The 123,937-nt window shown below is 45.8% G+C and overlaps 1 protein-coding gene and 1 long non-coding RNA gene across 3 annotated transcripts; one reads left to right on the forward strand and one right to left on the reverse strand.

Moving 5' to 3' along the window:
* The first annotated feature begins 3,749 nt into the window (after positions 1–3,749).
* Positions 3,750–115,225, forward strand: Arhgap31 (Rho GTPase activating protein 31). Its single transcript, XM_059277391.1, has 12 exons — positions 3,750–4,029; positions 73,872–73,974; positions 77,198–77,342; positions 90,111–90,193; positions 91,135–91,242; positions 91,839–91,981; positions 94,788–94,986; positions 97,551–97,675; positions 103,459–103,521; positions 105,269–105,817; positions 107,470–107,747; positions 111,225–115,225. The coding sequence occupies exons 1-12, from the start codon at positions 3,930–3,932 to the stop codon at positions 113,613–113,615; spliced, it is 4,287 nt and encodes a 1,428-aa protein (XP_059133374.1). The 5' UTR covers positions 3,750–3,929; the 3' UTR covers positions 113,616–115,225.
* LOC131922573 (uncharacterized) lies at positions 31,931–41,674 on the reverse strand. Of its 2 annotated transcripts, XR_009382328.1 has the most exons (4): positions 41,480–41,674; positions 40,441–40,554; positions 35,723–35,945; positions 31,931–32,452 (listed from the first exon to the last, which is right to left on the reverse strand). It is a non-coding gene; the product is annotated as an uncharacterized LOC131922573 (long non-coding RNA). The 2 variants fall into 2 exon arrangements; XR_009382327.1 differs by lacking the exon at positions 31,931–32,452 and having other exon boundaries at positions 35,602–35,945; positions 41,480–41,666.
* Positions 115,226–123,937: the final 8,712 nt, after the last annotated feature.

Raw genomic sequence — 123,937 nt, forward strand, 5'->3', positions numbered from 1 at the left:
AACTCATCTTCCATTCTGTCAGGATCTACTCTGCCTGACCTTTCATAGTCAAAGACTATTCCTGAAAGTTGTGGTGTGGCCCTTGATGTTCAGAGAAGTAGAGAGAATTTTACCCTCACCCGTGCCAAGTTCTTAGGAACTTGGTTTGGCCATTGACTCTACTACCTTCCTACATCTAGACTTTTTAAGTCTAGGGAGGAGGAGAGGAGGCCATTTGTAACCTAGTCTTTGTCTAATAGCTCCCTTCTCTTCCACCCTGTCTGTCCCCAAATTCCTACCTAACTTAACTTCTTCAGTTGGGAGAGCAAAGTAATGTACATAGCTCTCACCTTGAGTAATGTAGCTTTCCACGTGTGGAATCCAAAAGAACTAGGTAGGCAGGCAGGCACACAGACGGACAGACAGACAGACTATTCCAGACCATATCTGAGATGAGGGAGACCCTCTGAAATCTCTCCTCGCTCCTTCTTAACACTGTCCTTGCTCACTCTTGGAAGTCCTGTTAGAAGCAACACTGGTTTTCAGAGCCGTGGAGCCGGGGAGCTGGCGGAGCCCTGGGCAATGGACTTGTCAGGATGGAGAACCGATTCTGGTTTTTCATTCCTCTTCTCTCATGAAGTAGAGTTCTTCACGTGTGCTTTGTCAGGGATTGGCAGGGTGGCTTCGGCAGTTTGCATACCCTCTAAGAAAGCCTGGCCCACCTCCTCTGGATCTTCAGAGGCAGCCATTGGCAACGTAACACACACTTAGGCACTGTGCACAAGAAGTACGATGGTGGTGCCTGGGGTGCCAGCTTTCCGAAGTCCATTGACCCTGGTCATCCTCTGTCCTTTGTTGGCCTCAGAACCCTGGAGTGCAGAGGGCAAGGTAAGACACAAGGCATTGTCACGGAAGAGCTTCCCCAACACTTGGTCTCACCCCCAGATACCATCCGAGCACCTTCAAAACAGGGACAGCTGGAGGCAGGAAGAGAAGGAAGTAGGGAAGAAATGTAGCTGGCTAGACAACCGACTGACACTCCAGTATCTGAGAACGGGAAATTCAGATCATGAGCAAGGAGTCTTAGGAGAGCATTTCACTGGCTACCTGGAGAGGGAGATGGATGATGAAGTTGCTGAAACTAAGTCTAGTTGTATGGGCGAACTGGGTGAAGAAAAGGTTGTAACCACGGGTGATGCTAAAACCTATTAATACTGCTTGTCCAGTTTCTACTTATTAATGGTGAGGAAGATTTAGGTAGCCATCTGTCCTCAGTAGGTACAGATAAGGGAGTCGTAAGCAACCACAGGACTTTTTTTCAGTGGTAGGTCTCAGTAAGCAAAAACGCTTTTCCAGTATATTCATAACTTATCACCAGATAGTTTACTTATTGCTTCAGTGAACATTCCTACCCTATCACTATATACCCTTGCATCATTATACCCTTGCAGCCTAGGAAATCCTCAGTACAACGGAAGAACCCTTTGGAACCCAAATCTGATTACACACACACACACACACACACACACACACACACACACACACACACACCATGGTCCTATAAAAGAGTCTGCTTAAAGTAAGCAAGAAGAGAGAGAAACAATAAGACTCTGAAAGCTCTTGCTAAAGTAAACTGCTAAGCAAATGTGAACAGCTCCACAAAGAGATGCTTCTTAAGAAATAAGAGGAGAAATATGCCAATATATTAAATAATCCAAACAGCTTACAGGATGCTTAGGAATTGCTGCTCTGGCTATTGGAAACAGAGTCATTGATAGATTTTTGAGCAAGCAAGCTTATAAACAACAGCAGCGCTTCAGGAGAACCCATCAGGCTTATAGTCTGTAGGATGGGTGAGGTGGGAGGAGCTTGGACTCAGCAAAGTGTGTGGGGGGGGTAATTCTACCATTGAGGAGGATGTGACTGCTACTATCCAAGAGGCCTGACCATGAAGAACCAGAAATGAGAGGCATTGTGAAAGACTCGTCCTTTTGGGGCTGGACTAGCTTGGAAGGCGGAGGAAAGAGAGCAATGAGTCAGTGCTTACTTGAAGATGTCTCATCAGAGTGAGTGAGCCAGTGGTGGTGTCATTGAGAGAGATGGGAAAACAGAAGGAAGGGGAGCTTGGGGACTGGGCACAGACTCCAGTGGCTCCAGAGGCCAGGCAGGTATAAAGGCTCAAATACAGGCCGAGGGGACTCCAAACTAGAAGGTTCGTCTCTAAAGGGGGCTGCCGTGTCTTAGCAACCACAGTCCTTGCTGTGTGAGAACACACTTGTCCTGTAACCAGAGCTTCTATTTCATAGGAGACAGCAGAAATCCAGATTTCTTATGAAGAAATACCTTAATTCTTTAGTATTGGCTACTAATTTTTTAAAAACAGGATGTGTTCCAAACACACACACACATACATACACACACACACACACATCTGTAGGCCAGATTTGGTAGGCTGGCTATCAGGTTATGTCCAGACAGAGAGACAAGGTCAGAGGTCAAAGTTCATAAACTGACATGATGATACATAAGTAACTTTGGGGGAAAATCAGTAGCTGAAATACTGCACATAATGTCTTTGCCAGCTTTATGACTGTCCCTACCCTTCAAGCCTATATATGGATTTGAATGTATGCAGGAAGTTTAATCTAATCTTCAAACTGTTAGGGCACAAGACTTTGAGTGCTCACTGTGTGCTGAGTACACAGAACTCAAGGAATTCCAACTAAGCGAAGGAAAAACATGCCCTCCTGAAAGCACATGCCTCAAGTTTTAAAACAACCTGGGAGACTGTTCTCTGTAATGGCAAAATGACAGAGCCCCCTCAAGTCCTGGGTTCTCTGCTCAAATCTCTCACATTTAGCACCGCTGGCATGGCGAGCGTGTGTGTGTGCGTGCGTGTGTGTGTGTGTGTGTGTGTGTGTGTGTGTGTGTGTCTGAACTTGAATTTGTAGCTAGAAATATAACTTCCTGGGCCGTGGTTACAAAGCTGCACCTCTCTCGCCCGAGGGTATCCTAACCTCAGCGTGGGAGAGGAGCCGTCTGGGCTTCAGGGACCTCAGACCCTGGCTAGGAGAGATGGGAGTGGCCAACGGAAAGGCTCCGTTGGTCAGGTTTCTGCAATCCCAGTCTTTGTTAATGTCACTAAGGGTTTGAAGGAGAGAAAGGCAAGCACTGAAATAGAAAGTGTCAGGATTGGGATGTCAAGGAGGATAACTTGGTGAGCACCCATCCCGCGCCCTCCCTGCAGAGCCCGGCACCGCCTCCTGCGCTCTGCACAGAGCCCGGCTGGCGGCAGGAAGCGGGCGGGCGGCCGCGGGTCCTCGCGAGGCCGATTTCCTCCGGGGCGGCCCTGGGCGATCGCTGGACTCGCAGACCCGCCTCGGTCGAGCACGATCTCTCCCCCTAGCCCCGCTCCGCTCAACCCACCCACTTACTTCCTTCGACTGCACACACACACACACACACACACACACACACTCAGAGCTGCCAAAAATTTCCAACCTCCGCCCCCCTCCCGAGCTGACTTCCTTCCAGCGCTTCCTGAGCTGGACGATCCTGGGATTTGTAAGACAGGAAAAAAAAAAAAGAGACGGCGCGAGGGCGGGCGACGGGACGGGATGCTGGCTGTTCCCGGTCCCGCAGCGGTCTGAAGGCTGAGCAGGAGTGCGGGCCTAAGGGCGGAGCACACTCACAGCCCCGGGGCGGTCCCCTCGCCGCCGCGCCCCGGCCCCTGCTCCTCGCAAGGCTCAGCGGAGAAGCGCGGGGAAACGCCGCCGCCGCGGGAGCCCGAGTAGGGAGGTGACACCCGCCCGGGGCGGTGCACGGCCGGATCTGCGCGCCCATGCCGACCCGCGGCGCCGCTCTGCCCCGGTGACCCGACCCCGAAACCCTCGTCAGCGGTGCGGAGCAGAGAGCGGGAGACGGAGGGGCAGCCTCTGTGGGACTAACTCATGAAGAACAAGGGTGCCAAGCAGAAGCTGAAACGAAAGGGAGCCGCCAGCGCGTTTGGATGTGACCTGACGGAGTATCTGGAAAGCTCGGGACAGGATGGTAATGTACCCCCTTCCCCCCTACACACACACACACACACACACACACACACACACACACTTTTGTTGTTGTTGTTTAAGAGCGATGGGTTCTCTTGGGGTGTGTTGGATGCAGTTCACAAGTTAATGTGTTCCAGGCTCGTGCGCTCACTGTACTTAGAAAAAAAAAAAAAAAAAAAAAAGGGACACTGTGCTTAAGCACAACCCTGCCACCCCGACGTCCAGGAGCTATGTCTGTCCTTCCGACGTGTCATAGGAGCGGTTGATGAGTGGTGGTGTAGCTGTGGTGGTGACCGGCCATGGCCATCCCTGAGGTTAAACTCCGGGAGGCTCTGATCTTAAACTCTGGATGTTGGAAGGGAAAGATTGGGGAGGGGGTGGGGGTGACTGACGCGTGGAGCCGTCATCAGTAGGTTTTTCTGGATGTGCTACTGTCACCAGCTTAAATGTCCCTCCTTTACCGTCAGAGGTTTGCTCGCCCACATCCTTTTTTATTAACGTGGTAGGAGGCAGTGGGGTGGGGGTGGGGGGGTGGGGAATCCTGGCTGGGGGAGTGGTTGCACAAACCTTTTCTGTATTTCTGAGTTGATGCCAAATCTATAGTACCTCCTCCAACTCTGTCGTCCCCCCCCCCCAACCAGACCCTTTACCTCCTCTTTGGCTCTCAGTTTTAGCCTTTGGTGTGTCATGCGAGAAGTTTGTTGTAAAAAGGTCAGAGAGCTTTAAAATAGTTTAAACTGTAAAGAAAAAAAAAATCAAAGTTAGCTTGGAAAAAGAAAAAGAGGAGCCAGCAGAGACAATTTAAACATTGGTTGGGTGAGGCAGAAGGAAAACCATTTATGCTCCGTCCAATAACACCATCGGAGGGTGAAAGTGTGTAATAGAGGAAAGTCGGGACAATTGAACATTAAATGACTGCTTTTATAAAGTCAACTGGTTCTGCACTTAACCATGACATTTTAAAAAAAAAAAAAAGCTTCTCTGGGAGCTTCGAGCTTCAGAGAAAGAGAAAAGGGCCCACTACATGGGCCATGTGTTTATACAGAGATAGGAACAATAAAAGACAAGTTAGGGCCGTGTAACTGGGCAGAGGGATTCTGCCTCCAGGAAAACTCTTTCCCCCAAACAACTGGCTTGTCAGTATCAAGCAGGCATCCCAGAAACAGTGCAGAGCTTTTGTTTTGCTTCCCCTTTTTGAAGACTCAGCACCCCTAGTAATTTGCAGTGGTGTGATATTCCTGTGGTATTCGGGAGTCCAGAGTCTGCTGTGTCATTAGGACAAATGGCTTTAGTACTTTAGAGCTTGGAGGAACCACTGGTTTCCAAACCGCCTCTGAAATTGAGGCATGACTGAAGTCAATTCACTGAATTCTCAACAACACTCCGGAGAGGTTTTGAAACAAAATCACACCGACTGAGCTTTTTTTGAACTTGACAGAAGCCCAAGTACACATCTTAGCCACTGTGGCTTGAAATTAAGAATGAAATGTTTGTCTCCATTTGTTTTTGCAGGGGTCCTCATGTTAACCTGTAGGTACACTGGGCAATGCTCCTGGGATGCCACCTCCTGCATGTGGGTGTTGTTCACACACACACACACACACACACACACACACACACACACACACACACAGAGTGAGAGCTGTACAAGGGGCCTGCTAGCCACGCCCCATTCGTATATAGTCACAGGTTAAGGAAGAACCTGAAAACCCTCAGGCTCTGGGAGAGAACTTCAGAGGCACCCTTAGGCAGCTCCTCTTTCCAACTTGTTTTTGTATTTTGGACTTCTGTGTGCTTCATATAGGAAAGGAGGAAGGGAACTGATGTTCAGTAGAAAAAAAACGGAGTGCTGGTACTCCCGTGCTTTCCATTCCGCGAAGGAGAGGGGAAGCTCCAAGAGGGGTAGACACACAGGGCTCATCCATCACCGAGGGTGGAGAGGCTCCAGACCTCTTTCTGGCTCCTGTGTGCAAGTCAACGTTCTCTTTTAATGATCCCTGCCCCCGGATTGAAAGCAAACAGCCCTGCCACAGATGAGCAACCTTTTCAGACTGGACATACCTGAACAGAGTTTGGTTTTGAAATGAAAGGCGGCTGGCATTCTTGGTCCCCACAATGTCGTTGTACGATGTGGAAATTAGCCATGAATAATAAGCAGTTTATAGAAATGAGACTAAATAGAATTTCTGCCCCAACACAGCCAAATTCATTGTTGTGTGTGTGTGTGTGTGCATGTGTGTGTGTGTGTTATGATAGAATAGATAAATGGTTTTTTTTCTAAAGTGATATAGAGACATATATTAGTTAATAGACAAGGCCCAGATTCTGACCCAGGTGAAAAAAGGCCGAGCAAGGCACTATCCCTTTGCTCATGACCTTGGAAGAGCTTCTCAGGGTGTTGGAGGTGGTAAATCAGAGTGGTCGCCAGGAACCAGGAAGCTAGGAAGGACCTTTCAAGAGTCGTGTCATGGTCACTGAACTTTGGGGTTAAAGGGCAGGGCACTGGACCTAGGTAGAAATGGAAGGGCGATGGGTTTCACTTGTGAGTACAAGAATACAGAGGAAGAACAGAGATAGCTGGGGTGGAGGACAAAGCTGGTGAGCGCTGGCTGAGCATGGGCCCTCTGCATATGGGGAAGCTGCAGCTCTGAGTGAGCGCTCCAGGGAAACAGAGAGAGGCTGAGCACACAGGATGGCTGTTAGCTACTTCCCTAATTCACCAAGCCTAGCCTTGCTACCTCCGATTGGACACATCGGAGAGGGCAGGGTGGAAAAGTGACATTTTCTTTTTCAGCCTGAAGTGAGTATTACTCATGGCCGGCTATCATGCTTAATCTGTGGGAAGCTGACGAAAGCTGAGCTACCTTTTCTTAGAAACACACACATATACACACATACACATTGAACGTGCAGTTCCTGCAGGTGGCCACATAGATGCACAGAGATGACAGGTTCACACTCTGCTGTGACCATCCCTCGCAGCACAGAAGCCTGGTGTGACAACTCCCCACTTCCCCCCTTCAACCCCTAGTGTCGTGGATCAAACCGGGGGATTCCCCAACGGTAGCCAAGTGTTCTAACCCTGAGCTACACCCCCAGCCTTTGGCCACTTTACTGTCACCTGATAAGAGAAGCACAGCAGACCATAAGGTGGCTGCTAGGAACCTGCCACTTACTCACCAGCAGAATGACTGCTGCCCCTGTCTGAAGCTCTTCCCCTGGGAACCCGCTAATTCTCTCTTCCTATCTGGGATCACTTCCCTACCGCTGATGGAAGGAGTCTGCTTCTCTCTTCCTTCTTTTCGATCACTAAATGTGGAGGTCTTTGCTTGCAGTTTGTGATTAAAAACAACACCAGATTGTTGTTACCGATAGCATTAGGGTGTGAGTGAAACCCAGAGACCTGGAATGTGTTCATGGTCATTTCCTAACTCTCCTTTGTAAACCAAGTATTCTGCGTCTTCTAGCAGAGCTTGGGGGTGGTGGGACCAGGAGCCAGGGAACAAGTAAGAGGTGCTAGGGTGGAAACTGTTTCATCTTCTGGGCTGGCCACACTTTTTGTTACTGTTTGTTTGTTTTTGTTTTGTTTTTCGAGACAGAGTTTCTCTGTGTAGTTTTGGTGCCTGTCCTGGATCTCACTCTGTAGACCAGGCTGGCCTCAAACTCACAGAGATTCCCCTGGCTCTGCCTCCTGAGTGCTGGGATTAAAGGCGTGTGCCACCACCGCCCGGCCTGGGCTGGGCTGACTTCCTTGTCTTTCTGATCATCCATCATTGCTCGTTTTACCTACTCCTTGGTGAAAAGCAAGACTGATCTCAACTAGTGCCTTAATGTCACTCCAATGATGGTGACAGATTTTAACCACCTGGAAAGTCTTTTAAAAGGTTGATGCCACTGCACATGATAGCACACACCTATAGTCCCAGGGCTTGGGAGGTTGAGGCAGGAGGATTAAGAGTTTGAGACTAGCCTGGACTACATGGCCAGATCCTCTCTTCATCTCTCAAAGAAAAAAGGGAAAAAGGCAATGCAAGGGCCCATCTCAGACCAACAAAATCAGACTCTCTCCTAGATGGTTTTGGTATGTGGACAGGGTGAAGAGCCTGTACGCAGTGCATGGTTTGTAGGCCATGTTCCCTGCATAAGTAGAGTCCCCTCTGAATGTTCCATAAAAGGTGTGAAAACATGTATAGTAATATAAAACAAAGATGTATAGGAATAACGTAGATTTAGTTTGAGAGGTGAGAGAAGGTTCACAACAAATTACTGACAGACGCAAATCCAATACTAAGCTTGCTGGAAGCTTGCTGGTGTTCCGAAGGATGAGGCTGAGCAGTGGGAACATCAGTCGTCGCTTCTTTTCATTTCATTTCTGAAGCTAAATAGTTCCCTCACTTGGTTTATTTGTTTCCTCTATTTATTAATCCAATAAACAAAACTCTATTCCAGCCGTGTTTTGGATGCAGTGGGAAAGAAAGATGGGCTCTGGATATCAGGAATGCGTAGTCTCAGGGATGTGAACCAATCAACCTTCAGACACCAGTTGACTTTGAAGAGGCAGTTGTAGGAGAAAATGTGAAAACCTTGGTCTCCCGTTAAATAGCAAGATACTGTACAGACATAAACAGAGCAAGGTCACAACAAAGAAGGCTAATACTTTTCTGTTTACAATTTAGTGTGGAATGGGGGATGGGGCAGTATCCTCTGCAGCTTAATCTTGGTCTGGCACATCATTTGCACACCTTCCCCCAGCAAATTCCTCACCAAGTGGGTCTCGGCTATGGAAAGTTCTAGAAGCATTCCCTAACCCGAGTCAGGGGACTTGGTTGGGGGCTCCCACTAAGACTGCTGGAACTCTCCTGCCTAGAATCTCAACTTTGCTTATTCCCAAATGACTGGCCCTCAAGAGGCTTGCTTCCTGCCTCTGGGCCTCAGTTTCCCCTCTTGTGAAACAGAGATAATAGATAGGACAGATGTGAGAGCACATGGGTTAATATGGGTAAAGCACCTATCTGAGGACACACACTTGGTAACCTGTTACTGCCCAAATAGCCTGGATTTACCCTACCACAACCACCAAGACTGAATGAGGCTCTTTCATCAGTGAGGGCATTCATCAACCACCCAGAGGGAATGGGAGCGGGATTGCTTGCCACACTGGGAGAGAGTCCAGTTGGTGCGGTGCCCTCCCAGAGTTGCTGAGAAGACCATCAGTGCACAGGCGTGAAAAAGACAAATGTCAACCTGAAAGAAAAGTACTTCAGTAGATCTGAGGGCCGGGTTAGGTTAGATCTCAAGCTGGAGGCCAGCCTGGGCTCTACAGCAAGCTTTTGAAAGACCAGAGACAGCCACTTACTTCTAGGCCTCAGAAAACTGAAAGAGAAGCCTGGTCCCAGTTGGGGGAGATTGTGAAGACAGAAGAGCAACCTGGGGCCTTGAGGGTAGAGAGGCATCCCCACCTCGGACCGCCAGAGTGAAACTGGAAGAGGCGAGTGGGGGAAAGGAATCAGGCCCAGAGCAAACTGCCTAGCCAACCCTGAGGCCAGCAGGGACTACTTTGTTTCTGGGTATAACAAACAACCCACCCAGAGAATGGAAACAGCTACTTCCACCTACCACATGGCTCCCTTCTGCAGGCTCTTCAGCTCTCTACCGAGAGCTCCTTGACCACAGGAAGAGCCTTACCCTCACTTCCCCCCTGTCAACCCCTGGCAGCCTCCCAGATGCCTCCCAACTTCAGGAAGTCCCAGTGCCATTGCCTCTAAGGAAACCTACTCCCTCCTCCCCTACCTACCTGGAGCCAGAGACCTATCTGCTGGACAGGCGAGTGCTCGTGGGTCACTCCTAGACAGGAGCAGAAGGAAACAGACAGAGAAAGAGCACGTCATACCCAAAGAGAAACAAGATCTCCAGCACCACCCAGACTATAGTGTTGGATGCGATTGTCTATCCTCTGGGTTGTGGGTTTGAGGCCAATCAGTGCTGTACAGCATCTGTGGGCTAGCCCTGAAAGCTTTCTTGTTAGGGAGGAAAACACTGAGAATTCCAGGATCTGGTTGACCAAGACAATTTTCAAGTACTTGCAGGGACAGTTTGTTCCCAGGGGATATAGCCTCCCTACAAAAAAGCCTTCCTGGGATTCGATGCTGTGTGTGGCTCTGAGCAGTGGGTGGAAGAAGTGGGTGGGATTGAAAGTTCCAAGACTCAGGCTGGGCATGGGAACCTTTAACCACCACCCACTCTGCCACTGGATATTGGAGCTAATGTTTCTGGAAGACAGTAGTGATAAAACCACCTGGTCAGGGCTTCCTATTGCTCATTCCCTCCAGAGCAGACTGCCCACGCTGGAGCTGCCTATCCACTCTGGCCCAAGGGTCTCAGGATCCCACTTCCTTCTTGTGGTTCCTACAGGGCAGTCTTAGAGCCAGGGACGTGGAATGAGTTCTTTTCCCACATATTGTTCGCCACACATTTAAATCAAATGCAGCATCCCTCCCTCCCCCCCCACCCCCACTCTTCAAATTAATCTTATGAGTGCATGTGCCGACCAGTCCTCTTAAGTATTTCTCCCAAGGCTCCAACACAAAGGCCATGCTTGAGTTGAACTGATCTTGGCGCCTCTCTCTCCAAAGGCTGGCCTCAAGTACTATGTAAGGCGGGGCCACAGCCTGCTGGAACTCTAGGAGTCTGGCCAGTCTCCCCTGTAGAACTACTCTTCCTGGATGCAACCTTAGATAAAGGTTCAAATAAAGAGTTCTCCTCCACTGGAAAAAGAAGACTGGCTACAGTTTTCGGGGGGCGGGGGGGGATTAAAGGAAGGTTTCTTGGAAAGAGAGAAGGGACAGAGTGTGAAGGCTGGGTTCCAAATAAGACCATATTGCTATCTTTATCATTAGCAGAAATGTCTACAATATTGTTTATTTTTTTATTTTGTGCCAATCACTTTGTTCACACAAAGGAATGTTTTCAACCTCTTTAAGATTGGACGTTTTCACACCCACCCATTTTATAGAGGAGAATTGAGTTCTGAGAGGTTAAATTATTCACCAAGATTATCCAGACGGGACATGCAGGATTTAAATTCAGCTCTATAAGATACCCAAGGCCACAGTCTTAGATTGGAATCGTATCTCCCAGAAGAGAATAATTCATACTTTTGCACTTAACCCATTTTATTCCTCACAACCCCTCCCCCAAAAAAATATTTTATCTTCTGTTTTGCTTTCTCCTAACCCAAACCAGAAATAGTCATAACAACTGGGGACTGAGAAGTACTTTATCCTCTGCAAGCTGCTTTGTGAACATCTTGTGCATGCGTTTGAAAAAAACACACACACAGACACATACGCACAGAAGCATAAAAACACACACACACACACACACACACACACACACACACACACTCACACTCACACCTATCCAAACCCACCAGCTTTCGGGTCCTCATAGGCCCTTTCTTGACCAATGCAGCCACAAGCCTTTTCCTTCTGGAAATACCCACAACCTTAGAGTCTGAGGCCCCGAGTTACTTCTCCATTCTGCCCACTGTTCGGTGCTGTTCTTGCCTGTGAGGGTAGGCAGGCGGCAAGCTCATCTGAGGTAGCTCACACAGATGTAGTAGGCTGTGCCTGCCTCTGTGAGCCTGTGGTGGGCACAAGAGTGTTGCGTGGTATCTATCGAGGATCTATCTTCCTGTCTAGGAAGTGGGTGTTGGAGCCCTTTTAGGGTATCTGATGATGAAGACTCTGCTCAAAGCTGTGTTATCAGGGATCCAAGACTCTTTCATGGTCCCATGAGGGTTTGCAGCTAGTCCCAGATAGAAAACAACCCCGGCTGTGCATGGAACTCGGCAGAAACTGCCTTTTGCCATCTCACTCCTTGGTGTGAACCAACTGGGTTTCTGAGATCAAGTCTCTGGCACTTTTTGTTCCAGTTCAGGCTTGGCTGGTACATCATGCTCTGGTACCACACCCACAGCTTGATGCTGGCCCAGAGTGCCCTTGGTGGGGAGAGGGTTGAATGTTACTCATGCCCCTGAAAAGTAATGTATACCAGCTCATACTGTTACAGATGTTAGACCACAGCTGGAAAAAGCTGGCAGATAAATAAGTCAACCGTGCTTGGGAAACTCATGTGAATATCTCTTTCCCTGGAGCTTTATGATTTTACTTCTTGTTTTGTTCTGCTTTTTAAAAACAATTTTGTGTGTGTTTGTGTGTGTGTGTGTGTGTGTGTGTAGGCAGGGAGTCAGTACTGAGTGTGCAACCCATGGCCTTGCACATGCCAGGCCAACACTGTAGCACTGACCTACACCTCCAACCTCATCCCTAGGTTTTCAATCCGAAACTACCTTGGTGGGACTTCAAATTAAAGCAACCAAGATTGAATGGAATGGTAGTACACTTGACCCTAGTGCAGTGTTCTCAACAGGGGTCGCCTAAGACCATTGGAAAACACAGATATTTACAGTATGATTCATAACTAGTCAACTTACAGTTATGAAAGAGCAACAACGACTATTTTACGGTCGGGGGAGGTCACCACAACACGAGCAACTGCATGAAAAGGCCTCGGCATTAGGAAGGTTGAGAACCACCGCACTACTGGGTTTAGAAATGTGTGTTCTCATATTGGTCTTGGCCTAGAGGTGATCAAAAGACAAGAAGACAGCTTTCTAAAAAGTACAAAGAGTGAGGTGAGGGCTATAAAGGATGTATAAGCAAGGGATGCTAACACACGTAGCAGCTGACGGACAGCCACTGGACAGAGGTTATGCAGCTGGGAAAGTCAACAAAACAGAGATCATCTGACTGTGAGGGACAGCAGAGGAATGAGGAGAAGGGTGGCTGGAGTCTAGGGGCAGGAAACTATGCGGCTTCGCCTGATACTTGTGATACTTGTGGTTGGTCACAGCCTCTGTAGCCTGGAGGAAATTTCAACTCTGGAAAGGCAGTTAAGGGATGGGAAGACAGGAGCCTGTCTCCAGGGCAGAAGAGCAATTCCACCATTAGGCCAGCACATAGCAGCTGCAAGGATAAGAATGGCCACTGGTCTGGCTGCCTGGGCCTGTACCTGTTTCTTGCCTGGACACAGAAAAACAAGACGTTTTACAGAAAGATAAGGTTTTCAAAAAAAAAAAATATATGTTAACTGTGCAGGTCCTGGCGGCACCCACCTATAATTCTAGTGCTCGGGATGCCGAGGTAGGAAATATTGTAGTTTTGAGGCCAGTTTGGACTCTATTGCGAGTTTGAAGGCAACTAGGGAGCCAGCCAGGGCTACATAGCAAGACTCTATCAAAAGAAAGAAGGAAGAGGAGGAGGAGGAAGAGGAGGAGGAAGAGGAGGAAGAGGAAGAAGAGGAGGAGGAGGAGGAGGAAGAGGAGGAAGAGGAAGAAGAGGAGGAGGAAGAAGAGGAGCAGGAGGAAGAGGAGGAGGAAGAAGAGGAGGAGGAGGAAAAGGAGGAGGAGGAAGAGGAGGAGGAGGGAGAGGAGGAGGAGGAAGAGGAGGAAGAGGGAGAGGAGGAGGAAGAGGAGGAGGAGGACAAACAACTAAAAAGGAAAATGAAGGGAGGAATGAAAGAAGGAACAGGATAGCAGAAATAAAGAAAAGAGTCCTGGAAAGACAGATCTGCCAGTAAAGTGCTTGCTGTGGAAGCATGAGGACCTGAGTTTGAGCCTCAGAACCCATATTAAAAACAAAAACAAAAACAAAGCCAGGTGTGGATCCCTGTGGCTTGTTGGCCAGGCAGCCTAGACTACTTGGTGAGTTCCAGGCAAGTGATAGACCCTGCCTCAAGAACAAGATGGACAATGCACCTGAAGACTAACTCCTGAGGTTCTCCTCTGGCTTCCACATGGTACACACACACACATACACACACACACACACACACACACACACAGGCACGCACGCACACGCACGCACACACACACACACACACACACACACACACGCACGCACGCACCGATGCACCTGCACAAACACAAACATGCACACACATGCTCAGAGAAAGGAAGATCCTGCCCACCCTGATTTCCTTTCTCTCTTTTTTAAACTCGTTATTGTGTATGTGCATGAAGTGATCGGAGGACAATTGTGGAAGTTGGTTCTCTCCTTCCACCACGGAATCTGCTGATGCAATTCAGGTTGCCGGGTTTGTGTGGCAACCCTTCCCCCTACCCCCATTTTAAAAAATAATTTAAAAAAATTTTTTTCGAGACGTGGTCTTACTAACCCTGGCTGGCCTGAGTCTAAACCACTCTGGCCTCTGCTGCCCAAGTGCTAGAATGAAAAGCGTTCGCCAACACACATGGCTAAGCGGGTTTCTGGTGTCTGTAGCTATAGGCCATAAAAACAGTCAACCTCAACCTTATCTATCTCTATTTGACAAGTGAGGACGGACTCAGACAGTCACTGTAGTGCCACCTAACCAGGACTTGGAAGAAGCCAGACACCAACCACATCTGATGGACACTGAGTTTCTCTCGGTGGCCTTGTCTGCTCCTGTCCCAAATAGCCATAGCTTTGCTGGCAGTGGGCAATGGAGACTTCCATTTTTAACCTCGGTGGGGTCTGAAATAACTGTAAAACTCTGACGACAGAGTTCCCACTCCTGGTTTTTCAAAGTAAAGGTTCCCGCGTGGGTTCCCAGTGGCACCATTGGGAGCACCACAAGCCCCTGTGACCCTACATAGCCCCTTCCACCACTTCTTAGCCACCTGTTTCCTGCACGCTGAGTCGACTGGGAAACAATGATGTCAGTCCTTCCATGTAAATCGGCACCTCCCTGTTGGCCCCTCCCCTTCAATGCATAGTTCTGTTCCTCTTTCTGGCTTTTGTCTTGCTATTATTCACTTAGGGACTCAGCAGCGTTTGGCATCAACTGTTGGCTTTCTTAACAAGCTTTAGCTATTTAAGTTTCAGTGCGGCCTTCAAAGTGCACATGTCTCTTTGGGTCCATATTTGAGAAATCCTTTGTTGTTTGGCTAATGGCTAGAACGTGGGCTCGGTGTTAATGGAGGGGGGCCATTTTCCTCTCCAGAGAAAGCAAGCAAGACTCTGAGGTATGCTCAGAGGCAACAAAGGAATCCTGCCTGGGGCCCCAGTGGAGTAGCTTGAAAACTGTAGTGACCGGGGCACAGGGCCTACAGTGTAAGGTCAGGAAAATACACCTATGACGTCATCTTTGAACATCCTGTATTCTCCCATCCGAAGCTGCGCTTCTGAATGGAGCATAGATCCCACCTCCCTTTCCTTTATGCCCTTAGAGTCGATTTGGCTCCAGAATGAAAGGAATACAATCCCTTGGGAGAATATGTTTTGAAATATGAATAAAAAAATTTTTTTAAGCTACAATGAGAAAAATATAATTCTTTCAAGATTTAATTTAAAGACCGGGCATGGTGGTGCACACCCACAATAGCAGCACTTGGAAGACGGAGGCAGGAGGATCTATCTCTGTGAGTTCAAGTTCAGCATGGTCTACATAGTGAGTTCTAGGATGGCCAGGACTGCATAAAGAAACTCAGTCTCAAAAAAAAAAATTAAATTCAAAATTAATGTTAACAAAAGATTAGTCAGATCCTCTTTAAATTCCCTGTGTGCATGTCTGTATCCCTTGAAAGCCAACTGAACATGGAATAGAGGTTGAAATGGCTGTTTGCCCAGGTGCTGAAGTGGCTCCATTGGGATCCCACCCAGTGGGCCTGGAAAGTGGATTGGGGCCGTGCTGGCTGCTCCTGCCGGGATCTCCCTTGGGGATCTGCTTTTCCAGGCTTGTTTAGATGAGCTCCATTCAGGCCATGCCGGCAGCTATGGGCCTGAAGATCTCAGGTACAGCCACAGTGAGCTGGCTGCTAGCTGGGAAAAGCCTTGACGTGAAACCACGTGACTTGATCGTCCTCTCCTGAATTCTTTTGCTGTTGTCCCCAGTGTCAACAGGGGACATGAATTATGACTTTTTTTAAGTCAGAAGAGAAAAAAGAAAACGGTTAAAAAAATTTTATGGGAACAGAGTGTCTGGAGTTGTTGAAGTTTTGTTTCCAACTTTATTTTGGAGGAAGTCTGTCGGGTTGCTTTCCTAGGACATCAGCCTCTCCTCTGGGTTGTTCTCAAGTGTGAAGGAACCAGGGCTGCCTTAGTGGTTTCCCGGAGTTGTGAGCAACGGTCCTCAGCATGGCGTCAGGGTGTCCTACCCAGGCTCAGCCTCATCCCTTAGAACTCCAGGGCTGTGGAAGTTCAGAGCCCCGAGCACAAACACTGCATGGCCCCACTTGTCCCTCATGGCGGCTTCTTCTATTCTCTTAGGTACACAAAATTATTTCCTTCCTATGGTTTAAAAAAAAAAAAAAAAGCGAGCTTTAAGAATCTTGTCTGTTGGTAAACATAGCTGGGGAGGGACCGTGGCAAACTTTTCAAGTTTTCACATTTCTTTAGTAATCTCCCCAGAAAACCCAAAATAAGGGTGGGGGCGTGTGTGGTGGTGGAACTTTGTCATTACAGTGACAGCCGTGTTGTCTCCATCTGGGTTTCAGGAGAAGGGAAAAGCTGAACAGAAAGCCTGTGTCCATCTTTGATAGAAGCGGGCGGGGGGGGGGGGGGGGGGGAAGCGCCAGGGCAAGGGGCCCTTCCCGTGTGCCTGTCTCTGCCCCACAATGTCAAGGTGGGCGGAACTCGGGGTCTAAGTGTGAAGTAGGTGCATTCTGCTGGGCTGTAGAAACACCCTGCATAGGGCAGGCCAATGGGGTGTGTCCCACACTCTGAGGCAGATGGCTGCGTTTCACAGCAGGTGGTGTGTGTATTCTCTGTGCTTTTAAAGGGGGACCGTCATTCAAGGTGATCTAGACAGGGATGGGTTGTAAATGCTGCATATGACAAGTGACATTACCAAAGGTGCTTATTGTCATGAGCAAGTAAAAGCAGCTTTAAGCACGGCGGTGGCCCTCCTGCCTGTAGCCCCTCCTGCTCGTTTCTGGTGGCTGCCATAACCACTCACCACAGACTCAGCAACATAACATAAATCTGGAGCACTACCTTTCAGTTCTGGAAGTCCGACCCGACACATGTCTCACCACGTGCCAGGAGTGTTTTCCTCTCTAGGGCACTGGAAAAGAATCCATTTCCTTACCTTTGCACCTTCTGGAAGCTACTCACATTCCTTGGCTTCTGGACCCTTCTTCTTTAAAGCCAGTGACACTTAGCTTTCTGACCATTCTTCCGGTCACACAGTCACTCTTCCCACAACGAAAGACCCACAGGATTCGACCTGGCCTATCTCTAGGACACTGTCTCCACCTCCAGGTCTTCAACTTAAGCATGGCTTACAAAGATTCCAGGGATTAGAGCTGAAGGCAAGGCACTGAGATTCCCCAACAAGCTCTGAGATCATCTTCGCCAACCCCAACACCTGGTAACTGTGTGATGTTAATCCAAGTTCTAAGCTGTTATAAAGATATACCCTTCCATTGTAGATTCCTGGAAACAAAAATGCTTGTTAAGGTCTGGGTCTGTGCAGAACTAGACAGTCTCCTGGATGTTCTTTCTGTACTGTGTGCTGGTCATGCTGCCTGATAGGACTCTGCTGGGCCAGAGGTGTGGGATCACGGCTTCTGTTTATGGAGACGGCCACACACCAGGCCTTGCAGCGTTGACTCATGTGTCTCCGAAAACAACTCTGGGAGGCAGGTTATTACGTTGTCATTAGCGTACAATGATTGCACACATGTATGGAGTACAGTGTGATATTTCAGTACAATGAGTAATGATCAGATCAGGGTAACTGGCATGTCTATCACCTCAAAGATCGATCAGTTCTTTGTTTTAGAAACATTTTAAATTGTTCTACTAGCTCTTTGAAATTTGTAATTTATTGTCAGTGATCATCACCCAACTGTACTATGGAACACTAAGGTTAGTCCTAACCAGCTACACCACTGTACCCATTAATCATCCTCTCTCAGACTCACGTCTTTCCCAGCCTCTGGTAAGCACAATTATACTTTCTACTTCTATGTAATCAACTTCTTTAGCTTTCCACATATAAAAGTAAGTAGTATTTGTCTTTCTCTACCTGGCATATTTTACATTTTTCCCCAGGCGTATCCCTATTGACAAAATGACAGGATTTTCTTTTTAGTGGCCAAATAGTATTCCAGTGTGTGTGTGTGTGTGTGTGTGTGTGTGTGTGTGTGTGTGTGTCTGTGTGTGTCTGTGTCTGTGTGTGTGTGTGTGTATGAAGCTAGGCATCATCAACAGATGAATGACACACACACACATATATACACATATACACAAACATATTATATTATATATACATATGATATTAATCTGTTGATACCTAGCTTGACACTCTATCTTAATTATTGTGAATAGTGTTCCAATAAATGTGGAACTGTAGAAATTTTTCCTACATACTGATTTCCTTTTCTTTGGATATAAATCCAGAAGTGGAATTGCTGGATCATGCAGTAATTCTATTCCTAGTCCTCTGAGAGACTTCCATACTGTTTTCCACACTGACTATAATAATTTTCATGCCCACCAATGTTCAGAGACTTCCCTTTTCTCCGTACACCCGATAATGTTTGTTATTTTTGCTGTTTGATGGTAGTCATTCTCAGTAGGGTGAGACAACAGCTGATGTGGCTTTGATTCACATTTCCCTGATTTGTGATGTTGAAAATTATTTCATAACTTTTTGGTACTTGCATCTCTTCATTTGAGACATGGGTATTGGGATTATTTGCAGTTCTTTTGTTATTGTTTGAGACAGGGTCTCGTGTAGCCTTGAACTCACTATGTAACTAAGGAGGACATTGGACTCTTGACGCTCTTGCCTCGGCCTCCTGAGTACTAGCATTACAGGAGTGTGTCTTTGTGTCCATTTTATTCATTGTGAGGAATTGAACCCAAGGCCTCTCGAATGGTAGACAAGCACCCTACCCTCTGAACTATAGCCCTAGCCCTGGCATATGTTCTAATAGGGTAGTTTTACTGTTGCGTTTTTGGAGTGCCTTGTGTGTTCTGGATATTCATCCCTTTCCAAATGAGTGGTTTGCAAATATTTTCTCCCATTCTGCAAGTTGTCTCTCCCCATGTTAAACACTGACTTTGCTTTCACCTTTGGATTCTGTGCTTTTTGGGTCCTGTCTGAGAAATCCTTGCCCAGACTAATGTCCTGAGACAGTTCCTCTGTGGTTTTCTTCTAGTTATTTCATCATTTGGGGTCTTACATTGGTCTTCAGTCCATTTTGAGTTGACTTACTATGCAGTGATTTATTTACTATGGATGTGGTTTCATTGTTACACAATTATGTATCTAGTTTTCCCAGCACAGGTGATGGAAGAGACTGACTGTGTGGTCTTGGTGCCTTTGTAAAGATTTAGCTGGCTGCTTGTTTCTGGGATCTTCATTCTTCCTATCTGTTTTTTGTTTTGTTTTGTTTTGTTTTTAATGTCAAACATGCCGTTTTGGTCACTATAGCTTGGTAGCATGGTTAGATATAATAACGAAAAGTAGGTATTATTAATAGCTTTACTCTGTAGGCTTTAATTATTTACTTATTTTGCAGTGATAGGGACAGAACCCAAGGCCCTGAGCATGCTAGGTGAGTTCTCTATCACTGAGCTATGCCAGCGGTTGTTTTTAATTATGGCAAAATATGCATAACTTATAATGTAGCATTTTTACCATCTTAAGTATACGGTTCAACAATAGTGAGCACATTCACATTCTTGCACAATTGCCGTCACGTCCATCTTCTGAATTACTTCACCTTCCCTAACTGAGTCCTGTCCCCATTAAAGGCAAACTCCCTGGTCTTCCCTCCCACAGACCCAGAATCTCCAATCTAGTTTCCATCTCCAGGGATGTGACTCTACGGACAGCACAGGCATGGGAGAGAAGTATTTGTCCCTCTGTGGCTGGATTATTTCACTTACAATGCCACTATTATTTTTTTTTTTTAACGAGAAAAGAAAGGCTCAGAGAAGTGATGTTGCCAAGACCACATAAGTGGTACTTGGCAAATCCAAGTTCAAAGTGAGGCCCATCCCACTCTGGCTGTATAATCCCTTCTTAACTTACCCTGTCGTCAGGCAGAGGTGAGCGTCACCTGACCGGTAGCTAGAGGAGAGCTAACGACAGCGGAGAACTCAATGTCCTGCTGTAGCTTGAGTTTTCCTGCCTGGCCCACAGTCAGGGCGAATCTCTCTCACCTGCCAGTCCCACAGCCGCTCAGACCCAACCAAGTAAACACAGAGACTTATATTGGTTACAAACTGTATGGCCGTGGCAGGCTTCTTGCTAACTGTTCTTACAGCTTAAATTAATCCATTTCCATTAATCTATACCTTGCCACATAGCTTGTGGCTTACTGGCATCTTCACATGCTGTTTCTCATCATGGCAGCTGGCAGTGTCTCTCTGACTCAGCCTTCCACTTCCCAGCTTTATTCTCCTCCTTGTCCCGCCTACACTTCCTGCCTAGCCAATGGCCAATCAGTGGTTTATTTATTGACAAATCAGCAACACATTTGCCAGACAGAACATCCCACAGCAGTCCTGCCATTCAGGCAGCTCAGGTTCAGTTCAAATGGCCACAAGAGCAAACTGGTTCTGTGAATGGTACGTGAATAGGAGGCTGAGGCAGGAAGATCTCATGTTCGACGCTGTCATGAGCTATGTAGTATAGCAGACTCCAGGCCAGCCTGTCTGTACCGTGAGACTCTGTTCGGAGGGAACTGGTTAGATGAGACTTGGCAGGACCTCCAGGAGGACAGTCAGAGATGGCGAAGGAACATCCCAGGACCACCAGGTAGTACACCAAGAAGGAGAGTCTCAAATGCTTTTAAGCCGATGACTCACCAGGTCAGGAGGCCTCGCCTCGGCAGCAGGGTTTAGAGAGCTTCACTTAGAGAGACTCAGTTCTCTAAGGCCTCATAAAGGCTCCAAAGCTCTGGGGCTCTGGGAGATTAAAGGCGTTATCAACTGTCCTCATCTCAGCAGGAAGGGGTCTGATCAGCTTCAGATTTCCCAACACGAACTTAGAATTAAAGAGACCAAGCTTTTTAGAGCAGAAAAGATATCTCTGAAGGGCAGACACTTGGGTGAGATGGGGCGGGGTGGGTTGTCTGGCATGCCTTAAAATCCAACCAGGCAGAAAGTGATAGATGAAAGGACCAAGCCGGGCGGTGGTGGCGCACGCCTTTAATCCCAGCACTCGGGAGGCAGAGCCAGGAGGATCTCTGTGAGTTCAAGGCCAGCCTGGGCTACCAAGTGAGTGCCAGGAGAGGCGCAAAGCTACACAGAGAAACCCTGTCTTGAAAAACCAAAAAAAAAAAAAAAAAAAAAAAAAAGAAAGAAAGGACCTGGTGTGGAGAACTCAGACTCTCCACCTCTGCCTCTAGCTCCCAAAATTCCTGTCCTTTCTAATGCCAGTACAGACCCAGCTGATCACCCCTTCCCACTCCCAAGGTTCCTGCCCCTGTATAGACCTCCACTACCTCTCCCCTCCATCAGCTGTCAGAATTCCATAAGTTATTTCCTTCCTTGAGTCAAAGCAAATGAGCTCTGTGCAGACCAGGACCATTGACTCCTCCTCTGCATTGGACCTGAGGGGTTAGCGTCTTCCCTGAGGCTCTAAGACAGAAGAGTCTAATCTATGTCCAGCTTCTAGAAGCCATCCCTATGCCTTGACTTCTGGCCCCCATCGTATCATTTGTCTTCACCCCTGTCTCTCTCAAATCTGCATCTTCCACCTCTTTATAAAGACCCCATGGTCACAAGAAGACCACTTAAGTGATCCAAGGGAACTTCATCATCTCAAGATCTTTAACTTGGTCACGTGTGCAAAGTTCCTTTTGCCATATAAGGCAGCAGTCACAGATTCCAGGAATAAGGATGTAGACCTCTTTGGGGAAGGGGGAAAATTACTCAACCAACCACAATCTTTTTTTTTCCTCCTAGTACATATGGTCAGTTTAATGATAACAGTAACTTGGTGTTATAGGTGCAGGATGAGAAAGACATCAAATGCCACCAACATTTAATGACACTCTTACCCCACATCAGCCACTGAGTCAGAAGGAACAGAGGAATGAACAAGCATTTTCTGTCCCTAAGGGAGAATCACTATCTCATTCAAAAGACAGACTTGTCCCAAGCTGATCTTCATACACATCCCAGTAGGAAGTGGATAACATCATTCTGACTCAGAGGAGTGGAATCCTGTAAGATGAGTGGGCTCTCTCCCTGAAGGGGAGATAGTCTAGATTAGAGGCCCGGGATGCACAAAGGCATGGAGGTACAAGACAGGCAAGCCAGACCCACATTCTCAGGAGAGCACTAGGCAGATGGTACCTCCTCGCATGGGCTGTGTTTTCAGGAACAGGCAGAGTCCTGGCTGCACAAACAACTCCTCCAGGGAGAAGAGAATGGTCTGGACAAACCTGTCTCCTTCAACTCAAGTGATAAAGGAAGACTCTCCAAAAGACCCGCCACTCTAAACCTACCATGTCCTTTCCATGGTTTCTGTCCTTGCTGTAGAGAAAAATGTCATCCCCAGTCAAGGAACGTAGTACTTCTTTCATTTGGAGGGAAATTGAGGTCTGCCTCGAGCGACCGTAAACCAGGGTTTCAAAGCCTGTCCCATTTATTTATAACCTTAGGAAATGTTGCCTTGCTCTGTCTTGTGGACGCTGACCAGAAGGCTGTTTAACATTCCAAATCCGAGTTTCCTCGGTGGTGGAAAGCTTGGTGATGTTTCCCCCCACCTGCTTCCTGGTCATGCTTTTATTCCATTCCTTTTCACCTTCTGGTGCTTTTAGGCATTTTTGTCATCCTTCACAAGCAGACATCATATCTACTGTCCTTTCTGATTCGACCCCATCTAAGCTTGGCCTTCTGTGCGCCTGTTCTGTGCAGACAGCTGCCTCCACCTCAAAGCTGTGTCCTTCCCTCCCCCTTCCCTGTCCTTGTCTCTTAGGAGACTTCAGGTTTCCTTGGAGGTGGACCTCTCCGTCCAGGATCCCACCTCCTCCTTTAGAATTGAAAGGAGTGAAGCTTTACTTTGCCAGAGGGCAGGTGCTAAAAGTGTTTTTATCCTGTGTTACTAAAAAATCAGTCCAGGAGGGACTGAGAGGGGGCACAATGGTCACCACGGCCTGATAAGCTGCTCCTAAGCTGAATTCACTCTGGCATCTCATTGCATCTTTACCAGAATGGCTCCTGCTTTTTTGTGTTTCACCTCCATCCCAGATTTCACGTGTCTTGGTCCCCAGAGTATTCAAGGTTAGATGGGAGGACCTTTAAGATGTGGGCCCAATGGCAGATCCTGAAGTCAGCTGAAGGTGGTTTCCCTCCAGGCATCATGGGGTATCAGGCTCTTTGGCTTCCTGCCTCTCAGTGTGATTTGATCTCTTCCTCTCACTTAAGATTCGATTATCACATTATAAGGTCCTCACCAAGGCTGAGTCATTGCTAGCCCCATGCCCATGAGCCTCCAAAATGGTCAGCGAACTTCTTTCTAAAATTGGCCTGCCTTGGGTGTTTCATTGTAGTAAAACAAAATGAATACAGCTCCTTTGGCAACTCTTTCTATAACTCTCTTGGCTCCTGAGTGGAATGTTAGACTCTTGGTGTCTTAGGGTTTCTCTTACTGTGATAAACGCCATGACCCGAAGCAACGTGGGAGGCATTATTTCAGCTTACATGTCCCAGTGGCAGGTCATCATGAAGGGAAGTTAGGACCGGAGCTCAAGGGACAAACGGGGAGCAGGAACTGGAGCAGAAACCGTGGAGAAGCACCGCTCACCGGCTTGCTCCCCATGGCTGGCGCACCCTGCTTTCTTATAGAACCCAGGACCGCCTGCCCAGATGTGGGAGCTGGGTTCTCCCACATCAATCACCAGTAAAGAAAATGCACCACAGACTTGCCACAGGCCAATCTTACAGAAGCGTTTTCTCAATGAAGAGTCCCTCTTCTCAGACATGTCTCTAGCCTGTGTCCTGTTGACATAAAACTAGCCAACACACAGAGAGGGAAAAAAAAAAATCAGGGCATGATTTTAATGAGAAATGAACACCTGCTACAGATGCGAGCCATTCTTCCCTCCTGTAAAATTACAAAAGTGGTTGAAAAAAAAACCACTATCAAACAATATGAGAAGATTTAGAAAATATACAGTTGCATCTCACAAAGTTTTCATCCCACTCTATAGGTCAGTTACCAATCTGGGCTGGTTTGTCTACACTAGTGTTATCAAGCAGAACCTTTTTGCACGATGGAAAAGCTCCAGATATTCAAATGTAGCAGTGACTAGCCATAGATGACTATTGGGCCCTGAATGGCGCAGTGCTACTGAGGGGATGAAGCTTTTGTTTTCCTTCATCGAAATGCACATAGAGCGGGTGGCTCCTTGCCCTTGTGTTGTGCTGTGGCATTGATAACTGTCCTATGTGCATAGAGGAAAAATACACATAGAAAATAATTTTCATCATTTCTTCACACATACACACAAATTACAGGGTGCTGTCTTAGTCAGGGTTTCTATGGGTGCAATGAAACACCATGACCAAAAAGTAAGTTGGGGAGGAAAGCGTTTATTTGGCTTATGCTTCCATATCACTGCTCATCATCAAAAGAAGTCAGGACAGGAACTCAAACAGGCAGGAACCTGGAAGCAGGAGCTGATGCAGAGGCCGTGGAAGGGAGCTACTTACTGGCTTGCTTCCCCTGGCTTGCTCAGCCTGCTTTCTTATAGAACCCAGGACCACCAGCCCTGGGATAGCAGTACTCACCATGGGCTGGGCCCTGGGCCCTCCCTCATCAATCACTAATTAAGAAAATACTCTATAGCTGAATATTATGGAGGCATTTTCTTAACTGAGGTTCCCTCCTATCAGATGACTTTAGCTTTGTGTCAAGTTGACATAAAACTATTCAGCAGATGCATATGTTTTGAAAGATGCTTATTTCAAATAATAGTAAATCTTGGAGAACTGCTCTTGTTTACAATTGTAAGTTCATATTATTCATTTTTACTACATGGAATTCTGCTGCGCAGTTTTTTTTTTTTTTAAATAAATCAAGTACCGCATTCCTGTGGCTAGAAACATAAAAGATTCTGAAGTGTATGACGAAAAAAACCTCTCCCTCCCATCCCCAACCATACCCTTCCTATTCCTCGCCCTAAAATAAATGACTTAATTTTTTTGGGAATATTTCCATGGCTACCCTGAATATATGTGCAAGCAAATATAGATATTTTAATAAAAATATCACAATGTATTTATCTAGCTCTTTATGTATCCCTGTTTTATAAGTGCCCTCAGGACACCTCTCATTGATTAAATATAAATAAATTAATCATTTATTGAACATGTTATATGATCCATGCATCATTCATGTCAGCAATTTCTGTTAGCTTATTGGATACTAACACTGTTTCATTTTGCTTAGGACGAAAGTAAAATTTGCTAGCCGTGTGCTTCAAATTGTAGTTCAAACTTGCTTTTCAGGATTTGTGAGGGATGTTATCTGGTCAGTTGGTGTTCTATCAGCTAGAATCTGAGGCAAGAGGTCAAGGCAGAGGCTGAGGGACAGTTAGACGTTATTTGGCCCCCATACCCACATAGCCATTGTATCTTGATCATACTTGTTATCTGAACTAACCTGGCGCCACCCACAGAGACCGGGCAGAGTGGAAAAGCAGGTGAAAAGACAGAGCAGCTCCAACTGGAAAACTACACTGACACTGAACAGTTCCATCTCTGCAGAAATTACAGCGAGAGTGTGTTTGAATACAGCATCTCAAAATGGCTATCCACCTAGATTCTTACATGGGCGAAACGGGAGTGTCTGAACAGAGTGTGCTCCTAAGCCCTTCAGTAAGGCTTCCTGACATGCTCAGGGCAGATGATGACTCCATCTACACCAGACAGTTCAGCTCTTCACTCTCAGATGCCTGTCTCCTCAGCAGCCCCGACGGTTCCCACCTGAGCATTAGTTCATAATCAAGTAAGATAACTAAAAAGAGGGTTGAAAACCAGATAACAGAAGCGAGACTCAGGCTTCCAAAACAAAAACCAAGATTCGCAGCTGTCCTATAGTTGAGACTTTGGCTCAGGAAGTGCTAACCGGCCCCAAAGGTTGTCCTTACTCCTATGCTATGAATGTGCTGCCTCCGGCAAACGAGGCCATTGCCACTGTGGACGTTAGCAGAGTGGCTTTTCCTAATGGAACCCTGCACAGGCCTCCATTAGGTTCCTAATGGAACCTCCCCCAGCCCTGCCAGGTCCAACTATCTGCTGCCAGCAGCACTTCTTCAGAGTGTGACATCAGGTGTGCAGCCAGTGCTCCTGTGGGACCCCTTCTTACACAGTCCTGGGGTTACCCCGCGCCAAGACAAACACAGACACAAGTGAATGAGAAGCTAATGTGGCGTTTTTTAGAGCTGAACGGATCGCAGCAGATTGCTAGCCAAGCCTCTCATTTAACTTGAGGCGAACCTGAGGCCCTGGAGGGTGAAGTCATTTGCTTGAGAAGCAGCCGCTGCTCTTTCGGCTGCCCTGTTTGTGTTGGCCAGAAACAACAGATCAGTGAGCTGCTCACAAGCACCAGGGTCTCAGGAGACAGGGCATCAGAAGGTGGTGCCTTCTGATGGAAAGGGACAGTTCTCAGCCTATCTCACAGCTTAAGAAAAAAAAAATGCCCCTTTTTAATATAGCTAGTTACAAGTAGGGCATATATTTAATGGAACAGAAATACATCCAAGAACACAGTACGTGTGTTTTAAGAAAAAAGCTTACAAGCAACCTATATAGTGTAATTCTGTTTTTACCAAATACTTAAGGCTATCTACATACACATTGCCAATGCCTTCCTTTGGATGGATGTTTCTCTCTTCTGTGTGCATTCGTACATCGATGTGTTTGTGTGGTCTCTGAATTTTCTGTTGCGGCTGCTATACCCAGGAACGTGCCTAACGTTTAGAGTTTGGAAACCCAAGAAAAGTTGTTTTCATTTTATCCAAGCGTACCTATTCCCTAAATTAATTCAACATAAAAACAAATGTGTGTTGTACCTGTGCTCGTGTTCGTGGAGGCCAGAGAAGGACATCGGGTGTCCTCCTCTGTCTCTCTCCACCTTGTTCCCTTGAGACGGGGCCTCTCAGTGAAGCCGGTGCTGGCCATTTTTCAGCTAGGCAGGCAGCCAGCGAGTCCCAGTAATCCCCCAGTCTTCACTCCCATCCCCCACTGCTGCCACACTTAGCTTTTGAGGTGGGTGCTAGGGGTCCGAACCCAGGTTCTAATTACTTGCGTCACAGGCGCTCTCGCTCAGTGAACCATCGTCACCCAACCCAAAATTAGTCCAGCTTTCTTTATCCTGAAATGAATTCGGTCATTTGCAGCAACACTCCTCAGGGAAGCCCTCGTCTATAAAAAGCCAAAGCCCAATTTTGAACTGCTATTTTTAAAAAAACGATTAAATTTCCATTTGACTCTACAAAGTCATGTCCTTCTGAGCTTAGCCACAGAGAACAGATCCTCTCAGGTGCACTGGCCAAGTTCAGGTTCTAAAGACAAGACCCTGGCAGGTGATGACCCCACAGAGACCCAGCACCCCTTCTGCCTGCGCTGAGGCCCTTCCTAAGACATCAGCCTGACCCACGGTACCTAGCGCCATTGCTTGGGACTCCGGGTAGAGCAGCCTCAGAACTTTTGGCAGAGTGTCCTCAAATCCCTAACGAGGGGAGAAAAGGAGCTTTGGTTTGAGGTTGTACGAAACCCTGGTTAGCTGGCTGCCCTGGCCAATAGCCAGCTGCTGACATAGAAAGAGACTTGCACAATACCTACAGAATGTAGGACAGATTGGATTGGACTGGATTTGGATAAGTGAGGTCCAAGTTAATAGAAGGCCAGAGAGCCTGCCAACGCGTTGGGCTAGGAGAAACAGAGGAGTAACTTTTTGCATGTGGCACAGTACTTGCTCTGAATCTCGTTTGTTCTTCTAAATTCTGTGACGTAGGTGAGGCAGGTAATTATTAGACTTAGTATACAAAGAGGACACCCATTCTCCAAGGACCTGGAGCTGCCATTACCAACTCTGTGTCCTAGATTCACTGTAGGATGTGAGGTCTGTGCAGTGTGCACATTTAAAGCCCTGGTAGGAATCAGAAAACCTGTAGACTAGTCCCGTGACTCTGAAGGATTCTTTCCCTAACGCTCAGCCTCAGCTTCCTCAATTGCAAAATGAGGTAAGGATAGCTTGCCTCAGGAGGTCACAGGATCTGGCAAGATAAAGGCACAAAAATAAATACCGCGTCTTGACTATCTTGAGTTTCTAAAGGAATATGAACCTCAAACAGTTTCTTCAGTTGCGGTGTGGAGGGAGATGTTTGGGGGAATAATTTTCTCCATGCAGAAATGTTATTTTAAGACTGGACAAACTTAATACAGCTCGCAGCAACCCAATCCCCCCCAGCCATTTCACTAGGAAGCCAAACCTTCTATTTTCACACCCCTTGCTCTGGTTAGAGTAGACTCAGCTCTGAAGAGAGGTAATCAGGTTTCCAAGAAAGCGTGGAATTCTTGGCCTGCTGCCTTTAGGCTTGGCAACCCCTGACTTGCAGTGGGCTTGAGTTAGGGGCTTGGAGGGAATACTTGCTGTGGGGCCCTCCTCTAATCTTAAGAAATTGGTTTTGCCTGTTTATGTTGAGGGATATAAGGGTGAGTAATTTTATTTTGGAGCTAAGCTAGGACCACTAGAGGGGCCTGGAGGGAGGGCTTGGAGTTCCTCAGCCCGCTTTGGCCAGAGAGCTCTGTTTGTCAGTGTTCTTTGTTTTATGCTTTGGGAACATGTATCTGAACAAGGTATTTTATGCTTTTCATTAGACGGGTTTGGAGATCACATCATGGCTCTTTAAACGTGCAAATCCAAACCAAAAGTTCTTTTGTGTGAAGGTCACCCGGCTAGCCAACTCACCTCCCAGCCCTTCCTGTTTTTGCTCCGCTCACCTCTTCAGTAACTCCTTCTGGGGGGTCTGTCAGCCTCAGGCTTACAACCTAGGACCTCTCTTCCAGACACACAGAGTCAACGATTTGGCAAAAAGGAAATAAAAAGCACATAGCAGCAGTCTGCAATGTGCTAGCTTGGGCTTTGTATGATAATGGAAATTTTACTTTCAAGGGAAACAATAAAGAAATAAGGCAGAGTTATAGAGCTGGCATTAAAAGCCACTCTATTTTTATCATTTTAAATATGTGTCTGTGTTGGGGTATGTGCTCATAAGTGCAGGTACCTCTGGAGGTCAGAGGTGACAGATCCTCTGGAGCCTGAGTTACAGGAAATTGTGAGCCACTCAACGTGGGTGCTGGGAACCAAACTTGTGCCTTCTGCAAGAGCATTATCACTCAGCCACTGAGCCATCTCTCCAACCCCACCTACACTTCTGCAAGCAGTTATTCCTTTACTTTTCTTCCCCCTTCTTCCGTTTCCCCTGGTCCTGGAGATGAAACCCAGGGCCTGGCACATACTGGGCACATACTCTACCACTGAGCGACACCCCAACCCTCTCTTAATGTTTATTTTTAATTTTAGACAGATTCTAAATTGCCTAGGCTTGCCCCTGAACTCACTCTGCGGCCTATAGTGGCTTTGAACACGTGAGTCTTCTGCATCAGCATCTGAGCTCTCTAGGGTTAGAAGGCTGTACCATCAGTCCCTAAGAAGGCATGTGTCTCTTACGTGAACATTAGTTAACACAGAACAACTTCCGTCACCAGAGATATGTTACAATTAATATGAGAGGAATGGGGAGAGCTAAGAAAGGACAGAGGGAAAGGAAAGGGGACAAAAAAATGGAGATTGGAAACAGATACAGAGAGATCAAAAGTGGCTTTAGATTACTGGACATGGTCAGCAGCATGGGAGCGATTCCTGCCCTTATTCATGAAGGTTGGTGTGACAGAAAGCAAGTTCCTTCTCTAAACATCACTTACATTTTTTCTTTTTCATTTAATTCATGTGGGGTGTGTGTGTGTGTGTGTGTGTGTGTGTGTGTGTGTGTGTGTGTGTGTGTGTGTTAGGTATTTGGGGGGAGTAGTTGCTGGTGTTGTCTTTGTTCGGTCTTGTTTTTTATTTTTGGTTTGTTTTTAGACATAGTCTGTGTTTTTCAAGATGGCTTTGAACAGTTGATGATCTTCCTGCCTTGACCTCCAGAGTCCTGGGATTGTAGGTGTCCACCACAATGTCTGGCTAGACTTCAATCTCTTTGTGGGTAATAGGAGGATTACAGTGTTTGCTTGGGGAACTGGGGAAATAATTCAGCTGATAAAGTGCTTGCTGTTTGGGAATCTAAGTTCTACCCCCAACACTACATTAAAAAAAAAAAAAAGAAAAGAAAAGAAAGAAAAAGAAAAAAATGTGGTGGTACATGCATGTAATCCCAGCACTGGGGAGCCAGAGACAAGTGGATCCCTAGGGTTCCCCAGCTGAGCCTACGTGGTGAATCCTAGGTCCTAGTAATAAACCCTGTCTCAAAAAACAAGGTGTATAGCTCCAGAGAAAAACACCATCTGAGGTTGTCCTCTGGCCTCCACCTACACACACAAACATGTATGCAGGCACACCCACGTGGTAGACTTTGCAGGGATGATTTGAGGACATTTTAAATAGTGCATAGAATGAAGCTTGTAGTGTTCAGGGAACACTGCTTCCTCAGATTAAGACCCTACCATCATTTTCCTCGCTGTTCTTCGAACAGTTAGTTAGTCTGAGAGATTAGGGTCATTTCCTCTTTCAATCAACTAATCAATCTCTCTCTCTCTGCCCCTAAACTAAACCCAGCTGTTTCTACAGTTTTAAATACTAGGTCTCAATGGTTTTTCAATGGATAAAAATTCAAAATCATAATACATTATCTCCATTAGAACCCTTGGGCATATAAAAGAATATTTTTAGAGATAGTGTTATTGACCAAAAAGGCTGAACTCTAATATTTCTTGAAAATGTCATCCAATAATTTGAATTTTTAGTTAAATGAAACTTCGCTCTGAAAATATGGATCAGCTTAGTTTGCCTTGTGCGTGACTGTAGGTGTCTAAGGAGATCTCTTGTTTTCTTACCGAATAATTCAGCTCAGCTTCTTGGAGCTGAAGAGGCGGCAGTTCCCTCTTTTCTTGGCTAAGAGAAATTTACAAATTTTTAGAGATTTCAACGTCTAACCACAACTGTGAGGTTGATTTTTCTGGTTCTAGAAGCTTTTAATTCTTGTACATTACTGAAGAGATATTGAAAAAAAATCTCAAATTTTTGAGTTAAACATTCAAATTTCCAAACATTCGAAAAGTAGGTAGGCGATACAGCAATATTTCAATGAGGAATTTCTGAGGGAAAAAATTTGAGAAAACAAGTTAAACTACATTCCAGCAGCAGATGGACACCCATCCCTTGCTCTAGTGACTTGGTCATTCTTTTTTTTTTTTTTTTTTTTTTTCTTTTTCACACTCAGGTCAGATGGGAGAGAGAGATAGAGATAGAGATAGAGATAGGTAGAGAGAGAGAGAGAGAGAGAGAGAGAGAGAGAGAGAGAGAGAGAGAGAATGCCTTTTCAAAATAAGCAGTGTGGCTGGCCTGATCTATCTTGGGACTCATTGTCAAGAATTCTTCCCTTGTGCTGCCTCCTTTGGGCCAATACCAAACAAACCTAAACAACTGGAGAGCAGATGTTTGACTAGAGAGAATTCCACAGCTGAACTCAAACGTATTCCCAAACAGAACAAGACACCGACCACAGGGAACGCTCTCCGCTAGGCTGTTATAAGATAAAAGCTACCTCCCCCCACCCTCTTTTCATCCCATATTTTCAAAAAGTGATCTTTTGAGAGAACTGGGTGGCGGCTTTATTTATTTCTTTTAGGACCAAGTCAGAAACTCCGTAGTTTGGAGTCCATGCGTCGTCGTGCAAATGCTTAGGTTGGTGTTTGGAGTTTTCAGCAAAATAAACAGAACTCTTTTCTGCTGTGATAAGATGGTCCCTGCGCCACCTTTTAGAAGTGCTGGATGGCGATTGTTGAGAAATCACTGCACGCGGCAGCATCCCGAGGCATCTTAAGACAGTAGCATCTCTCTGAATCCCGTGAGTTGCTGGCCATCAGGCAAGACAGTCTCCATCTTCCATCTTGGCACCAATACAAAGTCATAGCCAACACAGAGCCAGGATTAGTACACAGCATAGAATTTTCCCAGTGTGAACATATCCTGGCTCCCGTACAGGTACCCTTTTCTTTCAAAAGTGTGAAAACTGTGGGTGGTTCCTGCTGCCCCTCTCATCCCTTCCAATGACTGAAAACCAGCTTGGTGGGGATGGAGCAGACGAGAGTCCACGCTGTAGCTGCGACCTAGTGAGTCCTCTGGGTTTATCCCTAGTGAAAACAGCAGAGCTTTCAGTAGGCGGAAGAGGGAAAATGATAAAGGAAGAAAAAAAAGGAAAGGACCTTTAGTTCCTACATATGTGTGCACAGACATGCACTGCACATGCACGCACACACACACACACACACACACACACAAAATTAGTGTAAAAAGATTAAAAGGGAAGGGAGAGAGGTAGGGAAAAGGAAAGGAAGGCGGGCTGGCCCACACTTGGTGAGATCACTGCAAGAAGGGAAGTCGGGGAAGGGATTTCCCTCTTTCGTGTGCTCTTTTAAATGATGTAAAATTGTTTAAGTAATGGGGGAATCGCCCAAGTACAACTTCTCCTCTCTCACCCAGGAGAAGAAAGGGAGGGGAATTGGAACCACTGGGAGTTCCTGACAACTAAAAGAGAGCTCTATATATGGCCTGGTAAATTCTACATGTACCACCCAGAGCCACTGAGGCCACTGAGACCTCGGTCCCACTCCTGAAACACGAGACTTCAGCACAGTATATGCTTCATAAATCATTCAAAGTCTGATAGGTAGTGTGAGGTTACTTGAGGGACATGCTCCCTTCTCTGTATTCCATCAGACCTTCACAAAAGATGAAATAGTTCTTAAACAAGGTAAAACCTATTAAGTAGTATAGACTCCCGCTGCCACTCTGTGCAGATGTTGAGGCCCTCCTGATTTCTCCTCCCCCCCTCCACCCCCACCCCGTAGAATAGGAATAGGCCCTAAATATGGTGACCACTAGCTTGGTAGGCCTTTTCCAACCTCAAATGGGCATGACCATCCTCTTGCTTGGGTTGAGATAAAAATACTTGAATCACGGATTGGGGAGATAGTTCAGTTGGAAGGAAAAGTACCTGAGTTCAGATCCCCAGCACTTCCTTTAAAAGCCGGTTGCCACATCTTTAATCCCAACACTGGGGAGGCAGGGGTAGAAAGATCCCTGGAGACTTCTAGCCAGCCAGTCTAGCCAAATCGGTGCGCTCTAACCTTAGTAAGATTGCCTGTCTCCAAAATTAAGGCCGAGGGCCAGGGACATTGCTCCGCTAGTAAGAGCACTCACTTGCTGACAAGCTGGAAGACCTGAGTTTTCTCCCTGAGCCCTACAAGGCAAAAGGAGAGACCTGAGTCCTGCAAGTTGACCTCTGACTTCCACCTGCAGGCCACAGAAGGAGTGCACATGTGCTCTCACACACAAGAAATAAATGTGAAAGAAAAAAGGCAAGAGTTAAAAGTTGGAGAGCAACTGAGGAAGACACTTACATGCACCTATACCCAAGAACACATGCACACACATGTACAAATACAGCAGCAACTCCCGGTTAAACGTGAACTCATTCAATGAAGTTCATTGATTTTGAGGTTAGAAAGTATTCTGATGTTGTTGTTGTTTTTTTTCAATCTTCTGATACCGTCTCCTTGCTCAGCATGCCATTTCTTCCTTTCTTAAGTCACGTTGTGATGTATTCTTTGTCGTTAAAGGCTCCATCCCAGTCTCTTCTGCCCATGAACGGGCACGTCCTTGCCAATAAGGAATTAGCTAAAAATCTCACCATTTCCTTTTTATGTGTTTAAATCTGAAAGATTTCTCCAAGCTTGGTACACCGTGGCATGTGCTTCCTTTTTGGTTATGCCTCAGACATATAAAAATTAGCATATCCTTCTTAATGTCCATGTGCTCTTTTAAGATACAGAAAAAATGCTCAAAGACAACTTCATTTTTTGCCCAAGGATTAGTGAGGTTCCTTTTCAGCAGTGATTTCAAATATATATATATATATATATATATAATTTTTAAATCATGTTTTCCTATTTTAACTAATAATACATACTTATCCTGAGTGTAGAAAGTCTGAAAAGCATGTTATAGAAAGGAAAAGTGGGCATAATTATATCATTTATAGATGTAATGTGGGGCGATTCTATTACTGTTTATATGTGTATGTTCTATATATTGTAATTGTGTTATATAATAACATGTAACTTATTATTTTGAGTCTATTTTTTTTTATTATGGCCTGTCTTTCTTTATAAGATCATAAATAAAACATTAAGACCTAGTAATATTTTTATATAAGTACCTGTTTTTTCTCCCTGTTATTAGATATTTCACTTATAAACATTTTAATATCATAAATAAGGCCACAGCATATATTTTGTAAGTGTGTGGCTCTTTTGTTATAATAGTTCTTTAGAATATATTGTCCCAAGCAAAATTACTGGATTTAAAGTTATACTATTAGTCTGGACTTTTCTTGGATATGAATGAAAGAATTCTAACATGAGAGAAAAAATGGGTGGTGGTGGTCACTAACAGAGACAATCCCTTGGTATTACGGGGTCTGGGATTAGGAAGATGGGACCAGAGACCAGAATTTAGATTTCTTTTTTTCTGTATCTACAATGGGATAACAGCATTTATCTTCAAGATAAACGAAAAACTAAGAGTATACAAAGTACAAATGCCCCTCGCCTCATTTTATAGTCAAGGCTTCATTAATGAGCTTGCTTTGCCTGGTAGGTAAGCCTCGGGAGCAATCGCTCTTCCAGGCCCAGTTCCCATACTGCCCTGCTTGCGCCTAAGGGTTAGTTTTGGAAGTCTCCCTGTGCCAGGGTGCACTACTGCTCAGCCTAGCCATCTCCCCACGGCCCTGGAGAGGCCCACGGTGAAGACAAAACAGTTTCTGGTGGAGAAGCGGCTGAGATAGGAGGGTCGGTCCTGGGCTGAGGGAGCATCCCTTCCCTGCTCCTAGGTCGTCAGCCACATGAGGCCCCTCAGCCTGCCATGGCCTGTGCCTCCCTCATGGTACCTAGGCCGTGCTTTTCCCGCCTGCTGTGCTGAATCTGTCCTGAGCCAGGGGTGGGGGTGGGGCCGTGCACCCCAGGGACCCTGCCGGCTGTTCCACTACAGTTCAGGCCTGGCAAGGCTGCGCTGCAAAAATGTAGGTTTTGACTTAGTTGGAGGGTTTTTTGTTGTTGTTGTTGTTTTGTTTGTTTGTTTTTTGGTTTTTTGTGATTTTTTTTGTGTATGTGTGTGTGTTTGTTTTTTTGTTTTTTGTTTGTTTTTGTTGGGTTTTTTTTTTTTTCCCATATCCAAGGAGAGTCGAAATCTGCCTGGTCACAGAAAGAGAGAGGATGCATCATAATTTAAGGAAATTGTTTAACTGCCTCATGGGACATATGATGAACTGCGGGAGGGAAGGCCAAAGGAAACCACTGGTGTGGCCTTGGGACCTGAGACTGGGGCCCAGGCTGTGAGCTCACCAGGTGCACCGCCTGGAGAGGGTCCTAACAGTGCGGGTCTCCCCGCCAGATGGAGATCGTCTACACCAGAGAACGTTTTCTGGCCCTTCGGGCAGGGATTCTTTTCATTGTGAAAGTGTTCAAGTTCAGAGCCTGCCTCCTCCACCCTTCCTCGCATGGAAATCGCGTTTCTAGTTTATGTTGGGGCTGCGCGCTGTTTCCACTTCCTCTTCCCTCCTGGGTCCTGGAAGAAAGTGAGACATGAGCTCATGAGTCAAAGAAAAGTTAGCACGAGGAGGGCTCTGCCACTGCCATGTCTCTTTTTCAGATATCAGTGGGTGGGGCTCCGGGCATCCCTGCTCGGTGACCAAGGACTGGCATCCCCCTTTGCCCACACCGCAGCATTCTGTGGTCTGTACCTGGAGGCGATCCTGGGTAAAATAACTGCTGTAATTCACTTCTCTGCTCTTTCAGATTACCCTTTTAGAATATGCCTTCCACTTTAGCCCTGGTTCCCATCTATAGGACGCCAGACCTTTCCAACTCGATTCAGCCCCTCCTGAACTTTTGAATAGTGGCGCTCAGATGCAGACAGACCTCTAGGCAACCTAGAGCCACAGTATATGCTCACCTGACTGTATCCTCACACTTTTAGGTTAGGGTTGCCCTTCCACAGAAAGGGCAGCTCTTTATGCTGAGAATGAGTGTGTTCTAGCTTTATTTATCTTGAACTGTCCATTCTATTATGAAATGGTGGTCATTGTCATTATTGTGGGTTGATGTTCTTTCTCAAAAAAAGGGGGGTGGGGGAATCTAGCAATCCTGTATGGGTCCCCCAAATCTTTCAAACTTGATTTGTGAAATCAAAAAGGCGTAAGCACAGTGGTCCCGTTCACCATCTGGTGCAGAAGTAGGCAGAAGAGCCTTTCTGTGCCTCCTCAATTCCTTAGTTTAGATCACAGATTCTTAAAGTGGGGTCACATAACCGAATGGGGGGGTCCCCAGAAACCTTGACAACAGTGAAAAGTTTCTGAGCACACAGCCACACCAAAATTAATTCAAAATCAAACATGTAACAAATCCAAGGCGTTTCTGGTAACACTCACCAGGGACTTCATTGCATCAAGGGACTTCATTGCAGCCTTGGTTCTGAACACACAGCCTGCAAGGCTTGCCCTGTGAGTACTACATCAGACAGAGCCAATGGAGACCGCCTGAAACACTTGACCTCAGAGTCAAGAACGCTGTGTGTTGTGAGTTGCAGTGTTTTTACTGTACACAGCACAGTCTTCTGCTCTTACAGAAATAGGATGGTTTAACTGCAGGAAACAAAGAGGTTTTTTTTAATATTTACCTACTATCATGACCCTAAAAGATAGTTCTGCTATTCTAAACTAAGTATTTACAAAGAAGCAGTCTCAGGATTGATAATTATAAAATCAAATATCAGTAAACTTGAAAACCCGCTGGAGAGGATCTATATCAGGCATATCAATATTCAGCCAAGATTGAATTCTTCATGTAAAAAATAAGTACACCATCTCATTAGTATGGAAATGTGCTTCCATCTTTAATAAATGGTAAAATTATTTGTATAGCCAATAATTGTTTTTAAATTATTAAATGACCAGTCAATGGTTGCTTTGTATGCCTATTTTATATACTTAGATACACCTGGAGTCAAGTAAAAATTTCTCAGGCAAAAAGGAATCACGAGCCGGGCGGTGGTGGCGCACGCCTTTAATCCCAGCACTCGGGAGGCAGAGCCAGGCGGATCTCTGTGAGTTCGAGGCCAGCCTGGGCTACCAAGTGAGTTCCAGGAAAGGCGCAAAACTACACAGAGAAACCCTGTCTCGAAAAAACCAAAAAAAAAAAAAAAAAAAGGAATCATGAGCAGAAAAAGAAACTCAAGAAGCCCTGGTCTAAATTAGAGTAGTACAACTGTAGCTGTCCTAACTTCTGGCATACAGCCCTGTGTGGTGATTTTTTTAATCCTATACCAAGGATTATATCCAGAGTCTCAAGCTTGCTAGGCAAGGGCTCTATCACTAAATTATATCCTCAGCTTTGAAAGGTAAATTTTAATGGACTACTGCTTGTAGTAAAACAGAAATCTTGCTTTAAATAAACCAGAGTCTTTTGGTCTTTCAGTTAGCAGATCAACAGAATAGCTAACTGAAAATGCCGTGCTTGTCCTTAAAAGGAAAAGCTAGGTAATGTGGGTAAGCAGTCTTCAGTAGAGTAGCATGAGAACTAATTTGGTACCATCTTAAATTGAACCTCATTGGTTAATATTGAATACTCTCCTAGTGTTTGGTGCTAATTTAAATCACTTTCAGGTCATACAATTACTTCCAACTAATAATGAACGGATGAAGTATTGACTATTGACTATTGCATGGCTTCTACCCTGCCAATATGGAGACCATCTGTATATACTTCCTCTTTGGATGCTATGATAAAATTTTGCTTAAAATTCTTGCTTCTACCTCTAGGGTAGGAGCTACGATGGTTTTAAAATTTGAAACAAGTGTCCTAGGACTATTAAATAAGAGTCCACCCAAACTTCCGTGTCTATTAATGCCCTACTAATAAAAATAAATAACACATTCATATATGTTCGATACTGGTCTTCCCAAGATTGTGTTCACGAGGTGGACTGGAAAAATATCACCATTCCTCCTTTACAGAGAAGGTATTGAAGTGACTTGCCCAAGTTCTTACCATAGGCCATGAGTCTACCTCCTGCCTCTGCCCACTGCTGCTGTTCCTCATTCTGTGAAGGCTTCTATGAGACCAATCTCAGAGCCTTGAGCCAGAGGAGGAAGGGTGGAGAGGAAACCAGCCTTTGCTGCCATATACCTAAGACTCTAACTCAGGGGAAGAATAAATGACGTGGCTTTCAGACGGGCTGGTTCCCAGCCTCAGCAAACACAGGTGGGGAGAATTGGAGGGAAATGAAAAAGCTGCTGCTGGTCATTCTCAAACTTGGCTTGCAAAGTGGAATCACCTGGAAAGTTTGGGGGGAAAAAACCTCGATGCCCAGTTTCATCGAGACTGACTAATTGGAATCTCAGAAGGTAGGAGCAGGCACAGGAATTTTGAAAGTTTCCCTGGGTTTTACAGGGGCAGTGACATTTGACAATGCGTGCAGAGCTTCTCAGACTTCGGGGTGCACACCTGATCCCTTGTGAGTGTGTTGCAGCTGGAGTTCTGGTTCTGTAGGTTGTACGAGACCCACTACCTCCTAAAGTCAGAAAAAAAAAAAAAGAAACACTGGGTGCTATGTGGTCAGAAAATGCGTAACAAAGAAGGGGGAGTTTGGGTGGGTTTCAAAGGGTACCTGAGATCTAACGCACACGTGTAGGGAGAGTTCTAGACTAGGAGGTGGTACAGAGTCCTGGGGGTGAGGGCATGTGAGGAGGGGTTCCTGGGACAATGGCTGGTCCAGCATAAATAAGGTGATCCGATCTACCCGATTTAGCACTTGGCAGTGAAGTGCCTATTGTGTGGGGTGCAGATGTGTTCTTTCCTCTTCAAGATCCTGGTGTTCAGGGGTGGGTGTTTCAGTTCTGTTTGTGACACACGATGCTAAAGCACTTGGCAGGGCTTCAGCACATGGCTGCAGCTTTGCTTCTGCTATCCCGCCGGCCTGATGCATGCTGGGGCTGGGTAAGCCTATCACCTCCTAGAGGGGCTCCTCCTGTTTAAATAAGATCTCAAGGGACTTGCCCACCCCAGTTAAATGGCTACATCCTCTTTCTCTTCCTTCCCTCCTCCCACACACTCCTCCCTGCTGGAGCCTTCCCTTATGAACTTGTCACCATGAACTCTATGTTTTAGCTTGTGTATATTTACCTCGTTGTCTTACTGCCTGTCTCCTCCATTAAATGCAACTCCATTTTATTGGTGAGACAGAATTTTGCTGGTGATGGTCGCTGCTTTCCCCAGTGCCTAGAACAATCTGGATGCTCTGTCCCTGTTTGTTGAATGAATGAATGAATGAATGAGGTCATATATATATATATATATATATATATATATATATATATATATATATATATATTTGGTGTCAGCACAAGTAAATTCAACATTCATGGGCAGGAGAAACCAAGAGAATCCATTTTGCAACTGTTCCATCAAAGAAGAGGAAATTAAGACAGGATTTGGTCATTAGGGAGGAACATTTGAAATAGCCAGTGCATAAAAATAAATTGCCCTCCCCACGGGCTGGAGATTTGCTTCTAGATGTTCTATGTTAGAAGCCCAGTGTGTGACGGAAGAGCTTCACTATTTAAATTACTTCAAGAAAGTCTCATAAACCCCATCAGTGATTAGTATTAATGTATTTTAAAATATAATTATGTCTCAAAGGAAGAGAAAAGGTAAAGGTCTTCATGCAACAGATTATAGTCAAATGAGACCTTGGGGAGAGAAAATGGAGAGGGAGGGGCCTTTCTCGTTGGGAATTAACTGATGACTGAGGAAGTCGCCATGCTTGACTCCAGCTAATCGCACATCACCAATTCCTGCCTCTGCTTGGACATCCCCAGCTGACTCCCTCACAAAGCTGACTGCTCGCTCATGAACAGCTCCAAATACTGGCAAGGCCTTCCCTTGAACAGTTAGCAGTACCCTTCGGTGGGTCCAGGGCCATTCAACCTACCCCACTGGAGGAGCTCACTCTTGGGACAACCTTTCAGACTTTGAAGACCTCCTTTTTCTCTCGGCCAGCCTACCTTAGCCACAACATGGACTCCGGCATCCAGACTCTTCTTGACGCCAAGGCACCTTGGTTCCTCAGTTTTTTTCAGCCTAGAAACGTCTCCACTTGGTTTTTCTGCACAAGTTTGCTGTCAAAGTCAGATAGATGCCCCTTTAACATTTCAGATGGCTCTGAAATGCCAGGTTGTCTGTACCTCTCTTTAACCGTATCCCCAAGAAAAGTAGCCTGGATGGTGCGGGGTCTTCCATTCCCTCTTTTTAGATCCTGTATTTCTGTGGTAATGCAGCCTAAGATGTGGTAATATCATTGTCAATCGCGTGTCATTTTAAACACAGTGTTCTTTGTAACTGCTGACATCTTTCAGACGATAGTTTGTGCCCCCAGAGATGAAGATTGATGACAAAAGTTGAGTGTACATTGTGTGACAGTAAGAGACGTATGAAAATAGTTTCAAATTGAATGCAGTAATGCAGTATTTACTGCATTACTTTAAAAAAATGCAGTATTTATGTACTACTTTTGCACCAATGTATAATGCCGATACGCGCTTTGGAGACAGCCTCGAGTGAAAAAAAAAAAAAGCAATTGCTGCTGCTCTTATTTATTAAAGGAAATAATAATACCCATTCTAGGATTGCCATTGGAAGGATATGAAGCTATGTGAGCAATAACTGATATACAGTGAATGGGTGATTGAAACAGATGCCTAGAAGATAATAATCATCATTACCATCCCATGAACATGCTATTGGGCAATTACATTGCCCACGTTGGGACCTCAAGACATGATCATATACTTTGGGAAGGACCTAAAAAGTCCTACAGAAGAGCAAGTGTGGAGGTACAGGTGAGCCTAGAGTGCACAGTCCCGAGAGAACCCCAGGAACTGGACACTGGGGGCCCTGTCACTCTGTTGCCATTTAGGTCACGGTGGCAAACAGTTTCCAAGCTTGTCTGTCTATCTCCCCTACCCCCACGAGCCACATGTCAACCCGTCCGCATCGCGTCACCAGAACTCGCCTAGGTACTGTTGTATAACCAGAGCCACACACCTTGCCACACAACAGCAACGGTGTTGGAGGGGACGCTTGCTACAGTGGATCCACACCTGGTTCAGTCCCTTACCATCCCTTTCCTCTCCGTGGCGGGCCCAGAAGCCAGCTGTCCATGGCCTCCTTCCACAGAGTCTCGGGGGACAAAGGCCTCTCACAGGCCTCCCACCCCCATGCAGCCGTATCCAAGGCTACCATGGGGAACTTGGGAACAGGCCTTGGCTCGCGGACAGAGGATGCCCTGCGTGCCCGCGCACAGAGCTGGCGCTCATTCCACCGGGCCATGAAAGGACAGCCTGTTCTGTGACCGAACATGAGCGGATTGAGAGGCGTCCATCCACAGCGCCCTCACTGGAACACCGTCCAACTTCATTGTGCAAGGCCTCCCTAGTGCTAAAGATCGGGGTAAATGAAGACCCTGTCTGGGTAAACAGGCAGACACTGACCAGTCAAAGAGGAGAAGAGAATGGGGCTGTGTCTTTGCAGGGCGCCTCTTCCGCCATCATCTGTGACTCAATGAACCAGTTGCTTCATATCATCAACTTGGGGCGGGGGGGTAAGGGGGGAGTACATACTTCAATTATCTGATTATTCCAACTGATCTCATAGTTCCAGCCAGTGTTGTGATGTGTGAAAAGAGCAAGCAATGCTCAAAGGGTAGGAGCTCACTCGGGGAAAATGTAGGAGATAGGATTATTTGTTTCCCCCAGTGCCGTTTCCTACCTTTAGAGGCTCCAGACACGCCACACACACCCCTACACGCCCGGTGATGAAAGATGGTATAGGTATATTTCTATTCTTTATGAGCTGCTCAGCCTGCTGGCTTCCCAGGGAAGACCAAGGTTGTCACCTGACCCACTGTGAGCACCCGGTGGTCTGGGTTGCAGTGGCTGAAACACAGGGTAAAGTGAGATGCTGCATGCCTTCTTCTGAGAGGTGGACCAGTATGCCCAGCCACCAGTGGCTTTGGCTGTCTGTAGGGTTGTTTCGTGTTATTTAGTGCAGATATTTACTTTCCATAGCCACATAATAAACTCATCAGTATCAGAGACTCTAAGCCTGATTGTCTGATGACACTCAGTAAGTCACCTCCGCTCTCCCGGAACCCTAGCTTCTTTATCTGTAAAAAGATAAAGATGGAGACAGCCTCCAAGTACCTATACTTGTACCAAATATCTGTGGTTGGGGTTCTTGGTGTCTTTATCTTTCACACACTTAGAAGTCGGAACTAAATGGGTGTGCTGTGTGCATGGTATGTGTAGCAGCTCTGGCGGTCTGTGTTTCGATGTGTCTGTGGAGTATGTGCCTTTGAAAGCATTAAAAATAATCTCAGCTGTCAAACTCTCGCCTGGTTGGGGCCCTGGAAGCTGCCATCCTTATCAATGGCTCCTTCACATCCACCCCCCTGTGCATTCCTCAGGAGGTGCCATGGCCAGGGGGAGGAGCGCAGTTGTTTGTCATTTTTCAGATTAAAATGTCATTGGGTGCGCCTCTGAAACTGCTGACATGTTTCAAATGTCCACTTCTGATAGTCTGCTCTTAACCAAACAAGCTAGACCACGGGGTCCTCGAACTGCCCCGGGGTCCCTGTGTTGAATAATGGAGCATTGTGTCTGCCCTCAGTCACATTTCTGCAGGGCTCCACGCTTGACAAGAGATAGCCAATGTAACCTTTACAGTTGTGTTTGTAAGAAAAAGGCAGTCGAAACGAGCCCTGTACTGTTTCCTTCTACGGTGTATCCCTGTGTCCATGAGTAGTACTTGTGTCTGCCCAAATGAGCTCTGAACTTCATAAAGATGAGAGAAAAGACAAAAAATGGAAGGAGCTAAGCAAAGTGATATTAACTACTTAAAGGCTTTACATTTTAAAAAAAAACTACATTTTAAATTATTTTTGTTTTGGATGAAACAGTAAGTAAACAGGACTGTGACTCCATGGTGGGCTGGGGTAATTTGGAGGGTGTGGTGGACAACTCCTGGGAACTTGTAAATATTAATTCTATATTAATGACAATTATCTGAGGTTTCTGAACCTACCAACAGTGTTCAGGGGTATTCATTGAACAATCATTTTGAAAAACTTGACATCTATAAAATATGATTTAACAGGGACCAATTTTCACAGGCTTGTAGAAACCAGGATTTTATTAAGGGTTAAGTGATGACAAAGACACCTCGTAGGGTAGCTGACCCTGTGAAAAATTTTGGAGTCAGGAGGTCGAGGGCTTCCCTCAGTCACATGTAGTGACAGGATGCTGACCACCACAGAGCAGCCTGTGCCTGGGGTGGAGGTGGGGGGATGGGGTTTGCCACGTGATTGAGCTAAACAGTAGCTTCACTAACCCTGACTCTGAGTTCTGTTTTGAGCTACAGAGTCACAGAAACTGTAGCTTCACCTACTGCTACTTAAAACCCTAAAATATTTGAAAACAGCATTCTACAGTTAGAATTCTCTTTTTCCAGGCTAAATTTCCCAGAGTCCTTAACCCTTCTCCACATGAGGCAGTCTCTTAGTCAGTGGTTCTCAACCTGTGGATTGTGACCCCCTTTGGGGGTCAAATGACCCTTTCATAGGGGTCGCATGTCAGATATTTACATTACGATTCACAACAGTAGCAAAACTACAGTTATGAAGTAGCAACGAAAATAATTTTATGCTTGGGGGTGGGGTGGGGGTCACCACCACATGAGGAACTGTACTAAAGGGTCACAGCATTAGGAAGGTTGAGAACCACTGCTGTAAGTAATCTGGTCTCTCCTTGATCCTTCATTATTATAAAAAGCTTCCTCAAGCAGTGGAAGGGATTTTGCAGGCATTTCATACATAGCACACACAGGCATCCACACGCATGCACGTTCCAGATCCTGTGCTTCCATTCGTGTGGATTGGCCGTGTTAGCTGTTTTAGCTTCCTGGCCCAGCTGCTCACTCACACTGATGAGTAGCAGATAATTGCCCTGGTCTTTGTCCCTGGCTTCCTGGCAATGCTAGAAAAAGAGGTCACGGCCCTTCCATTAGGATGATGAGAACCTGCATTTCCTCGTGTCCTCTTCTGTGTCATAGAAAGCAGGCAGATGTTGCTTCATTTAACCTAAGAGGTCGACACAGCTGTCCCCATTTTCCACATGAGGACACAGGGGATGAGCGAGGCACTTGCCTAAGGTTTTACAGAATCAGCCAGGGCCAACTTGGAGCAGAGCCAGGCTCATCAGATGGCAGAGCTCGGGCTCATTTTTGTGTAACATTACGACGCCCTAATCAAAGGCGCTGTTTGGTCAACATATTGGAAATCTATGACCCAAAACAACATATCCTAGTGTTCTGGTTCAAACAAGATTTTCCTTTCTTCTTCAAAGGGAGGCTCTGAATTTTCACTGATATTAATAACCTATTGACTGGGGAAATGGTTCACTGGGTAAAGTGCTCGGTATACAGGCATGAAGTCCTAAGTTCAGATCTCCAGCAACCCACATGTAATCTGTAATGCAGTGCTGGGGAAATAGAGAAGGCGGGACCCCTAGGGGCTTTCTGGATAGCCAGTCCAGTGAAATCAGCCAGATCAGGTTTATCGAGAAACCCTATCTCAAAAAATAAGGTAGACGGGCTGGAGAGATGTCTCGGTAGTTAAGAGCACTTGTTGCTCTTGCAGAGGACCAGGTTCGGTTCCCAGCATCCACATGGTGGCTCACAACCATCCATAACTCCAGTTCCAGGGGATCCAATACTCTCTTCTGACCTCCATGGGCACTGTGCATGCATGTAGTACACATACACACATGTGTGCAAAACACTGATACACACAAAATTAAACAAACAAATATTTATAAAAGGTAGAGAGCAATAGAGGAAGACATCCAATGTTGACCTCTGACCTCCACACACATATGCGTGGGCGAGACACCTGCATATATGAATACGACTTCATACAGCTCCACACCCCTACACAAAATATCAGTATTATACCCTGAAGCTCTCATCCCCATAGCTATCCCACACTTTGGGTTGAGATTTATCATTTCTGTTTTGTATTTCCAGAAGAAGACAGAATTAGCAACTCTCATGGGCACACGACATTTAAAGAGATGATTTCTCAGTATTTGGAGTTATCCTTCTTCAGAAAAATTAGAGTTTGTCATATTTACCTGGACTACAGTCTTTTTAAAATACAATGTTATTTTTCTGAACCTTTGTCTTATAAAGAATGACTTTAGTTTAGAAAGGATAGATACTTTGTTCACCGTCTGGGGGTCGGGGGGCACTGTGTGGCAGCCCCTGTCTTTGGGATGCACAGTCTCCCTGTCTTCAGGACAGTGGACATCTGGGTTAGCAGATGAAGAAATGGACACAAGGGCGTGAAGCGAGTTGACTGAGGTTGCAGCAGCTGACGGGACCTTGCTGTGCCTGCCAGGCCCCTGTTCCTTGTTCTCCCACACCATGCCTTTTTCATGGGGCTTCTGACCGTGCGCGTCACTTGTGAGAAGTGATTCCTGCAGTTACTTAGTGAGACTCTGATACTTGGAGAAAACAGTCCTCCCATTCTGTTTACAGAACGTAGCACTGGCGCAGAGGGGAGAAAGCCATGTGGTGGGAAGTTCAAGCGGCTCTGCCACTCGGTGTTTGCTCCTTCTTAGGCCCCGACAGTCTCCTCGGCGTCACTGTTCAACCCTGGCACATGGGCACAGCATCACAGAGGGTGTACCCGGATATATGCTAGACAATGCCTCAATCCTTTTAAAGATGAGGAAGGATGGAGCCAGGCCCCAGAGGAGGGACTGATGCCCCGAGCTAGTGAAACCCATTGTCCTTCCGGCACCTTGCTGCCTTCCCTCACGAGTTGTGTCCCTGACACCTTGTCTCCTGTTTGGCTTGCTGTCTTGGCCCCCATTCCAGCCCCCACCTTACCATTATGGCCTGGCCCCTTGACAAGGCTTCTGCCTGACCAGAAACTGTGTGACCACTGGTTCCTTTGGCTGGGCTCCCTAGACCCTGGCAAGCTCTACCCTGGCTTCAGACTCTCAACAGGAACCTGGGCACTGCTTCTGGAAACATCCACACAGTAGCTCTCAGCTCACTGGTGATACTCTTGACAAAGGCTAGATTTCCCCGTGACTAAGGAGCACGGTCCTTGGATCTGTGTTGACCCTTTGAAGTCTCAACTCTTGGGACCTGCCAGTCACCCATCTCTAGGGAGGGTGACGGTATAACTTACCATCCCCATTTTGGGGAACACTAAGAATGGAAGGGAATGCTCATAACCACCTCCCACAGCACTGCAGATGAACAAGAGCTGCCCACTGGGGGAGTGTTCCAGGCGATTCTTACAGGTACCTATTTTCAAGTCAGTCAGGTTGAATTCCCATTTTACACAACAGCAGTATTCCACAATCCCTGCAAGCTGATCTTAGACCATGCAAGGTGCTTAGTACAAGCACGCATTGTTTATGTAATTCTTACAGTAATCTTTTTTTTGTAATGTTGCCTATATTCTACAGAGGAAACAGGGGCTCCAAGAAATTAAGTAACTTACTTGATAATGATTTTGAATGTTCCTAACATGAAAAAGGCACTGGATGTGCCTGTTACCTGTATCTGATCACTACCTATTACATACATGCATGGAAATGTCACATTGGGCCTCATAAATATGCGCAAACACTGAATATCCATTAAAATAAAACTAATTTTATTACGCTTTAATGTGTGTGTGTGTGTGTGTGTGTGTGTGTGTGTGTGTGTGTGTGCACGCATGCAGGCCATGGTGTTACAGTCAGGGGACATCTTGAAAGAGTCAGTTCTCTCTTTCCACCATGTGGGTCCCTAGTTGATCCTCCTCTTCCCTCACATGGGTCCCAGAGGTCACATTCAGGCCGTCAGGCCTAGTAGCTAGCACCCTTGCCTGCTGAGTCATCTCAACTACCCTAAAAATGTATTTTTAAATAGATTCAATACATATTTATCCAGGACCTATTTCTTCCCCAACGCTGAGATAACCCAAACAAGAGAAACCATATACTATAAACAAATCTTTCATTTAAACTTAAAGAAAAAAAAAAGTAACTTGAAGAAACATCTCATGAGTAACGGCCCTTTATTTTCCAATCCTCCCTTTGGGCCCTGACCAGCATGAGAGACACCAGACACAGCCCCCAAATTCAAGATTGCTCTTTTTTAGAAGAACACTTGTATGTTGATTGTTTGGGATTTGAAATGCATTTTCCCATGGTTTAAAATAAAAAAAAAAAAAGGTCTAAAGTGGTGGTTAGACTCCAAGCCCAACTCACAAAAGTTTGTGCAGACTATAATTTCACTGAGGTCTGCCCCTCTGTACAATACTAAACTGGAACAGGAAGCAGAGAGTAAAAGTTTCTATCACGGTTCTTGTATTGATCAACTGTTTGCCTTGAGACAAAGCTCTCTGAGCCATAGACTTTTCAAAGTCAAGACAATGTCTAGCTTCCAAAATTTTGCGAAACTTGTACATAATAATGTACATAAGAGGTTCTCTTAAAACAGCATTTAGAGCTGGGGGTGGAGTTCAGTTGGTAGAGTATTTACCCAGCATGCAATGAAACCCTGAGAGTGGTCCCGGGCGCCACATAAAATCTGGTGTGGTGGTGCATGCCTGTAAACCTAGCATTCAAGGGTTTGGGGTAGGAGACTCAGAAATTTAAGGTCATTTTCAGCTATAAGGCCGGCCTGGGATAAACGAGGTTTTGTCTCAAGAAAAAAGAATAATAGTGCTTATGATGGTATAGGAACTGGCCACCATTTACAACATTGCCAAAAAGCAAGTAAGGTTCCCAGAGTGGAGACATGTACTTCCCTAACCCAGTGGGGTTGGAGAAGAGGGTGGCTGGTCAGAATAAGGCGGGGTTGGGAAACTCTAAGGAAATATGGCCTTCCTGGGTGGGGGAGGTGAGTTTGGGCTTATGGAGGAAGATTCATGGGCTCCAAGACAGGGCGCTGCACAGGGTCCAGATTCTGAAGTAAGGGCACTGGTCTGTGGTCCAGGGCTGAGATAATTCTGGCTCAGGATCTCCACCATTGTGGAAATGGGAGCTCTGACTGCTTTGGAACTGGGAAGAACAGCAAGCATTCCCACCAGCATTTTGTTCCCAGGTCCCGAGCACAGAGCTCAGGAGTCTGTGAGATCTAGAGGCTGGGTTAAGTGCATTTACAAAGAGTGGTTTCTAGATCAAACAGGGACAAAGACTCGACGGCTCTCAGCCCTCCCCCTTCCAGACAGGGGGCTCACTTTTTCATTCAAAATGTCTTACAGGTCTCAAACTGGACTCTTCTCTGCATGTGAGTAACTTCTTCTATCATCCCATCACTAGATGAGCTGTGAAAATGAGAATAGTTCAATACATAACAGACAGGGAGAGCCTCCCCACACACCTGAAATAAATAATACACACTTGTCTGTAAGGAAGTTAAATATGACGGTGTAACCAACTAGGAAAAGCTCCACTTTCCGTAATCACCGTGCACTCCTAATCCAATAATAACCATGATAAAATATTCTTTGTCTCCAAAATATTTTATTTGTCTGAATTCCAAACAGTTGCACTGTTAACTCTTGTTGCTTTTACAAGACTTTTTGTTGAGTCTAATTTACACCCAACACAACTCTCCCACTGAAAGTGTACAGGGCAGTAGTGTAGCCCCAATTGCAGACTATTTCAGAATGTTCCACCACCCTTACAGTGACTCCATTCCTGCCTTCCTACCTACTCTTTCCAGTCCTCGGTGACTACCAATATGCTGTCTGATTCTGTAGATTTCCCTACTCTGGGCATGTCACATGAGTGGGATTATATGGTATGTGATATTTTCGATGTGAGCTCTTGCACATAACATAGTATTTTCAAAATCCATTTATGCTGAAGCATGTAATGGTACTTAAGTCGTTTTATAGCAAAGTTTGTATTCTACTGTGTGGATATACCAGAGGTTGTTTCTTCATCAGCTAATGGACATTTGAGTTTTTCCTACTTTTGCTATTAGCATTTATGATAACACATATTTTGATAATAATATTATTAGTTATGATAATTTTTGTATGAGCATTTGGTTGGGTTTTGTTTCAGTTTTGTTTTTATGAGGTTCTAGGGATCAAATCCGTGGCCTTATGCATTCTAGGTAAACACTCTACCCACTGCCCTGAATGTATGTTATTCTTTCTCTTGGATGGACATACCTAGGAATGGAATTGCTAGTCACATGTTAAAACTAGGTTAGCATTTTTAGAGCCCATGAATTCTAATAACATATGCAGATAAGATTAGCATATTGGTGTGTTTTTACTAGTACTTTAGGGAAGAGATGAGTAGACTCTTACCATTTATTCCTTAATAAGCTTTGCACTCTCTTCGACTGTGATTTGAAGACCTAGTTACAGTTCCGTCCTGACACATGTGGACTCATTTTAACTGCGCACTCATTCATCCTGGCATGAATAGTTTGACGTCACTGCTGATATGCTTGGTGCTTCCAATCCCTGCTCCCATATAGTATCCACGTAAATAATAATTGTGAAGTTAGCCAAAAGAGCACAATGGTTATAAACAGAGAGAAAAAGCAGAACACAAACTGGTGTGGGACTGCTTAAAGCATTTTTACATAAGCCAAAAACTTAGAACAATGAAACAATGGCAACTTAAAAATATCATATCTTTATTTCACAAATGCAAATCTTCACAGCTGAATTAACTATTCTGTTGAATTTACATAACTTTAAAATAGAATTGGGGGGCTGGTGAGATGACTCAGTCGGTAAAGGCACCTGTCACAAAAGCCCAGAAACCTGAAAATTCCTGGGACCCACGTAGAGGTAGATGGAGTGATTTAACTCCACAGAGTTGTCCTCTCACCTCCACATGTGAACCACGGGAACAACACCCACACACGTAAGTCAGGCACATGCCTACGACAATAAAGTAGTAATTGGTTAAAGTCAAATTATATTATTTGTTAGCCAATTTGCTTAAAACTAAAAAATGAGATAATAAAATGTCAGTAATTACTGCTACTGAATGATGCGCTTGTAACTGAGCATGATTGCATTCCACGTTACAGATGATCTGCTCTAGCCCGGGCACAGTTGCACATACTCATAATCCCAGCCCTTGGGAAGTGGGAAGAAGCATGGGATCAAGAGTTCAAAGCCAACCTTAGCGACATAACAAGTGCAAGGGCTGCACTGAGACCTTCTGTCAAACAAAGAAGTAAACAAATGCCCTGCTCTGGGTGACAGATGTTCGGGCCACCACTGTATACAAACATGCGCAAACCAAGCGAGCTATATCCCAACTATTTTTTTTTTTTTTTTTGCACTGAGTGAGCTTGGGTAGGAAGGCAAGAAACAGACCGGAATTCCTGGCCAAGAAAAGTGTAGAGTCAGGAAGAACCTGAATTGTCAAGACTGAGAATTAGAAGCTCTATGAACTTGAACAAGAGGGTAAAACCAAGCCTGAGTCTGGAGTAGAAAGTGGTTTGGGATTCCTGAATTTAAAAAGCACCCTGTTGGAGGAGAGCTCGGGGTTCACACACATTTAGCATGAATGGAGACAACAGATGACCACAATCCAAAGAGCAGTTATAAGACTGGCCGGGAAGTACAGGCATTGATTAGTTGCTTATACTCTCTTTCAGGGTGGTAGTTAAAAGGATGGAGAAGGAACAGGTTGAAAAGATCTTATAAACTGAACATAGGCAAGACATCAATTTTCCCTGAAATTGGCCTACTTTGTTGAATACAGGCAGGTGTTTGTTTTTTTTGTTTTTTTAATAAACACAGTCTTATTCTACTATTCGTGTGAAAAAAAACACAGGCAGTGAGGTGGGGAGAACAACCTTAGACAAGAATAAAATATGAAGGATCAATCCTCTCAATATTAAGGCCTAGTGTGTAGCTACCGTCTAAAGACAGTGTTGTATTAGCAAAGGATAGATGTGTGGACCAGTGGAGGAGAATGGAAAACCTGGAACAAGCTCCCACACCATCCACCAAGCAATTTTTATAGGCGTATGTAAGTAATGCAGTTGAGGAAGGAGACCCTTTCCAAGAAATGGTGCTAGAGAAATTCGCACTCGTGGACTGAAATAAAGCTTGAGCTGGGCATGGTGAACAAATCTATAATTTAGAACTCAGGATGTGGAGACAGGAGGATCAGGAGTTCAAGGCCGTCCTTAGATACAGAGGATGTTTAAGGCTAGACCTGGCTATGTGAGACTCTTTCTCAAAACAAAACAATCTTAATGTATAGTTTATGCTTTATAAAAAAAATTAGCTTTAAAAATTAAATAAAAAATTACAGATTTTTAAAATTTTTATTTTTAATAAATAATGTCCGTGTGTCTGTGTGTGAGAAAGTGTACCTGCATGTGGGTTCTGGAGGAGGTCAGAAGGGGGTGTTGGATTCCCTGAGGTTGTGAGCTGCCATTGTGGGTGCTGGGAACCAACTCAGGTTCAGTGCAAGAGGAGTTTGAGTGTACGGCCTTAACTGCCTAGCCATCTCTCCAGCCCTGAAAAGTGATCATAGACTTAAATATAAAGTGCAAAACAGTAAAATTCTTACAAAAATTTAAAGAAAATCTTTGGAACCCTTGACTAGAAAAAGAAATTATTAGAGTTGGTGCCAAAGGCATCATCTATAAACAGCAACATGGAGAAACTCAGCTTCACTGAAGATAAAACATTTTTGTTCAACAAAGGACTTTGCTAAGAGATGGAAAGATCGTCGTCTAAAGAAAGGGAGGAAATATATGCAATATATGCAAGCCACAAACCTGACAAAGGACTAGTACATAGAATGTGGAAAGAAATTTTCAACCTCAGCATGAAAAAAAAAAAATAGAGCAATCCAATTAGAAAATGGACAAAAGATATAAGCAGACATTTCACTGAAGAAGGTGTCCAGATGAGAAACCTAGGAAAAGACATTTGCTTCGTCAGCTGCTGGAAAATCAAATTTAAATCCACAGTGAGGCACGTGTCTTATAGTATTTTTACTTTGGTTGAGGCATACACTTGTAGCACATGTGTGGTGTGTCTGGCATGCGGAAATTAGCACTCTTCCCAGTGGAGAGCTGACCCGGGAGGGGGCGCCCAGCTGCTAAGAGGTGCTCTGACTTTGGTGGCCAGGCTAAAAGTCACGTGTTTTCTTGTCATGTTTTCATAGAAATTAAGTGCTCTAGTAGCATCCTGAAACTGGAGACTCATAGGGGTCTGCCAGTGCATCTCTTCCAAAGCATCTAATTCCAGAAAGGCTTAGTGACTGATTAGATGAAAGAGTGCATTTAGTGTTTGTGAAAATTGGCACCATTTGACCCAATGAGCAAGTCTTGTGGGATGGACAGAGCCTGGACCACTGCTCAGCTGTGTGGGAGGAAAAGGAACCCACTTTGCTGACAATTTTCACCTCTGAAAGTGAGAATAATAATTCCTAGTGTATTGGATGCTGTGAAGACTGCACCAACACCGTGGATGTGTGATGGCCTTCCAGATGTTCATTGCTTGCCATGCACATTGCTTCTGTACAAAAGCCAAGGGTGCAAGCTTCAGAAAGAAGTTCCATGAGTCTTTCTGGAGAAGTTTAATTTTGTTGACCGTCTGGCCGATAATATCTAGGATATTCTCAAATGTGTTACTCTCCTCCGCTGATTTCACAAGTCTGCTAATATGTGTCTGGGTATGTATCTTGATTATTTTTCAAAAATACAAGATCTCGCTTCTACCCCATTTCTTCCCTTGTTCACTTAGCTGGTGGATAGAGCTTTCCAAATGTCTGTCGGGGCTTTCCTTCAATGTGTGAATTGTATGGGAACATTGTAAGATTTCTCGCAAGTGCCTAGCAGAGTTTGCACAAAGCAGGCACCTGTAAATACTTGTTGAATGAAAAGCAAAAGTTTTGACTTTGTAAAAGACTACGAATTGAGAATGGGAAGACACTGATGTTATATTAGTCGGGAAGCTATTTGGAATCAAAGGCAGCCAAGGAGTAGGGAGTCAGGGCACATCCAAGCAGCATTTGGAGAGACTGGAATCAACTAGAAATTTCCTACCAAGCAACTACTATATGCTGGGAACCAAGAACAGAACAGCGGTGTTGATGATAATTATTAGGGAAAAAGGAAATGAGTAGCAAGGACTGAGAGAGTTTATATTTAGATGGAATAAGAAAGAAGCCCTTATCAGGATGGAGAGAGAAGGGTCATCTAATTGTGGGACACAGGAAAGATGCGCAGGGGACACAGCATTCACAGTGACTTTAAGCTACTGCTGCTGCCACCAGTGATGATGATGGCGGTGGTGACAACGATGATGGTGGTGGTGATGATGATGGTGGTGGTGACGATGATGATGGTGATGATGGTAACAATGATGGTGGTGTTAGTGGTGGCAATTCTGGTGATGATGGTAGTGGTGATGATGATGATTATGGTGGTGATGATGGTGATGATAATGATGATGGTAGTGGTGGTGATGATGATGGTGGTGGTGATGATGGTGATGGCATTGATGGTGATAGCAAATCTGTGTACATAGTGCTGTGACATGCCAGGCACTCTGTTAACTCATTTCATCTGCTCAGCAGCTATATGAGATGCTTACACTTCCTCATTTGGCAAATGAGGGCACTAAGGCACTAAGAGGTTAAGAACTTTATTCAAGGTCACACAGATAGCAAGAAGAAACTATTCCCAGATTAGCACTGTTAGCCTTTCAAATGTGGTTCTAACGATGAACAAGAAGATCCATCTGCTGAGAACAGCATGAGTTCAAGTATATTCCTACAAAGATGAGCAATGTCTTTTAACATTTTCAATTGATAAACTTTATTGTTTTGAAAAACTTGCAAATCAATAAAAACATCACACACCAAAATTAATCAGATCCAAAGTCTATACAGCTTAATGAACTTCTATACAGTTGGATTAGGCATACGGCACAGAAAGTGTGGAGCTTCGCATTAAATTTTACACTTTCAGTGTTGAATGTGTTTTATGCACTTATCTACCACCAAACTCAAAAAAATCTATGCCAGAATTAGAGTTAGAAAAACAATTAGCTTTATGCCCTCTTTCATAACTTGTGACCATTACCTGCTTGCAGTCCTTCCTTGTCGGCTTATATTCAGCCTTTCTGGCAATGCCTTTTATGGAACCACTCTACTGCGGCTGTGCACTTGCCCTGGTGGTAGGGACATGTCATGCATGGGTGAAAAGTCTGTCACTGGTGTCACGAGACAACCAGAAATCTGTGTGCGATCTATCCCTGCAACTCTCCAGGACCTCCCAGGGGTCCTCTCACTTTCTGTCAAGAGACTCAGGAGTTGTAAACACTCTTGGAATGTTGATCAAAACCATCCCAGACCTGATGTCACAGCTTGGAACCAACCTGGTCCTACTGCTCCTTTCTTAAGATGGTGGGCTTTTGCTTTTCATATTCCTTGTCACGCTTCTTCAGAGTAGACCCTCTGTTTCACACCCTGCTGTCTTGGAACTCTCTCTCTCTCTCTCTCTCTCTCTCTCTCTCTCTCTCTCTGTCTCTGTGTGTGTGTGTGTGTGAGTGTGTGTGTGTGTGTGTGTGTGTGTGTGTGTGTGTGTAAAACAGGATGTGCACAAACTGAGCTTTGAAAGAGCAGCTTTAACTGAGACCTCAGCTTCAGGGGTTTTGCTTAGGAAGCTCTGCATCTTCATCCAGTCCTAGCTAAAACCCGACTGAGGTCATTCTTGTGTAAATGGAAACACACCAAGAAAAAATGAATTCCAAATGTACAGTGAGATCAAAAGAAGAAATAAGTTTCTCAATGGGATATTCAGAACCGTGCAGAGATCATGGGTACCGCTGCTTCGCATAAAATTGAAGGTCAGAATGTGTTTCAATAAAATCCTTAAAAATGGAAGGACCAGCCAGAGGCTCCAAATTAAGAATTCCAAAAGGATGACCCCTCTCAGAAAACGAACAAACAAACAAACAAAACCCTGTGAATCCTGAATTCTACAGAAAAGTGTTCCTCTTAAACACTTGTAGTGAGTGAGGTAAATGTTGAGAACATCAGCTATGGCACAGGCCCTGCAGGAAAAACATGCAAGCCACCAAATACTGTCACAAAACTGGCAGGCATGAAGCATCTCATCACACACTACTCTGCTAGCTATGTACGGCTGTAATACCTGAAACCCCACGCTTGAGAGGCTGAGGCAGGAGAATTGCTTCAAATTCAAGGACACTCTATACTCCAAAAACTTTGATGAATTTTCAAAGCTGAAAATATGGGCTGGCAAGATGGCTAGGAAGGTAAAGGTACTTGCTGCTGAGCCCGATGACCTGAATTTGATCCCCAGGAGCCACATGGCAGAAGGAAACAGCCAACTCCCAAAAGTTATCCTCTGACCTCTACACGCCCAACGTGCATGAGTATGTGTGTGTGTGTGTGTGTGTGTGTGTGTGTGTGTGGTGTGCTATGTAGGTGGTGTGGTGTGTGTGTGGTGTCTAACGTGTGTGTGATATAGTGTGTTTGTGTGTGTGTATGTGGTGTGTGTGTGTGCGCGCACACACACACAAATTAATAGTCACTTTTTAAATCAAAACATATAGATACAGTCTATCAATCGTTCCTCTGATAATTACTGTCAGATGAGCCTACAATGTAAACATGCCTCCCTGGGTCTGTTTACATTCATTTGTACATTCAATCATGCATTTATTCAAGGAATATTTACTGATTGCTTAATCAGTACCAGGGTGGGTATAGGGGGAAAAGGTGGACTAGCAAGCTGGTTTGGAGTGGGATTGGGAGTCAGAGAGACAGCCCTAAAGACCTTCTTTACTGCTGACATATGAGCTGTTCGGCAAGGCAGTAAAACTCACTCAGCCTTTGATTTCTTATCTGTAAAATGAAGATACTTACAGTTGCCGTACGGTTTACACTGTAGGTTCACTTGACTGTAATTATCAAAGGAATGATTGATTAGATTCTGTGTGGTGTGTGTGTGTGTGTGTGTGTGTGTGTGTGTATGTGTGTGTGTGTGTGTGGTATGTGGTGTGAGGGAGTGGTTGTGGTATGTGTGTGATGTGTTTATGTGTGTCTGCGCGCACATATGCGCGCGCGTGTGCTGTAGTGTGGTGTGTGTGTGTGTGCTTGTGTTTGTGTGTGTTTATGTGTGTGTGCTGTGGTGTGCTGTGTGTGTATGCTTGTGTTTGTGTGTGTGTGGTGTGCTATGTAGGTGGTGTGGTGTGTGTGTGGTGTCTAACGTGTGTGTGATATAGTGTGTTTGTGTGTGTGTATGTGGTGTGTGTGTGTGCTGTGTAATATGTGTGATATAGTATGTTTGTGTGTGTGGTGTGTGTATATTTGTGTGTGTGTATGTGGTGTGTATGTGAGTGAAATATTATCTATCAGACACTTAGCCCAAGTTTAGCACAGCATTAATATTTTAAGTGAGGGAAGAGGCAGGAAGGTACTTCAAAATGTAAACGCCTTCAACTTAGAGATAGCTCAGTAAATTCCTCCTCAACCCTTTTTCTAAGGCATAGATGTCGGTCTACACACTCCTATGATCAAATACATGCCTGGTAGCCAAGAAGAAACAGAAGCAGGGAGCATGCTGGGACAGGTGGGAGGCAAGGCTCCCATGGGAAGGGAAAACCTGCTTGGGATGTCAACGCTGTCTTCATCCTTGCTCTCTTCTCCTGGAGACCAAGTTGAGGACAGCTTCTCCTCCTCCTCTGCATGGGAGGAAGCCTCAGGCTCATCTGAGCACCCTGAAGGCCTGCTCACTGAGCACACACACACACACACACACACACACACACACAGCACACACAACACACACACATACACACACAACACACAACACATACACACACAGCACACACAACATACACCACAACACACACACCACAACAAACACACACACACACCAGTCCTTGTATCTGCCATTCTCTCATTCTCCAGTTCTTTTGGGAAGAAGCTATGTCATTTGAAAAGTGTCCAGTGCACAGGCTTGGGGCTGGCCTGTAGGGCAAGTAAGAGCCATTTACAGCTTTGTGAGATGAGACTTCCTGGAAACACTCATGGCTTCTAGCCTGTGGGCAGCAGAGCAGGAGGGGACTCAGAACTGGACACAGTTGGGATGCTGGATATCCAACTGAATTTGACGTCAGGCAAACAACAAATCATGTGTTAACAGAGGGTCCATGCAACATTGGGGGGCGATACTAAAACCAGCGGTTACATATTGTTTATGTGGAACTCAAACTGTACTTTATACGGCTGCCCTGCTCAGAAGGGAATGAGGGACCACCATGGTCCTATCTGTCTGGGACTAGATGAGTCACAGCGTCTCGGGCTAGCCCACTGACCTGCTGTCTTACAGTTGCACCCCGTTATGACAGAGTCTTTCATGAAGCCTTTTGTGTAGGCATGACCACCCTTTTTGTACAGGGCAGGTGCAGGGTATGAGGAATACAGAGAAAAGCAAGGAAGTTGCTCACATCATTGAAATTCTAAGACAGTTTGGTTTTTTTCTCGTTATTTTATTTTTTATTGAAAATAGATTCTTTTCTCATACACTCTATCCTGTTTACAGTTTCCTCTCCCTTTATTTCTCTTAGTTCTTCTCCATTTCCCCTCCCTTCCGGATCCACTCCCTTTTGGTCTCTCGGTAGGAAAGAATGGGCTTCTAAGAGATAACAGCCGTACATGACAAAATAGACTATAATAAGATAAAACAAAAAACCATCCCTTCTAGGCTGGGCCAGGCAAACCAACAGATGTTAGAAAGCCCCAAGAGCCGGCACAAGAATCAGAGACCCACTCGTTCACACACTCAGGAATCCCGTAAAAACACTAAGCTGAAAGCTGTGATATACACACACACACACACACACACACACACACACACACACACACACACACAGGGGACCTGGTGTAGTCGTCAGCCTATGATTGCTGCTTCGGTCTCGGTGAGTTCCTACCAGCCTTGCTTAGTTGACTGAGAGGGCCTTGTCTCCTGGTGTCCTCCATCCATCTTTGGCTCTTACACCCTTTCCACCTCTTCTGAAGGATTCCCTGAGCTCTGAGAGGAGAGATTTGATGGAGACATTCTTTTAGAGCTGCATGTTGTACAAACTCTCTCTCTCTCTCTCTCTCTCTCTCTCTCTCTCTCTCTCTCTCTCTCTCCACATAATGTGTGGCTGTGAGCTATGATTTTCAGCATTTTCCCCAAATCCCAACAACTACCCTTAGGTAGATTTTTATTATTAACTCCAATTTACAAATAACCAAACCGAACCTTCTCAGTAAGGTGATCATATGGTGTCTTTCCTCCAAATGGGAAGTGTTTGAAAGGGAAAGGAAGCTATCATAAACTGGACCTGCCCCTGCACAGAAGGAGGATGGTATTCTACCTACAGAATACATGCCCTGGTCTCAAGAGTGGAAGGAAGGGTTAAAAACCCAGGCAGATTGGCTCCCGAACTCATCTGCTTAACTGGAAACCAGAAAAATATTTATGTACGTGAACCTCTTCCCACAAGACCCAAGGCTCCCTGGAGGTGAGGATTCCACCCTTTGCTCCTAGCTATGTGCTAGTTCTCAGTCCCTATGCACAGGGTAGGTGCCAAGAAGTACTTGATGGGTCAGTGAACCTGGGAAGCCTTTGAAGAAGGGTCACATATGACCACGGCTTGCCTCATGCAGAGGACCTGAACAGTGACCTCTTTTCGCCCTGTTCTATCCCCTTTCTCAGACACTTGAATAGCACCACAGAAGTTCACTAAGTGAGATCAGCACGTGGTTGCAAATCACAGGACAGAAACTAGTGGCTTCTCTCCTGGGGTCAGGTCATAAAAGCTATCAGTCCTTGGACATCTCTCCTATGTGGTCACTCAAGGGCCCGCCGCCTACTCTCCCCCGTCCAGATCCTGTAGGTGGGGAATGGGTCACATCTCCTGGGGCCTGACCAGTCCCCTTGAGCCTCCACAGGGACCTTGGCCTGGGAATACCCTAAGGCGCTGATCCCCAGGAATGTCCTGCAGATCTCCTCTTCTCTGCAGTCCTCAGAGCTCTTTCCCGGCACCTAACCTGAGGCCACGCCCTCCCAGCTGTGACCACACCCTACCACTTCCATCTCTCTGCAGGAACTTTAAGCCTAGGACAATCCATTGCCAGCCTACACCCTCTTCAAACAGGAATCCCCAGATCCTTACAAAAACAAACGAACTCCTCCTCTCTGCACGGGATCAGCGACTCGTCCTTTTTTTTTTTTTTTTTTTTTTTTTCAGAACATCGCATATTTACAGAGGAGAGGCACGCTCTGGCAGCCTGCTTGCTCCCTTTCCTCTTCAGAAAGATGTCATTAAATCCAGTGACTCTGGCCCACAGCTATAGAACGAACAAGGGCTCTGCTTGACATTTTTGTTCTACCCACCATTTAGCTGCATGTAATTGAACTAACTTGCAAGCCGAGGTCACGGGCAGTATCTTATAAGGTGTATCTTTGAATCATAGCGCAGGGCACAGCACTTTACATGTGGGGATCAGATAAACATGATTAATTTGATTTGACCACTAAGGGCGTGTCTAAACTTAAACACCCTGAATTACATCTACCATCAAAGTGTGTGTTAGTTTGGTCACAAAAAAAAAAAGCCTACTGGGTAGTTAAGCCTTAATTCTGTAAATTACAGAGAAAGGAAATCTGAGGCACTAGGCAAACCGTTCTTGCCCTTCTCAATCTCTCTCCAGCTCGGGGCTTTGCCACTGTTGAGGTGGGTGGCCTTGGATGGGGCCCTGAACTTGCTGGGGCCTCAGGTGCCTGGCACAGAGTGAAGCGTGTTTATCAAAGTCCTTTCCAAGTCGTAATCTTTCAGCCTTATTCCTAAATATATCTGGCAAAAATCCCATCTGAAGATAGCCCTGACATCAGAAGAATAAGGGAGCGGATGAGGAGGGAGCGGTCAGGGTCCTCTCAGGGCAGGCCTCTGGATGGGCGCTAGTCTTCAAAGAGGGTATGACCGATGTTTGGGCTGCAAAACTTCAGGACAGAAGCCTGAAAGTGGCCATCCCTCATGGTTTGAACAAACCACAGACTGCTCCAAGGCTTTGCCTGGTTTTCCAGGACAGATAAGGGCTGCCTGCTGAGGAGCAGGGCCGGCCCTTCTGCAGAAGCACACTGAGAACTAGTTAGTGATCTGGAGAGGGGGCAGGGTGCTCACCCTTAGCCTTCAGCTCTGCTCCCTAGGGCCACAAAACCAAGACTCAAAGGACTCAGGTTCTCATGACTTGCACCAGACGCAAATGCTCAGAAACTTCAGCAGTGCCCAGGGATTGGAGTCACTTTGAAAATGACTTCCTCTTAAGTGGCAAGACTAGCCTTAGGGATGGCATCTCTCGGGTGGATATTGAAGAACACAGTCCCAGCAGCTGTTGGGGCTCTTTCAATCTGGGAAAGGCGTGAGGGGTGGTTTTCCAGAGTCCTGCAAAAAGTTGGATGTAAGTAGAGTGGTGTTGAGGGAGGGATCTAGAAGGTCTCTGCTACCTCAAGTGCATACGGACAGACAGACAGAAGCTCTTTAAAGAAGATCTTTCCCCAAGGGTGCTCCTGAGACTTTTCAAGGCACTCTTCCTGAGTTAGCGTTTTCTGTCAGCTCTGAGGAGACCCTTTTGTACACTGATATGCAGAACTTCCAGGAGGCCGTCCTTTCAGGACGCTGGTTCTGGACAGATCTCCCTGCCTCATTTTGACTCTTGGGAATAGTCCCTACTGCAAGGCCCAAGTCCCGAGGTAAAGTGTATGGCTGGAGACACATCTCTTAAGTCACAAACACCAAAGATGGTTTCGTTGCTAATACAGAGGATGAGATTTGGTGGCTTTTTTCTTAATTCATCTGTAGTTTTTTTTTTCCCCTAGTAATTATTTGCAGTACTTGTACAATAATAATTTAAAATTTTTTAGATCCATTTTATTTATTTACTTGGGGCTTGGAGGGTATGGAGGTCAGAGGACAACTTATGGTAATTGGTTCTCTCCTTCCATCATTTGGGGCCTGGGGATGGAACTTAGGTCATCAGGGTTGGCTGCAGGTACCTTCACCCACTAAGTCAACTGGCCAGCCTCTAGCAATAATTTTTAAAACATGTTAAATAAAATAAGTGTACTGAGCCCCCAGTATCCTCAATCACTGGACACGCTTGCTGCCTGAAAAGGGTTACAGGCTGCAGGAAGGTGCCCTTGTTTTCAGCAGGAAAAAGAAGTCTTGTAACAACAGGAAGCATTGGGAGGCCTCTGTACCAAGGCTTCCAAGCAGAGCTGTTCTGGAAACAATGGCTGCCTGTGGCTCAGGACTATTGGGCCGGAAATGAAAAAGGTGCTGGGGTGGGGGTGGGGGTGGGGGCACTGAGAAGCTGACAGACCGCTACCTGGCAGGCCTTCCCGGGATGACATCACATTCTCTGAATTCTCCCCATCTCCCCTCGGCAAAACTGATGTCAGAAAGGCTGCTGACATGACAGGAACCCCGCAGTGCCAGGGATCTGGAAACCATGAGGAAGCTGGGCCACCCAGGAAACCAGAGGGCACAATAAGCAGGAGGGGACGGTGACATCGGTAGAGGGCGGGACCTTAGATGAACTAAGGACCACGTACAGTTAAGTCCCCGGAGGACTCCCACACTGGCAGAGTAAATATAGCGTTGGAGTTAGTGGGAGTCCAGCCATACCAAAGCAGATACGTTTAAACCTTCTGAGACTGAAGTTTGTGTTTTATTTAGCAGAAATTTCCGTCCATATGGGTGGGGTGAGTTGGAGAGTCCCGGAGAATACAAATGAGAAACAAAAAACAAAACGAGCAAACAAGAATAACTGTCCGTCCTTTGTCCAGGAAGACCTTGATGTAAACCAGCGTGAGCAAGGACCCAAACATCAGCAGGTGGACTGGACTCTAACGTTCTGACCCAGCCTGTCCTTCCAGCTTCATCCAGAAAGCTGACAGATCTTGGGACATTCGTTCAGAAGGGAACATCAGCCTCACTGTTGTTGGTTTTTGCGGCGCTCTTACCCTGCGAAGAAAAGTCACAAAACACGACAGAATCCACTAACAAGAGTTTTATTAAGATAAGGGAGAGGGACAGATGTGCACAGGCCTGCGGAAAGACACTTGAGTGAAGGGGGCCGGGGAATCATGGCACTGGCTTATAGAGGCTGGGCTGCGCCTGCGCACACAGGCCCGTGTGGCTATTCTACGCATGTGCATAGATCACGTGGTTGTGTTGCACGCTTTATGCAACTGCGTAAAGCCACAGTCCTGGGTCATGTGAGAAGTTTGACCAGAAATGACTAGGCGGAAGTGACTAGGTCCCACCGGGCATGCGAGACCATGCCCAACCGTGGGGGCATGTTGTGAATTCATATCACTCACTCCATCCAGAACTGGCTCCCAGCATAGATAAAAGTGTGAGGCTGGAAGTAGCTAATGGCCCAGGAACTCTGCTGACTCATGTTGCTGTTCTGAGAGTTTCTTGTCACAATTCAAAGAAGGGGTGACTTGTTCTCCTAAAAAGTCTGACTCTGTGGGTCAGGAAGCATCCAGGCTTCCTGACTCCTCACCTAAGCCCTTGCCTTCATGACTCAAGAAATGCCCCGCGTTGTTCTTTTTTCCATTCTGCCCATCCTTGGCCTGTGTCTAGGTTTCCCTGGGACGGGGTTATGCTAATTAAAACCTATTGAAAAGTCCAAGAACTTTAGATGCAGGCAGACTCGTCATGACATCCCAATGCTACTACTAGTTCTTTGGTCTATCATAGTCTTTGTTCCCACCTAGAAATAAGAATCACAGCCTGGGGAGCTGGCTTGGTGGGTGAGTGCTTCCTAGCAAGCATTGATCTCCAGAATCCATGTAAAAGTCAGACACAGTGGCAAATGCCTGTAACCCCAGCACCGAGGGGTGAAACCGGGGGATCCCAGAAGATCGCTGGCTTGCCAGTGTAGCCAAACAGCAAGCTCCAGGTTCTGTGAGAGACCCTGTCTCAGAAAATGAAGTTGAGAAATTAGAGAAATGATGAGAACATCCCCAAATCAACCTCTGTCCTTTACATGTGACCACACATGCACATGCACCCTTGAGCTCTACTGCCAGGTAAGTCTTCCTAGAGCGCCTTCAGGATAATAACATTCTTCTTTGCCAGTGAGCTCCATGGCTTCCCCAGAGTAAGGTCCAATCCAGGCAGCTCTGGCTTTAAATCTGCTGCCACCTCCTGGGATAGACTTTGAAAGGACAGGATACACACACACACACACACACACACACACACACACACACACACAGTGTTTTCTTTTTTTAAAGGAAATAAGAATACCAATGCCTCCTCCTCAGAGTTATGAGAATAAAATAATAACAAAGCTTGTGGTTCCAAGAGCATTTGGTCATCCCTGCCCCAACCGCCCTGGGGACATGCAAGTAACAGTGGCCTGGACACATGATCAAGGGAGAAGCAGGCTTCGTTGTCCTCCTGTTTAAGGTGACTGATGTCAGTTAAGCATCCTTTTGAGAAACAGATTTATTTTCTTGTTTGACTCTCATTGGCCTCCTGGGTTTCTACTCGTCCTCTCCCTGAGACTTTTTGTCTGTAGGTATGTGTGACCACCTTCTATGTCCACTGCTAGGGAGGGGTTTCACTCAAAGGCGCCTCCAAAAGCTAGTAGCAATAAAGCTGCCTGTCCAGCAAACGTGTGTGTGTGTGTGTGTGTGTGTGTGTGTGTGTGTATCTGTATATCTCTGTGTGTGTGTATATATATATATATATATATATCTGTATATCTCTGTGTGTGTATATCTGTGTGTGTGTGTGTGTGTGTGTGTGTGTGTGTGTGTGTGTACACATATGGAGACAGGATCTCCCAGGCTAGCTTTGGACTTGACATGTAGACAAGGATAACCTCTTGCCTCTGTCTCCCAAGTGCTGGGATTTTAGGCATGAGCCATCAGGCCTTTGCTTACGAAGTGCTGGACTAGGCCAGCCCTCTACCAGCTGAGCCACATCCTTGGTTCCTGCAAGTACAGTCTCTGGCTGGTGGCTCAGAATGATCGTGCTCTTTTAAGCAGGGAAGCTGGGATTCTATGCATTTTACATGATCTGTTCTTGCTTACAAATGGGGCTTGGGGGTGTGTTGGAGGTTGAAAGAGCTCTCTCTCCTGTGAGCCACACACACACACACACACACACACACACACACACACACACACGCCTGGTAGAAAGGAGCCTGCCGTACACATCCCTTAAGAGACAGATAGTGGAAAGGATTTAAAAAAATAATAATAGTAATCTTTTCAAATTACACATAGGCTAGCGGCCTCCACTGTCAGCAAACAGACAGGAATCCTGGATTTCTGTGTGCAAGGTGAACTAGCCCAGCTCAAGGCCCCAAGCAGGGTACTTACCCTTACAGCCTCTTCGCTGCGCTCCACACTTGGCTCAGCAGCATGCTTACACCCACACCCACCCCGATACACACACCCGGAGGAGCCCTGTGTCGGTCCTGCCCTCTCAGAGTCTGCCCCTCAAGGCAGCCCGAGATCTAGCCTGGGAGCTGCCTGGGTGAGAACTGACTCTAGAGAAGCCATGCGGCACGTTCACAAAGAGGAATACCGTCGTCCAGGTGGCGGTTTGGAAAGACTTACCTGGTTGTAGAGATCAAGACAGAACGCAATCTTTCCTGGCCATCATTTAAAAGCTCCCCTGCTAACCTGCACCCTTCCACCAGACTGGTCTAGGCCGCATTCCTGGGATTCGCAGCGTTATTTCTCCGGTTCTACCTTGTTTATACCACTCTCTGTTCACTGTGCACCAAGTGCTTGTTATGTGCCAGACAGTTGACCAAGCACTCTTCAGACACACAGTGCATATCCCATCACTTCAAATCAGTCCTGTTTCAGGGTTAGAATTCCACTGCATGGCTCGGACAGGGTCCGTCTGTCCGTCCATCCCATCCCCCTGCCCTCCCCTCCCCCACTTCCTCGCCATCCCATGCCCCGCCACCACCACCTTTATCCCACTTGTCTTAACACAGTAAGCCCCGAGTGTGAAGATCCAGGTTCAGCACTCTCTAACATGATCCCTCTCATACAGCTGGAGTACTGCAAATGCACATTATTTCCTGGACTTGACCAAAACCCTAAATCCCTGCCTATACCCCACCACTGTGCTCAGTCTTTAAAAAAAAAAAAAAAAAAGACAAAACAACACCAGTTACAATTTTTTGTACCTTTCTAAAGCCCTTAACATGTTTTGTTGGATATTTTCCCATTGGCCATGTTGCTCAATACCTCAAAGTTGTGCATTCATTTGTATAACAGGGTGAATAATTCCCTCCTAAAGTGGTTGTCTTGACTGCACCCAGCAATGGATGAAAAAGAGTGACAGTATCCAGGCCCATGTGGCTTGACTTGGCATCTGAGACCTTGGAGGTAGTGAGGGAAGGACCCAGTGAGCCCCCTGGTCCCTGAGCTCTAGGAACAGGCTCATGACTGGAGTCTCTCCGGGGAGCCTGGGCAGAACAGGGCCAGTCCTTGGAGGTCTTGCCAGCAGGTTGGGCAAACACTTCTGCTTAATGAGGGCAATCGCCTCATGGGATCACTGGGAAGCACTTCCGCAAACATGACATTGCCTCACTGGTCTCGGGAAGCCCTCCAGCTTCTTTTCAAACTTGCTCCTCAGAACCCCAGTTTTAGAAAGCTCCTTCAGAAAACTTGGAAAAGCAAGTCATTTATTCTCCACCATCTAGACTCTAGATTCTAGAGGCAGTCACTGTTAACATCCCAGTGGTATCCCCGTTCTCTTCCATCCCCCACCTGCACCCCCCAGCCATTTAAAATATAAAACAAGGTAGGTTTTTTTTCCTTGGTTGGTTGGTTGGTTTGGGGTTTTGTTTTTGTTGGTAGTTGGTAGATACTGTTTCTCATACTCCAATCTGCCCTTGACCTCCTGCCTCCAGCTTGAATTACAGGGGTGTACCACCACACCCAGTTCTGGAAGTATTTTTCATTTTTTAAAAGCCACTTGTATTCTTCTGTAACCTTTTCAAAGACACTTTAAGTGGTTCCTGAGTAGATATGTTTAACACCTAGGGTGGCCTGTGGTGGTGGAATTTTTGTCACTCTGGCAGCCAAGGACCGCTCTTCTGTCCTCCCCAGGCAGCACGGCTAACAGGCCCTGTCCTGAAGAGAAAGACTTGGTAGGCCTGGGACTTTCTCCGTTCTGCATCACACCCCAGTGACGTCACAGAAGAGGCATGGCCTGTGGCATCAGACAAAGCTGGGGTTGGAGCCCAGCTCAGAACTGAGGAGCTGTGCGATGTAGGGGAAGGCCTAGCCTCTCCTGAATCAACTTTCATGTTTCACAACAGAGGTGAACTTCGTCTGTTTGCTGGGCTGGCTCTGCTTCTAGAATAGAAAATGCTAGCCCGGTGGTGGTGGTGGTGGCGTACACCTCTAATCCCGGCACTCGGAAGGCAGAGGCAGGCGGATCTCTGAGATTCCGAGGCCTTGAATGGAATACTGACAGATCCCAAAGGAGAATTCACCTCTGTGTTTGTGTGCCCTGATCTGTGACAAGCAGCAGTTTGCATTGCTGGCAGCATCGTTTCCTGTGCGTGTGTTAGCGGAGGAGCAGGGCATACACACAACATACATTGGAGATAAATTTTCTGATACCAAAACGCAAACAACACAAGAAAAGAATTAGATCAATTGGAAATTTAAATTTCATCCACAATTAAAACTTCCCTGCTTAGAAGAATACCATAAATATGTGCAAGTATTGCCAATGACAAATTGAGTTGTAAAATTTTATATATCTATGTATGTGTCTTTGTATGCTAGCTTACATTTAATATGTAAGACATTTTTTTTATGCAAGACATTCATTTAATCTATTTATCTATTATTTTTGAGACACTTGTTTTTGAGACATGGTCTTATCATGTAGCCCTGGCTGTCCTGGAATTCTTTAAGTAGACCAGGCTAACCTTGAACACACAGATCTGCCTGTCTCAGTCTTCCCAATGCTGGGATTAGAGGCTTATACCACTATGCTTGGAAAGACATTAATTTTTAAATGAAATAAATCAATTTTTAAAAACTTAAGTTACTCAATGCTCATGAAGTCATGAGTCTTGGAGGAGAACCTACAACCACTACTTTACTAAACCAGCATCATCCCTAACTGCATTCTAAATATTTGTCTTTACACCCACAGATAAGTGTAGTCCTCACCCCTCACCAAGGAAACTTCTCTTTGCAACAGACAGAAACCACTACAGAAAACCATAGCCAGTCAAACTGCAGAGCTGTGGAGCCCAGTCCCAGTAGATACATCTACAAGACACTCCCGCACCTAAGGCTCAGGGAACATTGTGGATGAGAGAGGTTAAGCCTGTAAGAGCCAGAGGGTCAGGGAGTTTGCAGTGATACTGTATTTCCCTGTAAGGTTAGAAGCTACACCCATATACATGGCTGACTAGACATAATAAGTTGAAAAAGGACAGCACCAACCGACATGCCCAAGTGAGTGAAGAGAAGACCACGAGGCTTCAACCCTACCCAGAGAACTACTGAGAGAGGGAGAAATAGCCTTCTCTGGGGAAAAGCACACCAATTGGCTATCCGATACCACATTGTCAGCCCTGAAAACATATGTATGAGTTACATTATACAGACTGAGCGGATTATATTTAGGAATATATAAGTATATACATATATGCATGTAACAATATATAAATGAAAAAAAAGAGGCTATGAATTTGAAAAAGACCAAGGAGGGGTATGTGGAAGAGTCTGGAAGGAGGAAAGGGAAGAGGACAATGATGTAATTATAATATGATTTCGAAAATTTTAAATTAAAAAAATACTTAAGTATAAAGACAGCCCACCGCTTAGAAGAAAACATTTGACAAAAGTGGATGCGAGGATGGTTTCGCATCCAGAATATTTCAAGAACTATTATAACTGCACAAAAAGACAAGCAATTCAACTAAAAGTTGAGTTGAAAGACAGTCTCCAGAGAAGATACACAAATGGCCGATCACCCCAGAGAAAGATGCTAAGCATCATTAGCCATCAGCAAAATGCAAATCAAAACCACAGTAAATACCAGCGCATCCCAGGAGGATGACCATGGGGAACGATAGACAATAACAAGTGTTGACAAGGGTGTGGAGTGATTGGAATCCTCCTCGATTGGCCAGTGGGAGCTGTTTTGAAGAACCCTTTGGCAGTTCCCCAAGAATGAAATGTAGAGTTACCCTCCCATTCCTGGATCTATAGCCAAAAAAAAAAATAATAATAAAAACCTTTCTGTACACACACACACACACACACACACACACATACACATGGAGGAATCTTCTTTGTTCATATTAGCCAAAGAATGGAAACAGCTGAATTTTCTACCAGCTGGTGAATGGATAAGCAAAATGAAGAATTTAGTTAGAATAATATTCAGCCACGGGAAGGAGCAGAGGGCCAACACATGCTGCAGTGCAGACGGACCTTGAGAATGTTATGCAAGGTGGGAAAAAGCTCATCCAGAGACTACACATTGTAAGATTCCATTTTTGTAAAATGTCTGAAACAGGGAAACCCACGAAAATAGAAGGCTGGCCAAGGCTCCATGGAGGGAGAATGGGTAGTAACTAATAATCAATTTGGGTTTTTTCTTTTTTTGAGAGGAGAGGGGTTAATGAAATGTTCTACAATAAGATAGTGTGACGGTTCCTTACGTTGTAAATGCACTTTCAAAAAAAACCCCACTTAATCCGACACGTTAAAAGATAACTTTTATGTAATTTGAGTTATATCTCAAGTTTTCTACATTTATTTATTTTATTATTAGTCATTGGAGAAATGCAAATCAAAACCACAGTAAACAGCAGTGTGTCCCCAGAAGGATGACCATGAGAAAAGATAGAAAACAGTAAGTGTCGACAAAGGTGTGGAATGATTGGAACCCTCCTATATTGGGGGCTCTCTAGTCCCTATTTCTTGGGGTTTTTTATGTATGGAATCATACCTGATGAACTCGCATGGACTGACTTCTGTTACCCATCCTCATGTCCTTGAGATATAACCCTGGGCTTGTCACTTGTTGCCTATACTACATTTTGTTCATATTTATCTATATGTGTATATATATATATACACACATATATATATACACATATATATATTAAGGAGTTTTATTGAGGTATAATTCACCACACTTTACTTGAAGATCAGGAATACAGAACCCAGATAATGATGACATCTGACCAAAAAGAAATAAGAACAGCGAAGGGACATGCCTGTGCCGCTAAAACACAAAAGGCAATTTAATGTGCTCTGAAAGAATGTGGCTTCAACCACCCCACAGTGACCAAAGAGAACTGTGCTTGCTCCCATCTACCCGGACCCTAGCCACCAGGAAACTGAGGCTGTTCATGGTCACGACTTCTGGAGGGACATGGAAAGCTTTACTGTGGCCCTTCTGCTCTAAACTCTTGGAGGAGTGAGGGATCGCAGAGACTCACCACATCGTTCATCAGTGCAAATTTGTGTTTGACTTGTGCCAGGTTAGATGCAGAGAGACAAGGGACCCACGGTGCTCCATAAATAGGACATGTGGAAGACTTGCTCTTCTGTCAGAGCCATCTGCAGAAAACCTTTGTGTTGATTAGAAGTTAACTTCCAAGATTACTGATCCAGGGAAAACAACGCAAATCAGAAAAGGGAGCTGGAGAAAAGTGCCCATGGAACAACTTAGAGATGATAACGCCGTATCCTAGCAACTGTGTGGACCTGTGTGGGAGAGACTCAATGTTCTTTGGGACCCAGATAGATCTCACAGACCAAACTCAGTGACCCCGACCTCCAGAGTCACTCCTCCTCATGCCTGTGTTGACAAGAGAGGCTTTCTATCCATCTGCAGCCACTCAGCTCACTTCTATCAGCATTCTACCCTGATCAGAATCCTAAACTGTCCTTGAACCATGGAAACAGCAGTCTAAGGAATCCTGAGACTTGAACTCTTGGTGAAGTCGTTTGGTGTGTGTGTGTGTGTGTATGTGTGTGTGTGTAGTGTGTGTGTGTGTGTGAGTGTGTGCATGCCATGTTTGTGAGGGTGCCCACAGAGGCCAAAAGAGGGTGTCAGATCCCCTGGAGCCAGAGCTACAGGTGATTGTGAGCCACTATATGTGGGTGCTGGGAACCAAACTCAGGTCCTCTGGGAAAGGAGTACGTTATAGTGATTACTAAGCCATCTCTCCATCTCCATCTCTTGGTGGCCCCAGCAACACCATCCCCCCGAATACCATCTCTCTTTAAGCCCTCAATGCCCTGAGTGTCACTGCTGATTGGCAGCCCAGTGTCACCTCAGAACTTATTCAAAAAGTAAATTCCTTGGCACTCCCTGCACCCACCTTCTTACTGAACTGGAATGTGCATGTTGACAAGAAGACTTTGGTGTGTGTGTTCATCTATATTTCACAAGCTCTAAGCTAGGACAGTGGCTTTTCAGCTGTGATGTCTAGAGGACACACTTGGCTTCCCTAAGTGGGGAGATGGAGTGATTCCTTTCCCACTGCTGAAAGTAATGGAGACCTGCACCTTCCCACCTGGTCCAAGATGGGAATCCAGGACAGCTAACCAGTTTGGGACTGGGGCCATACCCTCTTTCTGGGAGGAGTTATCATAGTACCTCCCTCTCACGTAGAACTGTGAACAAGGGCTTCCCCTATCTCTAAAATGGACTTCCCCATCTCTACAATATGTGATGCCACTGTTTGTGGTGGGGCATGCTGGTAAGATTTGCTGAAGGAGGCGGAGGCATGAGGATCATGAGTTTGAGGCCAGCCTGGACTACACATTTAAAAATAAATGAATAAATAGATAATAAAATATGCAATGTCTCTGTGCCTCAGAGTTACGTAAAGACACAGGGACTTCTCAGCAGCACAGTTACTCTCAAATAGGACCAGCAGTCACTCCAAGGAATGGAGATGAGTTTTGACAGTTCGTTTGGCTGGGAGGAGCTAAGCTTTGTTGTCACCAAGAAAATGCAAACTATACATGCATGTCCTACATAAGCCACAAACAGAAATAACAGCTGTCATTCCAGAACACTTCTGATGTCCAGGATCTGGGCTAAATGGGTAATTTCAGTCCTAGCATGAGGGTGATGTCGCTGATGCCTTCATTATGTTTTCTAATCCCAGGCCACAAAGGCAGTTTGGCATCTAAGTCTCTAAGTCTGCCTTCTCAGCCCTGCGCCACGTGTGACAAGTTACAGAAGAGCTTTGAGTGGTGTTGGAAGAGTCAGCTGTTGCTTACACAACAGAAATTTCGTGTGTGTGTGTGTGTGTGTGTGTGTGTGTGTGTGTGTGTGTGGCACTGGAACTCTCTGTGTAAGACACACAGACTTGGCAAAGTTCCTGTGTAATAAAGCAGATCCAACTGTACCTTTTCTGCTTAAAGATGGGAGGAGGATCTGGGAGCCTGGCTTGCTCCCACACCCCACCCCTACCCTCTATTCACTCACAGGAAGTGGATCCACCTCTGTGATCTCTGGCCTCTGATATTTCCAATCCAAAATCCACTCCCTGACCTCTTTGTACCTGGGTTAACTGGAAGGTTCTCCCCAGTTCCCGTCTTGCAGGATAAGCCAGGGGCAAAATAAGGATGTGTTTTTGAAGGGAGAGGTCCTGGTATGTGTTAGCCTTTGAGGGATGGGCAGGATATTTTTAAGAATGATGAACTTGATTAAGTGCCTAGCTTACAATTGTTGCAAAGCAGCAAGAGAAAGGAAATGCTTCGAGGACGTTGTAATGGAGAATTCAGTGGTGTGAGGTTGTGCACAGCGGTGGTGTGAGGTTGTGCACAGCGTAGTGAGAGAGTTCTTGCCTTGCATCCAGCAGCCCTGGGATAGATCCTCCATCACCCAGTAACAATGAGACTGTTGAAACCGAATACCTTGTGTCTAGGTAGAATGTTGGGTTTGAACACCTAGTATCTACCTAGACAAAGCTTCAATCTAAGCCGGATGTGGTGGTGGTGGTTGCCTAAGCCCGATATTTAGGAAGCTTGGTGAGTTCAAGGCTAACCTGAGCTATATATCAAAGCCCTATCTCAAAATGAGAAAGATCCAGTCCAGCATGGACTTGCATTTAGGAGTAAGCTTGTGTAATAAGTATGAATGAATTGGCATTAGTCTAATCCAAGAAAGGTTTGGGTGTGTGTTGGGAGTGCTGGCACAGCACTAACTGATCCTTAGTTCATGGAGGACCTGTGTACCCAGAAGCCACAAAAAAAAAAAAAAAAAACCACTTTAGTCTGAGGCTTAGGCTGTCCCACACCCAGTCACCATTCACCACACTTTCACAAGGGGACCTCAGGCAGACTGGTCAAGGGACCCAAGTAGCAAATGACGTGCTGTGCATCTAAAAGACATGTGCCATTCTGTCCTTCTGACTATGCCCCTCAAGGTCAATCCAGGAGAGAACAACACAGCCATTCTCTACCACCAACGCTCTGAACCTGGGAGGGTGGGAATGCAAGAGGCTATATTAGAGTCTTTTAGATATGACCCTGTAGTTAGACTTTTATTTGGGCCACCAGCTCACAAAAAAAATGACAAGGAGACTTATTATTAATTATGAAAGCTCAGCCTATATCTTAGGCTTGTCCCACTAGCTCTTATAACAAATTAACCCATTTATATTCATCTATGTTTTGCCTTATGGCTTTTTACCTTTCTTCCATCTTGCATCTCCTGTTTTCCCTCTGTGCCCTCTGGTGTCTCTGCCTTTTTTCTTCCCCGAGACCTCTCTGTCCCCAGAAGTCCCACCTAATCTCTTCCTGCCTAGCTATTGGCCATTCAGCTCTTTATTGAACCAATCACAGTGACTCATATTCACACAGTGTAAAGAAATATTCTGCAACATGACCCACTTAAACAAATAACTAGGAGGAAGGATTTGGGGTTCTCATCTTTCAAAGGAAGGCATACATCAGTTACCCACAGATAAAAAGCATTCTTAATATGAAGATGGAAGGGGGTATTTTATTTGTTGGTTCGTATGTTTGTTTGAAACAGGGTCTCATAGCCCAGGCCGTCCTCAAACTTGCTACATAACTGAGGATGACCTTGAACTCCCCAATGTTCAGACTACAGATGTACAGGAGTATTTACAACCTCCGAGGAGCATTGACTCGCACTTATAAGCAACTGCTCCCACTTGTAACTCTTCTGAGTCCCACCCTGTTTCTCTTTGAACTTACCTGGATGGTAAGGGGGAAATCTTTACAGGACAGATTTACATCTAATACTTGGCTGTTTTTCTCTCCTTGTACCTAGTTCCATATGTGCTGAAGAGCTGTGCCGAGTTCATAGAGACTCACGGCATTGTCGATGGAATCTATCGTCTCTCAGGTATCACCTCAAACATCCAGCGGCTAAGGTAAGCCAAAGGAAGAGCCCAGACTTCTCCAGGGATCCTACCTTTCTTGTGTCTCTGCTGGCACTTGTTGGGAGTCCTAGAAAACTGAAAGATGGCCTCTGTGAGGTACAGCTGCCTGGCAATTCTAACTCTAATCAGGAGGCTCCCAGCCTGGTGGAATTCTTTCCAAGGAAAACGCCTTTTTCTTTGTCTTGGGTAGGGTTTATGCGTCTTTGACGGATTGGATTTTCCTCACATGATCTAAATTACAAGTTAGGAAACATGATTTTTTCTAAAGCCCAGTCAGATTAGGGCCCCTCACACAGTGCTCAGAACTCTAAGGCCCTGAGGAGGTTTTCTTTGGATGCACTCTTGATATTTCAGATGGTTGAGAAATTAGAAGCCTGCATAATCGTACATTTCTCTAATCAATGCTGATATTTTTAAGTTACTTGGGACCAGCGATATGGCGCCACAAGTAAAGATGCTTGCTGAGCAAGCCCAGTAGTCTGAGTTTGATCCCTGGAACCTGCATAGGCAGGAGGAGAGAACTGACTCCACAAAGTTGTCCTCTGACCTCCATATACAACCAATGGCAAGTGTGCCTTTCACCTCCCCATACACCAGTAATTTTTTTTAAATGGATGATGTATAAGAACCTTTAACTTAAAAAAAAGATGGGTATAGAGTGTATAGAGAATATATGAAATATAGCCGGGCGGTGGTGGCGCACGCCTTTAATCCCAGCACTCGGGAGGCAGAGCCAGGCGGATTTCTGTGAGTTCGAGGCCAGCCTGGGCTACCAAGTGAGTCCCAGGAAAGGCGCAAAGCTACACAGAGAAACCCTGTCTCGAAAAACCAAAAAAAAAAAAAAGAATATATGAAATATATTGAAATATATAGGTATTTTTCTGTGATTATTGCAATAGGCTTATTATTTTGCTTATTATTTATAATACCAATATTTAGTGGTTTAAAAAATATATTTATTATATATTTGTTAATTATAAATATCAATTCTAAAATGATAAGAATATACATTTAAAAATTTTTGAGACAGGATCTTACTCTGTAGCCCAGGCTGGCCTGGAACTCAGGGCAATCCTCCTGCTTCTGTAGAACACTCACTGCAAGATCAATATGTAAATTGTGACATATTATGCATATTATATATTATATATTATATAATTCAGGTCTTGTCTTCTCCCTTCTCTTTGGTGCTTCATCTCCAAATCTCACTTTATAGCAAAGAATAAAACACTTTGATGGATGTTTAAAAAAATCGGTTTATTACAAATATAGTTGTTTGTTTTTTTAATTTTGCAGTGCTGGGATGAAACCTAGGCCGTTGTGCATGCTAGCCAAGGGCTCTAATGTTGTGCTATACCCCAGCCTTATTGGGCTTTCGTGACTCTGTGTACATGTAATTTAATTTACAAGTGTGCTTTTTGTTATTGTTGTTGCTAGGATTTTGTCTTGTTTGGTTTTGAAACAGGGTGTCACGCTGTAGACTAGGCTGGCCTTAAACTCACAGGGATCCACCTGCCTCTGCCTCTGCCTCTGCCTCTGCCTCTGCCTCTGCCTCTGCCTCTGCCTCTGCCTCTGCCTCTGCCTCTGCCTCTGCCTCTGCCTCTGCCTCTGCCTCTGCCTCTGCCTCACAAGAGCTGGGAAGAAAGGTATGTGCCGCCACACCCAACCATTTGTGTGACTTCTTCATTTTTTAAGACAAGGTCTCACTCTGTACCTCAGACTAGCTTTGAACTCACAACTCTCTTTCCTCATCCTCCAAAGTCCTGGGATTACAGGTGTGTGCCACCATGCATGGCATGAGTGTGCCATGCCTGAGAATTTCATTTACAGCATTTTTTCTTTCTTTCTTTCTTGTTGGGGACCAGCACTGGGCCTTGAGCTCAGTCAAGTGCTCCCCACTGAGCTTCCCTCCCAGCCTCTACTCCCAGTAGTTACCTCCTAGAGGGTGACTCTTGGTCTGAAGTGCATGGCATGGTGACTGGCATCCCACAGAGACACAAGAGGGAAGCCCTATTCATTTAAAAACTGCCTTAGCCTTGACCAGGGAAAGTTTGGACAAAATGAATGAATATATTCTAGAATATATTCTCTTCTGCTCCCAGAAAAACACATGCATGTGTGTTCACAGATTCGTGAGACAGCTCTTCTCAAGGCTCATGAGCTGCCTTGAGGTTCTTACAGTATTAGAGAGTTCCCCTCTCTTCTTTGAAGGGATAGAACCAGAGTAGGGGTAGGCAATGGGCTGATTTGAAAACGCTGATTCTCAGCATTGATCACTACCTTACTGACTAAGGAATGTGCTTAGAAGCCTAACTTCTATATTAAAACTAAAACTTGTCATTTAAAAATCATATAGGTAGTTTACAAGGATGTATTGTTTGAGGCCGTGCATTCATGTAACCTTGTAAGGGGATATTTTCTAATTTGACTCCGAGCCTAAACTGGGGCTGGTGACACAGGCCTGGGACCCAACGCTCTGGAGGGTGAAGAAGCAATGATGTGAGTTCAAGACCAACCTGGTCTACACAGTGAGTCCCTGTTTAAAAACATGGAGCAAAAGAAAAGAAAATTAAATGAAAGGAAAGAAAGAAAACAGCGCAGAACCTGGAGCCAGATTATCTTGGTGTTCCTAGGATCCCGCTGTGAACTGCTTAGGATGGTCCCACACTCGTGGGACATGCCGGAGTCACCACCAAGCAACCCAGAAAGTTCCACTGAGCATCAGAGAGGTAGTTGAGTTAGGTCCTCGAGCCTTGGGTTTGACTATCCAGATAAAGCGAGTTTGTGACATGGCCGTGGAGCTCGGTGATAAGACATGACACCCACCCTACCCCACTTCCCGGTTTTAGGTCTCACTGATAAAAAGGAGTTTAATATTGAGTAATGTCTTGAGAAAACTGAAATCTCAATAGGCTTTTTGGGCAAATTTTTCATACCCTCCCAGTGCTCATTACCAAGGCACGGATATAGTGCCATGGGAATTTCTGTTCCCAAATGAATTTTCTGAGTTCAAGTCACAGCCTACTTCCAAGCAAGCTTCAGCCTCCAAAAGTGGTGTCTCTCCAATGGCCTCCTGGTGCCCATAGTAGAATGGAGGTCAAGAGGACAGGCAGATCAGCAATGTGGGCTCTTTTTACCCCCATGCCTCCAAGCAGCTGCTGACATGGAGCACATGTTCCCTGGGATTGTTATGTCTCCGTCTGTGTTGTTTCAGGCAAGAGTTTGGCTCAGATCAATGTCCAGATCTGACAAGGGAAGTGTACCTCCAAGACATCCACTGTGTGGGCTCCCTGTGCAAGCTCTACTTCAGGGAGCTGCCCAACCCCCTCCTGACCTACGAGCTCTATGAGAAATTCACGGTGAGTGTTTGGATTTTCATTGTGGTTAGCGGGTGGGATGCAGGGACCGGCCAAGGGCAGTTTCGACACTGAAATAACAATAATAAAACTCACCAGCTGGTTGGCATTATCTTAGCATAGTGGTGGACGTAAGATGGCCGAGGGAAGGAGAGCTGTGGGACTGTTTGCTAACGGTTTCTTTCTTGGGTTTTTAGAATGATGCTGTTTGTTTTAAGAGCTGGGTGAAATTATTTCTTTGTTTATTCAACTGAATGTGCCTCATTGTACAGGGAGGAAACTGAGAACCAAAGAAGTAAAGTGGCTGGCCCAAGGTCACACAACAGAGGCAGGGCAGGAATCTGAGCAACCCCCTACCCACCATCCCCACTCCCACCCCCAACCCCGTGCTTGCTAGATGCCATGATGGTTCATTTTCAAAAGAGTGTTCCTGCTGTGTTTGGGGTTGGGCTCAGGGAGAGAGACCAGTAGGTAGAAAAGGGAGAGAGAACCCCCAAACATCAAAAGATAGGTCAGAAAGCTAAGAAGAGAAAGGAAATGGAAAAGTACCTGGACCGGGCGGAGAGAGGATGGGACTGGATGGTGGGCTGCTGAGCCAAGGGCAGAATAGCAGCATCCTAGCATCAGAGGTGGGCTTGACAAGGTAGCCAGACACAGGGAGACAAAGGCTGCATGTTTTCTCTCACATTCTGATGCACGCTCATGGTGTGTGTGTGTGTGTGTGTGTGTGTGTGTGTGTGTGTGTGTAAGTGAGTGTAAGTGTAGGTATAGGCTAGGACACTAGAGTGTAGACCCAGAAAGGGGGAAAGAGGTGTGCAGGAAGTGGCGGGCAACAGGACACATGGGACATGAATGCAGAAAGAGGCTTTGGTGGGTGGCAGGGGACAAGGGGAGCGCTCAGGCCGAGGGCAAAAAAGGTGAGACTTGACAAGAAGAGATTTTGTTTGACAGTATTATAATGAAAACTAATACCAAGTGCATAGTGATTAAAAGCTTTGATTGAGGGAACCAGCTCCCTCTTTTCCCCCCAGGGTACTCTTGAAGAGGGAGAAGTGAGAAATCTTTAGATAGAAATATAGAGGAGAGAGACAGTTAGAAACATAGGATAGCCTTGGGAGGGCCTGGATCAAAACCCACCAGCCCCTTCTGTCTCTACTAAAGGGCTTTTAAGGGAATGCCAAAGAGTGGAGCAAAAGACCTCCCCCCACCCCCCACCCCCCACCCCCTCAACCCACCCCCACCCCCGCACAGCCAAGTGCAGACCATTCCAGACACCTGGTGACCTTGCACGTGGGCAAGCCATCCCCTAATGCAGCTCAGATCTCACTAGGAAACCATTGTGGGCTCCCACATTAATAAATAAGAAATTGAAAATCAGGCTTAACACATACGCCTACAGAGGTAGATTGTAGAATGGGTGGGGGTTGGGGGGTTAATGGTAAAGCAAAAGAAGAGAGGGATGGGGGATGCTAAAATACTGGACCACATCATCCAGTCTAGGGAGGAAAGAAATGAGAACAGATCAGAGGAGTACCGGGAAGGTACTTGCTCATCCCTGCAAGGCCTGTGCAGTGCTGGAGGGCAGGGGTCAGGGAATCACTCAAATTAACATCATAAATAGAAATGAACCAAATCTGGGCTCTAGTGGTGTGACAGGGTGTTTCTCAATATCCTGTAATAAACTTTTGACCACATGAAAATTTACTTCATTCAAAATCATGCAGAAATAAATGAATAATTTTTCTTTTTTGGTGTTTTTGTTTTTGTTTTTGTTTTTGAGACAAGGTCTTTCTGTGTAGCCCTGGCTGTCCTGGAACTCACTTTGTAGACCAGGCTGGCCTCGAACTCACACAGATCCTCTGTCCCCCAGGTGCTGGGATTAAAGGCGTGTGCCCCCACTGCCTGGCATGAATAATTATTCTCAAGAGCTGGGCTTGGAACCTCACAATGGATTTAAGTATTTTCCCTGGTATAGGAACAAGGTCACAGTGATCATTGAAAAGTAGGGGGGAAAAAAACCAAGATACATAAATGTATATTAAGAAATGCTTGGGAGGGCTGGAAAGATGGTTCAGTCATTAAAAGCCACCTGTAGTTCCAGTTCCAGGAGGCTCGACACCCTCTGGCTTCTTTGGGTACTGGCACACATACAGCACACATAAACTCACAAAGGCATAGTTACATACATATACATGCATCTTAAAAGAAAGGCAGGCTTGAGATGGTGCCCACCCTAACAACCCCAGCTCAAGTTCGGTCTCTGAGACCAACGTGGTAGAGAGAGAGAACCGACTCCCACAGTGTCGTGTGACATGCATACATGTGCCATGGTACACGTGTATACACACACACACACACACACACACACACACACACACACACACACATAATATTTTAAGAAAAAGGTAATTTTTTAAAAGCCTGGAAGGAAGGAAATTCAAGAGTGGTGTTCATTTTAATGGTATGACTATAGTATTAGCTCTTTTGTATATTAATTTTCATAACCTGACCCACAGAATACACTGATTTCTAGTGAAAAATAGCCCAAAGCACATGAAAACCTTAATCACAAATGTTCAACTACACCATCCTGTAGCTGCTGGTGTAGAGTTGTGGGTGGCTAGGGGAATTCTTCATAAGAAACTTCAGAAACGATTTCTTCCTAATTCTGTCAATAGCCTAGGGTCAGCTCCTCCATCCGGCTCCTGCCCTGACAACATTCATTTTTTGGTCCTTTTACCAGGACTGGGAGAATAGGAAAAATAGAAAAAAACATGCTGGAAGGCAACTTTTTGTCAGCTTTTCATCTGATTGAAGGAAATAACGTGAGTTTTTAGACAGTTTATTGACACTAAAAAGTAAAACAGGAATGTTTTGTTTCGGTTGCTAATTTCTACAGAGCTAAGGCCTACTGATTAATTATGTTGCAGAATTTGTCCTTTAGTGGATTTATTTGACTGCAGTAATGGATTTGACGGTATAAGCAAACCTTGGGGATGTGAAAATTACAGCTCTATCACGCTCTCACACTTTGTCTGACTTACTTGCATGGCTGAAGTCAAATACTACTTCATTGGATTAATAAGAGGATTTAAAAAATAATAATGGAATAATAATGTTAATAATGATAATAGCTGCCATGTAACTGAGTGATTAGTCTGTCATAAACTCATGAGCAGCGTCTCAATTAGTACCTTTTACTCCTAAGTAGGATCTCATTTAGTGCCTTTTACTCCTAAGTAGAATCTCATTTGGTACCTGTTACTCATGAGTAGGACCTCATTTGGTACCTGTTACTCATGAGTAGGACCTCATTTAGTACCTGTTACTCATGAGTAGGACCTCATTTAGTACCTGTTACTCATGAGTAGGATCTCATTTAGTACCTTTTACTTCTAAGTAGGATCTCATTTAGTACCTTTTACTCCTGAGTAGGATTTCATTTAGTACCTGTTACTCCTGAGTAGGACCTCATTTAGTACCTGTTACTCCTGAGTAGGATCTCATTTAGTACCTGTTACTCCGGAGTAGGACCTCATTTAGTACCTTATGAAGTAGTTCCTACTGTCATCCTCAGCTGAGTACCAGTCCTAGGTAGAGCTAAAGATGCAAATTCTGCTCACAGCTCCCACACACTCATATACAGTGTGGGTTCTGAAAGGTGTCAGCTGTTAGTAACCTAACAGAAGACACAGTGAAAGACGATGTCCATGAGCCATGTTGAGAGCCAGCTACCTATGGGGGAAAACGAGTTATCTTCTTACTGTTTAGCAGGCCTCAGAGTGTTGAAGAGTGTCCTCACAGAAAAAGCAGAGGGAAAAAAATAACAAAAGCCAAATTTGACAAATTAAACCACATATGCATTATCTTTTCCTATGCTAAAAAATACACTGATAAAATTAAAATGTAAAATATTAATATAAACATTAATAATAAAAATTATTTAGGTTGATGGAGAGATGGTGTGTGTGTGTGTGTGTGTGTGTGTGTGTGTGTGTGTGTGTATTTTTTCTCCCCTTGGGCTGGAAAAATGGCTTAGTAGTTAAGAGCACTGGCTGCTCTTCCAGGGGACCCACGTGGTGGTTCACAACCATCTGTAACTCCAGTTCCAAGGGATTCAACATACTTTTCTCACCTCCTCAGGCACCAGGTATCCATGTGGTGTGAGAACTTACATGCTGGCAAAAGCCCCATACACATAAAATAAAATAAAACTTATATATATTCTTAAGCAGGGCCTGGTGGTGTACCCGGGTAATCTCAGTGCTGGGAGATGAAGGCAAAGGATTGAGAATTCAGGACCAGCTGCAGCCATATGTCCAGTGAGAGGCCAGTCAGGGCTACATGAATCCATCTGTTAAAAATACACCATTCAGGCTGGAGAGATGACTCGGCTGTTAAGAGCACTGCCTGCTCCTCCAGAGGTCCTGAGTTCAATTCTCAGCAACCACATGGTGGCTCACAACCATCTGTAATGAGATCTGGTGCCCTCTTCTGGCCTGCAGGCATACACGCAAATAGAGCACTCATGCATAAATAAAAAAATATTTTTAAAAATACACTATTCTTAATAAATGACAAAGAGATTAATATTCCTTAATTATAGAAAACTACTGCTTATCAATAAAAAGAAAAAATACATAACACCTCACTTAATAAATGAGCAAAATACTTCAACAGACAATTCAGAGAAACATAATTATTTATAAACTACTAGAAAGATATATTTGCACTTTAATCTGTTGTTGTTGTTGTTGTTGCTGTTGTTGTTGTTGTTGAGATAGGGTTTCAATCTGTGTAACAATCCTGGCTGTCCTGGAACTTGCTTTGTAGACCAGGCTGGCCTCAAACTCACACAGATACCCCTGCCTCTACCTCCCAAGTTCTGGGGTTAAAGGCATGCACCATCACCACCCAGCATGCAGGTTACTTTTTTTAGAGATTTCTTTGTTCTAATTTATGTGTACATGTGTGCACCCACATGAGTATACATGTGCCCACATGAGTGTACATGCGCCCACATGAGTGTACATGCACCACACACATGTGCGTGCCTAAGAGGGCATTGGGTCCCTGGAACTGGAGTTGCAGGTGGCAGGAGCTTTATGTGAATATTAGGAACCAAACCTGAGTTCTCTGCAAAACCAGTATGTGCTCTTAACTGATGATCTTAAAAATAAATTTAAATATTACATTTCATGCTGGCAAGCCTGTGAGAAAACTCCCTCTTTATAATCTCCTACTGAAAATGTAAATTAGGTGGGCAACCCAGAAAGTCATTTGAAATTATGATCAAGGTTCTAAACACATTGTGCTCTTTAATCCAGTAACTCTAGAGCCCAATTTTAGGGTAATAATTAGAAGGTAACACAAATAACTGATATACAACTATATCCATTGTGGTATTATACATAACATCCCAGTTTTGGAAAATAGCTACATCTCTACCATCAAAGACAAGCAAATGGCAAATCTATTGTTTCAAAACTGTGTAGACAGGAAAAGACACATTTCTGAAGAATGTTTTACTGGCCACAGTATGACATTAAATAGGAAGAAAGCAGTCTGTGAAAGTGTATAGGAAGGCAAGCCAGTGCTTGGCGCTCATACTGGGGCTGGAGGATGCGGGCCAGGGGAGGGGGGGTTCTCTTCCATTTCTTGAAGAGAATTGAGGATTGAACCAGATGAGTTCAATCCTCAGGACTCATGTGGTGTAAGGAGAAAGCTGACTCCTACTGATTGTCCCCGACCGCCACATGCACCCACAGTGCTTCCCACGTTCAGGAATGGTCTTCTTCCCTCAGTTAAGAAAACCCCTCCGAGTTCTGGTGAGGATCCAGTGAGGCTGGTGTACTGGAAACCAGAGGCCTTGAACCAGACCAGTGGCTCATTGCAATGAACATTTGCCAGTAAAGCTGATGGGGTAAGGGGGTGTATACTACATGGCACACAGAAGCCTCCAATGCCACGAGGACGAATCAAGAGGTGTGGGAGAGGCAGAAAAGAAGGAGAAGCAAAGAGATTTTTCTGTTGTTGGTGGTTTGGGTTTGGGTTTGAGGGGATTTCGGGTTTTGTTTTGTTTTGTTTTACTTTTGTTTACTTGCTTACTGTGTTTTGTTTTCTTTTATGGGGGAGAGGCAGGGAAAAGGGAGGATATGGGGAAACTGGGAGGTGAGCAAGAATTGGGATGCTTGGTATGAAACTCCTAAAGAAGTTAAATTTTAAAAAAAGATAGAAAGAAAACCCCTCTGTGCCAGGCATAGTGGAACATGCTTTTAATCCCAGCACTTGGGAAGCAGAGGCAGGTGAATCTTTCTAGGTTTGATGCCAGCCTGGTCTACAGAGTGAGCTCCAGTCCAACCAGGGATACGTAGTGAGACCCTGCTTTGGGGGGGGGGGGGGTGGAGAGGAAGGAAGGAAGGAAGGAAGGAAGGAAGGAAGGAAGGAAGGAAGGAAGGAAGGAAAAAATTCCCACAGAAATCACCAGCCAACCCAATCTAGACTGTCCCCTCACTGACATGCTCTCTTCCCAGTTGGTTCAGACTGTGTCCATTATTGACAATTAAAACTAACCATGACACTAACTTATTCTGTCACACCTTGGAAAGCCAAGAGTTAAAAACAGTGTCATGGAGGTGACTTCCCACTCCCTCTGGGGGCCTTGGAGAAAAAGGCATTCCTTGCCTCTTCCAGCCCTAATAGCTACTGACATTTATGGGCTTTTGGACACATCCCTCAATCTTGCCTCCAGGGTCATGTGGAGTTCTCTTCTGGCACAGTGTCTCTCTCTTGTAAGGACAGCTATAAATTGCATTTGGGGGTGACCTAGAGAATCTAAGGTCATCCCCCAGCTCAAGGTCCTCAACTTAATCACAGCTGCAAAGACCACCACCCTTTTTTTTTTTTTCTCTCAAATAAAGTATCGTTTCCAGGACACAGGACCTGGTATCTTTGGAAGCAATTGTTCAACGTACCTTATTTTGCAGAGGAAAGAAAATGCAACATTCATTTTAGGGAAAATTCAAATTTTCTTCTCATTGATCCCGTTAAAATCATTAAACTCAAATGAACGTTGCTAAGTTGGAGTTCCTAGGGAATAGTTGTTTAACTATTTATTGCATTTGTGTTAAGGTCATTGGGGGTGGGGGTACTGCATGTACCTGTGTGTGTAAGTGCAGAAGGGCCTTGGATGTTGCTCTCTCGAGCCCTCCTCTACCCCCTTGAGGCAGTCTCACTAAGCCTGAAGCTCGGTGTTTGGACCAGATGCACTAGCCAGGGGGCTCCAGGGACACACTGCCTCCACCAGTCTCCGTCCCACAGTGGTAGGCTTAGAGGCATGTGGCCCATCTCCTTACATGGGGTCTGGGGATCTCAACTCAGTCCTCAGACTGTCACGGCAAGTGCTCTGGGCCATCTCCACAGCCCCTCGGAGTCATTTCTTTATGTCCCGATCTCCTTTGTTGAGTTAAAATTCTACCTAAGGACAGGACCGTATTTATCTTACTCATCATTACGCTTCTCCCTTCCAGCTATAGGAAAATATTGGGATGGTTACTCAGCAAATGTTTGCTCACAAGTTTGTTGACTCACATAAGTCACCCAAAATGTAGCTTGGGGCTAATTAGAGACTCAACAATGGCACGTGGTTTATGAGCTCAAGATGGCTACGGAGCCGGAGGGGTTGGAAGGCAACTGTCGTGGCTTGCCAGGGACCTTTTTAAAACTGAAAAGCCCTTGGGACTGGAGAGGTGGCTCAGCACTGACGAGCGAGTGCTGTTCTTTCAGAGGACCCACGGTAGGCAGCTCACAGCCGCTTGTAACTCCAGCTCCAAGGGGATCCAGCATCTCTGGCCGTTGTGGGCATGCGCACTCATGTGCACGTGCGCATGCACGCACATACGCACATCACACATAATTAAAAATAAAATAGGGAGCTGGAGAAATGGCTCAGCAGTTCAGCACTGACCGCTTGCTCTTGCAAAGGATCTAAGTTTGGTTCCCAGCTCCAGAAAGTCATAACCACCAGCTGCAGGTGGTCCCAGGCTCTCTAGCCTCCTTCAACACCCCAATGCAAGTGAGACACATAACTCATGCACACACACACACACACACACACACACACACACACACACACACACATAAACATAGATTTTAAAAAACTACTCTTTTAAAACATCTTTTTAAAAAGAGAAAAGAAAGACCCTCATCCTCAGAAACCTTTAACCTTGGGCCTAGGGTTGATCCCTGACAGTGCTCATCATAAGGGAGAGTGCTCCTAGGTGGCACTGTGCTCAAGGTGTGGCCCACATGTGGCTGTCTGCCATTTTCAAAGATGAAACAAAATATTGATTTATTCACTTGTTTATTCCATTCAACAGCTGTTTGTTGGGACCTTCTACAGGCAGCTGGAAGGCATAGTTCCGGGGCCTGGAGATTTAATGGTGAACCAGACAGATACAATCCTCATTTATTGAAAGTTCTATTTAAATGAAAGAGAGAGAGAGGAAGAGAGATGATAAACTCTTGTAATACACGGATGTTTCATGAGAGCTGTTAATAAACACTATGAAGAAAAATAGCCCAGGGCTGGGGAGAGACAAATGGACAGGGACTGCTATTTTAGGGTCATCAGAGTTCTCTCCGTGAGGCGGAATCTGAACAGATAGGGATAGAGTGAGGGGACAGATTATGCCAGTATCTGGCGAAGTGGGTGACAAGAAGAAACCACAGGTCCAAAGGCCTGGGCTTGGGGGTGGGGTTGGCGCCCAGCTTGAGAGAACCCGTAGAGACCAGTGCCTGGCACGGAACGGGCAAGGTGGCCGTGACGGGAGCTAGGATAGAGGATTCACAGGAGGGCTGGATCACCCAGTATCGATGACATCCATAGATGTAACAAGGATGCATTCACAAGGACTACCTAGAGGAAAACAGTAATTATCCCCCGGGGACTGAGGGCTTACAGTTCCAAGGAAAATTAACCTTTCTTTAAGTTTTTTTCTGATCATTACTTTTTAAAAACCTAGTTGTGGTGTCAAATAATTTAATAAAAATGGTTTATAGTCGTTTTTAAGTAATTGATAAAACTTAACATTGTAGCCAGGGGGCCTGTGGCTCAGCAGGTAAAAGGCATATCGTCCTCTGACTTGCACATATGTACACACACACACACACACACACACACACACACACATACACAAATTAAGGTAGGTAAAGCTTCAACTCTACTCCCCAAATGCCCAACAATAGGATCTGAGCAGTTGGGAACACAAACCAAAAGTGTATTTGCAGTGGCCAGATCGCCTCCCAGAGAAAAATGAGGATTTAAGCCAAGCTTAGGGTCACCCTCCCACAAATACCAGCTCAGGGGAGGTTGAGGCAGGAAGATTGTGAGTTCAAGGCCAGCCTGGCTTACGTAGAAAGACCCTGTCTGGTTAAGTAATTCAATAGAAAGCAAAAGAAAGTGAGTTTCTGGATAGGGTGTGGGTGCTGTGGGGAGAGACTGTGAATATGGAAATAAAAGGTAGTTCTCACTGAGCCCAGCAAGCATCAGGGGTTAACCTGCCCCTTGGCTTAAGAAAGTGGTTCTCAACCTTCCTAAAGCTGCGACCCTTTAATACAGTGCCTCATGTTGTGGTGACCCCCAACCATAAAATTATTTTTATTGCTATTTCATGACTGTAATTTTGCGACTGTTATGAATCATAACATAAATATCTGTGTTTTCTGGTGTTCTTAGGGGATCCCTATGAAAGGGTCATTCAACGACACACACACACACACACACACACACACACACACACACACACATACACAGGGTCACCACCCCCAGGTTGAGAACCAGTGGCTTAGGAGACCAACAGTGACTAAACCGCTCCCTAAAATCCTGAAGGAACTTTCCATGAGGGCTGCTATCTCCACCTGCACCTTTATCCCCCAAATACATCTTTCAGTTTTCCATTGCTGTTGTTGGCAAGTGCCCCGACATTCAGCTCTAGACACCTCTTCTAAAGAGGGAAATGGCGCCACGCACCGCAGAGCTTGGTCCTGGCTGTGCAGGGACAGTCCTGCAGCCTCCTGGACTCTCCCTGGGTGTTGCTCCATGGAACCAAACCGTGAAGATCCACGCTCTGTTCTGCAGCCCTGGTTATCTGGAGGGCTCGCCTTCCCTTTCCATATGGGCTTCTCCCTGCCTGCCGGGAGTGTGGTCCCTGAAATTCTGCTTTCTAAATAATGTTCCAGGAAGGAGACGGCAGGGGTAGGGCTCCTCCATAGAGGCCTCACATGCCCCTGCCCCCTCGATCCTGCACGTCTCACAACGTAGAGAGGGCAGCAGGTGTTAGTGCTGCCTCTGTTCACAGCAGGCACACCCACCCGCAGAGTGAGGGCCCTGACTATGACACCCCAACCCACGTTTCCCTCCTCTCGGGAAAAGGTAACTCAAATTTTCCACATTGCGGTGTCTGGCTGCCTTTTTCAAATAGTGGGCACACATGTAGATACAGATAAGAGTTTAACTTCCGTTGAGAAAGGGGTGGTCTGGGGAGATAGCTCCGTGGTTAAGAGCACTTGATGCGCAAGCCGAGGACCTGAATGCTGGCTCTCGTCACCCACAGACACCTGGACAAAGTCACGGGCACTTCTGCAGTGATGCAGGAGACGCCAGGACCTGTGGGGCTAACTGTAAAGCTCCAGGCTCAGTGAGAGACCCTGTTTCAAGGGAGTGAGGCAGAGACGGACATGGGAAGCCAAAAGATATACTTCTCTGCCTGGTGCCCGTGTGTGCACAGACTTAAAATGTCATAATGAAACCCATCACTCATATGCTTACTTTAAATTTTAATTTAAAAACAAACACACGAGGGAGCGGGAGCATGTTGACATACACCTTGTTCAGCATAGGAATGGTGTGGGAACGGGGGTGAGAGTGATAGGGGGACCCAGGCAGGACCTTAGAACCCTTCTAAGTCAGAACATACACAGCAGATACGGCTTGGAGAAGGGCCCAGCAAACTACGGGTGTCCAGGAAAGTTCATCGGTTTCCGATTTCAGTGAGCAGTAAGTGTCTAAAGACTATCACTGCTAAGAGTATAACACAAATGTTTGTTGTTGTTGTTGTTGTTGCTGCTGCTGCTGCTGCTGTGATGTTGTTTGTTGTGTGGTGCCAGAGACTAGGCCCAGGGCCTCTTACATGGTATCCCTGAGCTAGAGCTACAGCCCTTCTTAAAACTTTAAGACAGGGGGTGGCAAGATAGCTCAGTGGTTAAAGGTGCTTGCAGCCAAGCTCAACGACCTGAGTTTGATCTCTGGGATCCACATCATGGAAAGAGACAACCAGCTCTTGCAAGCTGTCCTCAGCCTTCACCTGTATCTCCTGTGTAAATACATTCACCCACAACTAATTATAATAAATATAATGAATTTTGAAACAGGGTCTTGATATGTTACTAGGGAGGCCCTTGTACTCACTCTAAAGCCCAGGCAGGCCTCGAACTCGTGGCCTTCCTGCTTCACCCTTCTGAGAAGCCGCAATCACCATCGAATTGTACAGCGCAGTACAAGGAACTCTGTGTGTTTGTTTGGTTATTTGTTTTGTTGGGCTGGCAGAGCCCCCTGTGCGAGCTAAGCAAATGCTCCGCCACTAAGCCACACCCAGCACTCCAGAATCACAGCCCAAGCCAGAAACACCAGCTAACAAATAAATGTGGGCAAACAGTGCACAAAGCCCACAGATTTGAATCGTCGTTTTTGACTCAATTGCAGCCGCGGGTGGTGATTATCAAAGTAAACGCAAGAGCCGGAGGCAGCTAGTCTACACTGAGTCAGGAAACAGCAAGAACGCCTGAGCTCCGCTCTGTGTCTCCCTTGTCTTCAGGACACCTACAGCATGGTGCTGTCCATATTTAGAGTGCATCCCCTTGCTCTAATTAACCTAATCTAGATAATCCTTCACAGGCAAGCCAAAAGACTTGTCTCCTCAGTGATTTTTTTTTAGATCCTGTCAAGTTGACCGTCCATTTTAATCATGGCACACTGGCAGGATCTAGTCTCAAGATAGGAAACGGGGCTGGAACTGTAGAACCTTCAGGGATGTTGGCGTCACACAGCAGCCTCAGGCTAGTGAGAGATGGACACCAGCCAGCCTGTCATCACATTGTCCTCATGGTGTCGCTGCCTCCCCTCGCAAGGCCCTGCACTGACGGGAACAAAATGCCCACACAGGATATAAGCAGAGAGCAAATCAGGGCAAGGCCACCAAATCCTGGGGACAAAACTCTTATCCCTGATAAGGAAGGCACGTCTTCTCTGCTTCTTGGCAGCCAAAACAGGCAGCAACTGAGGACTGGAAGTCATAGAATAGACACAGGCTAGGTGACAAGTAAGTAGCTGTTCACATCCACGAGGACTGAGTAAACCTGTGTCCCTGTGACATCTCTATCTAATGCTGTCTCTCTGAGTGTGAGTGTCTATGACTCTCTGCCATGCAAGACACATTTAGATCCTATACATTCTTTCCTGGACACAAAACAACATCTGAGGACACACAGAGACAACCCCCCTCCTGTGTGCACACAGGGTAAAGACGCTTGACTCAGTGAAACTCAGAAAGAGCATTCGGCTGGCTGCTGATACAGACAAGGGTGCTTCTGGGATGGGATCTGCAAGCACACAGTTGTGAGGCTGGAGGACCTGAGTCCTAAATAAGACCAGGGGGTGCAGGAAGGATGCTGGCTCCTGGGTGCTCACTGGGTACTTCGTGTTCTTCTCCACAGGAAGCGGTGTCTCATTGCCCGGAAGAAGGACAGCTAGCCCGAATCCAGAATGTTATCCAGGAGCTGCCCCCACCCCATTATAGGTAAGAACTGTTCAGACCCAGTGTGGTCAAACATCAAGGAGGCAGGGAGGCGTGGCAACTGACGCAAATGGATGGTGGCTTTCCTGGGGACATTTGGAAATTCCTGAATAGTCAAGTGTTATCAGGATGAGCAGATATCCAACCAGGGACATGAGCAGCCAAGGGCAAACCTGTCTCCATTTGCAGGGCACTCAAGAGAGTCCCCCAAAAAGTCATCCCTATCACACAAGCCAGTCTCATGGTGACATCCTTGGTTCATAGCCAGAATTATGCTACAAACAAACCTTTGGAGTCCCAAATGGCCTTAAAGCTGGGGGTGACGGTGACTCTTCAGCGCTATTATCTCTACTGGCTCCTTAAAAATAGCCCAGACGTCATCCCCATCCTTTCTACTCCCACAGATTAGCCCACACGGTACTAACTTGCCCAGTGTTACCTACATCTGTTTACCTTTCAAAGGGGGGATGGAGTTTGATGTGGAGTTAAAAAGAGCTTCGTTGTGGTCAACAAATACTTGTCTGTGAAATGAGCCCATTAACAAGAACCAAGTTAGTCTGTAGCTATGTGGATGTCCTCTAAGAATCAAAATGAGACCCTCTTTGAGGACCGTGGGGAGGTGAATTTTCCCAGGGTGGAAAAGAAACAAGTTGTTCACTAACTGCTCAGGGTGTGCGGTCTGTGGTTCCCTGCTCCTGTCTGTGGATCTGCTCCAGCGGTTTCCGATGACATCTGACAACATTGACACCTGTCCCCTTCCTGAGTCAGTGGCCCTGGAGTCGGGAAAGCTACCTTCCTTGATCTCTTCCCACTGTTCCTTTCAAGTTCATAATGTAGACTGTCTTAAATCCCAACCTGGTCGGGACCTTCAAGTGACAGATGTCACGTAGGCGCTGACATGTCTCACTTTGCAAAAAATCCAACAAAGAAATGAACTGTTTCAGGACCTTGGAATACCTGATTCGACACCTGGCCCACATCGCCTCATTCAGCAGCAAGACCAACATGCATGCCAGGAACCTGGCCCTGGTGTGGGCCCCAAACCTCCTCAGGTAACTACCACCCCACGGGCTCACAGCAGCTCGCACTGCTCTGAGCAGAAACAAAGCCTGGGTGCTTCAAAGCTAAAACCATGGAAGACAGACCTATGGCTCAGTCATCTTTTTATAGCATATATGAATCAAAAGTGCCTTTAAAAGTTTAAGCTCTTGGCCTGCTAGCTTGGAAACTCTGGTTCCAAAGGCATTTGTTGGCCATAATCCCAGTGTGGCTAAAGTTATGGCTCTGTATGTTACCATTTCTTGAAAAGGCCTTTTTTTCTCCCTCCGGGGCTCATCAGCTTTTCTTGGCTTTGGTGAGGTCACAGATGCCTCTAACTTCAATCAGCTGCTTCATGCAATGCATGTGGGACAGCTGGATAAAGGTGGAAGGGAGCCCCAAGAAGTAAAAAGAAGTCAGTCCTGTGCATTTATGGACAATGTTTATAGTCGTGTGACAGCGATTTCCAGTCTATTTAGTGGGTTTGGCTTCACGACCATTGGGAGTCTCTCTCTGGTTGGTCATGAAAAGTTAAAACATGTGGCCTATACCAAAGGCTCACTGCCTCCTGTTATAAGGCGAAGTCACTCTGGATGTTTCTCCCACGCAGGTGTAAAAAGATCGAAGCCACTATTTGTAACGGAGACGCAGCCTTTCTGGCAGTCCGGGTCCAGCAGGTGGTGATTGAGTTCATACTGAATCACGCCGATCAAATCTTCAACAGTGGTGCTCCAGGGCCTCTGCAGCAGGATGGTAATGACTTCCGCCTGGCATAGTCCCCACACACCTAACCTCCCTTATTGCCCTAATCCTAGAGCCCCCCAAAAAGTGAGTATGACAGCGGAGGCGGGAAAAGCAGGCGTTCCAGGTCAGGCTTGCCTACATAGAGAGTTTAAGGTCAGTCTGTGCTGCTTATGTGAGACACTGTCTCAAACATCTAATAATAAGTGAGGGTGGTCTTGGCTTCAGTTCTGACTGAATATCATATCGTGTGCTGGCTGCTGTGTATTGTTATCTGTGATAACTCACTGCTCCAGTGTTGCAGATACTGGCCACCATGACGGTGTTAGGTATGTATCTATATGATACAGCAGTGGTTGCATTTGCATGTGCATTTAGCATGTTTCTGATCAGGTGCATACATGGCCTCTCCCTGGGATGTGGTGTTGGGGTAGAACTGAGACAATGTTCTCTTTCTAGTGAGTTCTTTATTACGTAAAAGTATGGGCAACGTTCTTCTCCTTTGTGGTTTTCACTAAGTTTAGAAGAGCCTCATGCCTTTTCCTTGAAGTCGGAAGTGAGCAGAGGCCGTCTACACTTAACGTTCTCTGTGCAACCATTTCCCGAGTACTTTATCCTGCCCTGTATCAGGCAGGAAGCATACAAAAATAATTGTGCTTGTGTGGGGCTTGTAACGGCACAGTGAGCCCTAGGTGTGAACTGGTCTGTGCTGTTTGAATGTCTATGAGCTTCATTTATTATAATAATAATAATAATAATAATAATAATAATAATAATAATTACAAAAACAGGCCGGGTAGTGGTGGTGCATGCCTTTAATCCCGGCACTCAGGAGGCAGAGCCAGGTGGATCTCTGTGAGTTCGAGGCCAGCCTGGTTTTCAGAGCAAGATCCAGGACAGGCACCAAAACTACACAGAGAAACCCTGTCTCAAAAAAACAAAATAATGACGATAATAATAACAATAATAATAATAAATAATAACAGGAATCTGGTCGATCAGAATTATGTCAGTGACCATTTGTGTTTAAAAGTGGTTTTACAACATACGTGTCTGTCACCTTCATCCGATGATGGATGAGTTTGTGGGGACACAGATTACTGAGCCTCATCCCGAATCTTCCTGCTCTAAACAGTCTAGAGTGTGGCTTAAGAAAAAAAAAAAAAAACAAGTGTACTTCTAAGAAGTCCTCTGTGATGTCAATGCTGTCGTGAGAGTCCACGCTGGGAGAGTGTCTAATGTGCTTTCTATTGTTGTGATAAACACCATGACCACAGGCAGCCTGGGGAGGAGAGGGTTCATTCATCTCACAGCTTACTACTATCCTTCATGAAGGGAAGTCAGGGCAGGAACTCAAGGCAGGAACCTAGGGGCAGGAGCTGAAGCAGAGACCCCTGGAGGAGTGCTGTTTACTGGCTTGCTCCTCATGGCTATCTCAGCTTGTCTTTTTATACCCAAAACCAACTGCCTAGGGGTGGCACCATCCACAATAGGCTGGGCCCTCCCACATCAATCATTAATCAAGAAAGTGCCCCAGATACCAGGTGCCAACAGCTCCTTCACATGCATTTGTAATGACCAAAAAATGTCCCCAGAGGGTGCTAGAGAGGTTGCTCAGTGGTTAGAGGCACTTGCTGCTCTTCCGAAGGACTGGAGTTGGTTTCCAGCAGCCCACAACTGCCTATAACTCCAGATCCAGGCCACTTAATACTCCTCTTCTGGCCTCTGAGGTCGCCTTTACACACATAACATACACTCACACATATAAATAATAATTTTTAATCAGAAGAAAAAGGAGAAGGGGAAGGGTGAGGGAAAGAAGAAGAGGAGGAGGAGGAAGAGGAAGAAGAAGAGGAGGAGAAAGAAGGAGAAGAAGAAGAGGAGAAGAAGAAGAAGGAGAAGGAGAAGAAGTCTTGGTCTCCAGAGCCAAGCATGGTGGCACACACATGCAGTCATAGCACTGGAGAGGTAGATGCAGAAGGATCCTAAGTTCAGAGTCATCTTTGGTTATGTAGCAAATTCAAGGCCAGTCTGGGTTACACAAGACCCTATCTCAGAAAAACAAAGTGAAATAAAATGTCTCCAGACATTGCCAAATATCCTTGGGTAGAGTGAGGGAAGGGTGTGGAAAGTCGCCTCCAGTTAAGAACCATTGGCAGAGAAGGGAGAACCTTGTACATCAGCCATGCCTTCATCACTTCCACTGTAAAAGGAATACCCTAGAAGAGGGACAACTGGCTATAATATAAACACCACAAGACAAGTAGGTGCTGAGGAAAGAGCCACCTCTCTCTGAGGGAATGGTACAGCATATAAACAGTCTGTCCCTCTAGAGACCGATGCCTAGGAAAAGTAGACTCCAGACATCCACGGCCTTAGAGAACGTGTTCCTCAGCTGTGGGGAGGAAGGGCAGCCTCCTACTCGATCTTAGTTGAGTTAAGCCACATTCCTAGCTGACCAAAGCACTTAGCAGAGTTTTTGGGGATTAAGGACTCATTGCTGTAACTCTGGATCACAGTAAGTGCTCAATAAATATTTGCAGAATGAATGAATGAGTCTATGAACAGTCACTCCATGGAAAGTACAGAAAGCAGTTGCCTCCTGAAGCCCCTCCTTGCCCTCTACCTACTGTGAGCAGGACAGCCGACAGTTTGCTGTGTGCAACCTCTACCCTAGACTCCCCCATGCCAAAGAAAAGCCACCGTTGGCACACAGCCCTCTGTCGAGGACTTCAAGTGGAAGGGCTATAGATGAGAGATCTGACTAGGCCTGGAGCTCGGGCCTGCCCCCAGCTGAACTCTTTTCTTTGGTTTACAGAAAGCCGTATCATCACAAAGAGCCTGACCTTGCCAGCCCTGTCCCTGCCCATGAAGTTGGTAAGCCTGGAGGAGGCTCAGGCCCGAAGCCTGGCGACAAACCACCCTGCTCGAAAGGAGAGACGAGAGAACAGCCTGCCTGAGATCGTCCCTCCCATGGGCACCCTCTTCCACACAGTCCTTGAGTTACCAGACAACAAGTAATTGGCATTCTTACAGAATTCTGAAGGATTTGTGGGTGGAGGGGGACAAAGGAGGTGAGGTGTCCAGTCTCGGGGCCATGAGTATGGATTGGGGTGCAGCCCAGGTGGGGTACAAAGAAATGTTCTAGAAGAGAAGGGAGCTGTCTTCACAATTTTCACTATCATTCATAATGATGCCTTCGCCCACTGCCCCAAGTGGTTACTGCGAGCTCTGGTCTCCTACCAAAGACCCGCCCTACCAAGTGAGTCATGAGACTCTTCTCCCATAGAGTAGACAAAACAGCCCTGGAGTTTACAAAAGTGAGCTGCCAAAGATATCTGCCCCCCTCCCCATGACCTCCACCCCTGCCTGACCACTGGGAAAGGCATAGAGATGAGCCTACGACAGAATACAGGTTGACAAATGGTGCCACTCTAGTCAGAGAGTTCTTGGTGGCAGCACTTGGGGATGGCATGTCTGACTTCCTTGCTTCTTCTCAACCTGCCAGAGAACACACCCCCTCTGCCTTCTGTGTCTGTCTATCTATATGCACGCTTGTATGTGTTCATGTCGACATGTGTGTGCAGGCTTGCAGGTGTGTGGAGGCCAGGGAACAGCTTGGTCCTCAGACACTACCTACCTTTTTGTTCTCCCTTTTAAAACATGGTTGGTTCACCACTGGCCTGGGGCTCGTGGAGCAGGCTAGTCTGGCGAGTCCATAAGCCCAAAGGATTCACCTGTCTTTGTCTTCTAAACACTGGGATTGCAAGCATGTACCCCCATATTCAGTTTGTTACTTGGGATTTCAGCCCCAACTCAGGTCTTCATGCTGAGTGGCAAGCACCTTATTAACTAAAAGCCATCTCCCTGGTCCTTCTCCCTTTCAAAACAAGTCATCATTGGTACCCACAGGGCAGCTTCTTTCCTTATTTCTTCTTCTGCTACAACCTTAGTCTCTACCCATTCATTGTACCCCACCGTGGAAGAAGGCAGTGATTGGAGCAAGTGTCGTACACTTTTAGTAGGCCTAGTTGGCAAAGGTACCTTCTATTGGATGGTGTCATCCTTTCTGTTTCATGAGCCAGTCCCTTCCCCAAGATAGCAAGCTGTTTAGAGAGGAAGAAACCTGCCACCCTGGGTAACTAGAGGAGGCGTGTGCTGGAGGAATAACATGCCTCCACTTCCCTGGGAAAACACTGCTTCCTAGAGCGGGTGGATTGTACCCTCTTAGAACTAAACACACAGCACCTCTCTAAATCAACACAGAATAAGACTCCCTCCCAGGGATGAAGAAGGAGATCTCAGAAGAAGACCATCTCCTGCATTGTCTCTGCTTTCAGCCCCAGCGCCATACCAGCTTAATATATGCTGCTCTCTACACCCCAAGGCTAAGTGTGCAGGCCAGCAAGCCAAGGCACAGAGAAACCACCAAATGTGCAAACTTGTCTCTGACTGATTCAGAAGACCTGCTAAAGCTGAGACCCAGTGCTCGGCGGCAGCGAGGGCCCTGTAGAGAAAGGGTTCCTTGTGAGAACCCCCAAGTTACAGGGTTTCACCCTGAACTTCACTCCAGATTGGGACTGAGTGGATCTGCAGAAGGACCTGCCTCTGTGGTGACCCCTAGTGGTACCAAGTTCTCATGAGCCAGCCTAATGCTGTGTCACCTACCCACAGCCACAGCCCCAAACAGCCTGGTAGGAGGCTGCTGACCCTTGTGCTTCTTTTTTTTTTTTTTTTTTACAAAGACCACTGACCTAGCTGGCAGGCCACAGCTCTCCCCAACAGCACCAGAACACATCCTTTTACTGGTTTACTTTCTCATCCTTCCATTTTGAGTGTTTATCAGCCCTCACCTCACCTGTACATATCCTAGCCCTATGGCCACCAGGCAGAAAGCACAGAACTGGGGTCTATGGTCCTAATTGTTTACTCCTCGTTTGTTTGTTTGTTTGTTTGTTTGTTTGTTTGAGACAGGGTGTCTCTACCTAGCCCTGGCTGTCCTGAAACTCACTCTATAGACCAGGCTGGCCTCGAACTCACAAAGATCCACCTGCCTCTGCTTCCCGAGTGCTGGGATTAAAGGTGTGCACCACCACCTCTGGCTTGTTTACTCCTCTTTTTTAAAAAAAAATTCAGCATGTTTGAAGAGTCAGAACTACAGAGCTCCGTAGACTTCTTACCAGATTTCAGAACTGTGCGTTTGCTTGTGAGCTCTGAGCATCCCACTGACCACTGCCTTTTTCTGTCTCCCACCCCCGCCTTTGACAGACAGCCAACTTCGGCTGTCATTCCGAGGAGAAGGGTCTTTGCCTTCACTTGTTTGATCACTCAGGGTATCCCCAGACAGGCTATAGTCACGCACAACTTGGATTTTAGAGGGAATCTTCTGGAACTATCAAAGCCATTCATGACTGAGACTGTAACTGCAATGTTCTCTCTCAATTTGCAACCCCCCTTGAGAGACTGAGGCAGAAGGGATCATGAGTTCAAGCCAGCCTGGTCTATTGAGGACCCTGTCTCAAAACGAAACACTGCCTTGAAATGACAAGTTCAGCTAACCTGTGTGGCTTGGTTATTTTAGGAGAAAGCTTTCCAGTAAATCAAAGAAGTGGAAATCAATATTTAACCTGGGGCGTTCTGGATCGGACTCGAAATCCAAGCTGAGCAGAAATGGGAGTGTGTTCGTGAGGGGGCAGAGGCTTTCAGGTGAGGATTAGCGCCATGGCTTCCGACACACCTGTGGTTCTTAGCCAGGTTTCACACTTGGTCACTTCACATTAGCTAGTAAAAAAAAAAAAAAAATCAGATTCACTAGGTTTTTTTTTTAAGATGATGATGATAATGTTTTACTTACAAAAATGTTCAATGTCTAGACCTTCCATGAAATCCCTTAATGTTAACATTACGACTATAAAACCATTATCAAAACAAAAAGATAATATGAATACAATACTATTAACTGATTTCTGTATCTTAAGAGTCATACTTAACCAATTGTCCCACTAATGTCTTTTTCTGGACTTTTTCCAAGTCCAAAACTGGGATCCATACTTCATTTGGTATGAAGTACATCTTCAAACGTCCTCAGTCTCCTCCAAGGTAGAAACGTTCTTTAGTGTCTCTCAACGTGATACTTTGGAAGAACACCATCCCTTATACTGTAGAACTGTTCCCACATCTGGGCGTGACTGAGGTTTTCTTGTGGGGAGACTAAAGTTATGAAAATTTCTAGACATTGTACAAAGGCTGTGTCCTGCCCACCTCTGGGTCATGTCAAGAGGTCCATGATGCCGAAGCCTTATTGTTAGTAAAGTTGGTTTAGGTGACTTGGTTAAAGTGCTGTGTGTCGTGTATTCCAGTAGCACTAGTTAGGTCTTGCCCGCAACAGTTATTTCTGTCATTTTCCCCAAGTAGCTATTGTCTATTAGTTGGAATTCTGCTGTCAAGAAGGTCGGTCCCTTCACCCTCGGTGTCGTGATTCCAAATGGGGTGCTCCCCCATGGGTTTATTTCTGAGCAAAGGAAAGAGACTGATAAGAGGAGGAACTGAGGGAACCACTACATAATACAGAATCTAGTCAACCCATCCTGAATATGTGTCAGGGAAGGCCAAGGAAGACCTCCGCAATGATTTAGTGCAACGTGTGGACGCACAAATGCAAGGGTCAAATCTCGTCTGGATCCTGGTTGGTTGGTTGGTTCGTTTTCTTAAAAAAAAAAAAAAGCTACAAAGACAATAGGAAACTGTGGGTATGCATTGGCTACTAGGTGATTTTGAAGAATTATTAAATTTGATAGTGTCTTAATGGTTCTTGGGAGGTGTATGCTGTAGTTGATGTACTTAGATGAAATGTCAAAATGTCAAGACTCACTTACAAATAATTCAGGGGAAAGGAGGTATAGAATGGACAAACTCAATACACAGAAAGATGCCAATAACCATTGAAACTAGATGGTAGGTGTAGAAAAGCCTTTAACGTTCATGAACGTTTGAAATATTCAGTAAGTGTTGGGAAGACATGAACTCCTATAGGAAAAAATGAGAGGCGATATCTCTAACTCCTTTATGCAGACAGAGTGGTAATTTCAAGACAAGGGCCAGAAAATAGAAATATTAGAAACCTGAGTCGTATTTACCTGCCGTAGGGATGTACGGCAGATAGCCGTCACAGTGATTTCTACTATAAATAAGAATAAAGTCAGAGTGCTGGAGAGATAGCTCAGAGGTTAAGAGCAGTGATTGTTTTTCCAGAGATCTGAGTTCAATTCCCAGCATCCACATGGTGGCTCACAACCATCTGTAATGAGATCTGGTGCCCTCTTCTGGTGTGCAGAGATACATGCAGACAGAACACTGTATACATAATAAATAAACCTTAAGAGAGAGAGAGAGAGAGAGAGAGAGAGAGAGAGAGAGAGAGAGAGAGAGAGAGAGAGAGAGAGAGAGAATAAAGTCAGTTCAGAGACAGAACTGGGCATTCCGATAGAGAGAAGACTGAGGGGTGACCTGCCACGGTGGCTGTGTCTCCATTTCATCCTGCCTTTCCCAACTCTTCTGTTCTCTCCATGTCAGTACTGTCTAGACTGCCTTCCTCGGCTGTGGTAACAAGAGACAGCTTTTCTCTTTGAGCATCTCTGTCCCCAAAGGCAGAAGGCATGTCATTTCTGGTAGCTTGTTCAACAGTTCTCATCAAGTGTCCCGCCTTGAGTCTTCTCAGTTCTCAGGAGCCTTCACTGGGTCACAGGACCAGTCCCTGTGGCCAAAGGGGTTCCTGGGGCTGATTAACCTAGGTTCTGAACCAACCACTGGTACGAGGAATGGAAATTAAACCTAGAAGTACAAGAACTCTGTAAAGAGGGCAAAGGGAAAGGGATTCTGGGTAGCCATCTGTAACAGCTGTGTGGTTAAACACACCTTTCATCAAATGCAAAACTAGTCCAAGTGACAAGGACTGAGTGTCACAGCATGCTGAACTGATACAAATAAGAAATTAGGACTCTCTGAGGATAGTGTGGGAGGAAATGTGAGTACCTGACAGGAAACGCCTCGTCTATGGTGAGAGATTGCCTAAGCACATCAAAGAGAGGCTTTGTTACAGAATGGGAGAGGCCAGAAATAAAAAGACAAAACCCAAGAGAACAAAATGAACAAAGATGAAATGCACGATGGCCTGTGATCTTGAATTAGAAAGAGTTTTACTACCCCCAGGTAATTTTTCAAAAGGCACAAACCCAAGGTGCTGGACCAAATGGTTGTTGAGTTCATGAGATGTCATGTGCTCAGCAGGGTAGTCTCTCAGAGTCCCCCAGAGAGTGGCTCACAGCCACAGCAGTTTCTGCTTGAGAGGTCTATGGGAAGGGCTGAGTATCCGGGATTTTTAAAAGCCCCTTAAGTAGTTCTACCATCCAATCAGGGTTGAAAGTCTAACTTGAGAAAGACAACTAGGAACTGTTTTTAGCTCCATTTTAGAATCTTTTTTCTCAGGTTTTAGGTGAAAACTCTTGCCAACCCATTGGGTGCCATTTGTAGCTAGAGTTTTCCTGCCTGGCCCACAGTCAGGACAAATCTCTGTCACCCGCCAGTCCCACAGCCGCTCAGACCCAACCAAGTAAACACAGAGACTTATATTGCTTACAAACTATGGCCATGGCAGGCTTCTTGCTAACTGTTCTTATATCTTAAATTAATCCATTTCTATAAATCTATACCTTGCCACGTGGCTCGTGGCTTACCGGCATCTTCACATGCTGCTTGTCATGGCGCAGCTGGCAGTGTCTCCTTCTTCCTTCCTGTTCTCTCAGTTCTCATCTCTGTTAGTCCCGCCTATACTTCCTGCCTGGCCACTGGCCAATCAGTGTTCTATTTATTGACCAATCAGTGCACATACAGACCATCCCACAGCAGTGGATGTTGATACAAGTGACTCTTGGAGTCTAAACTAGAGTCATTGTCAATAGAGTGGCCCGATTTAGCCAGAACAGCATTGCTCAGGATGCTAGAAACTAAAGCTCAGGACTGCAAGGTGTGGCTAGTGGACAGAATCTAGACTCAAAGAGAGGCCACAGAAGTTTGTAATGTAATCTCCCAGTGCGGTCGCTTAGTGGCGCACAGGTTGGCAATACTTTCGTGTGTGAATATGAAAGGGGGAAATCAGTGGATTCACATACGTAAACAAGGTGTTAAAATGTCCATGGCAAAGGGTATTTAAAAATTGTGTATGTGTGTGTGTAGTATGTTTGGGTGTGTGCACATATGTGTACAAGTATGTGTGCCCACGCATGCAGAGGTTAGAGGTTAATGCCAGGTGTCTTCCTCTATTGCTCTCCACCTTATTTTGTTTTGTTATATTAAGACATGGTCTCTCACTGAACAACTTTGGCTAGACTGAATGACAAGAAACCCCACCCCCAATACACACACACACACACACACACACACACACACACACACACACCTGTCTCTAGCTCCCAACCACTGGGGTTACAAACACATGCTGCTAGTCCTGGCTTTTATGTGCATGCTGAGGATCCAAACACTCAGTTGTCATGTTGCAGAGCAAGCACTTTACCTATTGAACCATTTCCCAAGCCCCCGAAGGGCATTTTAAAAATTGATTAACCATGGATACTATTGGGAATTTATTAGGTTGGCAGCAGAGAGAGGGACATGTTCCAGCACATTTAAACAAACTAAACAGATAAGAAAGTGTAAGGGGAAAAAAATGAAGTAGTGACTGAACACAGATGCATAAACTTTGAAGCAAATTCCAGACACTGGTTTCAATCTTTAAATTTTGTTTTATGTTAAAATAAACTCCTATGCAGAGGAACCCTAAAGTCATAGGGCTGGAGACTTTACCTTTGAGTGAAGGAATCATCAGAAGGGACCAAGACCACAAAGGGCGTGAGGGCTGAGGATTTGAAGTTCAGTGGAGTTCTTCTCTGGGATGCAGGAGGCTCAAGGTTCAGCCTGCCAGCATTGCACGAGCTTTGCATGGTAGTGGCCTGTGATCTCAGTGCTTAGGAGGTAGAGGCAGGAGAATTAGGATCTTAAGGTCATCCTCAGCCATAGAGTTCAAAGACAGCCTGGTTTACATGAGATTATTTATATATTTAAAAAATATAGGGCTGGTGGGTCCAGGAGGCCAGATCAACACCTCGGGCAAAAATATCCTCTAAGTCTAGGCATGAGCCAAGGGGTCCAACTAAGCTTTTAGTTACTACGGAGAGAAGATGCCCTGGAATGCTTGGGAGCTATCGGTGGAAGCTACAGAGCTTGGATGGATGGAAGGCGCTGACTCAGGGTTACTTCATGATTACCTGGTTCCGGCCCCTAAGGTCAACACATGGAAACTGGAGTCCAGAGACAAGAGAGATACAGGAAACAAAGGCAAAGCATTTCTCAGAATACACAGACAGACGAGGGACGCCAGCCAAGCAGCTTTAAGATGATAAATCAACTTATGATCCTGTACAAACAGCAGCTCTCAAAGGGGAAAAATCTTGGCATGCTATGGAGAGTGAGGAGGTTGGGGGCTCTTGAGGCTTTGGAGAGCTTTGTGAAGCAAAGGCTTTCCTCCCATGTGGCGGAGTCAGAGAATCCCCAAATGGAGGAGGCCAACTGTCTAAATCAGAACCTCTTAGAAGAGGAGCGTTTGGATTAAGGGGAGAAAGAGGGGGAATTCTAAAAAGAGGACTAAAACAAGGCATGAGTTATTACCCAGTTTGAGTTAGTGCCAACTCCGGCTGCTTCTTGTGGAACAATCGCCTGTCTTCCCTGTGGTGAGCACTGGCTGGTCGAAACGGTCATAAACAGTATGTTTTCCTTTGTTTTGTAAGACAGGTTCTCACTCTGTAGCCTTAGCTGGTCTGGAACTCACTATGTGTTATTTTTAATTGAGTATTTATTCTAGTTTAGAACAACACCATTACTCTATAGTCATTTCTCATTTAGTCTTAGCAACTCCGTTGTCTTTTATACATGAAAAAGGTATAATCTGCTGGGCATGGTGCTGCACGCCTTTAATCCCAGCACTCGGGAGGCAGAGGCAAGTGGATCTCTGTGAGTTCGAGGCCAGCCTGGTCTATAGAGTGAGTTCCAGGACAACCAGATCTACATAGAAGAAACCCTGTCTCTGAAAACCAAGACAAAAAGAAAAGAAAGAGCAAACTCTTAACCACAAAGCCATTGGGCACTTTTTGTACAATTAAACTGGATTCGGGATTTCTCATTTGACAAAATTGCAATTACCTTTATTGGTAACATATTAATAAAACTAATCTGTGCCCTCTTGTTATAATTTCAGTTCCCATTAGGAAAGTGGGGACGTGTAGAGGGAAGTGGGGGCAATTCTGTAAGGAGATAACATGTTATAACTACTTGAAATAGTTTCCTGGAAATTTTTCTCATATGCTGATAGCCTGACCTATTTTCCTGAATGTTTCTTCTTGGTATGCATTCATCAGGGGTAATTTTTCTTTTATCTTTAGTGGAAAAGGCTACTATCCGACCAGCTAAAAGCATGGACTCACTGTGTTCAGTGCCTGTGGAAGGTGAGTATCTTAGTTATTATCCTACTGCTGTGAAGAGACACCATGACCAAGGGCAACTTGTAAAGGAAAGCATTTAATTAAGGGATGGCTTACAGTTTCAGAGAGTCCGTTGTCATCATGGCGGGGAGCATGGTGGCATGCAGACAGGCATGGTACTGGAAAAGTAGCTGAGAGCTTTACATCCTGATTCACAGGCAGCAGGAAGAGAGAGACACTGGACCTGGTGTGGGTTTTTGAAACCTCAAAGCCCTCCCCCACTTAAGTACTTCCTCCAACAAGGCCACACCTCCTAATCTGATCAGTCCACCAACTAGGGACTAAGCATGCAAATGTATGAGTGTATGGAGGTTGGGGGCGTTCTCTTTTGAATCATCACAGTGAGATTCTACAATTAGTGTCCAGCCGATTACCTGCAGTTACATTTACACACGACTAGCCCCAAACTACTCCCTAGCTCATCCCAAAAAGAGATCTAGAGGGCTGGAGAGATGGCTCAGTGGTTAAGGGCACTGACTGCTCTTCCAGAGGACCCGGGTTCAATTCCCAGCACCCATATGGCAGCTCACAACTGTCTGTAACTCCAAGATCTGAGAGCCTCACACAGACACATGTGCAGACAACACCAATGCACATTAAATAAATTGTTTAAAAAAAAAAAAAAAGATCTAGAACCTTCCCTTTTTCCAACTTTCCTCTGGCCACAGAGGGGATCATAGGGACTTTTCACTCAAAATTAGACCACAGTAAAGGTCAACAAGCTAAAAACTAAGACAGAGGGAACCTAGAAGAAAGCCAAACACTGATTTATTCCATAATGATTATGTGTCTTGAATTTGTGAGTTTCCTGACCATGAGTTTCACAGTGCTTCCGTTGATGTTTTGAACTGATAGGCTAGTTCATGCCAGTTAACACTGACTGATGCTGTGATAAAACACCGTGACAAAAAGCAACTTGGGGAGAAAGGGGCTTATTTATCTTGCAACTGTCTCAGGGAAGTCAGGGCAGGAACCTGAGGTAGGAACCTGGAGACAGGAACTGAAGCAGAGGCCATGGAGGAGTGTTGCTTACTAGCTTGCTCCTCATGGCTTACTCAGCCAGCTTTCTTATGCAATCCAAGACCACATGTCCAGGGATGATGGCACCACCCATTAGTGAGCTGGGCCCTCCCACATCAATCACTAAATTAAGAAAATGTCCTGTGGCGCACGCCTTTAATCCCAGCACTCGGGAGGCAGAGCCAGGCAGATCTCTGTGAGTTCGAGGCCAGCCTGGGCTACCAAGTGAGTTCCAGGAAAGGCGCAAAGCTACACGGAGAAACCCTGTCTCGAGAAAAAAAAAAAAAAAGAAAGAAAGAAAGAAAGAAAGAAAGAAAGAAAGAAAGAAAGAAAGAAAGAAAGAAAGAAAATGTCCCACAGGTTTGCCTCTAGGCAATGTGATGGAGGCATTTTCTCAATTAAGAGTCTCTAAATGTTCCCAGGTTTGTGTCAAGTTGACAAACGCTAACCCAGCATATTTGGGTAATTGCTATGTATTCCCTGTTGGAGTAGGTTACATATGAGTTGGTACCCATCGCCAAACAACAGGGATTGACATTTGTGCTAGCCTTGGTGGACGAATTGCTAGTATCTCTTCCACTTTTTGTTGAACAACCATCAGGCCCCGCCTCAAGTTTCAAGGAAAGCGGCTCCCCCAGCCGTGGTCTGCGCACACCCAGGATGCTAACCGCCGTTTGCTCTTCTTCACCAGGCAAAGAAAACAAAGGAAATTTCAATCGAACAGTCACCACTGGTGGATTTTTCATTCCAGCCACAAAAATGCACACGGGCAGCGCCGGCAGCTCCTGTGACCTCAGCAAGGAGAGCGAATGGGGTCAGGAGGGGATGCCGGCTGGGGCCGAGGGGGGCTGTGAGGTGGGCGGTCAGATCCGGCCCCTGCCTGAGCAGCTGAAGGTGTTCCGACCGATCGGAGACCCTGAGAGCGAGCAGTCCGCCCCGAAACTCCTGGGGATGTTCTACACCTCCAACGACAGTCCCGGCAAATCAGTGTTCACCAGCAGCCTGTTCCAGATGGAGCCCTCACCGCGCCACCAGCGCAAGGCGCTCAACATCTCCGAGCCCTTCGCCGTATCCGTGCCTCTCCGCGTGTCTGCGGTCATCAGCACCAACAGCACCCCATGCAGAACACCCCCCAAAGAGCTGCAGTCTCTCTCCAGCCTAGAAGAGTTTTCTTTCCAAGGTTCAGAAAGCGGAGGGTGGCCAGAAGAGGAGAAGCCTCCGGGAGCTGAGTCTTTTCCAGGTAAAATAGGGAGAGGACGGTCTGTCTCCCTCCGTTGTAAGCTAGAACACCAGGTTTGAAGTGGCTTCGATAGGATTTGCAAGGCAGTGTGGGGAGGTGGTTGGGATGGTGGGCTCTAGGGCCAGAATGGCTGTTGCAAACCCGTGCTCTGCCATGGATTTTCAGCAAGTTAATCCCCTGTGCCTCAGTTTCTTAATGTATAAAATGCGGATGTTAATAATCATACCTTACTTGTAAGTTTGTGTGAACATTTGGTTAACACATGCAAAGATCTCAGAGCAGCGTCCAATACATAGTAAGGACTCAGTAAATGTTACTTACTACTTTATTAGCACACATGGTGAGAACTCAGGAGTAAGAAGTCATGGGATGCTGAGCTACAGAGCTGGAATTGACGGGCCCGTGTTTCTGGATGTATTTTCTATTCATCCATCCCTCCTCATTTCTACCTCATATCTGCAAAGGATAGGGATAGCAAACCCAGCCGTGAGAAAATGCTTCCTTAGGTTTCATTTCAGCAATCGCAGAGTAAGGCTGATGGGTTCTCACACCCCAAGGCTGATACAGTCCCAGAACTGTGACCGTGGCGAGCAGGAGTTTCTGTTGTTGCTCCAGGCTTCTTCCCTTGTAGTCAGGCTGGTCTCCAACAAAGGATCCCTCTGTCTCTGCTTTCCTAATGCTTGGATTACAGGCCTGAACCACTTAGAAAGGACTTTTTTGACGGACGGTCCTAAAATGGAGTAGGGAGAATCTCAACAGAAAGGTTTGCTGACAGTCAAACCAACCGAATGTTTCTATCTCAACCAACAAAGGTGCTTTTCAGTACCCCTTACATTGTTGGACATAGCCTAAGTGTGCTGCGTGTATAATCTCACTTCTCAAGGCAACCTTCAGAGGTACAGGTAATTATTATTAGATAATCTCCATTTGCTTGGAGAGGAATAAATAATTTTCCCAAAACCTCATAGCAAGCAAGTGGGTAAACACACACACACACACACACACACACACACACACACACACATCAAACATTGCAATTTACAATTCCTGGCACATTAATCTCAAATCTGAACCAGGGTATAACAGCCAGTATTTGTTGGTGTTGCTTGGCATGACGGCAACACAGTGTTCAGAACCGAGACTGCCGTGAAACTACAATGCTACACAGTTGAGCACTACAAGGAACGTCCAAGATTCACCGTCCATTTGATTTTGAATTCATTTTGGCTGCTGTCTATTCAGAAACCTTTCACTCTTGCCAACATTTTTACGACCTGCACATTCAGTTACATGACCTCATAGGCGGGCACAACCCACAGCTTCAAAAGCTGTGCTCTAAGAACCAATAAGACTCGTCTCCTCCAATGCTGTGACAACCAAAAATGTCTCCAGACATTACCAATGCCCCCGGAGGGCTAGGGGAATTTGGAGCAAAATGGCTCCCAGTTGAGAACCACTGGACTAGATGATGGCTGGGATCCGAGGCAGGAACGTGGTCAAGAGAAGAGCATAAAGAAGGAGGGGGCAGTGAGTCAAGAGAAGTCCCCAGTTCCCGTGAAGCAGGGCTAGGGGGCAGGACAGTGATGGGAGGGTGTTGCAAGTGCCTTCGTGAAGTGAACTCTTTGTACTGATCCCTCACATCCTCACCGCAGCCTCTGTCGCTAAGAAGGCAGCTCCTGAGGACACCGTGCCAGAACCCGAAGCCCTGGGGACAGCAGAATGTAGCCAAGGCCCTTCCCTGGTCCCAGGTACCCAAGTGGAGAAGAAATCCTTGGAACTATCCCTGGGCTCTCAACTTTCAAGGGAATCAGAGAAGAGGCCAAATGCAGAGGAAGTGGTGGAGGACAGCCAGGGGGCTGGCCAGCTGAAGACAACCGCTCCACAAGAGAGCCTCAGGGCCAGGACTGATGCAATGCTTCTCCATGAGATGGTAAGGTGGACTCTGCCTGTTCCCGCCACAAATAGTACAATTTAAAGCAGTTTTAAAAAAAAAACCCACAAGTGTTAAGAGTTTCTACAAGAGAGACTTCTTTAATTAATTTACTTTTTTAAGTTTTTATTTCATGTGTGCCATAGCATGTATATGTGGGGGTTAGCAAACAACTTTGGGGAGTCTGTTCTTGCCTTATTTGTTCAGGCAGGGCTTCTCTTATTGCTGCTGCTGCACTGTGTAATGCAGGCTGACCAGGCCCCAGGCTTCCAAACAGTTTCCCTCTTGTTACCTCTTATCTCACTACAAGAGTGTTGGAACTATAGATGTGCACCATCGCATCAAGCTTTTGATGTGGCCTTCAGGGACCAGGCTCAGGTTGTCAGGCTTGCAAGGCCAGCATTTCTACTCACCGAGCCATCTTCCTAGCCCCATACACATATAAACCAGCAGCATGTGTGTGTGTGTATGTGTGTGTGTGTGTTATTTATTAAGCGGCGCAATGTTATTCATTAAGCAGTGCTGTTTACTATGCGAGTGAAGCCATAAAGTACGACAAAACCCACTATAAGAGTTTATTAAGGGAAGGGAACAGAAGAGATGTGACAGGCCTATGGGAATGATCATGCAGGAAGGGGGAGGAGGGATAAGTGGGAACTGCTTTTATAGATTCTGCCCATACATGCACATATGGGCTTACATATCTACACCACACATGCGCATAGATTGCATGATCACACTGCACACAAATTACGTGATCACGCAGTGCACAGATTACGTAGGATGTAAGACCCTGGGATGACTAAGTGTCTCACCTGGCTATTGGACAGCGCATGTGTGGTCATATAGCTGGGAGAGTAGCTAAGAGTTCTATATAAATTTTAAGGAGTCCTTAGAAGTCTCACTTCTTAGGCAGGAATGATGGCATACACCTATGATCCCATCACTTAGGAGATGGAAACTGGAGGACCATGGTTTCAGGTCATTAAGGATAATCTGGCATGTATGAGACCCTGTTTCAAAACAAACAAAACTGGGGTTTTTCTGCTGCAGGCCTCCTCTGGGAGATCCCGCCATGATGCAAAGGAACCACTCAGTTTGGATTCCCAAGGCAGACACAACTCTAAATATTTCTGGCCCGTAAACCACTATCATGTCCTTAGAGTGTATGATACTCAACCTCAGACACATCACAAAGGCTGCTCCTTATATCCCAGCCCCATGCAAGATGACCACTCATGAACCTCATTCTCTTTTCTCCGACATCCCAGCCTGGTATTTGTCCTGGGCTGTCTGTAAAACCTGAGACATTTCCAGGCTCTAGTCTGTGTTTTTAGAGAAGTTCAACTCTGACCCCAAAGCTGACAAACCTTATCCATTCTTTAGGGGTGGTATTTTCCATGAGTGTTTTTATGAGATGTCTTTATGTAGAAGGTGTGAGGTGTTTCTGGGGACACCCAGGGAGGAGTCCTGCTTTTGTAAGAACCATGACCAGCAGCATATGCTGAGAGATAAAGGAAGCCTACAGCATTTTAACTTGCTTCCGGAAGCCGCCACCAAGAGGACCGTGTCGGGGAGTTAGGGCAAAGCTGAGGTGATGTGGTGGCCTCAGGAGGGCTGAGCAAGGGTTCCCATAGAGCATGTTTGCATTGGCAGAGATTCTGTGGTGGCTGGCGTCTCATGAGGAGAGTCCCAATACAAAAGGCAACACTTTGAGGAAGATAACATCAGTGCAGGAAGAACTGGGGACTTAGTTAAGTAACTTACTTAAGTTAGCAAGGAAGGCCTTAGGAAGGCCTTCACTGAACCTATGTACTAAATCCTCATCTTGTGCTAAGTAAGCACTCTGCTCTCCTGAGCACTAGGGTCACTACAATGACCAAGACTGTCACCCCTGTCCCTGCAGCCTCACAGGAAAAAAATCAGGATCCAGGGCGAAGTGGAAGTATGGAAGGATGAGGAAACATAACAGGGTTTCTTAGTAATTGATGAATGTAAATGTTGAGTGAAGTAAGGAAACAAGAAAAAGCTGCCGGGTGGGGGTGGTGGCGCACACCTTTGATCCCAGCACTTGGGAGGCAAAGGCAGGCGGATCTCTGTGAGTTCGAGGCCAGCTTGGGCTGTAGAGTGGGTTCCAGGACAGGTGCAAAGCTACACAGAGAAACCCTGTCTCGAGAAAAAAAAAAAAGAAAAGAAAGAAAGAAAGAAAGAAAGAAAGAAAGAAAGAAAGAAAGAAAGAAAAAAGCTAGTGAACAGAACTGTTCACAATGGAATGCAGCAAAGGAAAATCCAGTTGCTTTTGTCCAAGTAATACTGGAGAGTTTAAAGAGATAAAAGGGAGAATGGGAGCTAGGGGTGTAGCACACTTCATGTGTGAGACCCTAGATTTAACCCTCAGTACTCTAGAAGCAGAGCCAGGTGAAGAGCAGAGAGGCCAGCAGCATATCAGACTTTCACAGGAAGTCACTGGTGAGAGAAAGACATTCCCTGAGATGGTTCTCCTTACAGGAGAATTGCATCTTGAGGCATGAAGGGCAAGGATCGCACTATAAGTGAAGTGGAGGGCTCGGGACACAGCTCAGTGACTGAACACTTGCTGGGGTAGACTACAGCATGTGCTCACTGTTGTACCCATTTAGTGAATCCCCCAGAGACCGCCAAGGAGCCGGTTTCTGATGCAAACACATAAGGGTTCTTTTATTGTCGGGTTTGAACCTGGGCCACTGTCAGGCAGCTGGAGGGAAATTCGGCAGTGGCAGCGGGCCAAGGGGTAGAGAGTTTTTATAGAGAAAAACCTCAAGCTGGGAATTACATGCTCTGGCAACTTGGGATTGGGTAGAAGGGATATGGGGCAAAGTGATTTTTTGAAACTATTGGTCTAGACTTTCGGCAGGAAACCACATTTGAAACTATTGGGTTGGACTTCTGGCGGGGAACCACAACTTGCTGAGCAGGATTATCTGAGCTGCTCAGCAGGAGTATCTGGATATCTTCTAGGGCCATAAACCACAGACAGAATGTCTGCAGGAGCATACTGCCTTGTATCTGTTCGAGTTGTCATGGCACATTCCTGAGATTCTTCCTGGAGCTAAGTACAGCAGGTGGTCTAAGATGGTGGCCCTCCCCTAAGATGGAGTCTGTATTGCCTTCACACAACTGGCTGAGAGGGGAGGTCAGAAGCAGACTGTGTTCCACTGTGGACAGGACTGGATTTCCATCCTGATCTACTGTATGATTCAGGTCATTTGTTGAATCTATTCAACGAGCCTAGTACCTGGTATCATCTCTGAGGGCATTGAGAAAGTTAAAGAAGAAGACACAACATATTTCAGATACCCATAGTTATTACTGAGGCTGCCTCCTTATTGGCTGGAGTACGGACCTCACTCCCTTCCCTCCTTGCTCACTGGACTCTTGGTAGACATCAGTACCCAGAGTTCTGGGCTCAAAACTAACCAACCTCTTCTTGTTTTTCAGGATGAAGATGACCTAGCTCACGCCCTGATCTGGCCCGAGATTCAACAGGAACTGAAAATCATTGAATCGGAGGAGGAGCTCTCGTCATTACCACCCCCTGCTCAGAAGACAAGCCCAAAGACTGAGTCAGGTCCAGCCCCATTTCCCCTCCCAGAGGCGTCTGGGAGCTCGCCCTGTGGCTCTACATCTCTGGAAGTATGGACTAGGGACTCAGCCAACCAGAGCACACAGGAGGCTGCCATCCTCGCCAATAGAGAGAAGCTGGAGCCAGTCTGCAGCCTCCCTGGGTCAAAGCCCGAGGCGGGGTTCACCCCAGACCCAGCCAGTCTAGCGCCTCTGCAAATACTTCTGTTTGAGAAGGTGTCTTCTCCAGCTAGGATAGAGATAGGAGGCCCGAGAAATCTCTCTCCTCCACTTCCTCCTGCTCCTCCCCCCCCAACTCCTCTGGAGGAGGAACCTCGGGTCCTGCTGTCAAAGGAAGGTTCTGGAAGAGAAGATGCATCTGCGGATTCCAGGACAGATCCCTACACAGAGCAGCCCAAACCCAAAGACAACCCTGGCATCCCTAGCCTCTGTCAGAGAGAGGAGACCATTGCAAGCCCCAACGAGAAGCAAAATGCAACGCATGCTGTTCCTGAGAGCAAAGGCCCTGATCTTCCAAGCCCAACAAAGGAGGTGGAAGTCGCCCCACAAGAAGAGGGGGACGCCCCCCACGCAGCCCAAGAGCCTTCAGACTGTGACGAAGATGACACTGTGACAGACGCTGCTCAGCATGGCCTGGAGATGGTAGAGCCGTGGGAGGAGCCCCAGTGGGTGACCAGCCCTCTTCATTCCCCCACCCTGAAAGAAGTTCAGGAGTCCCAGATGCAGTGCCCCCAGGGCCACAGGTTGGAGAGGAGACTTTGCCACAGGCCCAGCCTTCGCCAGAGCCATTCTCTAGACAGCAAAACCACTGGTAAGAGCCACTGGACTCTCGAGATTCCTTTCTCCAGCAGCTGTGCTAATCTCGAAACAGAGAAGAATTATGAGCCTCTGCAGCCCCCGGCAGCCAGGAACAAGACTGCTGGATGGGAGGAAAAAGCCCTGAAAGCCTTCAGGGAGTTCTCTGGCCTGAAAGGGTTAGAGGTTCTTCCCAGCCAGAAGGGACCATCTGGTATACCACGCAAGCCAGTAGAAGCCAACTTCATCGGTCTGACAGAGGGAAAGGAGCAGGGACCACAGCTGGGACTCAGCAACTCTCAGATGAAACACAGTGATGTTCCTGAGCCAGAGAGCAGCATGGAGAGTTCACCTAGAGCTCAAGACAGCACCGCACCTGGGGAGCAACCCCTAAAGTCACAGCTCAAGAGCTCTGAGGGTGGGCCCTCAAAAGGGAAACACAGGCCTTCTTCCCTCAACTTGGACTCCGCCACTCCTATCACTGACCTCTTCCGGCTTGAGAATGGAGCTTCATTTAGTTCACCTGGAATAGAGCTCTCTGAACTAAGAGACACCAAGGTCACCCGGATGACCTCCTCTCACTGTAAAGCAGCCCCCTGGAACTCCCCGGACACCCAGGACCCGGACATTGTTGCCCATGCTCTGACCGGCCGTCGGAATTCAGCTCCCGTGAGTGTGTCGGCTGTGAGAACCTCCTTCATGGTCAAAATGTGTCAGGCCAAGGCTGTCCCTGTCATCCCGCCCAAGATTCAATACACACAGATCCCACAGCCCCTGCCCTCTCAGAGCACAGGAGAAGGTGGGGCTCAGCCTCCAGAGAGGAGCCGGGAAGAACCTGGTCCAACCACCGAGACCCCTCAGAAACCCACCAAAGATGATTCTCCCTCCTCCCTGGAAAGCCCAGAGGAAGAGCAACCAAAGCAAGAGGCAGGAGCCTTTGCATCGCAGAGGAAGGGTAGCACCACACCCTGCATGTCTGAGGGGCCCTTCTGCTCTCCAGAACCTGGGGTATCCAATCTGCTCTCCACGCAGGATGCAATGGGGCAATGCAGAAAACGCACATCGGAGACCGAGCCGTCAGGAGACAACGTTCTTTCTTCAAAACTGGAGCGAGCGTCTGGGGGGCCTAAGCCTTTCCACAGGTCAAGGCCAGGAAGACCTCAGAGCCTAATCTTATTCCCCATCATGGACCACCTGCCCTCCTCATCCACAATGATAGATTCCAAGGTCCTGCTGTCCCCTATCAGAAGCCCCACTCAGACAGTTTCCCCCGGCCTTCTCTGTGGGGAATTGGCAGAAAACACATGGGTCACACCAGAAGGGGTTACACTTAGGAATAAAATGACCATCCCTAAGAATGGCCAAAGACTAGAAACTTCAACCAGCTGTTTTTACCAGCCCCAGCGGAGATCTGTGATTCTGGATGGAAGAAGCGGGAGGCAAATAGAGTGAGACCTGTGGACCTGCTGGTGTCTGCAGAAACAGCAGGTTCGTCTGGAAGTTATTACAGGACCAACTGGCCATTTTCCAGCCACAAGTTATCTAAATTGGGGCTTATTTTGGCCTCTGACTAACCCCCTCTCTCCCACTTCCCCCACCTCTCTGTCTTTGACCATACGTGAGTCCATTTGCCAGAAGAGTGGTCAAGACAAGGACCAAAAAGTGAGATTTAAGTAAGTCCACAGAAGCAAGTTGGGAAGGTAGGCGGGGGAAGAGGGATGGAATGCTTGCCTCGGATAGAAACTGGGGCTCGTCTGTGAGTCACATTAGTCCTCCATTGCCATTATCTATTACTGTCAAGAGCTGGCTGTGTTAGTATCCCCGGAAAGAAAGAAAAATTCTTTGCCTGAGTCAGAAAAATCTTCCTGTTACGATCGAAGGTGTCTTTGTGCTTTTTTATGCTCTTTAAAGTATGTGTTCTTTTAGACCAGTTTTCTAATAAGCCCTGTAAAAGTGTATTGCCCCCAGATAGAAGCAGATCTGAAAATGCAAACTAACATGCACTTAAGATATCCAGGTGGGGGGACTTCCTTGTGCTCTCTCCCTGGAGTGGCTGCAAACCTGTCCGAGGTGATCCATGAAGTCAGAATTGGTACCACCCATGAACACTTCCTGGTGCTGGCTTTATTGTGACTCCACCTGCCACTGTGAACTCGGATTACCAAATCCAGCAGCTTGGCAGACTGAGGACTGCGCTAGGACTGGGAAGTCATATAGGTATGCAGGAGTGACTTGTCTGCTTTCTTAATAGTACCAGAATCCAAGTGCCACATGTCATAGGAAAAGCCTCACAGAACGGCACTTCTTTACGGACCTGACGTGTTTAAGTTGGCCAGGCATCAGGGAGAAAAACTGGAGCTCAGCTTTACTCTCCAGCACTAAGCTGTCTGGGCCCAGGATGACAGGAGAGGAGGCAATGAGGTGCCCCAGCAGAGTGGCTGTTGCTGTCACTCACTGTCTTCAAAGAGGCACTGCCTTTAGCCAGTGGCTCCCTTCCTTTCTCGGTCTCTCACCATCACTCAAGGGCAGGCTTGAGACACCTCTCTCTGTCTTAATTCCCCATCCACCATCCACCTAAACTCAGCCTTGCTCTTTGGCTGTCTAGACACAAACAGATGCAATAACTCAATCTGCTGTTCCTTATACTTGCTGGAAGAGTTCTTGTGCTTCCCTTCCAAGGCTTCATAGGGCACTTCTCAGACTCCAGCCTGGCTGAACTCTGTCCGGAAGCTCAGTCATTGGTCAAGTTTATCCAAAGACTAGCAGTACCTCCGGGCTGACCCCACAATCAGAGTCAGTACTGGACTGGATAGTGGCTAAGCTGAAGTCATCTCGGGGGGAATGTGGAAGCAGACGCCCTATCACAGATGTCATGCTCGCCCTTCCCTCCCTGGTTAACCCTAAAGACTGGAAATCTTGACCTACTCCTTTTAAGCCAGTGCCTGGGGCAAAGACAACTAGTAAGTCCACTAAGGAGAGTGAGCCCACGTGAGGGAGCAAGGGAAGGTAGGTCTTCAGCCTTTGCTTTCTCATTGGATGAGGAAAGCATTGGACCAACAGCCACTTAGGACACAGCATTTCCCCCTAATGACAAAGTGTGAAGAAATATGGTGTGGAGTGTTGCCAGCTTTCCTTAACTTAAATTATCCCGTCTATCTTTTGCCTCTGGGCTTTTCCCATTCTCTCACTTCTGTAAATCTTACTCTTACTCCATGGCTTGTTGTGTAGCTGGGTTGTTGGCCCCTAGAGTACTCCTCCTCCTTCTCTGGCTCGCTCTTCTCCTCTTCCAGATTTCTCATTCTGTCTATCCTCTCTGCCTGCCAGCCCCGCCTATTTCCCTCTCCTGCCTCGCTATTGGCCGTTCAGCTCTTTATTAGACCATCAGGTGTTTTAGACAGGCACAGTAACACAGCTTCACAGAGTTAAACAAATGCACCATAAACAAAAGTAACACCCCTTAAAATAATAGTCCCCAACAGTGGAGAGATGAGAAAGGTCATGTTCTGAAGATTTGAAAAGTGCATTCCTGCCTTATCAAGCTTCATTTCGGCCTCAGTGTACTTATGGTGTGCTTTAATAAAGACTTGCTCCAGTTAGAACGTGAGAGGAAAAGAGCCGACCACCGAAACACTGAAACTACTTAGTGATTGTTTTAAGTTGTCTAATACTTCCAGGATGCATTTGTACTGGCAGGCAGACAGAAGCCATCGTTTACACGCTGACAAATGACTTCAGTTCTGAGGACTGATTTCTAAAATGACTGCCATGCTCCTTTAGATACCATTCATTTATGACATCACCTTCAGGAGAATGGGCATGTGGGTGTCTCCATGACCCACTGACACCTGTTTGGAAATATTCCTTACTTCAAGTTCTCTTAGCCCATCAATTCCAGAAAGGCTTGGAGGCTTTACCATCTCAGTGTCCTGCTTCTACAGTGTGGTCCTCTTTTCTGATGGTCTTACAGCCAACTGTCACACACATATTCATAGATTTTGTGGGCTGGGTGAGCCTGGCATTGATGAAATCCCATTCCAGGGCAAAGAAGTTGTTCCTCGAGATGCCCTGGGGTCACCATTTGGCAACACCTGGGACTCTCATATGGGACCCCTGAGAATGGCCAAGTGGGAATCAGCCTGCTTGCTTCCATACAGGCCCAGGGGGAAGGACCACTGGTGTCGGGACCTGCTGAGATGCCAAGAGAAGAGAGTGACTCTTCAGAGCAACTGCCAGTCCTCAACACGGGGTAGCTCATTTTAAAGACTGAAGTTCAAGTGGAATGCAGACATGTACCCTTTTTTGGCATGTTATTGTTGCTTAAGACAATAATCCATATTTATTTACAAAATAGTCCTCCCAGGACTTCCTCCCTTCCTCTTTTGCCAAAATGGAGTGGAGAAGGAACATTTAATTTTTATTCTCTACTCCTAAAATATGAAAAGATCTGACCAAGACATCATTATGAAATACACTATTAGCTTAATCTAAGCCTTAATCGTGCCCAAGTTAAAATTCTGGATTCTGGAGACACTAAAAATGTCAATGTCAGCATCCTTATCCAGTAGTTAGTGAAAGCTTGGTAACAGGGCGCTAGTTACCTTAGCACTCCTACTCGCCTGAGGAGTCTGAAGAAAAAGAGGAGGGGCACTGGCAAATCGAACAGCCTGGAATAACTGGGAGCAGGGTGAGAAACCATTAGATGCCGAGAAAAGGCAGAAAGCAGCAACCAGCACCTTTCGGTAGGAATGCTAACAGTACTCAAATGACCTACTAATTTTAAATAATCTAACTAAGCAGAACTGCAAATCCAATAAAATGTATGAGTGAGACACTTGGGTGTTGAGAACTTTGTTTTTAAAGATCAGAGTGAAAATGAACTAATTATTTCTGATGGTTTGCATGGTCCTCATTGGTTGTAAGGTCTGTTGGATGTCTACTTATAAACCAAGTAGGATCAGATTCCACACACCTTAAGAAAGGATTTGAGAGACTCTGATCATCAAAAAATGGAGTTAATTCTGCTATTGATGAGGTCACAGATAGGCCCAGGACAAACAGTTAATTTCATGTCGTGTTTAGCACATAACAACAATCACATGTGGCTGAAATTAGGTTGGTAGGTCATTTGTCTACCAGGCCTCATGTTCCTCCCTTAAGAAACCCTGGAGAATATAATATTTGTTTGTCTAGGATTGGAATAGAAGACGTTTCCAGTAGGCCCAGTTCCTGCTTACATAGATTAGGACCACCTTCTATCACAGCTGGTCCTACTGGATGACAACATGCATCTTGGGATTTGCTGGCCAAGAGTATGATTTCAGGCATTTCAAAGAGGAAGGTCAGCTCAAAATGTGTAATGACAAAGAATGTGCCCTCCTTTCCTAGCCAAACAGAGGTGGAAGAGGGAGGAAATGCACCTTTCTAGGCAAGAGGAAAGGGAGATGGCAGAAGGCTGATCGGCTGAGACCAGCCCCAGTCCAGGCAGTACAAAATGATTGGCACACAGCTCACTTAGCTTGAGGTACATGAGCAATGCAGAGGCTGGTTGTCAATGTGGGTCAGAAAGGAGGTAGCTAATGTAAGAAGCCATGAATTCAGTCATGTGCATTACTTGATGAACCCCAATGCTTTGAACTGACGTAATGCCATTGTACTTTCTGGCTTATAATTCTGCAAAGTAAAGCACTTTTTTTTCAAAGGACCCTATTGGTAGCCATATGATTGACTGCAAGCTGTTTCTGAACTCTACAAATGTTTCCAAAGATATAATCAAAATGTTTTCTATTCATTAAAAAAATATATTAAACATACCCATAGAGAAATTTAAGTGTAATTAAGAGACTGTTATGCTTTAAAAATGTACTCTAATAAATCATATAAAGTATAATTCTTGGGGTGGAACTATTGGTTAGAGGACATGAGGGTCACCAAAATCAACAAATGAAATCATAAGGCGTCAGACTCACAGTGCTAGTTTCTTCTATCTGACATCATTCTGTTGTTACTGTTACTCCAAGGTCAGATCTCACCAATCTCCCATAAATTTTGGTTTTGCTTCTAAAAGCAATTGATGAGAGGGGATGCTGGAGAGATGGTTCCGCAGGGGAGCATTGACTGTGCTTCCAGAGGACCTGGGTGGATTCCCAGCACCCAGCTGGTGGCTCACAACCTTCTCTAACTCCAGTTCTAGGACATGCCCCTCTTCTGGCTTCCACCAGACACACATGGGACACAGACGCACAGCAAAACACCCGTACATACAAATGAGGGGGAGGGGAGAAGTGGGGGGGGATGGAGGGAGGGACAGAGAGAGGGTGGGAGAAAAAACAAACTTATGATCGGGTCTCACTCTGTGGATCAGACTGGCCTGAAACTATGTAATCCAGGCTGGTCTTGAACTTGCAGTAATCCTCTTGCTTCAGCCTCCCAAGTGTCAAGATTACATGTATGGATCACCATGCTCCGATTCCATTAGCTTGTTACATCTTAATAATCAACTGTTTGCAATTTCACCCTCTCACCCCAGTCATTTAACTAAAATACCCAGGATAAATTGAAGTCCTATACCAAGTACAAGTTGTAACAGAAAAAAAGAAGACAGCTAACTCCTTCTTGGAACTCTGTAGCTTAAGGAGAGCTATGGGCCTAGTGCATAGGTGCAGCCTCAGGTCAAGGACTTCGGTTTTAGGGGTGGACGCTGTGATTTGTACACTTATGCATGTTTGCATGAGTGTGTGGAGGCCAGAGATTGATGTAAGAAGTCACATCAGTTACTCTCCATTTTATTCACTAAGGTAGGATCTCTCACCAAGCTTGGAGCTTGCTCATTAGGCTAGTCTAGCTAATTGGCTAGTCTTTGGGATACCCTAGCTCCCCTGCCAAGGGCTGGGATTAGAGATAGACTCACCACATCTATGCAGCTTTTATGTGCGTGCTGAGAATCTGAAATTGCACAAGTGCTTTGCCCACTGAGCCAGACCCCACCCTGAGGACTGAGTGCTCATCCTAGGAAGGGTAAAGCCAACATTCGCTATGCTAGCATTTATCATCACACACAAAAAGGTGGGAATTGGGGTGTGAGAGGAACGTGCATTAACTAGTCTCTTCTCTGAACTGTTCACTTCCTAAACTTGGATAAAACTTCACAAGGATACTTCTACTCCACCAGACTTTTACAAGGGGTTAGAAGATGACCTCCCAGCTTCTCACTCCTGTTCCTGCACCATTGCTCCTTCCTGTCTCACACAAAACCCCTCACCGTCAAAATGTACGGTCCTAGCTATTGTAACTTTTACTGTTCTTTAGGTATGATGCAGTCAATGCACCAAATGTCCTAGATTTGGCACCGGGCTCCATTTCCTACTACCATGTATCCCACCAGCACCTGGAAGATTTTTATTGTTCTCGGAAAATCTCCCAGTACCCATGCAATAATCATATGGTTATTTTTATTTTCTTACTTGGTACTACTGGGGCCTCTTACATGCCAGGCAAGCACTTTACTGCTGACATATATATCCCTAGTCCTGCTTTCAGTTCTGAGTCTTTTCCCTGCATGTGTACCTGGTACCCATAGAGCTCAGGTGCCAGGCCCCCTAGAACTGGAGTTAGGGGTAGTGGTGAGCCTCCATGTGGTTGCTGTGAATCAAAACCTGGTCCTCTACAAGAGCAACACGTGCTCTTAACTGTTGAGTCACCTCTCTAGCCCTGCAATCCATTTCTTAAAATGACATTTATCATGTGTGTGTGAGCATGATGGGGTTGAGGCGTAAGTGGAGACCGGAAGACAACTTTCAGGAGTTGGTTCTTTCTTTCCACCACCACAAGGTCCAGGAACCAAGAGCAGGTGTCAGCGTGAGTAGCAAGTACCTTTACCACTGTCATTTCCCCAACTCCCCAACTCCTGTACCCTTCTCACTTTTGATTGACAGGGTATGTTTTTCAGACTTGCCTTGAATTCACTGTATAGGCAACCAGGCCTTGGATTTTCACCCTCCTGCCTCCAGTTCCTAAGTGTCAGAGATTACGGCTTGTATCATCAGGCCCATGTTTACAGCTCTTTATTTTTACCCACATAAAATTTATCTAGTGTGTGTATGTGCGTGGGAGTGTTGAGTGTACATGTGGAGGTCAGAGGACAACCTGCAGGCCTCAGTTCTCTCCGTGTAGATTTCAGGAAACAAACTCAGTTGTCAGGCTTGATGGCAAATACTTTACCACTGAACCATCTTGCTCTGAATGACTTCAACCATGTGCTTCTAGGGTTACACATAAGGTTATTTCATACTCCACAACTTATTATCCTAAATTCCTGTTTTTCCTCTCCAGAACACTCTTTCTGTTCTTGCTACTTTATTCCATTTATGCGAGATTACCAATGTCTGGCCCACCACTATTCTAACAGCACCATTATCAAACTTGCAATCCTTCTGCCTCAGACTCCTGAGTACTAGCATGACAGGTATACACCACCACACATGGCTTCATTACACCTCCTCTTTCAACCTGCCTGGCATCTATCTGCTCTTCTTGTGCCACAAGCTTCAGAATTCAGCCAAACAAGCTCTCAACAGTGGCAGAGTCATGGTTATAAGAACAGTCTAGGTGACTGTGGAGAGGTGGCTCAGTGATTAAGAGCACTGGCTGCTCTTCCAGAGGATCTGAGTTTGATTCCCAGCACCCATATGGGGGCTCACAAGTCTCTATAACTCAGTTCCTAGGGCATCCTCAATGCCCTGTTCTAGCTTCCACGGGTATTAGGTAACACATTACATAGACATACATGCAAACAAAACACTCATATACATGAAATTATTTTTAAAAAGACCTGTCTATCTTCTCTTAATTATCTGGGCTATTTCTGTGCACAAGAACCAACTTGGGACCTTCTGTTGTTGCTGCTGAGACAAAGGGTCTCACTATGCATCCTAAGCTGACCTCAAAGTCCTCCGCCATCAAGTTTCCAAGCACTGAGGTTACAGGCATGTGCCACTAGACCTCACTAAACTGTTAGCCAAGAAAAGCAAAACTGGGCTGGAGAGAGGGCTCAGCGGTTAAGGGCACTGGCTGCTCTTCCAGAGGTCCTGAGTTCAATTCCTAGCAACCACATGGTGGCTCACAGCCATCTGTAATGAGATCGGGTGCCCTCTTCTGGTACGCAGACAGAACACTGTATACATAATAAATGAATCTTTCAAAAAAAAAAAAAAAAAAAAAAAAAAGAATTTAAAGAGAGAGAGAAGCAAAACTTCAAAATCCTAAGGAAAGTACAGCAAGATGGCAGCTTCCCTGCCTTCCATTCCTTGCAATTACATTCAGGCTGAACCACTTTAAATAGCAGGAAAGCTAAGACACTGACTTTGTGCTTTTCTTCTTCCTCCGATGTACAAGCTGATTCCTTGTAAAGTCAATTCTCTTGCTGCTATAAAATGAAGTTCTTGGGCTGGCTGGATGGCTTAGTGGATAAGGCACTTGCTACCAAGGCTGACAACCTGAGTTCAATCCCTGGTCCCACATAGAGGATAGAGACATCCAACTCTGGCAGACTGCCAGCGGTTACCTTCACTGTGGCTAAAGTACATACGGCTTTCTCTTGCTGTGTCTGACCTTTGCTGAAAAACCCTTTCCTAGGGCTGCAAGATGGTTCCATGGGTGAAAGCACTTGCCATACAAGCTTGACACCTGATTGCAATCCACAAATCCATCTTAAGTTAGGAGAGAACTCCCAAAAGTTGTTCTCTACCTTGCAAAGACACATTCACTTGTACACACACATACACAAAATTTTGTTTTTTCCTGAGATGGGGGTCTCTCTGCATAACAGCCCTGGCTGTCCTGGAACTCAACTTGTAGCTCAGGCTGCCCTGGAACTCACAGAGATCCACTTGCCTCTGCCTCCCAAGTGCTGGGATTAAAGGCGTGTGCTATCACAGCCCGGATCACAAAATAGTTTTAAAGATCTAGAGAGATAGCTCAGCAATTAAGAGAACTTATTGCTCTTCCAGAGGACCTGAGTTCAGTTCCAAGCACCCATATCAGACAGCTCACAACAATCGGCATGTAACTCCACCTCCAGCAGATCAAATGCCTCTGGCCTCCACAAGCACCTGCATTCATGCACACAGACACAGAATTAAAATTGATTTTTAAAAATTCTTTTTAGGGACTAAAGAGATGGCTCAGCAATTAAAAGCGCTGGTTGCTCTTCCAGAGGACCCTAGTTCAATTGCCAGCATTCACATGGGAACTCACAACTGTGTGTAACTCCAAGATCTGACACCCTCACAGACATACATGCAAGCAAAACACCACAGCACATAAAAATAAAATAAAGAATTATAAAAAAACTTTTTAAAAATCATTTCCTAAACTGAATATAGTAATGGATACCACTACTGTGGAAGGAAGCTAAGGCAAGAGTACCATAAGCTCAAGACCAGCCTGAACTACTTCACAAGATTCTACCTTTAAAAAGTAAAATCATCTTGGCCAGGCATAGCAGCGCATGCCTTTAGTCCCAGCACTCGGGAGGCAGAAGCAAATGGATCTCTGAGTCTGAGGCCAGCCTGGGCTACAGAGCGAGTTCCAAGATAGTCAGGGCTACACAGAGAAACCTGTCTCAAAAAATATAGGTGGATGGGTAGATGGCTGGATGGATGGATGGATAGATGGACGGACAGACAGACAACTGTCTCCTCAGCTAGCCATGGTGATACACTCCTGGAATCTATCATTCCACAGACTAACACAGGAGGGCTTTGAAAGCAAGACCTTTTCTAAAAGGAAAGAAAAAGACAACCAAAGTACTCCTCAAAGATACCTCTAACGGTGGTGGTGAGCCATTTCAGTCATTCTTATGGCTTTCTAAATTAAAGTCCTATTTTATTCTTTAAAGGATGCCTTTCATGGGTGCCACTTCCTCGACCTGTTTCCTTGTCCTGACTTTTCTCTCTATTGCACTCACTACTACCAGAACATGTACAACCTTGCTGATGGAATGGCTCACCACATCTCTTCAGGATGTCTTACTGTTAAGCCCCAATGCCTACACAGCACCTGGTGGACAACATACATTTGTTGAACAGTAAAGACTGGTTGTCAAATATTCAAATTTTAGGAGCAGTATCCACATCAAACTAAGAAAGACATGGTTAGCTGCAACATGAAGGTGGGCAGCTATGCACATACCTATTCCTAGACTGTGCTTCCTTTGCTAAAAACCTTCTGAGAACTCTTCTCAAGAATTGTCTACACAGAGAAACCCTGTCTCGAAAAAAAAAACAAAACAAAAAAAAAAAAAAAAAAAAAAAAAAAAAGAATTGTTTGGAGAGTTAAGCTTTGGAACTATAAGATTACTCTTTTGGCTTCATAAGCTTCATACATTTGTATCATCCAAAGCCCAGAAAGTAGGATGGTCTATTTTTGGTCTAAAACAAGAAGCTGTAAGTACATCAACTCCCAAGAACATGGGCAGTGGTGACCTAAAAGGTTAATGCTCACAAATATGAAGGTTCTGAAGGTTCTGAAGTATGAAACTGATTTACTTACTTTTGAGGGCTGGAGAACAAACTCAAGCCTCATGCATGTAAAACAAGCACATTAACACCAAGCTGGATCTCCAGCCTTTGAGTATGAAATTTAAAGCACAAAGTTTGGATATAGGTCAGACTCTGAGGACAAAGCAGCAACTTCTCGTCCTTCTCCTCCCCTCATAACTCCAAACACAATGCTACTGTAAAGACGTAGTAGCCAGATTGCACCTAAGGTTGTCTTGC

The sequence above is a fragment of the Peromyscus eremicus genome, chromosome 12, assembly GCF_949786415.1.
Source record: "Peromyscus eremicus chromosome 12, PerEre_H2_v1, whole genome shotgun sequence".
Lineage (NCBI taxonomy): Eukaryota > Metazoa > Chordata > Mammalia > Rodentia > Cricetidae > Peromyscus > Peromyscus eremicus.

Bases quoted from the DNA above. Each gene is read 5' to 3' on its own strand.
- Arhgap31 (XM_059277391.1), top strand. From the start codon at position 3,930: ATGAAGAACAAGGGTGCCAAGCAGAAGCTGAAACGAAAGGGAGCCGCC. The intron at 91,982-94,787 runs GTAATGACTTCC...TTTGGTTTACAG, and splicing joins AGGGCCTCTGCAGCAGGATG to AAAGCCGTATCATCACAAAG. The intron at 105,818-107,469 runs GTAAAATAGGGA...TCCTCACCGCAG, and splicing joins GGGAGCTGAGTCTTTTCCAG to CCTCTGTCGCTAAGAAGGCA.